This window comes from Crassostrea angulata, chromosome 9, assembly GCF_025612915.1.
Source record: "Crassostrea angulata isolate pt1a10 chromosome 9, ASM2561291v2, whole genome shotgun sequence".
NCBI lineage: Eukaryota > Metazoa > Mollusca > Bivalvia > Ostreida > Ostreidae > Magallana > Magallana angulata.
In genome coordinates, this window is record NC_069119.1 from 38,314,393 (window position 1) to 38,436,288 (window position 121,896).

Here is a 121,896-nt window from a genome sequence, read left to right on the forward strand (position 1 = left end):
AAAGGTAAGAATTAAATATGAAAGATTGTAAATGAAACGCTAATTAGTATCCCTTTCTAGATCTCGAGGCGAAATAAGATATTTTGGTGAAGTGTTTATAACCGGGTATATAATTGATAACCAAGAATTGTCAGCGATGAACGTGCCAAGATTAATTTATATGTAAGGCCATCGAGTAAACAAAATAGTATACAAAATTCTGTATTAGCATAATTACACCTTCTTTTTATTTCTCCCACTTTTTTAAAATAATAATAAATTGTAACAATCAGCTCCTTTTATAAAATAAAGGAATATGAATTAATATTCATTAAATCTCTCAATCATATTTCCCGTATGAGAAGATATTGGGGGAGGTAATTCGCGTTAAAAAACAACAATAGTTTTCACCTGGGACTGGTTTCACAATACCGCGACGGTGTGGCCAAGGTGAGAAGCCGTACCGCGAGGATGCGCGGTTTTACCTGAGCTACCTGTGCTAAACCGCGATCAATTTCATACCAGGAGGACTCGCGGTAAATACGCAAACCGCGTTGGCCGTAGTGTAATAAACCCTATATATTGCCAGTAACAGCCAATATATGATTATGAAAACCCTATATTATTATCTTTGTCCGTTTTCAAGTTACCATTTACAATAGTGTCTACGATTCTTCCTACAAGGTTCAATGTTAGACCCCACACCCTTTTGACACCCTCCTCCCCCGAAAAGTGGTTGTCTAACCCAAAATGAGAAAAATCAAACCAGGGTGCACAACTAGATATACAGGCCTATCATATCCTAGAGTTTTGTACAATACTGTTCAGCCATCTCAGAGAAACAAGTTCAGAGCAGGAAAGAAGAAAAAGAAGATGAAGAATAATAATACATGTATTAAGAACCGTACAAAAACAACAAGTCTCCAAATTTCATTCGAGAGACTTAATAATAAAGATTAAATAGAGATAGGATCATCAAACATCAATAATTTAAAGATAATTGACAATTTCTGAGTCTAAGGGGGTCAGGATGACAGATTACATGCCATAATGATCTGATGCGCCTGCATGACCTAAGGAGGAATATTATCTTTGGATTAAGGTGGGGATCTCAATGGTTTTTATGATATTTGATAATTTCGGGAAGAGCACTTGGGATCATGACATATATACAATCTTAAATGCCTTGAACAAAGAAACAATAATATAATATGTACATGATATATGATTCAATTTAAGAACCCAGATATAAATCAATCATCTGTTTTGTAATACTTCCTATGTTTAATTAACTCTTTACAACTTACTGATCTATGACGCAATATATGCTTATTGTTCACGTCATAAATTATGACGTTATCTTTTCCCCGCAAGCACATGTCTAGCGCATTTGTAACTTTATTGAAAAGTAAACAACTGAAATGATTGAAAGTTGTACCTTTAATCGATTTAATTACAGCTTCGAAAGGGGGTGGGGTAGGGAGTGAGTACGATAATGATAGCATTTGTATACATTAGCGATATGAAATTAATTTTTAAAACGCTATTTCACAGTGTTTCTTTTAAACTTCAAACTATATTCATGTATTTTACTAAAATACGTAAAACTAAATGGATTATTTTGCGGTGAATCGCAATTGTGCGGAATGGAAAAAAATTGAAAAAAACTTTCATTAATTTTATTATCACACATTCACATTTCTCAGTTCTCAATTTCGATGTTCTGTAAACTCGTTGAATACTGATACGCTTAACATTCTGCTATATACATGCAATTTCATTTTTGTTAAAGTATTGTTTGTATTATAATCTTTTGTTCATTAGAATGTTATTCAACCACAAAGGTATCACGACTAATTGATACATATGCATAAATCTCAACAAGGTAACTTTAGGTTACATTATCACACTTCTTATCGCATTTACGATTGTAAAGCAATTATTCTTGTGGAATCATTTTTGTTTTTGTGGTTTCAGCAGTTAATTACACTGAGATCTAACTTCCTGCTACTTATAAAAAAAAACCGCATCGTGAGTATTGATAAATAATTGAAAATGAATAAACCCAGTTCACATGCGACAACAACAATTCTCTCATTCTTCTTGAAGTTGGTAAATTCTATGATATTCATTGTAACAAGCATTGCTGCACAGATGAACATTACAGACGGCACACCCATAACAAGTGTCTTTCCTTTTTCTTGGGGTAGATACGCAGCACCGCTTGCAGTATGACCTGTTTCTACCCAACCTGACAAATATATGGTTTGTGAGTTGGTTTTGGTTCCTTTCTACCAGAAAAATTTCCAATCAGCTCCTCTGCTAATGCTAATCGAAAATCCTGTTGACTGTATCGGTTTTTCCTTGACTGGCCACTCTCTTTGAAAATGATAAAGGCATCAATGATGGCTACATTGATGAGGAAATGCAGCAGGTATTTCCACCACTTCCGGCTCTGTCTGCCTATGCTGTACTTTGATCGTAATTGATCAAAAAGGTCAACCCCACGAAAATAGGTTTGGTAATTTGCAAAAGACTGGGGTCTGCGAACAACAACAGTTGATCCGTTCTTGAGTCTCCGTGAGACGGGGGCACTTTCCTGTAGCGGCGAGGAATTTGTGGCTAAAACAGCCACAGGTCTAGTATCCATCCAGACAGTCGCCGTTAAATTTCCATCCTGTCTATAAATATATTGAAACTCTGCTTAAACTTACTTAAACCTTACCATTTTTAGTTAATCATTGGAATAGTTGTACATCAATTCGAAATGTATAATTAACAAATACGTGTACATGTATTTTGATGAGTTACGTTTATACCTTGTAAGAAAATCTCCTCTATTGAGTGGGGGGAGCGACTTCAGGTCACTTGGAAAACCTTTTCTGTTCCTTACAATAGTTCCACAGGAGAAGATTCTTTTAGCCAAAAGAACTCTAGCAAGACTGACCGATGTGAAGAAGCTGTCAAAAAATACATGGAAATTCTTTCCAACCAGACTCTCTGTAAGTCTTTCTACCACGCCCTGGCCTAATGGAATGCTCTGTCGCTGACCACGTGCTCTTCCCATGTACACTTCGAACTGGTGACAAAAACCGGAGACACTGTCGCAACGTAACCATACTTTTAGACCCGAGCGTACAGGTTTAGATGGTATATACTGTTTTGCCTATAATAAACACATATTTTATCATGATTAATCAAAATGTCATTTTACATACTTTAAAAGAAAAAGCTTACTTTATAACACATTTTGTTCACAAATATTGATTATTTAGGGGCCTACATGATTTTCAATAATGACTTAATTTGATTTCAAATAATAAGCTGACCGTATGGCGGCCTTTGTATGCAATCATTCCCTCGTCAATAGTTTGGAACTGCACGGGACTGTAAGAATTGCTTATGTTTAGGGAAATCATTTCCATCAATTCGCGGATCTTGCACAACTGGTCGTTGTCTTCAGTAACTGAGCTACAGTGTAGATACTGTGTGAGTTTTTCGTAGCGTTTTACTGGCATGACATGTTGAAAACCGGCGGTTGCCATAAACCTGTTTTTACTCCAGTAAAGCTTATAGTCTGGTAATTTGTTAATGCCGATCAAAATCAGTAGTCCAATATAAGCTTTTATCTCTTCAATTGTACAATCGTATCATTGTGGATCATGACCTGTAATTTAAATATAATTATACATATATTGGCACTCTCTATGCACGTCATTAGAAATGGAAATTAAAGCTCGAATCAATATATGAATTATTTAAAACAATATTATTTTAGAATTAATTTAAGATGGAATAACAAACCTAGAAAGAAACACTCAAACTACCTGTAAAGTATTTGAATATGAAATGTATAATTATAATTAACTGTAGATATGTAAAATGAGCGAACATTTTGCAGTTTGGGTATAAAAATGAATATCTAAAAAAATTCAATTCAGTAAATAACAGCAAAAGCACCTGCGGGGTTCGAACTCGAGATGTACGGAACACAAGCCCGACACTTTATCTACTCGGCTAAAGAGGAAGTCACATACTTTGTCGAGAAAACCCTTTTAATAAAAAGAAATGCCGTTTTGATCAGAGGACAGCCATTTTGTGATAATGTGTTATTCCACCTTAATGTAATAGGGAGAAAGGGCATATGTAAATTAACTTCCCTCCACTCAATATCTCAAAATTAAATGAAATTAAATAAACGATAGACAGAAATGGGTTTTGCAATTAATTCAAAAGGTTTTGGGTTGGGGTTTTTGTTGTTGCAAGTCAGAAATATTTCAGCAATAATTATTTAGGTGGTAAAGAACTCTTTCTTTTTTTTCTTTTTTTTTTTACAATTCATGGGATAGTCGCAGCGAGAGAAACGGGGGAGGGGCATAATCTTTGTACTTTTTGTCACTCCCTCCAGTAGAATGAATTTTTCAGAATTTTTAACTTTTGTTCCTTTTTATTGTTTAACATATTTTTTTTATAATTTATTTTTTTGTTTTCATTTTCACAATCATATATGATTTCATAAAGAAGGTAATATATATAAGAATTTTTTTTGGCATTCTCACTTTCACACTCTTTCTCTCTCTTACATATATACGCACATATACAAATATAAATAGTACAGTTGTTTACCATGTTTAAAATTATATCTCAAATATGTTTTTCCAATTTACCCAGAGTTTATTAAATTTTGTAATCTCACATGATTTGATAGCTATATATTTTTCAACTTTATATTTGAATGACAGATGATGTAATATTCCAACAATGTCAGGTTTTTTGTCTTGTTTTGAACAATTAAAAATGTATTGCTTGGAGTACAGAATTATAAAATTAACTACTTTGTAACCACTAAAAGGAAATTCACCAAATAGTACATTTTTAACATTAAAGCCAATTCTATTTGGAGTTTTTCTATAAATATACACACTAAGATTATTCCATATAGGAAGTATTTCTGAACATGTCATAAATACGTGCTGAATTGTTTCCACATTTTCCTTACAAAAAGTACATACATCATATGAAATAACATTAATCTTTTTCAAATAATAGTTTGTTGGAAGAATTCTGTGAAGAATTCTGTATTGTAGCCACTGTATTGAAGTATCAGTTGTTGTCTTAAAACAAACTTTAAAAAAATCTTTCACAGAATCATTTATATCTAAGTGAAGTTATAGTTCAGTGTTTAACATATCATTGTTTAACATATTAATTTTGGAATTATGACTACGCATTTGTGTTGATACAGTCAGTAATTATTATAAAAAAATTAGGAACACATATGATTAGGAGAAAATATACAGTATTATGATTATAAAATACCGTGAAAAAAGGAATACTGTATTTTACTAGATCGTTTTTAAATTGCAAACACGGAGACGGTCCCGCCAAAACGCTATCAGGGTTAGGGTTAGGGTTAGGGGTTAAGGGTTAGGGCTAACAGAAAAATGTACAAGAATTAAGAATATAAGACTTCAATTTCATAATGCATGAACCTTCCATTGTTTTGACTATGTATTCTGCTCAATATGTCTCGATACTATTAGTTTTATTAGTTTTAATTTAATTTATACATTAATTCAGTCATATCTACTATTCTGTTATCTCCAGAGAGAGAGAGAGAGAGAGAGAGAGAGAGAGACAGAGAGAGAGAGACAGAGAGAGAGAGGGGGGGGGGGGGGCTTTTGATTAATAACAGAAATATAAAAATACATAATTGAGCGTATGAATGAAACTTGTCATCTGCTTATAATTAAATCATTTATTTCTTACCATTTTGTCTTTGCTGTTTAGCGGCATATTTGTTTGTTTCTGTCGTCAATAATCTCAAGCATTCGGAATCGAATATAAGATTAAAGAAATCTATTTCTTTTGCGCCTAACCCGAGATCATGTTTAGGTCCAGTAGTGCATAAAAATGGCGGTACGTCAATTTCTCTAAAATCTGCTTTCCAGGTAGGTGGGATGTCTTCGTTTTCATCATTTCCGTCGTTGGAAGTTTCCGAGTCATAATCAAATGGACTCTCATTGTCGGTCTCTCCTTCATCTGAGTCTGTGTCGGAGTCACAAAGACTCCAAAAAATATCTGAATTCGCCATAACAGGCGTCTTTGAACAAATTCTGCTGAGACTCAAAAACCTTACAGATCTACGTCATCAATGCTCAAAACTGACGTTAAAAACTGTTTATGACGTAATATTTCGTACAATAAAAACTCGTTTACGTTTTAGATAAGTTTAAAAGAAAATATTTACATTCTACTGTGTTTTTTCATTAAATTCTGTGATCTTCAAATGCCTCTAAATGCAACAAGTAGTCAAAGGTCAAATTGACGAGTTTTACTATGACGTCACAAACGTTGAACGCTGTAAACTGCAACGTCACAAGCGGAAATCAAAGTTCACGCTTGTGGCTGTTACTGTGGCTCTTCCATTAGTATTAACTTACCCTTAGGATAAGATAGGAATTTTAAGGTATGAATCACATTTGCAGACAAGGCAAGAAGTTAAAAAAATATAAATATAAGCATTAAATCATGATTTTTTGAAGTATACACTCTCATAACTGCAGCGGTGTGTGCATACAAATTTTCATAACGCGCTAACGCGCGTTACTCAATTTGTATGCACACACCGCTGCAGTTATGAGAGTGTATACGTCAAAAAATCATGATTCAATGCTATATAAAACGTTACGAAATTGAAGATTTATGTCATAATAAGTACAATATTAAAAGTGCGTGAAAATGCGTGATTGCGGGGAAACGGTATATGCGTGATTTTGCGTGACGTATAGGAAACGGTATATGCGTTAAAATGCGTCAATGCGGGGAAGGGGGATATACAATGTATACATGTACATGTATTAGTTTGTGTTTTGTTCTATACTATACATGTTCATGACTGTAGTATGGTTTAGTCTTATTTTAAATTACATTTAAAAAATTGTCAAATATATGACTTGGAACCCCCACTCCCAAACAAACTCAAATAAAAACTGTTCTTCCCTCCCCCCTCCCCTCCCTTGGCGACTGGTCTATTAAAATCAAAATATAATTTGGGTGTCTAAAAACTTTTATAAACTGGTAAAAAAATGTTATTCTTAAAAAAAATTATATTACACCTTGCATAATTGACAAATGATCTATTGAGATATGATCAGAGGTCATATTTCTACCTTGGGATCAATAAGTAGTATTCATTGACAAGTTAAAATTAATAACAAAAAATGATTCAAATTATAAATGTTTATACTCCACATTCACCCCCCCCCCCCCCACCCAATCTAACCTGGTTATAAAGATTCAGTCTTCTGAATACATTCTTACATGTGTACAGTAGCAATTTTTAAATCATTTCTTGATTGCTTTTTCTCTCGTGATTCACATTAACATTTTGGAAATTGCTTAATTCAATTTTTAAGATTTATAAACAAAATGCATCACTTCCATGTGTATTCGCTTATTTGGGGCAATTGTAAAGTCTCCTAAACAAAGCAATGACATCATTAGGCTAGGAATTACTCACATGGATCAAACACTACTGTATAACATATGAATAAGATAAAATACATTATTATCTCTCGTTCTAAAGATGTCAGGGTGTCTCCAAGGGGGCATAATCTATATACAATTTTACGCGCAATGACACAAAGAGCAAAAATAAATTATATGGTTTAGGGATGAGGATCTCAGATCTCAGAAGTTAACAAAATATACATTGTATCATATCATTTCCTATTTCATAAAGGCAGGGGGGTGTTAAAGACAACACCTGGGGGTCATTAATGTACTTTACACCATTTGATGCATCATAATGATATTAGAAGATATTTTGTATGTTCCTGTTTCGTGGGGTCAGAACAGTCCCATAAGGTCATGACCTACATTGTATTTGATGCATTATAATACATTAAGAAAGAAATACTCCATCCTTCCTATTATAACTCATATAAAAATGATAAGTGTCTACACCTACTCACATGTAATATACAAATTTAATAAAAAATTGTTTATACAGGGTCAATATGGGGTCAACTCAATAGTGCATGCAGTCTGACAAATGAAAAAATTAACTTTTGCAACTAAAATGACAGAAACTTTACAAATGCGATAGGATAGGTAACGATGATAAGCTTATTTTTAAAAATATTAAAAGATGATGATACAGTATGCTGTCAAAGGGAGATCACATTTAGAAAGTGAAAGTAGAACTTATATATGTATGCATAGACATATAACGTTATGCTGGCATCTCATTATATTCTGCTACTGCTACTACATGTATTATGCTTACCTAAATTACCGGAGCTTGCATGTAGCCTTCATTTTTAATTAAACTGGTACAAAACAGTGTTATTTAGGGGCAAACACATTGTGCGGGTATTACTGTCTAATGACAGCATCTAGTTTTTTTCTGTCAACTGACTCAAGTAAATACCTCTTTTGTTCATTGCCTTTGAATTTTTAAACCAAAACTCTAACTCCTCTACTGCCTCTGAGCTGACTACTAAAGAAGTTCCAACTAGATCTGTTTAAAATACAAAAATGCAAATACCTAGTTCTTAATCTGACCTCTTGGCCAAACACTACCTGTGTTGAGATCAACTGACCAACCACAGACGCTATGCCATTGACCTCAAACCAAACACATTCCGCCTGTTGTGCTCTAATAATGTTTCTTTTCTAACTTTTCAATTCTACACTTAGATACACGCACTTTAATTTCTTGTATATTCTAGCTTAAACCCAGCCACTCTAACTTTTGTGTTGGTTCCCAGTGACACTTTTCAATAGCAACTAAAAACCCCAATTTCTCTAAATCTATCGGAATCTCAGAACTTATCCTTTCTGCTTCTCGCAAACTTGATCCCCCTCCGATACCGTCCGCTAAATACATTACTTTATTTCTTCTCAAACAACCAACTGGAGAATTACTTTTCATGAATGAATGATTTGTACATATTGAATCATCAAAAACTGTTTTTACATTTACGTTTGTTTCTTATCAAATGATTTAATTAAGAAATATTTTAACTTATCTTATTCACATCCATTTTCTCAGTACAGTCTCTCCTCCAGTGCCCTCTTTTATTACTGCGGTAGCAATGTCCAGACTTCCATGTTTGCGTAGGAGAATCGGAACATGAACTGCAACTGAATGGACATTTGGGGTGTGTCAGCTTGAAAGAAACTGTATGCCTACCACCTATCAGTGAGATGATATGTTCAGACCCGTTGTCATTACCCTCTAATAAACAGAAGCGAAAGCATATCATTATGCGTCCGTCTGAAGACGAAGAAACTACGATTTGAATGTACTCAGTGTGACAAGGTCTTTGACAAATCTCTTTTTCACTGTTCGACACCAAAAAAGAGTCCACTATTCGAAAGACACGGTAAACACGCCAGAGACACCCAGTAGCTTTATGACCGCTGTCATTACAGAGTCAGACGATGACCAAGAATGGCCTGAAGACCATAGTGGGCTCATAAATGAACCTGACTATGAATGCGGCATGAATATTCGCAAAAGACGTCTTCCCTGCCTGGACTCAAATGTAAGGCACCCGAACACCAGACAAAGAAATGCCTACCGCATCAAGTGGGAATGCAGAGACAACTGGACCTCAAGAGGCGCCCTTGATTCCATTTAACTGTTCCTGCTGCAAGACTTAAGCTACCATGAAAGACACTAGCAAACAGACGGATGGAAGCAGTCACCAGAGAACAATGCCAGTTATCAGAAGATATCAGAAGGACGGGGAAAGAGTTGAAAGGTTCGAGGAGGACTTTTGGAAAGCATGAACCTGTGTTGATAAATGCGATGTAACAAGAAACAATGTTGAAAGTTGAATGTCATCATTTTAGAGCTCTTGTTTTGTTTTGATAATTCTGTTACTAATGGGGAAAGAAAGATGTTCCTGTATTAAAACACTTTGTTTTACCCCATTGTTATTTTTGGCATGGAAGAAATTCACAAAAAATAAAAAATAAATAAATAAGTTAATAAATAGAAAAATAATTAAACTCTGATATTTGACATGCGAGACGCATATATAGAAGCGTATGTAGTGTAACGGTGAAAAATATAGGGGATTATGTATTAACAAAGGAGTGTGTCTGAGGAGACCCAGAATGCTGTTTACCCCTTTCACGGGTGGAATAGCCCAATGTAATATAAGGAAGCGCTAAGATTCAGCAAGAGTTCGTCTAGAAGCTTGCAGTGAGCAGACGTACTAGAAGATAGAATAAAGCACGGGTAGAAGTAAGTTACACCAGTAGTACGAGAAGTCAACAAGAATTGTGGTGGGGTACTAGGAGAAGTAATCCGGAATAAGGGTGAAATAACCTGGTACTCCATTAACACAATAGGAACTCTGACAAGTGTAGTAGTTGGGGCTATATGGACCGGGGATATCGGCCTAGGTAGCTCAGAGGTAGAGCTCCTGATTAGAGTTGCAGGGGTGCCGGGTTCGATTCCCGGTCTAGCCATTTATTTTCATATATTTATATGGTCATTCCTCCTTTCCTATTACATTTAGTGCCGTGACCTGCCCCCCTGGAACTGACAGGTTAACTCCTGCCAGGGGAAGAACCTGGGTGATCTTCGAGGGCGAAGATCATTTAAGGAGGGATGAATGTAGTAGTTTGGGCTATATGGACGGGGATATCGGCCTGGGTAGCTCAGAGGTAGAGCTCCTAACTAGAGTTGCAGGGATGCCGGGTTCGATTCCCGGTCCAGCCGTATGTTTCAATGTGTTATATGCTCACTCCTCCTTTCCTATTACACAAGTTACACGGTGCAGGGTACCCGGCTTTAGAACACACATCTTCACACACCTCGCCCTATAGTTATTATTTTGAGAACGAATCATTGATACTCGGGTAGAGTAAAGAATTTTTTTTTAATATATATAATACCCTTTTTCCTTGAAAAGAACCCGAAGATAACACGTAACATTAAATAATTTTAAAAGCAAACGGATTAGTATTCCAAAAATGCATGTGAGAAAAGAAAAGACTTCTTTTTAATTCGGCTGCTCTACTTGAGCTATGATGAATAAATCAATTTACTTAATCACAAATTTTAATCAACAATGTACACTATTTCTTTCTTCTCTCTAGAGCGCGAGCGTTTGCTACTGCGCTCGTGTGTATAACCGCACTAATATAAAAGTGCGCAACCCCGAATAAGATATAAATATTGCCAAGTCGACTATATCATAGGTACAAAGCTTTATTTTCAAAGTCTCAAAAGCCTAATTCAGGCACGTAAAACCTAGCTTTTACAATTACCTTATTTCATCTCGATCTTCTCCCGTCGGCTTCAACTCCAACATTGACTCTCAGCGTTTTGTCTCCGCTTTATATACCCTTCTGTCACGTGACAACAGCCTCGGAGAACAATACGGAGTTCAAAACAGGAAGTCATACAACTTACTATAGAGAACCGAAAGGAATCATTGATTTTCATTTACTACTTCTGATTCACTACCCACGCCTCCAAGAAATGCGTCTCGCATTTTCGATACTATAAACAATAAAGAAAACAAAATAAAGGAAATGCCCAATTTTTATAATGACACAAAATACAAAGGGCTTTCTGACTATTCGTGTCAACGCTTTAATATGTTCCAACCGTATTAAACTAGTCTTCCAGAATGTGAAACTTGCTACTTGCAAAATCAGGAAAAGTTTAATAACTAAAACTAATATTCATCTTCATGTATTTCCACAATCGACTTTCCATCTCTTTGGTAAGACTCCTGGATACGATCAAGACGCCTTCTCTTTGACCCGTCTGTTTGAGTAGCCTGCTCTACTTGGAAGAGTCTGAGTACCTTTATCTACTCCATTGGAAGGGAAGGCTGCCTGCACGCTGCGATCCTGTATAATAGTAGAAATAGTCGCCGATGGAACATTCTCTTTCAGAGTTGTCATGGGATGCTTGAATGGAGTTGGTGCAACTGGCATCATAGGGCGCTTGCTCAACAGCTTAGATTTTGGAGTGTGGACGGGATCAGGTCTCGTTGGTTTCCTCTGTGTCACCTCTGGAGAAGTTTCAGAAGCTGTTTCACCCAAAACAACCGAGAGGGTCCCGGGATCCAACTGTTCCCAGTCTTCCTCACTCTCACTGTCAGCTTTAGCGTATACGCCATGGCGCGTCCGGCAGTGCCTGTCCATGTCGCTCTTCTTGTTTGTCGCATACTCACAATGACTGCACTCAAGCCGCTTTTGTCTCCGTTTTCTACCACATTCAACTACATGCTTCTCCCACTCAGATTCTTCTTGAATCCGCAATGAACACATGGGGCGGAGGTGTCCTTATTTTCTTTTTGTGGTTTTGGTGTTTGTCATGATCTACAAAATACAACGATCAACAATCAGCAAAAATGATTTAGGAAAACTCAAATAAAAACGATAAGTCTCTGCTTAAAAACAAGACTATCACGATCAAACAGCCTAACACTTATACTCTACAACATAATCATCATGCCATGCACGTACATTTCTAGTGCGCTTTGGTCTATCTAAAACGCTATTACTTGCGTTTCCACTGATTTCTGTATTATCTTCATTTTTATGAACTTCAAACATTTCTGGAATCTCATATTCCTGACTGTTTTCACTCTCTGATATATCAACATCATTTCCCCTTTGCAGTGTCCGCCCTTTACACTTTCGCATGCGACCGCAATGAATTACAGTGTTTTTCTCTTTCGTTCCACATTCAACCTTATGTAGGATGTCAGATAATTTTTCTTCAATAAAGAAAGGACCTCTCCAAAACGATGTCAATTTAGGAGAACATCCACTCTTTCTTGTGGGAAAAAACACATATACCATATATCCGGGTTTAAACGAGGACCATGAGAATTTTGTGTCATGGAATTTTTTCTGGCGCAGCATTTCACCTTGTATGTTTTCTCGGACCAGCTTATACTTTTACAGACTCTAATCGTTCTCGTAAAACCTAAACCCACTGACTAACTGGTATATCTTTTATGTCGGGAGGCATTTCATACATCTAATGGAGTGGTCGCTTTGCGTCCCAGCATGAGCATATTTGGCCAGAAATTAGAGGTCTCGTGCTCAGTAGAACGATATGCCATAAGTATGTAAGGAAGGTGCAGATCCCAATCACGTTGATTTTCTTGTACATAAGTGCTTAGCATGGAGAGCTACGTGCAGTTAAAACGCTCCACCATCCCGTCGGATTTCGGGTGGTAGGGTGTTGTGCGGGTCTTTTTGATCCCTAACAGCCGACACATCTCGAGAAAGAGTTTGCTCTCATATTGCCTTCCTTGGTCCGAATGAAATGTGAAGGGAATACCAAACCTTACAAAGACTGCTTCAACAATAGTGCGACCAATCGTTTCAGCCTCCATATTTGGCATAGCAAATGACTCTGTCCACTTAGTGAAGTAGTCAGACACAACTAAAATATGGCGATTACCTCTATCAGTTTCAGGTAGCTCACATAATATATCGGTCGCAATTCTTTCCATTGGCACACCTGATCCAGTAATCTGCATTGGTGCTCTATGTTTAGGACTTGGATTTTTACGCCTAGTGCATTTGTCACAACCTGTAACATACTGATATACGTCCTTCTGAAGTCCTGGCCAATAATACCTTTGGCGTATCTTAGCCAACGTTTTTGTCACTCCCAAGTGTCTTGAGGTCTCATTGTCATGAAACATTTCCAAGACGCGTCTGCGCTCTTGGTCAGGTATAATGGCTTGATATGTTTCTTTATTTGAGGGGAGCAAAGACCACTTGCGCATTAACATACCATTTTTCATAATGAGTCTAGGAAACTGATTCCACAGAGACTTTACTACATATCCCTGCATAGCGATATCACCGTATTTCGGTCGCTCTTCTTTTCCGACCCATTCTTGTACAAGTTGAATGTCTCTATTCTGCTCCTGAGCTTCCTGATGACAACATTCAATGTGGTCGTTTTTTACTTTTGATTTCTGCACAGTTCTCACCGATGATTCAATGGTCGGTGTATGATTTTCTGAAGAAGGATCAAAACCACACTGAGCGCATGGCACTTTACTTAGCGCGTCCGCATTTCCATGCTTTTTACCGGGTCTATATTCTATTTCCATATCGTAAGTACTAATGACTTCTAACCACCTAGCTAACTGACCCTCCGAATTTTTAAACCTTAGCAGCCATTTCAATGACCCATGACCTGTGCGGAGGAAAAACCTTTTACCATAGAGATAATGGCGATAGTGTTTCCTAAAGTGGACGACGGCTAATAGTTCCTTCCTAGTCACACAATATTTTCTCTCTGACTTTGTCAAGGTACGGCTAGCATATGCTATAACGCGTTCTTTACCATTAAGGTGTTCAATGTATAATGAAGGAATATTGAACAATTTTGAATCATTTTAAACTAGTTAAATATGTATTGCTAGATAACAATGAAAGTGAAATGAACCAAATTCACATGACTGACAACATATAAGAAGCCGGTCATTTTGCACCTTAAATTTATTTAAAGAGTTATCTCCCCTTGTTGAAAAAAAAAGAAAATTTTAATTTCGTCAAAATTTCTGCGGTAAATGATTCATGTTATTTCTTATTTTAATAAAGAGAAAGTTTATGCATGTATTAACCAAGAGAGTTTTACAAATTTTAAGTTACTTTTTACAATATCTTATTAAAACATATGTTGCCCATAAACTTCAATGCAAAATTCAAGGTGTAGTTAGTTGGACCATAATTAGTATTTTTAAAATTCCTTTGGTTGAGTATTTTTATTTGATAACACCTTCAAAATGATATCATGATTACGAATATTGGACCATTCATTTATTAGGTACATAATGTGGTCGTTATACATCGAATACCTCTATGTTTTGAGACAAAACGACACCTATTGACTCGTTGCTAGCATCCGTATCCAATACAAGTGGTTTTGTAATATCAGGAAGGGCTAAAATTGGCGCTGTTATAAGTTTATTGTGCAAGACCTCGAAGGCTCCTTGTGCAAGTTTTCCATCATATTTTCAAATGATTTGCCCACGACAATAATGTCATCAAGGTATACGAGACATTTATCCCACTTGAGTCCTGCAAGCACGGTTTCCATGAGTCTCTCAAACGTAGCAGGCGCGCAGCACAAGCCAAAAAGCATTACCTTAAACTGATACAATCCTTGACGAGTTACGAATGCAGTTTTGGGCTTGTCGCTCTCTTCCATGCTAACTTGCCAGTATCCGCTGTTTAGATCAAGGGTGGAAAACATCTCGTGTCCTGACAAATGATCAAACGCCTCATCAATTTTTGGAAGAGGATAAGCGCCCTTTGTGGTTACATCATTCAGTCGACGGTAGTCTACACAAAAGCGCATCGATTCGTCTTTCTTGCGTACTAGGGCTACTGGCGATGCCCAGGGACTGTTTGAGGGCTCTATCCCATTTTTCTCGAGCATTTCTTTTACTTGCGCATCAACTTCTTGGGACAAATGATTCGGAATTCTTCTAGGAGCTTACTTAATGGGTTGCTTAGCCTGTTCTGTGTTGATTTTATGGCGCACTACAGACCTCCCCCAGCTAATTCCCTGCAGAGGGTTGACCTTCCGTTCCGCGTGCATGTTGCACTATCACATGTCAGAAACTTACCGGTTTGTAGTTTACAATGTCTCATCCACCTACGTTTCGTCTTATTTTACCTCCCGTCTGTAACTTGCAAATTTCATTGTGTAAAGTCAGCACAACAGTCATAGCCGCAGGTTTCGCATTTTACTTTTGATTCTCATATACCTAACATAAGGGGCCTACATATTGCATATCAATTTCAACAAGAGACACCCCTCTAACTAATGATAATCATTTTACCTCCCGTCTGTAACTTGCAATTTCATTGTGTAAAGTCAGCACAACAGTCATAGCCGCAGGTTTCGCATTTAACTTCTGATTCTCATATACCTAACATAATGGGCCTACATATTGCATATCAATTTCAACAAGAGACACCCCTCTAACTAATGATAATCATTAAAAATCATTTCATGAATTTAACCAACACTCATAAGCCTTCAAGTACAGCAACTCTCAATTTTACAAAAAATATTGACGGGCACTTTATTCGAAACTGTCCCTTGCTACCTGATGCGCGTTGCCGCCTTTCTTTCAGTTGTGCGCGGTATAACTCTGTTTGATTAGATGGTGCAAACCTCTCCTCAAGCGCTTTGACTAGCAAGTCGTACTGTTGTCCGGTTTCTGCAGAAACGTGTCCTAATACCCCTTGCGCCGCTCCTCTTAACGACACAGCTAGGTATAAACCCTTTTCCTTATAATTCCAGTTATTGAGAGACGCGCACGCATCGAAATGCGATTTATAATCTAGCCACGAATGAGTCCCATTAAACGTTGCAGGCTTAATATTAAATTTGGCCGTAGTCTTTTTATCCTGGTCTCTCTTTTCATTATCAACAATGCGGTCTATCCGCCGAGGGAATGCGCTCTCTGAATCAGCGTTTACTTCAAACCGCTCCGCCCGTTCTTATGGCATGTGTGTATGCGCTGGTGTTTGATGTAGCGCATCCGCCGTTAAATGATCAAGCGCATTAGCTCTCAGCGGTTGCGCTTCAGTGTGGTTTACAATACTTTCCAAGTATTGCGCATTTGCTGAATGTCTCGCAGGCCCTCTCTTCTTCTGCGCCCCAGCTTTCCTCAAAGTTACTCCATCCGAATTCCCAATGATCGCTGGACTATCAGACTGTCTCATGCCAAGCAAAACTACCGTATCCTCGGCTGCTGGCGAATGTGCATGGTGATAACTACCACTTGCACTTACCATTGTCTCAATACCCGAGTCGCGCACTCGTGTATTACCAATCGGAGTTGACCGATTTTTTATTTCTTAGCGCAATCGTTCGCAGCTCTCATCCAGAAAAGAAATCTCTTCATCTATCATTCTATCCATGATAAATAATTACAAATAAAATTGAAATTTATAGTAGAAATCAATTCGCCGAATCCCCATAAGCTGCCACCAAATTTATGTAACGTTTTTGAGTTCTTTTTAATTCGGCTGCTCTACTTGAGCTATGATAAATATTAAATCAATTTTCTCAATCACAAATTTTAATCAACAATATGTACACTATTCTTTTCTTCTCTCTAGAGCGCGAGCGCTTGCTACTGCGCTCTTATGTATAACCGCACTAATATATAAGTGCGCAACCCCGAATAAGATATATATATATATATTGCCAAGTCGACTATATCATAGGTACAAAGCTTTATTTTCAGGTCTCGAAAGCCTTATTCAGGCACGTAAGACCTATAGCTATTACAATTACCTTATTTTATCTCGATCTTCTTCCGTCGACTTCAACTCTAACACTGACTCTTAGCATTCTCTCTCCGCTTTATATACCCTTCTGTCACGTGACTAAAGCCTCGGAGAACAGCATGGAGTTCAAAACAGGAAGTCATACAACTTACTATAGAGAACCGAAAGGAATCTTTGATTTTCATTTACTACTTCCGCTTCAACAGCAATCGACACTCATCAAGTTTGACTTGCGTTACTTTTCATCCACTGGTTTTAAAATTATTAATTTTTGAAAAATTTTCTATTAAATTATCTGATTAGAGCTGCGCTGGTGCATCTATTTACCAAAATGGGTCCAAAATAAACCCTAATGAACCTAAATATGATGACGAAATTAATTTTAAACATCTCAACTCGTTTTTCATTACTAATTGGGCTCTCCTTTAAAAAAAAAAACCTGAACCAAATTTTCACCACACCTGATATAAATAAAACGAATAATGTGTCAAATGGGGGGGGGGGGGGGGTGCTGGGACACGTATTGCTTGTGCAATAATCTAAGAATGTTTGTTTTTATACTTAATGCATATTGATATGAAAAGAAAGTTTCCATTTACCCAGTAGCTTCCGTTATTTTGGTCCGTGCGATACTTTAAAACAATTTCTGGTTTTTGCACTGCATTTGAGAGAACATCACACACAGTTTCTTTATTTGGTGTTATGTGTGTGTGTAGCGACAAAGTGGTAATGCATCATATCTTTGCAGGGTTTATGTAATGCGTCTTTAGTGAAGTAGAGAGTTACTTAACGTACACAATTAATTTTGAAAAATACATGCAATCAAATTTTTAACGCTTTATTGTTCTCTACACATGAAATCGGCATTGTGAACAAATCAGCATCCTATTCTCCCTATACCTTTGATCATATAGAATACATGTATGTTTCTTTCTATATTGAAGTTTGATTCATAATTAGCTGTTTACTTAGGAAAAGGAGTCTTAACATTTTGAAAAAAATTATTGTTGAAACCGGACTGATAAATTTTATTTAGATTATAACACATTTAAGAAAACAATTTTCATGCGCAGATCAAGAGGGGAGGGAAGGGGGGCAAGGGGTTTGGACGTCCCCCCACACCCCCTTTCCTCGGAAAAATTGAGGCTTAAATTTACATAGTAAAATTACTGAAAATACATGTAGGCCTAGAACCCCCTCCCCACCCCCCAAAAAAATTGTGTCCGCTTATGAAGCTCTCTCTCTCTCTCTACTATAATCGTATTTCTAAACAACAGTGGTGAATAAATCCCGGGTTTATACAATTGATGGTGAAATATCACTACAATTAATTCTAGCTTGATGCCCCCAAAAGAAACCAAGCCCCGTTTTCTCCGACATGATACCCTCAAGAAAACCCTCTTCCCGGGGAAACTTCCCCTTATGTACAGATTTAATCTTTTTAAACCTCTATAAAATAAGGTTCGTCGTTCTATCTATACTCCTGTTATTTGCAACGCTTTACGGGAAAACCGGTGATTTTATTATGGAGCGGTGCGTGCAAATTTTAAATTCGATCAAAATTGTCATAGGAATATTTTTTTTATATAAAGGCAAATTTACATTTTTCAGTGTCTCTGTGATAATACTACGAATCGATTGTTAACCGTACAATTGCTGAAAATTATATAAATATAAGTAATAGCGAATCATTCTTTGAATTTAATGAGGTGATAAAATACGCGGTCGGACGTGATCAAATCTATCATAAAGACCTTCGGGCTTTTTTAGACGGTGGCTATAAATAGCCACGGTCTATTGCTACGGTCCTGACCGGAAGAGTATTTCTCACGGGGACCCTAGCGGATAACGAACGATAACTCTGTTAGGTATGCAGTGTTGCACGCAATGTTTATCTATGTGTCGATTTCAGTATGATAACTAATTTTAATCTTATCAGATATTTTAAGCATTATAGCTGCTAATCATTTTGTACATATATTTAAATTATTTATGAAATTGTGTTTTATTTTTAATGAGCCGTTACCCTGTCTGCTTACGCGGTATCGATAATTTATGCACCGACTGCCAGATGTGACGTTAAACTCTGTATCAGGACTGCAAAAACTATATCACTGCGATAATTGGCGAAGAGATCTCACAATAATCGCTTCATGTTTTTTTTATGATGTAAAAAATTGTCAGAAACACACACAATTTAAAAAGGTTTGCCATTTCACATTTCAGCAAGTATGCTTCATCGATTAATTCATTCATTTTCAACGCATTAATTTTAGTTGAGGAAGAATATTTTTTTTTTTGTAGCTTATTCTAAAGAATTTACAACAGATACTGATAATGAATATTAGATTAATTACATTTTATTGAACTTCAACCGATCAATGGCACACTTTCTTCTACAAGTGTTCACGTGTTCTTTTAACAAACAAAAAACTTGAAATTTACGATACAAATGTGTTTAATTTTGGACTATCCTGTGATTTACCTAATTTTGTAACCCACTCAGTCTGTAGGAACATTAATATTTTTAGAGGCACCTCAATATTCATCAGACAATATTTACTAATGATGTTGACGCTTTACTTGCTGCTGACTTTCCATCAAACACGCTAATCGATCGACCTCGGATTGTAAAATTCACGTGCAAATGAAGTCGCCATTTTACATGTACATGTATAAACAAACAACATTTTACGATGTTTCAAAGATTTTCAGTTCAGATTTTTTGTAAGCAAATAAGGGATTAAAGACATGCTGTAAAACATCTTATGGATTTCACGGCGTATCAGCTCTTGTATCTCTAATTTGCAGCAAGCGCTAGCTTTTTTGTGAGAAAAAACAATCGGTTCAACTCATGCAATAGTCCATATACATTTATGGTACATTGTGAACGGTAATGTAAGATATAATAATTTTGTTCACTTAACAGTTTCTGACGAATTTTTCACGCTTAACTGAAAAACGCAATTTGATGAGCGAAGTACAATCTGTGACTTTAATCCATATGCACCCGTCTCTGCTACTAGAGAACATTTTCTTTGGTTTTGGGGGATTTTTACGCAAACAGATAACATTATTTACACATGTACGTAAATATCACCCGTTTTGTTCTCAAATAATGTTTAACTCGCGAGTACAACTCTATTATGAGCTTTCTTCGACATTTGTTTCCATTTACAAATAGGCGGGCCTATATATATGCGCCAGTTTGTTGCGACTTGTAATCGAAATAAGTGTCATCACTCAACGAAATGCTACATCGGCCGTAGCGTATACATCCATGCTATATTTGCGATAAATAATGAAACATGAAGGTAAAGAATGTGCTTCATAGATGACTGTAGTATTCTGCTGAGCTACAGAACTATAGCTTTCCGGAAATATTGCCGGGATTTGCGGACCGTAGATCTATTGTATATACTATATAGTACATGCAAAGAATAAAATGAAATTTATATACACAGCTGTACGGTCAGAAAAACATGCGTTTAATTTGGATTTTGTTTGTAGGTTTTTGAATAATTAATCTATATTTCTTGTAAGTTTACTAGAAAAGTTTAATGTTGCAAGTAAATTTTGCGTGTACTGAGAAGCGATAAAATATACATGTGACTTTCCCAAATTCAGTCAAATGATTTGAATAAATTTATAGCTAAATACAATTAGACAAATGTACTTTAAAACGTTGATTAATGAAACTGCCGCGACTGAATATTGAATGATATTTTTTTTCTTAAACTTTTATTCACTTTCGTTGTGAGCAAATGGAAATAATCCACTACAGTTGAAGATAAAATAGTGATTGACTCTTCTGTTTCATGATGACGTGCATTCCAAAAGCAATACCAGTTTTATCAAACAGGTTCTTGCAAACCATTCCGTTTTCTGTACACCTAAATGTATAACTGACTATGAGGACAAAAGCAAGTGTGATGGTCCACAAGCAAGTGTGATGATGCAACTTTTTCCCCGTGACGAAATTGAGGAAAAATGCTGTCGAGAGGGACAATAAACATACTACATGTATGCCCAAATAGTTAGTAAAAACCTGATAAGTATTTTATCATACTAAAGCTTTATTTGTTCTCGTTACTTTAAGAAATCTACAATATCTTTAAAGCACAAAAGTCCAATCAACACTTTTCAAAAGTTGTTCCCCTTTGCAGGGTCAACCCAAAGGTCAAAACGGAAAAAACCAAATTTCCCCTTCTTTATACAATCAAAAAGTTTGGCGTACTGTGGTGAAATCGCTTTGGATTTGATTTATTCATTCAATATGTGGTGGCAACCCACATATTTCATGAGTCATTCTGGGGCAATCAAAATACATTTGTGTAGTACATGTATTACCGAAAACGGAGTTTTAATATCAACTGATATAGATACAAACATATAGATACAAACTTATAGATACAAACTTCTATACTACAAAGGCTACTGTGATAAATCTATGGATTTTCCCCAAAAGATGACGATAAAGAGACGCAGCATTTGTAAAGTGTGGATTGTGAACACAACTACGATTTCAACAGAATTATCCATGTAAGTAACTCACGACCAGTTGTGCTAGTACATGTATGAGACTCTGGCTGTGGATTTTCGACAACAATAATTTACATACATGCAATATGCCATTTTCAAACGGCACCACCGTTTAACAGTACTTTCAGTACTTTGATTTGGATTTGATTACTCCCGACCGTATTGGATCGCCCCACAATACTCAAAGAATAAGTCCTTATTCCTTAAATAAAGTCAATGTTTCGAATGTGTTTGGTGGTTTTTTTCTCATAAAACGGTTTTATCTTCGTTATTGACACTAAATATGTATATCTGAAAGTGGGGGAGGGCCAGACATATTCAAAATATTGATAGGCAAAAAAAAAAAAAAAAAAAAAAGAATCGCAAATTTTCTAAATATTCAGGGGTTGGGAGGGGAGGGAGTGTTCCATATAAAACTTGTTTTTTAATATTAACCGTATAATATTTTCACATGCTCCCCAAATACATGTATACATGTATCGAGGCGCATATCAGTCGGGGGAGTAATACCTGGGGGAGGGCTCCCTGCAAACCCCCCCCCCCCCCCCCACTCCCACCCCCATGTTGTTTTGTGTTTGAATAAGTAAAATTACATGTCTCAGTTCAATATGAAGCGCCTGTGTACTACAAAATGAAAAAGTCACCCCCCCCCCCCCCCCCAAAAAAAAAAACCACACACACACACACCAAAAAATAGACAGAAGAAAGAAAGGAAAACCTGTAAGAGTTGTCTACCATTCTGTGCATATCAAGCGTCACAGTGACGCAGATGTTTAAAGCATTTTAACAGGAGATGTAAAGCGAAAGATGTAAATACAAGATTTTATGATGTAGTGGAGCTAACACCAAATATACGAGATGGGGACTATCAATGTCCTTTGTGTTCTCCATGTGATATTGTGTATTATCGGTGTGGATTATGTCGCTAAAGCAGAGAAGATCGGTGAGTTTTGAGGTTTTCTATTGTCATCGATTTTCGCTATTTTTGAAATGTTGGAGATGAGTCACTGGTTGTCTGTGAATACAATGGTGCCGCTAACTCGGCCGAGGGGGTGGTAGATTTTAACGAAAAACATCACTCTCTTCTACATGTTCAAAACATGTTTTGTATTTTGACAATTCAATGTGAAACAGTATTGCATAAATTATCAGAAAGTTTTCTTGCCGAACATACCGAAGCATAATTGTGTTGTTTCAGCCACAAGGGCTTGTGTAAAAAAGCATCGTTAAAAAAAGTGGGTACATCATAGTAATTATGCACTTAAATCACGGGAATTGTAAAGAAAAAAAAACCGTTTAAAGATTGGTACCTAGGGGGATTTTTTCAGGGGTACCGAATTTGTTAACTATGTTTTTTTTTCTACACAACCCCATTTGTGTTTAGCTATTACACATGTTACAGTTCTAGCATTTTTAAAAACAGTTGTATAAATCGCCATAACATGTATATATAGTCTTTATATTCTATATATTAAAGTACTAATTTCTTGGGCCTATTCGAATAGGAAACTTAATCATGTTCATTCAGACTTGCATGATGGGCAAAAATGAATATTGAATCAATACAGAATCTGAAGCCAGTGTCTGTACACTGGACTCTGTCTGATCTGATATTGTTATGAGGTCATGGATGATTTTACAGGGATTTTATTAAACAGCATGCCATTAATGTAAACAAAGCCTTGATGCAGGCTAAATTACTCTTTCGATGTAACAGTGATTTTATAAACCATGTCATTCATGTAATCAATACCTTTGACATGTTTGATGCAATTTAATTTAGTTTTCTAATGTGATACATGCTAAACATTTTCATACTAATAAGATAATGCATCCATTATTCATGCTATTGATAGAGATGTATGAATTACAAAATCCAACATGTAAAAGGTGGATTATTCATTAAAATGCTGCACAATATACCCTTAAACCTTGAAAATTAGCCGGATTTGATAATGAGCTGGTTTTAAAATTAAGCAACCTATTTCTTGCACTGAAAATTCCTCAAAAAATAAGCCTGTTTTGAAAATAAGCCTGATTTCATTACAATGCCAGTTTTCGTGTGTAACATGCATCTGTGTATATTATGCATGCTTACATAGTGTATTCAATTCGTTTAAAGTAATAACATACATTTGTGAATCTAAATGAGAACAACCAACAACGGTATTTACTTAATTGATAATTAATCCAATTATTTGATTATCATAAAATAAAATTGTGATGAAACGTCTGTATAAGTTGTTTATGGTCATTATCAAGTCATACAAATGATCGGTCTATTTTTAAAGTGTCCATCTGTATGCAAACTAATTACGACATAATGGGACATAAAGTAAATTAATAATTTTTTAATCAAATGATAATTATTGCTTATCTTCTTATACTCATAAACTGTGAAGTCTGACAGGACAGTGCATGCTTCTGACACCGAAAATCAACATTGACCACACGGCGAATCAACAGGTGACTGGTCATGTAATGGCGAATACACTGGCTAGACCTTGTTAGATGCAAGGAACAGTGGTCAGAGTGCATTATAAATATTCTATTACATGAAATAAAATTGATTTAAAGACACTTTGTGACTTTTCATTTCTCTTACAGGTTTTTACTGTTTACCTGGATATACCATTTTTAGAACAGTCAAATAGTTCACAACCAATCAATTACAACTTATATTGTTTTGATAATAAGCTGTGATTATGATCTATTTGAAAATAACAAACATCTACACAACACTGATGACATCTAAATAACTTCTACAAGCGTTTTTATGACTTAAATTTAGAGGACAATAAATTTTTTATCAGATAAAAAACAAAATTTTAACGAAAAACGGATAAAAACGGAAATTTACGGAAAAAAACTAGGAAAAATTTTGTTTGTGTCGGCGGGTTTAAGTTAGGGTCGGTCGGGAAAGCGGAAACAAACCTATTTTTTTGTTAGGCCTAACCTACAAAAACGCTCAGATCCTACCATTTTTAGATGTTTTTATCCGATTGTGAAGTTTATATTATTTCTATTAAAAAGTCTGTTTTTGAAGATGACACAAACAAACATTCTTAGGATTCATGCAGAAAAAAATCTGATAAAATAAAAAAAATCTTGACCTACCTAACCTAATTTTTTCATCAGTGTTACCCTAAACACACAATTTTTTTTTATAGGCCTCATGTTAAAGCTGGTACAATGTACATAGTATTGCCGGTACAACATGTCAATGTACACAATATAGCTGGTACAAACACTTTTAATCATGTTAATGCTGGTACAATGTACACAATATAGCTGGTACAAACACTTTTAATCATGTTAATGATGGTACAATGTACACAATATAGCTGGTACAAACAATTTTAATCATGTTAATGCTGGTACAATGTACACAATATAGCTGGTACAAACAATTTAATCATGTTAATGATGGTACAATGTACACAATATAGCTGGTACAAACACTTTAATCATGTTAATGCTGGTACAATGTTCACAATATAGCTGGTACAAACAATTTAATCATGTTAATGCTGGTACAATGTACACAATATAGCTGGTACAAACAATTTAATCATGTTAATGCTGGTACAATGTACACAATATAGCTGGTACAAACACTTTAATCATGTTAATGCTGGTACAATGTACACAATATAGCTGGTACAAACAATTTATTGCTGGTACAATGTACACAATATAGTTGGTACAAACAATTTAATCATGTTAATGCTGGTACAATGTACACAATATAGCTGGTACAAACAATTTATTGCTGGTACAATGTACACAATATAGCTGGTACAAACACTTTTAATCATGTTAATGCTGGTACAATGTACACAATATAGCTGGTACAAACAATTTAATCATGTTAATGCTGGTACAATGTACACAATATAGCTGGTACAAACACTTTTATTGCTGGTACAATGTACACAATATAGCTGGTACAAACAATTTAATCATGTTAATGCTGGTACAATGTACACAATATAGCTGGTACAAACAATTTATTGCTAGTACAATGTACACAATATAGCTGGTACAAACACTTTTAATAATGTTAATGCTGGTACAATGTACACAATATAGCTGGTACAAACAATTTATTGCTGGTACAATGTAGTAATACACAACATGCACATTATTCAAATTTTTCTTAGTGTAATAACAATACATACATATACTGGTAGTGATTAATCAAATAGAATGGAAATAAAGAAAAACAACTTTTGCAGTATTTTTTCACTTTTGATATGTGGAGATACACGTTTTTGTAAATATGGTAATTGTGCTGTAAAACTGAGGGCATTGAGACCTAGATAACTTGGTTAGTTAACATGGTTATAACTTAATTAATATAAAGTTAACCAGTTATCATATTATCATGTTATAACTTAGTTACCCGGGGTGGGTGGGATGAAGGGGGAGGCTAGTTTACCTACTATGACTCCAATTTTTAATATCACTATTAATAATTCAATCTTTTTAAGGTATATTTTGTTTGCTGCGAGAAAGGGGGGGGGGGGGGGGGGCTGAACCCTCCCTGATGCTATGTTCCTAATGGTTAGGTCAAACCACCCCCCCCCCCCCCCCCCCCCCACAGCCGTGAGCCCTCCCGGTTCCGATGCCTATGATAATACCATTCGTCTTTTTATTACTGTAACATCCCTCTTTCACCATGTTTACAATCATTTCATCATACAGTTGAACTTCGATATCTCGAACACCAATATCTCGAATACAATGGATATGTCAAAAAGATTTTTAAGTTTCAACCACTTATTTTTTAAAGTTTTTTTACCCTCGATATCTCGAATACTCGGATATCTCGAAGTTTTCAAACAGTCCCATCTAGTTCGAGATAACGAAGTTTGACTGTATTTATGGTATTTAAGCACCTTTAAGTTATTTCATTTGTTTTATTCTTTTCAGGATATGACTATGTTCAGCTCCTTAAACAAATTCCTGCCAACATTCCACTCCCGTATGAAATCATTTTTCCAAAGCGTGTCGTAGCCAAAGGAATGGCAACTGGGATATCAACTCGGGAATCTAAAATTGGACACCATGTGAGTATAGAGAAATCGATGATATTCATGAATATTCATGAGTTTATTGTTTCTGTTTAAATGTTATAATATACGATCAAAAAATGAACAAACTGAATATGCTTGATGTAGGGAACATATGAACATCTGGATCAAGTGACGTTTCAGCTGGTGGTGGATGAACAGACCCACAAAATCAAACTACAGAGAAACAGGTGAGACTGTTATATAACTGTCTAGTGTTGTACCACAAAATCAAACTACAGAGAAACAGGTGAGACTGTCATATAACTGTCTGGTGTTGTACCACAAAGTCAAACTACAGAGAAACAGGTGAGACTGTTATATAACTGTCTGGTGTTGTACCACAAAGTCAAACTACAGAGAAACAGGTGAGACTGTCATATAACTGTCTGGTGTTGTACCACAAAGTCAAACTACAGAGAAACAGGTGAGACTGTTATATAACTGTCTGGTGTTGTACCACAAAATCAAACTACAGAGAAACGGGTGAGACTGTTATATAATTGTCTGGTGTTGTACCACAGAATCAAACTACAGAGAAACAGGTGAGACTGTTATATAACTGTCTGGTGTTGTACCACAAAATCAAACTACAGAGAAACAGGTGAGACTGTTATATAACTGTCTGGTGTTGTACCACAAAATCAAACTACAGAGAAACAGGTGAGACTGTTATATGTACCACAAAACAAACTACAGAGAAACAGGTGAGACTGTTATATAACTGTCTAGTGTTGTACCACAAAATCATACTACAGAGGAACAGGTGAGACTGTTATATAACTGTCTGGTGTTGTACCACAAAATCAAACTACAGAGAAACGGGTGACACTGTTATATAACTGTCTGGTGTTGTACCACAAAATCAAACTACAGAGAAACAGGTGAGACTGTCATATAACTGTCTGGTGTTGTACCACAAAATCAAACTACAGAGAAACGGGTGAGACTGTTATATAACTGTCTAGTGTTGTACCACAAAATCAAACTACAGAGAAACGGGTGAGACTGTTATATAATTGTCTGGTGTTGTACCACAAAATCAAACTACAGAGAAACAGGTGAGACTGTTATATAATTGTCTGGTGTTGTACCACAAAATCAAACTACAGAGAAACAGGTGAGACTGTCATATAACTGTCTGGTGTTGTACCACAAAATCAAACTACAGAGAAACAGGTGAGACTGTTATATAATTGTCTGGTGTTGTACCACAAAATCAAACTACAGAGAAACAGGTTAGACTGTTATATAACTGTCTAGTGTTGTACCACAAAATCAAACTACAGAGAAACAGGTGAGACTGTTATATAACTGTCTAGTGTTGTACCACAAAATCAAACTACAGAGAAACAGGTGAGACTGTTATATAATTGTCTGGTGTTGTACCACAAAATCAAACTACAGAGAAACAGGTGAGACTGTTATATAACTGTCTAGTGTTGTACCACAAAATCAAACTACAGAGAAACAGGTGAGACTGTTATATAACTGTCTAGTGTTGTACCACAAAATCAAACTACAGAGAAACAGGTGAGACTGTTATATAACTGTCTAGTGTTGTACCACAAAATCAAACTACAGAGAAACGGGTGAGACTGTTATATAACTGTCTGGTGTTGTACCACAAAATCAAACTACAGAGAAACAGGTGAGACTGTCATATAACTGTCTGGTGTTGTACCACAAAATCAAACTACAGAGAAACAGGTGAGACTGTTATATAACTGTCTGGTGTTGTACCACAAAATCAAACTACAGAGAAACAGGTGAGACTGTCATATAACTGTCTGGTGTTGTACCACAAAATCAAACTACAGAGAAACGGGTGAGACTGTTATATAACTGTCTAGTGTTGTACCACAAAATCAAACTACAGAGAAACGGGTGAGACTGTTATATAATTGTCTGGTGTTGTACCACAAAATCAAACTACAGAGAAACAGGTTAGACTGTTATATAATTGTCTGGTGTTGTACCACAAAATCAAACTACAGAGAAACAGGTGAGACTGTCATATAACTGTCTGGTGTTGTACCACAAAATCAAACTACAGAGAAACAGGTGAGACTGTTATATAATTGTCTGGTGTTGTACCACAAAATCAAACTACAGAGAAACAGGTTAGACTGTTATATAACTGTCTAGTGTTGTACCACAAAATCAAACTACAGAGAAACAGGTGAGACTGTTATATAACTGTCTAGTGTTGTACCACAAAATCAAACTACAGAGAAACAGGTGAGACTGTTATATAATTGTCTGGTGTTGTACCACAAAATCAAACTACAGAGAAACAGGTTAGACTGTTATATAATTGTCTGGTGTTGTACCACAAAATCAAACTACAGAGAAACAGGTGAGACTGTTATATAACTGTCTGGTGTTGTACCACAAAGTCAAACTACAGAGAAACAGGTGACACTGTTATATATAACTGTCTGGTGTTGTACCACAAAATCAAACTACAGAGAAACGGGTGAGACTGTTATATAATTGTCTGGTGTTGTACCACAAAATCAAACTACAGAGAAACAGGTTAGACTGTTATATAATTGTCTGGTGTTGTACCACAAAATCAAACTACAGAGAAACAGGTGAGACTGTTATATAACTGTCTGGTGTTGTACCACAAAATCAAACTACAGAGAAACAGGTTAGACTGTTATATAATTGTCTGGTGTTGTACCACAAAATCAAACTACAGAGAAACAGGTGAGACTGTTATATAACTGTCTGGTGTTGTACCACAAAGTCAAACTACAGAGAAACAGGTGAGACTGTCATATAACTGTCTGGTGTTGTACCACAAAGTCAAACTACAGAGAAACAGGTGAGACTGTTATATAACTGTCTGGTGTTGTACCACAAAATCAAACTACAGAGAAACGGGTGAGACTGTTATATAACTGTCTAGTGTTGTACCACAAAATCAAACTACAGAGAAACGGGTGAGACTGTTATATAATTGTCTGGTGTTGTACCACAAAATCAAACTACAGAGAAACAGGTGAGACTGTTATATAATTGTCTGGTGTTGTACCACAAAATCAAACTACAGAGAAACAGGTGAGACTGTCATATAACTGTCTGGTGTTGTACCACAAAATCAAACTACAGAGAAACAGGTGAGACTGTTATATAATTGTCTGGTGTTGTACCACAAAATCAAACTACAGAGAAACAGGTTAGACTGTTATATAACTGTCTAGTGTTGTACCACAAAATCAAACTACAGAGAAACAGGTGAGACTGTTATATAACTGTCTAGTGTTGTACCACAAAATCAAACTACAGAGAAACAGGTGAGACTGTTATATAATTGTCTGGTGTTGTACCACAAAATCAAACTACAGAGAAACAGGTGAGACTGTTATATAACTGTCTAGTGTTGTACCACAAAATCAAACTACAGAGAAACAGGTGAGACTGTTATATAACTGTCTAGTGTTGTACCACAAAATCAAACTACAGAGAAACAGGTGAGACTGTTATATAACTGTCTAGTGTTGTACCACAAAATCAAACTACAGAGAAACGGGTGAGACTGTTATATAACTGTCTGGTGTTGTACCACAAAATCAAACTACAGAGAAACAGGTGAGACTGTCATATAACTGTCTGGTGTTGTACCACAAAATCAAACTACAGAGAAACAGGTGAGACTGTTATATAACTGTCTGGTGTTGTACCACAAAATCAAACTACAGAGAAACAGGTGAGACTGTCATATAACTGTCTGGTGTTGTACCACAAAATCAAACTACAGAGAAACGGGTGAGACTGTTATATAACTGTCTAGTGTTGTACCACAAAATCAAACTACAGAGAAACGGGTGAGACTGTTATATAATTGTCTGGTGTTGTACCACAAAATCAAACTACAGAGAAACAGGTTAGACTGTTATATAATTGTCTGGTGTTGTACCACAAAATCAAACTACAGAGAAACAGGTGAGACTGTCATATAACTGTCTGGTGTTGTACCACAAAATCAAACTACAGAGAAACAGGTGAGACTGTTATATAATTGTCTGGTGTTGTACCACAAAATCAAACTACAGAGAAACAGGTTAGACTGTTATATAACTGTCTAGTGTTGTACCACAAAATCAAACTACAGAGAAACAGGTGAGACTGTTATATAACTGTCTAGTGTTGTACCACAAAATCAAACTACAGAGAAACAGGTGAGACTGTTATATAATTGTCTGGTGTTGTACCACAAAATCAAACTACAGAGAAACAGGTTAGACTGTTATATAATTGTCTGGTGTTGTACCACAAAATCAAACTACAGAGAAACAGGTGAGACTGTTATATAACTGTCTGGTGTTGTACCACAAAGTCAAACTACAGAGAAACAGGTGACACTGTTATATATAACTGTCTGGTGTTGTACCACAAAATCAAACTACAGAGAAACGGGTGAGACTGTTATATAATTGTCTGGTGTTGTACCACAAAATCAAACTACAGAGAAACAGGTTAGACTGTTATATAATTGTCTGGTGTTGTACCACAAAATCAAACTACAGAGAAACAGGTGAGACTGTTATATAACTGTCTGGTGTTGTACCACAAAATCAAACTACAGAGAAACAGGTTAGACTGTTATATAATTGTCTGGTGTTGTACCACAAAATCAAACTACAGAGAAACAGGTGAGACTGTTATATAACTGTCTGGTGTTGTACCACAAAGTCAAACTACAGAGAAACAGGTGAGACTGTCATATAACTGTCTGGTGTTGTACCACAAAGTCAAACTACAGAGAAACAGGTGAGACTGTTATATAACTGTCTGGTGTTGTACCACAAAATCAAACTACAGAGAAACGGGTGAGACTGTTATATAATTGTCTGGTGTTGTACCACAGAATCAAACTACAGAGAAACAGGTGAGACTGTTATATAACTGTCTGGTGTTGTACCACAAAATCAAACTACAGAGAAACAGGTGAGACTGTTATATAACTGTCTGGTGTTGTACCACAAAATCAAACTACAGAGAAACAGGTGAGACTGTTATATGTACCACAAAACAAACTACAGAGAAACAGGTGAGACTGTTATATAACTGTCTGGTGTTGTACCACAAAATCAATCTACAGAGAAACAGGTGAGACTGTTATATAACTGTCTGGTGTTGTACCACAAAGTCAAACTACAGAGAAACAGGTGACACTGTTATATATAACTGTCTGGTGTTGTACCACAAAATCAAACTACAGAGAAACGGGTGAGACTGTTATATAATTGTCTGGTGTTGTACCACAAAATCAAACTACAGAGAAACAGGTTAGACTGTTATATAATTGTCTGGTGTTGTACCACAAAATCAAACTACAGAGAAACAGGTGAGACTGTTATATAACTGTCTGGTGTTGTACCACAAAATCAAACTACAGAGAAACAGGTTAGACTGTTATATAATTGTCTGGTGTTGTACCACAAAATCAAACTACAGAGAAACAGGTGAGACTGTTATATAACTGTCTAGTGTTGTACCACAAAATCAAACTACAGAGAAACGGGTGAGACTGTTATATAACTGTCTGGTGTTGTACCACAAAGTCAAACTACAGAGAAACAGGTGAGACTGTTATATAACTGTCTGGTGTTGTACCACAAAGTCAAACTACAGAGAAACAGGTGACACTGTTATATATAACTGTCTGGTGTTGTACCACAAAATCAAACTACAGAGAAACGGGTGAGACTGTTATATAATTGTCTGGTGTTGTACCACAAAATCAAACTACAGAGAAACAGGTTAGACTGTTATATAATTGTCTGGTGTTGTACCACAAAATCAAACTACAGAGAAACAGGTTAGACTGTTATATAATTGTCTGGTGTTGTACCACAAAATCAAACTACAGAGAAACAGGTTAGACTGTTATATAATTGTCTGGTGTTGTACCACAAAATCAAACTACAGAGAAACGGGTGAGACTGTTATATAACTGTCTGGTGTTGTACCACTGTCTTCTTCAACCAAGACACTCATCTCTCTCTGTCTCCTGCATGAAACTTAGAGGTGCATGTGACTTACTTAGATATACATTGACTTATATAGAGATACATGTAAATTATTTATCATGTTTATAATTACATGGGGCTTATTTAAAAATATATTAGACTTCTTTAGAGATAAATGTGACCTATTCAGAGATGTTTATGATTTTATGCAGTTGACTTATTTAGAGACATTTGTGTCATGTTGAGAGATGTATGTGACTTATTTAGAGATCACTGTGACTTATTAAGAGATGCCTGTGACTTATTTAGAGATCACTGTGACTTATTAAGAGATGCCTGTGACTTATTTAGAGATCACTGTGACTTATTAAGAGATGCCTGTGACTTATTTAGAGATCACTGTGACTTATTAAGAGATGCCTGTGTCTTATTTAGAGATCACTGTGACTTATTAAGAGATGCCTGTGACTTATTTAGAGATCACTGTGACTTATTAAGAGATGCCTGTGACTTATTTAGAGATCACTGTGACTTATTAAGAGATGCCTGTGACTTATTTAGAGATCACTGTGACTTATTAAGAGATGCCTGTGACTTATTAAGAGATCACTGTGACTTATTAAGAGATGCCTGTGACTTATTTAGAGATCACTGTGACTTATTAAGAGATGCCTGTGACTTATTTAGAGATCACTGTGACTTATTAAGAGATGCCTGTGACTTATTTAGAGATGCCTGTGACTTATTAAGAGATGCCTGTGACTTATTTAGAGATCACTGTGACTTATTAAGAGATGCCTGTGACTTATTAAGAGATGCCTGTGACTTATTTAGAGATCACTGTGACTTATTAAGAGATGCCTGTGACTTATTAAGAGATGCCTGTGACTTATTTAGAGATCACTGTGACTTATTAAGAGATGCCTGTGACTTATTAAGAGATGCCTGTGACTTATTTAGAGATCACTGTGACTTATTAAGAGATGTATGTGACTTATTAAGAGATGCCTGTGACTTATTAAGAGATGCCTGTGACTTATTTAGAGATCACTGTGACTTATTAAGAGATGCCTGTGACTTATTTAGAGATCACTGTGACTTATTAAGAGATGCCTGTGACTTACCCTCAACACATTTGCTTGTTAGACATTAAGTCAGTGTACAGTTTTCTCATGGGTTTTTTTACCACACTTGATTTATTGTTACTATAGATATTAATATTTAACAGTGTTTAATTATCCATTTTTTTATTCTTTATTGTTACTATACTTATATTTTCAGTGCCTTGTTGTCTAATGGAATCAGTGTTAAACATTTCTTGACCAAAAATCAACAAATCATCTCCAAGGTCAGTAATCTCATTTACTACAATTACTTGAGTAAGTCCAGTTATCTCTTTTACTACAATTACTTGAGTAAGTCCAGTTATCTCTTTTACTACAATTACCTGAGTACATCCAGTTATCTCATTTGCTACAATTACCTGAGTACATCCAGTTATCTCATTTACTTTTGTAACAATTACCTGAGTACACCAAGTAATCTCATTGACTACAATTAGCAGAGTACATCAAGCTAGTTTCATTCACTACATTTACCTGAGTACATCAAGTAATCTCATTTACTACAATTACCTGAGTAAGTCCAGTTATCTCATTTACTACAATTACCTGTGTAAGTCCAGTTATCTCATTGACTACATGACCTGAGTAAGTAAGTCCAGTTTTTTCATTTACTATAATTACCTGAGTACATCTTGTAATTAATCTCTTTTACTATAATTACCTGAGAACATAATCAATGTAATCATGATAATGTTTATAAATGTTCTTGTTAAGAAGTTGAATCCTGGTTTTACTTTTTTAACATAATTCCTGACTCTATGAATGATAAATGGAGAATGAAAACAGTGTTATTTTATATACCATGTTTACATTAGTAACAAATTTTCAATGGTTACATCTTTGTTTAGTGTTTAAGCATTTTAAGCATTGAACTTGTTCAAACCAGAAATTTCATTTAACTATTAAGGACGACGGACCCAATTCCATTTGTGCAGATATATTGCGTAGGGAGGAGTGATTGTTATGATTCCATTTGTGCAGATATATTGCGTAGGGAGGAGTGATTGTTATGATTCCATTTGTGCAGATATATTGCGTAGGGAGGAGTGATTGTTATGATTCCATTTGTGCAGATATATTGCGCAGGGAGGAGTGATTGTTATGAACATTTAATTCTCAATATTATGTCACAATCACTAAAACTCAATGAAAAATTGCTTATGACACAATACATAGCTGTTCAGTGTCATCAATACTCTATTTATGTAGTGCATGTATGCACTATATTATGTACTATGTATGATCTTGCTATAATTTAACAGGCTAAAATACGCTTTTCAACATTATTTAACATGCCCAAATTTTCTTCAGGGGATGTCAAGTACTGTAGTGATTTTTATATTAACTCAAGTTAATGATAACCATATACATAGGCTAGTTAACAGAGTTTGAGCCAGTGAACAAATCATTTATATTTCAATCCGTTCAATACTTCTACTGAAAATACAGTAAAACCACCCCTGTGCTTAAGTTTTGAAGTATTTTTTCTTACACAAATGTTTAACACACTCTGATAGTTGTTTTGTTTTATAAATCAACCTCGAAATAATGTACATGATCTTTTTCTTAGAGTTTGTGCAGTACTTCTCATGAAAAATTGAAGGAAAATTACGTCACACCGCACTCTGGCATGTGCCCTCTTAAAAACGAAGTCGATGACATGGTCCTTTTTTAAATGATATTAATTCAAAATCATCATATAAGTGTCATATTTCAATTTGGATAGTCTCTATTGCAGAATTTTTTTTTTTATTATTTTTCTCTCTCACAAGAATGCTTTTCCCCATTATATTCAATTGAAAAAAAGAAGACATACAAACATTCTTTGAAATGGTCCCTAGAAAAAATCAAATTCGATTTTCATGTTATTTTTTGATTGATTTGAATATATCTTTAGTAGCTCTACCTCAGATAAAATTTTCATTATAATCACTATTGTAGAAGTGAATTGGATCCGCCGTCCTTAAAACTTTTTTTCTTCAAAATTCTCAATGAAAGATATGATTAGTAATTATACGGTGAAGTGTTATACAGTGCCTCAGGAGAAAGAAAGCCACATATAGTTGACTCTCTGAGTCTTTGTAATGAGCTCAGGAAAATGTAACCCTGCTTTTCAGATTTCATACATGAATGATTATTGGAGTTTTTGTAATGAAGTAATGAAAAAAGAAGCATGCTTTTGGATTTCACACATGAATTATTGGAATTTTGTAATGAATTAATGAAAAAGTTAGCATTCATTTAGTTTTTTGCTTTCCATTAATTTCTTGTTTGGAATGCAATTGCCACATGTTGAAGGCATCACTCGAGTGTTTGTCTCCTGGCAGGGTTCCACAAACATTCAAATCTCTTTGTTGAATATGATCAAACTCGGCATCTGAGAACACTTAAAGTTAAGATCAGGCAGAAAGCCTGCACAGCGAACAAGAGGGGGAAAAAGACTACAGATTTCTGAGTGGCTGTTAAAGACTCTTAAAACTGTCAGACTTCTAAGTTCTTAGCTCAGAAAAACAAGATAATACTTTTGTTTCAATGCAGAATGGAGATTTAAAAAAAAGTCAGTGCTAAGTTATATATGATGTATAGTTTGATTATATTGTAAATAAACATGTACTATAAATATTATGTCAGTTGCTTATAACCTTTCATTATCTTCTTAAGCCATGATCCAGTGTCTGCGTAGCTCTCTCCTACTCATCGATGCTTTAACACAAAGTATCATAAAGCTGATATTCATGTGTCATCTGTAGCTATTACACAGTGCGCTCCTACTGCATTAGCAAAAACAAAATTTTCTGCGTAAACTGTGATTGGATGATGAAAGGTCACATCAAAGGTTAATTTCCGACTTTGCTTGGGTCAGTATCTTAGTGAACAACAAGATATTCTTGCCTCATACAGCCACGGCCAGATGGGAGAGGATCTTGGTCGTGGTTTGCCACAATGAACCTTTCATACACTAGTTAAATAATTTATCATAAGTTCAAAGTATCTAAACACATATTTTATTTTGATATATAAAAAAAAATTAAATGTATGCAAATTATTTCAATAAATACAAGTACACTCCTACAAAACTAGTGGCTTTTAACTCTGTACAAGTGTACACATAGATCCTGGAATGGTTCTAGCTGTATTATATGTATGGTTACTACAGTAACAATGGTGTGATTTATTTACAGACTGTGGAACACTGCTACTATCAGGGGGAAGTGAAGCGTGACGGATGGTCAAGCGTAGCCGTCAGCACCTGTAACGGAATAAGGTATGGTCAAAGGTCAAACTGTTAAGAAGATCGTCACAGAAAAATAAAGGAAAATTGTTAATGATAATGAAACTATGGTTACACGGTATATATAAGAACAGGGTTAGGGGTTAGGGTTAGATACTTTTGCGGACTTACACACAATTTGAGATCAAAAATTTTATTTTTAATTTTTATGTATTCACTGGTGCATTTTTAATGATTGGCCAAAATATTGAATGTTAAAGTCAAGTTACAAGGGAGATCGGAGGTAAGTATTGATTGTTATGTAAACAAAGCTCAAGTCTTATGGTTGTTTACAAAACAATTTAAACAGATTCAATATCTTCATAAATACTGTTATCAACAAAAGAACATTACATTTGATTGAAACTTACACCAATGCAACATATAAGTAAACAATAACAATAATCGAATTTTGTTTACAAAACAAAGAATTATGAACTCTGTATCTTGCTTATAACTTGATATCTGACTTTCAAATTTTGACGTAGCATTATTAACTTCTATATTTATCATTATATATGTTGAAAATGGAAAAATAAAATTTGAAAATTTTAAGTCAAATTGTGTCTGTCCCAAGAAGGTAAAATGTTTGTGTTATTGTTGCAGTAGAAGGAGTGTGAATGAACTTCTTAATTCTAATGTTTTTAAAATTCTTATTTAATTTGAGCTAAGGATAATAATCAGAGATGTGCTGAAGAATAGAAAGTTTCCTTGATAACTACATGAACTATATGGCTCTGATTGTACTCCTTGATCAGTTGCTTGGTTCTCAAAGTAAACACATCCTCTCTCCCCTCTGAGGCCGTGTTAACACTGCTTAGAAGTCAGCAGGGGCAGGGACTACTTTGAAGTTTGTAATAGTTGGATAAAAGTGCTGGCGTTTCATCAAGTTATCTTCAGAATGTGAACTTGGTGGAGATAGGAGATTAATTGTCTACACAGATGGTGTAAGCTCTTAACCAAAGCACTGGGAACTAATAGAGGAAAATCTGAAGGCTTAATGCTCCAAATTATATCACAGAGGTGTACCACAGTATATTAATTAAGTAAATATTAATGTGTTACCAATATCAGGGCATCTCCCTTATATATCATCTGAAAGCCTCAATTAACAATACCCCTATGTATAAGACTGACCTTGGACAATGTGTACCAAGAGATGGACATTAGATCACATTAATTCATCATTGATCTTGGATTGACCCAGTATTTATAGCTGCATGAAGATGGAGGTCCCTTTAACAAGCAGGGTTAGGGTTAAAATAAAATAACTGGTCTAGTTGTAGCTCTAAACATTATTAGATATCAATATAGATCTGTCTCAAAAATATTGATTAACCTAGTCCTAGGAAGCAGCGTTACATTCCATTGTAATGTCACTGCATTAGTGTAATATTTTGTTGGAATGTCCTTGCAACTGTGCTATATTTAATTGTAATGTCCATTTGCCAGTGTTACATTTCATTGTAATGCCCATGTGTAAGTATTACATTTCATTGTAATGTCCATTTATTATTTAAAAGGGGGGGGGGTAAATAGGAATCACCTTGTCTGTCCGTCCATCCGTCTGTCTGTCTGTCTGTCTGTCTGTGCAAAATTTGTGTCTGGTCTATATCTTTTTAATGGATAAACATTGGAAGTTTTTACTTCACACAAAGATTGCTTATGACCTGATGGTATGTCATGACCTTGACCCAAGGTCACTTGTGCAAAGTCAAGATCACTGGCAGGAGAAGTGCAAAATTCTTGTTGATCCATATATTTTTAATGGATAAACTTTTAAAGTTCTTACTTCATACAAATCTTGCTTATTACCTGAGGGTGTGTCATGACCTTGACCAAAAGTCATTTAAGCTAGGTCAAGGTCACAGGCATGAAAAGTGGAAAAATTGTGTCTGGTTTATATCTTTTCTTGTAGAAACATTAAAAGTACTTATTTCACACAAGTTTACTTATGACCTAAAGGTGTGTCATGATCTTGATCCAAGGTCATTTTAGCAAGTTCTGGGTCATTGTTTATAAAAATGCTTAATTCCTGTCTATGTCTTGTCTTGTATTAATGTATTTTTTACTGTTAAAGTGACTTGTGTCTTTAATTGTTTTAGGGGAATCATCAACTTGAACAATGTGACATACATCATTCACCCATTGCTGGGAGACCTCGGGGTAGGTACCATACAAATATCAGTTAAATGGGAGACCTTGGGGTAGTTACCATACAAATATGAGTTAAATGGGAGACCTTGGGGTAGTTACCATACAAATATGAGTTAAATGGGAGACCTAGGGGTAGGTACCATACAAATATCAGTAAAATGGGAGACCTTGGGGTAGTTACCATACAAATATGAGTTAAATGGGAGACCTAGGGGTAGGTACCATACAAATATCAGTAAAATGGGAGACCTTGGGGTAGTTACCATACAAATATGAGTTAAATGGGAGACCTAGGGGTAGGTACCATACAAATATCAGTAAAATGGGAGACCTTGGGATAGTTACCATACAAATATGAGTTAAATGGGAGACCTTGGGGTAGTTACCATACAAATATGAGTTAAATGGGAGACCTAGGGGTAGGTACCATACAAATATCAGTAAAATGGGAGACCTTGGGGTATGTACCATACAAATATCAGTAAAATGGGAGACCTTGGGGTATGTACCATACAAATATCAGTAAAATGGGAGACCTTGGGGTATGTACCATACAAATATCAGTAAAATGGGAGACCTTGGGGTATGTACCATACAAATATCAGTAAAATGGGAGACCTTGGGGTAGGTACCATACAAAACTGTGTTATCAGTTTAACTTGATTAAATTGGATTTCAGTCTTTTGTAGGTTTGAGGGAGTTTGTAATTTTGATTACTTTTTCGTATAATATTATGAATAAAGATCAAGTTTGTCATTAAGAATGTAGATTGATGAGTTATGGGTTCCCATGTAGATTTATGGGTTAGGGTGTCCATGTAGATTTATAGGTAAGGGGTGCCCATGTAGATTTATGGGTTAATGTGCCCATGTAGATTTATGGGTAAGGAGTGCCCATATACAGTGCTGCTATATTGAAAGTGGACAAAACTATTGTCCTATTCTATATCCTGTATCCTGCATCCTATCCTGCAAATAAGCTCTATCCTATCCTATCCTATCCCATACCTTCAAAATATAGGAATGCAAGTTAAATGAAACGAAATTTAAGAATTAAATGTTTTTATCAATTAATGTAGTACTCAGAATGAATAATTAAATCTTATAACCAAATATTCTTCGAGTGGGATAACTTACTTACCTGTGCTATGATAAAATTAAATCGTACGCGGGATGGACACAATAACGTAAACAAACAGGTAAGCGATTCGATTTTTGATTTTATTATATTTATTCATAAAAAAAAACAGATAAATAACTTCGATGCACTCATTGAGGAACTGTTTAGTCACATTTTTTAATCAAATTATTTTCTTATCACATATAACTGAGCGTAATTATCATTATTGGAGCGATTCGTTCGGCGATAAATGTAAACTTGATCTGGAAATAAATAATTCCTTTAGGAAGTTTATATTGTTTATAGTTAAACCACGCGGAGTTATTTTTAAAGTATAAATTCTTAAGCATTTATTGCTAGAAAGTATAAATTCTTAAGCATTTATTGCTAGCTAACATTTATTAATTCGATATGTTCAGCTTAATATCGGATAGAAACATGCGTCCCTGTTTTTGGGCATCGAAGAAATTATATGAAACGTGAAGCAATGTCTGTTTCTTGAATACATGTTTATCTTTAAAAACGCCGAATTGGTCGTTTATAATTTCAAGCTTTTATTACTTTGCAGACTTTAAATGAAGTAAATACAGAAATCTATATCTGACGTTGTTAAATGTTGCATCGAATTCTCGCAGTAACTCCGTACTTGCGTACGAATTGACAAAGATGTAGCGCCGACATTTTAGCGCGCATCAATGTTATGCACCGCGTTCTTGATACAATAACTATTCTTAAATGGTTTAACTTGTGAAACATTAAATTGACATTGAAAATACATTGTTAAGCCAATTTTCGTTTCGCAAAATAGCTCTAAAATTTATACTCGAATCTGATTGGCTACAGGATGCAGGATAGGATAGGATAGGATAGAATAGAACTTAACTTTTATATTTCTATCATGTATCGTGCATCCTACATCCTATCCTATCCTATCCTTGTCAACTTTCAGGATAGCAGCACTGTAGATTTATGGGTAGGGGGTGCCCATGTAGATTAATGGGTAAGGGGTGCCCTTGTAGATTTATGGGTAAGGGGTACCCATGTAGATTTGTTGGTAATGGGTGCCCATGTAGATTTATGGGTAAGGGGTGCCCATGTAGATTTATGGGTTAGAGTGCCCATGTAGATTTAAGGGTTGGGGTGCCCATGTAGATTTATTGGTAAGGGGTGCCCATGTAGATTTATTGGTAAGGGGTGCTCTTGTAGATTTATGGGTAAGGGGTGCCCTTAAAGTCCAGGATAATTGTGTCACTACAAATAATGAGGATTTCACAGAACATTCACCCTTTGAATAGTGACCATGTTGACATGTATAAGCCTCTGTTTATATACTTTACCCCAACTTTTAAATGTGTGCAACAAAACTTTGCCAATATTAACATCTATAATTTCTCATCCTGAAGCACTCCCTTCATGCTTTTACTTGTTGAAATAAAGTTGCCCCAAAACATTCCATGAGTAATGAGTGATTAAGGTTGGTTTACAGTGTATGCATCTTAAGTGAATAAATCCCTTTGATTTTACAGACCCGACATCCTCATTTGGTATTCAAGGCAACGAAAGAGGTTTTGCAGAATTGTGGTAAGTACACATGTACCGAGAATTGCCAGCAAAGTCAAGACAACAGTAACAATTGAAATTGGTTGGTAAACTATGTTCTGATATGTTGTTTATCTTCATTTAGTTTTGATATAATTAATTTTACAAACACAAAGCTCAATATAAGAAATTTAAAAAAAATCAGTTCACTTTGGAAAAAAAGGCTAATTTATATGCATTAAATCTATTGAAGATAAAAAAAATGAACAATAACCTGCATTTGTAGAGTTTATGAATTTGTATCGGGAAGAGAATGGGAGGGTTAAATGCTTACTCTATGGATAAGTCTTGTTTATTATACAAATACAGTATAGATGTAACGGATGGGATTTCTTTTAACAGGAAATGATTTTGGACAGTGGAAACCGTTTGAGCAACTTCACCCCGCAGAATTCAGACAGAGGGTCAGCTACATCAGGGCAGTGCAGGTACATAATATTACTTATATAACTTTGGGCAATATTACTGTTTGATCAGGGCAATGAAACCTAATATTAAAGCATTGAATCACTATTTTTTGAAAGATACAGTCTCATAACTGCAGCGCTGTGTGCATACAAATAAATTAACGTGTGTTAACGTGTTGTGAAAATTAGTATGCACACACCACTGCAGTTATGAGACTGTATCTTTAAAAAAATAAGGATTTAATGCTTATATTTACATTTTTTAACTTGTTGCCTTGTCTACAAATGTGATTTATACCTTAAAACTCCTATTTTATCCTAAGGGTAAGTTCATATTTATTTAATAGAATAGCCACTGAAACAGCCAAAAGCGTAAAGTTTGATTTTCACTTGTGCCGTTGCAGTTTGTAACATCATAATGAAACTTGTCATTGTCATTTTAACCTTTGAGTACCCTGTGTATGTTTCGGTGTTGTAACTGCTGTAGCTTTCAACATACTTTACAAGCAAAAATTATGTGGAATGTAAATATAACTGATTCAACATCAGTAAATGCAGGTACCAGTATTACTGTATATAACCAAGGGCGATGTACCGTAACTGTTTCATGATCACAATATAACTTTTTCTGGTATAATACAATTTTTTCTTGGAGGGCAATAAAACTGTTAAACAACACTTATTCTTGTACAAGAATTTTTTTTGCAAGAGCGTTATCTTCGAGAAATACATCATCAAAATCTAGTCATCATATGTCTTTTGTAACCTATTTTTGTTCAGGAAAATTAGTCACTGCAAACCATTTTTATCTTGTAAATCATGTAATAGAGGCATAGCAAATAAAAGTTATTTTATTTCAGTCAGAACAGTCAGAACATGTGGATATTAAGATATTACAACTGTGATACAATAATAAAACTAATTCATGAATTCTAAATATATCATTGAAGGCAGAACAACCAGAACAGGAAAAGAAAGTGAGGACGGTCAAGTTGGGACTTATTCTGGACAGTGTGTCTGTAAGTCAGTCTATTGCTTAATTAAGTGCTGATTCTGGACAGTGTGTCTGTAAGTCAGTCTATTGCTTAATTAAGTGCTGATTCTGGACAGTGTATCGCTAAGTCAATCTATCACCTAAGTTAGGGCTTATTCTGGACAGTGTATTGGTAAGTCAATCTATTACTTAAGTACCAGTACCAGGTTGTTTGTTTGCATTAAAATTGTTAACCTATTTAACAACTTACCAGTAAATGATGTATCAACCTACATATGTTTTACATGTTTTACAATTTATTTGTTATTTTACATATGATAAATATATTTGTTGGTTTCCAGATCTCCAAACTAAACCTTTCCCTCCCAGGGACCATGGAGTATGCCTTACAGACAGTCAACATGATAGATTTGGTAAGTCTAAACAAAATCTGTGTTTATGTCCAAACAAAATCTGTATACATGTCCAAACAACATCTGTATACATGTCCAAACAAAATCTGTGTACTTGTCCAAACAAAATCTGTATATTACATATCCAAACAAAATCTGTATATTACATGTCCAAACAAAATCTGTATACAAGTCCAAACAAAATCTGTATACATGTCCAAACAAAATCTGTATACATGTCCAAACAAAATCTGTGTTAATGTCCAAACAAAATCTGTATACAAGTCCAAACAAAATCTGTATACATGTCCAAACAAAATCTGTATACAAGTCCAAACAAAATCTGTATACATGTCCAAACAAAATCTGTATACAAGTCCAAACAAAATCTGTGTTAATGTCCAAACAAAATCTGTATACAAGTCCAAACAAAATCTGTATACATGTCCAAACAAAATCTGTGTTAATGTCCAAACAAAATCTGTATACATGTCCAAACAAAATCTGTATACATGTCCAAACAAAATCTGTGTTAATGTCCAAACAAAATCTGTATACATGTCCAAACAAAATCTGTGTTAATGTCCAAACAAAATCTGTATACATGTCCAAACAAAATCTGTGTACATGTCCACATAAAATCTGTGTACATGTCCAAACAAAATCTGTGTTAATGTCCAAACAAAATCTGTATACATGTCCAAACAAAAACTGTATACATGTCCACATAAAATCTGTATATTACATGTCCAAACAAAATCTGTATACATGTCCACATAAAATCTGTATACAAGTCCAAACAAAATCTGTATACATGTCCAAACAAAATCTGTGTTAATGTCCAAACAAAATCTGTATACATGTCCAAACAAAATCTGTGTACATGTCCAAACAAAATCTGTATACATGTCCACATAAAATCTGTATACATGTCCACATAACTCTGTATACATGTCCACATAAAATCTGTATAAATGTCCAAACAAAATCTGTATATTACATGTCCAAACAAAATCTGTATACATGTCCAACCAAAAACTGTATATTACATGTCCAAACAAAATCTGTGTACTTGTCCAAACAAAATCTGTATACATGTATTACCTCTTTGTAATACGTTATTATATCCCTTCTTTGATTTGACATAAATATCAATACATGTAACATGCATAAACAAAAGAAATTCACTAAATTCCGAGAGATTCATAGCACAGTTTAACGCCTGATTGCACAATTATGTATTGAATAGTCAACGACTTTGTGTATTACCGTATGATAACAAAGGAATAATTTTATGTGGCTTGTTTATGTATCACAACCCCTACCACCTTTAGTCTGACCTTACAAGGGGCATAATTCAAATTACATTTTGCAGAGTATGAAATCAACATGTAAAGGGATTTTACTATGTTATTTTCACGAAGCCGATAACTGGTACATTAAATCGTGAAAACTCGGCAAATTTTGGGTGTTCTAAAATCGCAAAACAAGATGTTTTGGGGTTCTAAATAATGATATAATTTAACAGATGGATAAATAAGGAGTTCACCATTTTAAGTATGTCAATTGTTATCAAAAAATAAGGAAATACGAAAAGAAAACGTTAAATTTCAGCCGATAACTGGTACCGTGCCAGTACAGTCATATAAACTGGTCAGTCCAAACAAAATCTGTATATATACTAGATAAAATCTGAGTCCTATGAATGTGAAGTCATAAACAAAATCTGTATATATTCTATACTCTGTCCCAAGATATTTTGGATTCACGTTTGGACGATTTTTAATAAAAATACACTTACCTGTGAAAGAAGTGCAATTGAAATAGTTGAAAGGGATATTTTCCAAGATAATTTCATTGACACATTATCATCTTTCACTCGGAAAAATTCACAGGAACGAAAACAGATTCCTTACGGAGATTTATAATGGGGAATGTTTACATCTTTTCTCCATTCGGAATACACTCGGAATACATCGCGCAATATTTCAACGTTATCATCCGGGCTTGCTGCAATGCAAAATCTCCGTAGACATCACATTTTTTAGCATTGTATTGAAACCTGATAAGCTAACAGGGGCGTTTTGACTGAGAAATCTTGGAAATTTTTCATACTTTTGAATGAACATCGTTTGGATCCTGAGGTATTTATAAATATCAAACAATTAAGCCAAACGTGAATCCAAAATATCTTGGGACAGAGTATAGATAACATCCGAGTCCTATGAATGTGAAGTCATAAACGAAATCTGTATATATACTAGATAACATCCGAGTCCTATGAATGTGAAGTCATAAACAAAATCTGTATATATACTAGATAAAATCTGAGTCCTGTGAATGTGAAGTCATAAACAAAATCTGTATATATACTAGATAAAATCTGAGTCCTATGAATGTGAAGTCATAAACAAAATCTGTATATATACTAGATAACATCCGAGTCCTATGAATGTGAAGTCATTAACGAAATCTGTATATATACTAGATAACATCCGAGTCCTATGAATGTGAAGTCATAAACAAAATCTGTATATATACTAGATAAAATCTGAGTCCTGTGAATGTGAAGTCATAAACAAAATCTGTATATATACTAAATAAAATCTGAGTCCTGTGAATGTGAAGTCATAAACGAAATCTGTATATATACTAGATAAAATCTGAGTCCTATGAATGTGAAGTCATAAACAAAATCTGTATATATACTAGATAAAATCTGAGTCCTATGAATGTGAAATCATAAACAAAATCTGTATATATACCAGATAAAATCTGAGTCCTATGAATGTGAAGTCATAATCAAAATCTATACATGCTACAAAAAATGCAACGCCTGACAAAATGAAATGTATATTCTAATGAATAGATTTAACAATGGAATGCTTTAAATAAATGAATGCCTGCTATAACGGACTACGTTAAAAAAAATACAAGTTATAAATGATTACATTTAATGAATGAATACATGCTATAAATGAATATATGTAAAAAGATAAGTTTTTGTAAAAAATAAATGCATTTAACAAATGGCATACATGCAGTGAATGGAAAAAGAGAGTAGAATTGAATGCTTTTAATGGGTGTAAGAATCGATGCATGTAAAGATGAATACATGATTACGTAAAGATATTTACATTTTACTTATGAATAACTGGGTTTTTTTTATTAATGTTTAACTGTTAATACATGAAAAGTACATATAACTGTTAATTCATGAAAAGTACATTTAACTGTTAATATATGAAAAGTACAGATAACTGTTAATACATGAAAAGTACATATAACTGTAAATGCATGAAAAGTACATATAACTTTTAATACATGAAAAGTACATATAACTTTTAATACATGAAAAGTACATAGTATTGTTAATGCATGAAAAGTACATATAACTGTTAATGCATGAAAAGTACATATAATTTTTGATACATGAAAAGGATATATAACTGTTAATGCATGAAAAGTACATATAACTGTTAATATATGAAAAGTACAGATTACTGTTAATACATGAAAAGTACATATTACTGTTAATACATGAAAGTACATATAACTTTTAATACATGAAAAGTACATATAACATTTAATATATGAAAAGTACATAGTATTGTTAATGCATGAAAAGTACATATAACTGTTAATGCATGAAAAGTACATATAATTTTTGATACATGAAAAGGATATATAACTGTTAATGCATGAAAAGTACATATAACTGTTAATATATGAAAAGTACAGATAACTGTTAATACATGAAAAGTACATATAACTGTTAATGCATTAAAAGGTCAATACAGGTAACATACAGTAACAGATAAATACATGTTACAGATAAATATATGATCTGATAAAAACATGTAACAGATAAAAACATGTTACGGATAAAAACATGTTACGGATAAAAACATGTTACAGATAAAAACTTGTAACAGATAAAAACATGTTATGGATAAAAACATGTTACGGATAAAAACGTGTAACAGATAAAAACATGTTAACGATAAAAACATGTTACAGATTAAAACATGTTACAATGAAATGATCACATGGCCAGATGATTACATGTTACTGATGATTACATAAACAGATGAAAACATAAAAAGATGATTACATGTTACAGCTGAATACATGACCAGATGAATACATAAAAAGATGATTACATGTTACAGCTGAATACATAACCAGATGAATACATAAATAGTTGAACACATGTTACAGCTGAATACATGACCAGATGAATACATGACCAGATGAATACATAAACAGTTGAACACATGTTACAGCTGAATACATGACCAGATGAATACATGTTACAGATGAATACATGTTACTGATGAATACATGTTATAGATGATTACATGTTACAGATGAATACATGACCAGATGAATACATGTTACAGATGAACACATGTTACAGATGAATACATGTTACAGATGAATACATGTTACGGATCTTTTCCTGTGTTTAGTATTACAGAGATCTAGGGATCCAGATGTCCCTGGTTTATCTGGAACTCTGGAACCGTGGCAACCTGATGCCTGTCTCCTCCAATCTCCGAGAAACGTTGAAACAGCTACTCCAATATAAGGCTGCTACACTGACAGATAAACCCCACACCCTGCTTCATGTTGTCAAGTGAGTTTTATTTGATGAGAAGTTATAGTAGAATCATCAGATTTGATGTGAACTTATATCTTCTTTTTACATATATCCTCAGTTCAATGTATACTTAAATATTTTCAGAACCTCTGTTGTATTTGAATTCATTCATACTGATAACTTTATTGATATGCATGTTTTCTATAAGTGAAGAACCTCTTCTGAGCTGTTCAATAGATTCACATGTATCAGGAATTAACAACATTTGTTGATTGTATTTATTAGTGGAGAACCTCTATAACAATTTATTTTCATGTATAAGGAATTGTTAACATTTGTTGCTTGTGTTTATCAGACTGAGTAGAGAATCTCTACGACTGTATCAGGAATTGTTAATATTTGTTGCTTGTGTATATCAGACTGAGTAGAGAATCTCTACGACTGTATCAGGAATTGTTAATATTTGTTGCTTGTGTATATCAGACTGAGTAGAGAATCTCTACAACTGTATCAGGAATTGTTAACATTTGTTGATTGGGTTTATCAGACTGACAGACTGAGTAGAGAACCTCTACAACAATAGATTGACATGTATCAGGAGTTGTTAACATAGTATGTTGATTGTTTATCAGACTGAGTAGAGAACCTCTATAACCTCTACAACAATAGATTGACATGTATTAGGAGTTGTTAACATTTGTTGCTTGTTTTTATCAGAGGAGAACCTCTACAGAGCGGCTCCCTGGGGATGTCTATCCCTGACTCGGTGTGCACGGAGCGCGCGGTGGGGGTCAGTCAGATCCCCTCCTACACAGAGCCCCAGAAACTAGCGACCGTGCTGTCACACATGGTCGGACACAACCTGGGCCTGAAGCATGATGAAGATGGTAAGTAGAGTGGATCCTCATCACAGATTGTTTCACTCTACAGATTGACAAGTTTATCTCTTTTATGACATGACTCCATCATTGCTTTAAACTAATCCAATACTATGTAGATAAATTTTCATTTATTTTTATTCATATATAATGTTTAGACTCAGCCATTTTTTCTATTTTTAAAATCCTCAGTCGGTGGGCGGTTCGTTTATCATCAAGGTAACCATGGAGATCTTCATACTGTCCTGGCTTTTTTCGTTGCCAATGTATTCATTCAGTGTCCAATTATTTCCATGCATGGTTTTAAACCCAGTTCAATTTATTCAGTTCTATGTGAAATGTTCATCGTAACAAATGTTGCTTCATAATTTTAAGTTTGCATGGTTATAATTATAATTTTTCGTCTTTTAAAGAAAAATATATTCTTGAGGAATATTTATATTTACACTGTAATTCTATTGTTATTTCACTTTATCTAAGTGTATCACAATTTGTTTTCCAATTTGTTTTCTGTTGGTCTGATATGTCACACTTTCATTGGTTTAAACATAACTGCCAGATATATCTCCATCTATATATGTCCATCTAGGAAGATTTAATATTCTGCAATATGGCCGACTTTCATCTCAATGTTTCATAATATCCAATGCAAAAACCACATTCTGTAAGTTCTTAGAATATTTAGAGTTTCCCTTGATATTACTGTTGCCCTTTGAATTGACATCACATTTTTGTGTCTGGAGCAAAATAAAATGGTAGCGTCAATGTTTGCTCAAATTTCTGAAGAGAAAAGGGATAAAGACTTGATGTTCAAAATGAAATAACAACTAAGCATTGTAAATGAACAAGGGTGCAGCAGAGATTTTTAGACAGTTTGAAGGGTGAGAATAAGAATTTTGAAGAGTTCAACTGTATTAAATTAGCTTGTCAGGTTTTAGTACATGGCTAAAAAAAAAGGGGGGGGGCTTTTGAATTGCAAAAGAGATTAAAATACCCTGATAATAATGTTGAAAAATTGTGCCAGATATTCCGAGTGACTTCCGAATTGAGAAAAGATGTAAATATTTTCAATTATAAATATCCATTAGATGTGAATGTTTGGAGTGAAAAATGATAATTTGTCAATGAAGATATCTTAAATATTTCCCTTTGATCAATTCAATAGCACTTCCTTCACAAATATATGTATTTTTGTTAAAATTGCCCAAATGTGCTGCATAAATATCTTGGCACTGATTAAAGGTTTGTTACTGACTGACTACGGACTTTGCCACACTGTCTAAGGGATTAATAAACCAAATATATTTCTCTGTATAAATGTTTTAGAATTGTATGTGACTCTCTAAGTTAATTAACTAAAACATGAAGGTATGTGACCCTGTGATCTGTCACCAGGGCAATAAACCATCTGTCACCAGGGCCATAAAACATCTGTCACCAGGGCCATAAACCATGCTCACTTGTGATCGCCCTCTAGACTTTCCAATCACTGTATATTACTTTGTCAATGTGAGACTGATAACAAAAGTGAGCTAGTCTACGTTTTATGGCCCTGGGGCCTAAACTCAATGTTATATCAGTCCTTGTTGGGGTCTGTAATTTAGACACTTGATGGCCCTGGCACATCATGACTACCTCCCTTGTAACTCAATGTTATATCAGTCCTTGTTGGGGTCTGTAATTTAGACACTTGATGGCCCTGGCACCTCATGATTACCTCCCTTGTAACTCAGTGTTATATCAGTCCTTGTTGGGGTCTGTAATTTAGACACTTGATGGCCCTGGCACCTTGTGACTACTTCCCTTGTAACTCAATGTTATATCAGTCCTTGTTGGGGTCTGTAATTTAGACACTTGATGGTCCTGGCTCCTCATGACTACCTCCCTTGTAACTCAATGTTATATCAGTCCTTGTTGGAGTCTGTAATTTAGACACTTGATGGCCCTGGCACCTCATGACTTCCTCCCTTGTAACTCAATATTATATCAGTCCTTGTTGGGGTCTGTAATTTAGACACTTGATGGTCCTGGCTCCTCATGACTACCTCCCTTGTAACTCAATGTTATATCAGTCCTTGTTGGAGTCTGTAATTTAGACACTTGATGGCCCTGGCACCTCATGACTTCCTCCCTTGTAACTCAGTGTTATATCAGTCCTTGTTGAGTCTGTAATTTAGACACTTGATGGCCCTGGCACATCATGACTACCTCCCTTGTAACTCAACGTTATATCAGTCCTTGTTGGTATCTGTAATTTAGACACTTGATGGCCCTGGCACCTCATGACTACCTCCCTTGTAACTCAATGTTATATCAGTCCTTGTTGGGGTCTGTAATTTAGACACTTGATGGCCCTGGCTCCTCATGACTACCTCCCTTGTAACTCAATGTTATATCAGTCCTTGTTGGAGTCTGTAATTTAGACACTTGATGGCCCTGGCACCTTGTGACTACCTCCCTTGTAACTCAATGTTATATCAGTCCTTGTTGGGGTCTGTAATTTAGACACTTGATGGCCCTGGCACATCATTACTACCTCCCTTGTAACTCAATGTTATATCAGTCCTTGTTGGAGTCTGTAATTTAGACACTTGATGGCCCTGGCACCTCATGACTTCCTCCCTTGTAACTCAATGTTATATCAGTCCTTGTTGGAGTCTGTAATTTAGACACTTGATGGCCCTGGCACCTTGTGACTACCTCCGTTGTAACTCAATGTTATATCAGTCCTTGTTGGGGTCTGTAATTTAGACACTTGATGGCCCTGGCACATCATGACTACCTCCCTTGTAACTCAATGTTATATCAGTCCTTGTTGGAGTCTGTAATTTAGACACTTGATGGCCCTGGCACCTCATGACTTCCTCCCTTGTAACTCAATGTTATATCAGTCCTTGTTGGGGTCTGTAATTTAGACACTTGATGGCCCTGGCACCTCATGACTTCCTCCCTTGTAACTCAATGTTATATCAGTCCTTGTTGGGGTCTGTAATTTAGACACTTGATGGCCCTGGCACCTCATGACTTCCTCCCTTGTAACTCAATGTTATATCAGTCCTTGTTGGGGTCTGTAATTTAGACACTTGATGGCCCTGGCTCATCATGACTTCCTCCCTTGTAACTCAATGTTATATCAGTCCTTGTTGGAGTCTGTAATTTAGACACTTGATGGCCCTGGCACCTTGTGACTACCTCCATTGTAACTCAATGTTATATCAGTCCTTGTTGGGGTCTGTAATTTAGACACTTGATGGCCCTGGCACCTCATGACTTCCTCCCTTGTAACTCAATGTTATATCAGTCCTTGTTGGGGTCTGTAATTTAGACACTTGATGGCCCTGGCTCATCATGACTTCCTCCCTTGTAACTCAATGTTATATCAGTCCTTGTTGGAGTCTGTAATTTAGACACTTGATGGCCCTGGCACCTCATGACTTCCTCCCTTGTAACTCAGTGTTATATCAGTCCTTGTTGGTATCTGTAATTTAGACACTTGATGGCCCTGGCACCTCATGACTTCCTCCCTTGTAAATCAATGTTATATCAGTCCTTGTTGGGGTCTGTAATTTAGACACTTGATGGCCCTGGCTCATCATGACTTCCTCCCTTGTAACTCAATGTTATATCAGTCCTTGTTGGAGTCTGTAATTTAGACACTTGATGGCCCTGGCTCATCATGACTACCTCCCTTGTAACTCAATGTTATATCAGTCCTTGTTGGGGTCTGTAATTTAGACACTTTTTTTTTTTTTTATAACTGTTTTTATTACCCCAGAACATGTAGAAGTATTCTTATAGCCGAGGTTGGGGAGCCTTGGAGTCTATAAGTTAACATTATATATACTGAAAAAATTTTGAAACAGGGTGTTTTTACAAATAACATCATTCATACACCCACTCATTCAGTTGCATGTATATGCACATTACTCTGCATCATAATCAAGTACAAAAAATCAGCATTTTACAGTAAACAAAAATAAATTACTTTGTAATATCTAAGATCATAGGGGCAAAAGGCTTAAAATCAACAATCATTATTAAAGGACAGCCTCGCCCATCTTACATGAAATTTCCCTAATTCACAATTTTTCGTGTAAATAAATTTTTCACATTTGTAATAATAAAGTATTTCACGTTTGATTCCAGTAAAGGAGGGTAATTCTTTTCTACTCCTTTTTCTATATATATGTCTCTTTACAATACATATTATTATATTGAAAATGTTATAATATTTGTAGTATCTACCAAATATAACATCTATTTTGTTCAATGGTATATCTAATTCCAACTCGTCCTTCATCCAAACTAGTAAATTATCCCAGATTTCACTCACATATTCACATTCCCAAAAAAGATGACAAATAGTTTCTGCATTACATCTACAAAATGTACACAACTCTGATTCAACTATTCCTATCTTACATAAATAAGTATTAGTCGCAATAAGACCCAATATCACCATATATTTTTATACTTTGTGCGGAAATAATGGGCCTTATGATAAGAAACAACATATTAATTGAAGGGATTAGTGTAATGAACAAAGAATATAAATTACTACAATACGCAGATGACACAGTGTTATTATTAAAAGGTTCGAAAAATTCAATTAAGTCAGCACTTTCTTTAGTTAATGAATATGCAAAATACTCAGGACTAAAACCTAATTATGATAAAACTAAGTGTGTAAAAATAGGACCCTTATCAAACAAATCAAATGAATATTTCAAGGATTTTGAAAAAGTTAACTGGTCTCAGGAACCATTTACAGTTTTAGGCATTACTTATTGTGTAAACTTAGATAATACATATATGTACGAGTTAAACTTTAAACCAAAAATCAATGAAATGAAACTATCAATAAGCGCATGGTCTAGAAGAATGCTATCTACAGCAGGACGTATCACAGTAATTAAAAATTTGATTCTTCCAAAAATTACGCATCTCTTAATAAGTCTTCCTAATCCTCCAAAAAAACATATAAAGGAAATTGAAACAATTTTTTATAATTACATATGGAATTCAAAAACATCAAGAGTAGTCAAAAGTAGCATTATTCAAAGTTATGAAAAGGGTGGGCTAAGAATGATATGTCTTGATTCTTTTTGCAAAAGCTTGAAAATCACCTGGATACGCAGATTTTTTAATGATGCTTGTCAGTCAAGTTGGAAAGACTTGATAATAAGTACTTTTCCAAATATTTTAAATATGACAATTGTTGGAAGACAAATACTATATCAACTGTCAAAAACTTGTAAAAATCTATTTTGGAAAGATGTTTTTTTGTCATTTTTTGAACTTAGAAAATGTACTGACAGTGAATTATCTATTTTAAGCCCGATATGGTTTAATGAGTCTATATGTATTAATAACAAATATGTCTTTTATAAGCAATGGTTTTTAAAAGGTGTACATCAAATACTAAATTTTTTCAACAATGATGGTACAGTAATTTAGACACTTGATGGTCCTGGCACCTCATGACTACCTCTCTTGTTTGGTTAAGATAACATGACCCCTGCTACCTCTGTTTGTTGTGATGAAATTGATTTTAAAGTGTGCTAAAGATGACTCTGCATGCAATGTATCATTCCATACATCCTCCATTTTCATTTTTAAATTAATTTAACATCTTGTTCTACATTTAATTAGCAGTATGTATTGGTTGTTTTCAGGAGGCTGTTCATGTGAGGATGAGTTTGGATGTATCATGTCTACTCAGGTTCTGTAAGTACACACTGTGTATTATAAATGTCTGTCAGTCTGTAAATGTTCTGTAAGTACACACTGTGTATTATAAATGTCTGTCAGTCTGTAAATGTTCTGTAAGTACACACTGTGTATTTTAAATGCCTGTCAGTCTGTAGGTAAAGCTAGAAAATGTACAGTCTCTGAAAGACACACATAGTAGTGTAAACAGTCTTACTTGTTCATACACAGTTTTTCAGATAAACTTGTGTGTTTTCATTAAGACAAGTGAAACTTTAGAATTAACCTCAGTACAATTATATTACACAAGGCAATCAGGTAAATTATATTACACAGGCCAATCAGGTAAATTATATTACACAGGGCAATCAGGGATATTATATTACACAGGGCAATCAGATAAAATATATTACACAGGGCAATCAGGTAATTATATTACATAGGGCAATCAGGTAATTATATTACACAGGGCAATCAGGTAATTATATCACACAGGGCAATCAGGTAAATTATATTACACAGGGAAATCAGGTAAATTATATTACACATGCCAATCAGGTAGATTATGTTACACAGGGCAATCAGAGATATTATATTACACAGGGCAATCAGATAAATTATATTACACAGGGCAATCAGGTAATTATATTACACAGGGCAATCAGGTAAATTATATTACACAGGGCAATCAGATAAATTATATTACACAGGGCAATCAGGTTAATTATATTACACAGGGCAATCAGATAAATTATATTACACAGGGAAATCGGGTAAATTATATTACACAGGGCAATCAGGTAAATTATATTACACAGGGCAATCAGATAAATTATATTACACAGGGCAATCAGGTTAATTATATTACATAAGGCAATCAGATAAATTATATTACACAGGGCAATCAGGTTAATTATATTACACAAGGCAATCAGGTAAATTATATTACACAAGGCAATCAGGTAAATTATATTACACAAGGCAATCAGTTAAATTATATTACACAGGGCAATCAGGTAAATAATATTAAGCAGGACAAGAACAAGATCTCAGCTATCACTTTGTTTATATTACACAGGGTAAAAACAAGATCTCAGCTATCACTTTGTTTATAATACACAGATCTCAGCTATCTTAGTCTTTGTTTATATTTTACATAGTAAAAACAAGATCTCAGCTATCTCAGTCTTTGTTTATATTACACAGGGTAAAAACAAGATCTCAGCTATCTCAGTCTTTGTTTTTATATACACAGGACAAGAAATGGATTACAGTCCCGTAAATTCTCCTCCTGTAGCCATGAGGATCTAGAAGTTGCTCTGAGTGTAGATGTTGCGTCTTGTCTGGATGAAGAGGCAGAAAAAGAGGTACAGCTAGTATACAGCATGAAAGAGAGAGAAGAGAGAGATAGAGAATTAACATTATATTTATTTGTGTGGTTTCTAAGAGTACTTAATTTAAATACTCCCACTGTATCTAAATGTATATTTGTAGTAACTTCAATTACTCAATCTTCTCCCGGTATCCACTTGACATTCAGTTCTAGTCTACATTTTTTGTTTGCAGGAAACTTTCAGTCAGAACTGTGGGAACTTGATTGTGGAGCGGGGAGAGGAATGTGATTGTGGGTCTCTAGAGGTCAGTAGTTCTAGGTCAAGGTCAAATATCAGAGTTATCATTCCTTAAAATCCTCTTGATAATTGTTTTCGATGTGATACTAAGTATTTACATGTATGTTGGATCTTGAGAAGTTAACTGATTTGAGTGTTGATGTTTCAGCAATGTGAGATGTCTGACCCGTGTTGTGACCCCAGCACCTGTCTGCTCAAGTCCTGGGCTCAGTGTAAAAGTGGTTCATGCTGTCACAACTGTACAGTAAGTCCTTGAACTTGATTATACAACCATCAGAAGAAACAAATGCAGGCTGACTGATATGAACTGTGCTGTTTTATTTTTTCCAGTTTTTACCCAATCACTATGTGTGTCGGGAACAATCCACGGATTGTGATGTTCCAGAAATGTGTCCAGGAAATAGTGGCGAGGTGAGTACTGTTTTATATTATGTTGCTGAGGTGAGCAATGGGGCCCATGAACCTCTTCTTCTCTGTTATATGGCATCATCCAGTCAACTATCATGTCATGGAAGGATGGTTTTCTGTTAATAACTGTTATATTTCAGTGTCCTGCCAATAACTATACCCCTGTATTCTGTCAATAACTATCCTACTTTTGTGTTATATTTTAGTGTCCAGCTAATAACTATGCCGCTGATGGCTACCCCTGTGCCAACAACACTGGCTACTGCATCAGTGGAATCTGCCCTACCCTCAAGGAGCAGTGCCAGTACATCTGGGGGGAGGAGTCCAAGGGCGCAGACATTCAGTGCTTTGAGAAGTTTAACCCCACAGGAAACTTTAATGGACACTGTGGAAGAGATGAGAAGACTGGGTGGTTTTCAAAATGTCAGCCAGAGTAAGTCCTTCCGTTCTGATGCTGATACAACTCATGCTGATATCAGGACTAAGTGAGCTGTCACAGCTCATGCTGATATCAGGACTAAGTGAGCTGTCACAGCTCATGCTGATATATGGACTAAGTGAGTTGTCACAGCTCATGCTAATATCAGGACTAAGTGAGCTGTCACAGCTCATGCTGATATCAGGACTAAGTGAGCTGTCACAACTCATGCTGATATATGGACTAAGTGAGCTGTCACAGCTCATGCTGATATATGGACTAAGTGAGCTGTCACAGCTCATGCTAATATCAGGACTAAGTGAGCTGTCACAGCTCATGCTGATATCAGGACTAAGTGAGCTGTCACAACTCATGCTGATATCAGGACTAAGTGAGCAGTCACAGCTCATGCTGATATATGGACTAAGTGAGCTGTCACAGCTCATGCTGATATATGGACTAAGTGAGCTGTCACAGCTCATGCTAATATCAGGACTAAGTGAGCTGTCACAGCTCATGCTGATATCAGGACTAAGTGAGCTGTCACAACTCATGCTGATATCAGGACTAAGTGAGCAGTCACAGCTCATGCTGATATATGGACTAAGTGAGCTGTCACAGCTCATGCTGATATATGGACTAAGTGAGCTGTCACAGCTCATGCTGATATATGGACTAAGTGAGCTGTCACAACTCATGCTGATATCAGGACTAAGTGAGCAGTCACAGCTCATGCTGATATATGGACTAAGTGAGCTGTCACAGCTCATGCTGATATCAGGACTAAGTGAGCTGTCACAGCTCATGCTGATATCAGGACTAAGTGAGCTGTCACAGCTCATGCTGATATCAGGACTAAGTGAGCTGTCACAGCTCATGCTGAATATCAGGATTAAGTGAGCTGTCACAGCTCATGCTAATGTCAGGACTAATTGAGCTGTCACAGCTCATGCTAATGTCAGGACTAAGTGAGCTGTCACAGCTTATGCTGATATCAGGACTTAGTGAGCTGTCACAGCTCATGCTGATATATGGACTAAGTGAGCTGTCACAGCTCATGCTGATATATGGACTAAGTGAGCTGTCACAGCTCATGCTAATGTCAGGACTAATTGAGCTGTCACAGCTCATGCTAATGTCAGGGCAATGTGATGGAGCTCAGGTGGCACGGGACAGTTTTTTTATACAATTCATTGCAGCCAAGGGATGCATGTCTTCGGACTTCTGTAACTAGAATTTCCTCAGTTCCCATTCAGCACAAATAACTTTAATTCACTCTTTATAAGGCCAATCACCAATTTCTGGAGAAAATTACTAGTCACAACCTGTAAAATTATCTACATACTGGATTTTATTAGATTTTGACCCTTTCATATTTTGCTCATTTTCCATGATTTTTTCAGCTTTTTAGATCTCCCCCAGCTAATTCCCTGCAGAGGGTTGACCTTCCGTACCGCGTGCATGTTTGCACTATCACATGTCAGAACTTAGTTTACAATGTCCCATCCACCTACTTATTGTGTTATTTACCCTTCCGTCTGTAACTTGCAATTTCACTGTGTAACGTCAACACAACAGTAATAGCTGCTGGTTTGGCATTTTACTTCTGATTCTCATGTACCTAACATATGGGGCCTACATATTGCATATCAATTTCAACAAGAGACACCCCTCTAACTAATGATAATCATTAAAAATCATTTCATGAATTTTAGCAACACTCATAAGCCTTCAAGTACAGCAGCTCTCAATTTTACAAAAATATTGATGGTTACTTTATCCGAAACTGTCCCTTGCTACCTAAGTAAAGTTTTATTAGGATTCTTGAAATATCCTTTTGTTAATTTCTTTATTCATCTGAATTTTGAGCTCAGGATTACTGCACTGAATGAAACAAGACATGACAAACATGTTATTTTCATTGTAAATAAGCCTGAATTGACAGTCTGTATTGTGTACAGTCTAAATATCCCATTTTTCATCATCAGGAACATTCAGTGTGGACTTCTCCATTGTGAGGGCGGCAATAAGCTGCCTTTATTGAACTTTGACAAGAGTTTCTCCAAAACCACCGTCTTCAGTAATGGCAAGGAGTATGACTGCAAGTAAGTGTATGACTGCAAGTCTATGACTGCAAGTAAGTCTATGACTGCAAGTCTATGACTGCAAGTAAGTCTATGACTGCAAGTAAGTCTATGACTGCAAGTAAGTCTGAATGCATCAGAAATGTCTAGGGAATCCTTAGTCTAAATATATCATGTTTAGTGGATTTGAGTTATTTATGTTTGTAGAATTTTTTATTTTGTGTTATTTTAATGTTGTTGTAGTATTATTATTTTAAGTCATTTGTGGTTGTTGTAGAGCAATCTATGGACCAGCGGTAATGTCCCTGCCTCACTTTGGACTTGTACAAGAGGGCACAAAATGTGGCGTAGGAAAAATTTGTCGTAATAAGCAGTGTGTTGCCATGACTACCAGTCCAAACTTGTTTTGTCCAGGATCTAAAGGAAATGCTGCATGTTCTGGAAATGGGGTAAATAAATACATGTAGTTTATGCTTGGGATAAAAATTACATGAAGTTTATGCTTTGCTTGGGGTAAATAAATTCATGAAGTTTATGATTGGCGTAGATAAATACATGTAGTTTATGCTTATAGTAAATAAATACATGTACATGTTGGTTATGCTTGGGATAAAAAATACATGTAGTTTATGGCTGTGGTAAATAAATACATGTAGTTTATGCTTGGGATAAAAATTACATGAAGTTTCTGCTTGGAGTAAATAAATACATGTAGTTTATGCTTGGGGTAAATAAATACACGTAGTTTATGCTTGAGGTAAAAAATACATGTAGTTTATGCTTGAGTTAAATAAATACATGTAGTTTATGCTTGTGGTAAAAAACACTTGTAGTTTATGCTTGGGGTAAAAAAAACACATGCTGTTTTAACATAGCTGGTCAAATATATTGCCACTATTACTAACTAGATTTAATTTATATCACTTATCAAACTTTCTTAATCATCAAGGTTTGCACTAAGGCTGGCACCTGCTTCTGTCGCCCAGGAAGAACCGGTACCGACTGCTCTAAACCAGCTCCCATTACCATGACGACAGGGGTGTGGTCACTGTCCAGCACTCCCAGGACCACTGTCAAACCCAGCCCCACCCTCTCCACCACTACAGAGAGACCGCCGGTCGTGGTTCCCCTAGAGACGGCAGTGACCCCTGACAACCCAGTGCCTGCTGTATATGTTGGTAAGTACTGTCAGTGAATGTGGGTTAGGGGTCAAGGTCATGTACATGTGTCCTTCACCTGTACTGATGTATCTGTATATCTACCTGAATGTCTACCTGTACTGATGTACTGATGTACCTGTATTTCTACCTGAATGTCTACCTGTACTGATGTACTGATGTACCTGTATTTCTACCTGAATGTCTACCTGTACTGATGTACTGATGTATCTGTATTTCTACCTGAATGTCTACCTGTACTGATGTACTGATGTACCTGTATATCTACCTGAATGTCTACCTGTACTGATGTACTGATGTACCTGTATTTCTACCTGAATGTCTACCTGTACTGATGTACTGATGTACCTGTATATCTACCTGAATGTTTACCTGTACTGATGTACTGATGTATCTGTATATCTACCTGAATGTCTACCTGTACTGATGTACTGATGTATCTGTATATCTACCTGAATGTCTACCTGTACTGATGTACTGATGTACCTGTATTTCTACCTGAATGTCTACCTGTACTGATGTACTGATGTATCTGTATTTCTACCTGAATGTTTACCTGTACTGATGTACTGATGTACCTGTATATCTACCTGAATGTCTACCTGTACTGATGTACTGATGTACCTGTATTTCTACCTGAATGTCTACCTGTACTGATGTACCTGTATTTCTACCTGAATGTCTACCTGTACTGATGTACCTGTATTTCTACCTGAATGTCTACCTGTACTGATGTACTGATGTACCTGTATTTCTACCTGTATGTCTACCTGTACTGATGTATCTGTATTTCTACCTGAATGTTTACCTGTACTGATGTACTGATGTACCTGTATGTCTACCTGTATGTCTACCTGTACTGATGTACTGATGTACCTGTATTTCTACCTGAATGTCTACCTGTACTGATGTACTGATGTATCTGTATTTCTACCTGAATGTTTACCTGTACTGATGTACTGATGTACCTGTATTTCTACCTGAATGTTTACCTGTACTGATGTACTGATGTACCTGTATATCTACCTGAATGTTTACCTGTACTGATGTACTGATGTACCTGTATTTCTACCTGAATGTCTACCTGTACTGATGTACTGATGTACCTGTATTTCTACCTGAATGTTTACCTGTACTGATGTACTGATGTACCTGTATTTCTACCTGAATGTCTACCTGTACTGATGTACTGATGTACCTGTATTTCTACCTGAATGTCTACCTGTACTGATGTACTGATGTACCTGTATTTCTACCTGAATGTCTACCTGTACTGATGTACTGATGTACCTGTATTTCTACCTGAATGTCTACCTGTACTGATGTACTGATGTACCTGTATGTCTACCTGAATGTCTACATGTACTGATGTACTGATGTACCTGTATATCTACCTGAATGTCTACCTGTACTGATGTACTGATGTATCTGTATTTCTACCTGAATGTTTACCTGTACTGATGTACTGATGTATCTGTATATCTACCTGAATGTCTACCTGTACTGATGTACTGATGTACCTGTATTTCTACCTGAATGTCTACCTGTACTGATGTACTGATGTACCTGTATATCTACCTGAATGTTTACCTGTACTGATGTACTGATGTACCTGTATTTCTACCTGAATGTCTACCTGTACTGATGTACTGATGTACCTGTATTTCTACCTGAATGTTTACCTGTACTGATGTACTGATGTACCTGTATTTCTACCTGAATGTCTACCTGTACTGATGTACTGATGTATCTGTATATCTACCTGAATGTTTACCTGTACTGATGTACTGATGTATCTGTATTTCTACCTGAATGTTTACCTGTACTGATGTACTGATGTACCTGTATATCTACCTGAATGTCTACCTGTACTGATGTACTGATGTACCTGTATTTCTACCTGAATGTCTACCTGTACTGATGTACTGATGTATCTGTATTTCTACCTGAATGTTTACCTGTACTGATGTACTGATGTACCTGTATTTCTACCTGAATGTCTACCTGTACTGATGTACTGATGTACCTGTATTTCTACCTGAATGTCTACCTGTACTGATGTACTGATGTACCTGTATTTCTACCTGAATGTCTACCTGTACTGATGTACTGATGTACCTGTATTTCTACCTGTACTGATGTACTGATGTACCTGTATTTCTACCTGTACTGATGTACTGATGTACCTGTATTTCTACCTGAATGTCTACCTGTACTGATGTACTGATGTACCTGTATTTCTACCTGAATGTCTACCTGTACTGATGTACTGATGTACCTGTATATCTACCTGAATGTCTACCTGTACTGATGTATCTGTATTTCTACCTGAATGTTTACCTGTACTGATGTACTGATGTATCTGTATATCTACCTGAATGTCTACCTGTACTGATGTACTGATGTACCTGTATTTCTATCTGAATGTCTACCTGTACTGATGTACTGATGTATCTGTATTTCTACCTGAATGTCTACCTGTACTGATGTACTGATGTATCTGTATTTCTACCTGAATGTCTACCTGTACTGATGTACTGATGTACCTGTATTTCTACCTGAATGTCTACCTGTACTGATGTACTGATGTACCTGTATTTCTACCTGAATGTCTACCTGTACTGATGTACTGATGTATCTGTATTTCTACCTGAATGTTTACCTGTACTGATGTACTGATGTATCTGTATTTCTACCTGAATGTCTACCTGTACTGATGTACTGATGTATCTGTATTTCTACCTGAATGTCTACCTGTACTGATGTACTGATGTACCTGTATTTCTACCTGAATGTCTACCTGTACTGATGTACTGATGTACCTGTATTTCTACCTGAATGTCTACCTGTACTGATGTACTGATGTACCTGTATTTCTACCTGTACTGATGTACTGATGTACCTGTATTTCTACCTGAATGTCTACCTGTACTGATGTACTGATGTACATATAACTTCAGTTGATAACTTACATCTAAGTCTCTGTTTACAGCGGAGGAGGGAGGACTGAGCACGCAGTGGCTAATGGTGATACTGGGGGCCGTGGTCCTCAGCCTCGTCTTCTTTCTGGTGTTCACCTTTCTGTGTTACAGGTAATTCTTATCAACAAATCATCTCTTTATCCATGAATAACTACAAATCACCTCTTTATCAATGAATAACTACAAATCATCTCTTTATCAATGAATAACTACAAATCACCTCTTTATCAATGAATAACTACAAATCATCTCTTTATCAATGAATAACTACAAATCACCTCTTTATCAAGGAATAACTACAAATCACCTCTTTATCAATGAATAACTACAAATCACCTCTTTATCAATGAATACTGTGGAATCATTTAAATTCAAGGGGGCCAATTTTCGTGGATTGTTGGCATTTTGCTTATTCGTGGGGATGTAATTTCGTGGGTGTGCTTGTTTTCAGTTTAAGTAAGGAAACTAACTCTTACAAAACTTGTTTTCGTGGAGGACGTTAATTCATGGGGGAGGTCTACCCACGAAAACCACGAAAAATTAAGCCACCACGAATTATAATGATTCCACAGTAACTACAAATCACCTTTTTTTTTAATGAATAACTACAAATCATCTCTATCAGAGTTATTCAATGCATTTAGAAGCGGGTAACCAGAATCTCTTTCTGTCTAATGCAAGGCTCCTCTATCTGATGTAAGGATATAGGTCGATCTGATCTGGTTGATTCTCTATCTGATGTAAGGATATAGGTCGATCTGATCTGGTTGATTCTCTATCTGATATAAGGATATAGGTCGATCTGATCTGGTTGATTCTCTATCTGATGTTCATTTTGGTTGATTGTTTTTTTGGGAAATTTGCAGAAGGAAGACCCCAGTCAAACTGAGTGGCTCAAAAAGAGGATTCCTGGGCTTTAACAAGAAATCAAAGGGAGACAACTCAGAGAGCAATAAAAACCTGAAGTTTGGATCCATGCCCTCCTATAAGTAAGGAATTAAACAATTAAAGGGGCATGGTCATGATTAAAGTAAATGACGTCAAATGGATTTATAATGGTTCAATCAGTCTGAGGATTTCATACATTTTTTGCATGATGGTGAGGGAGATATGAAGATTTATTCCACCAAAAAAAAATTTCCCGAGCGCTTTGCTCGAGGAAATTTGATTTTTCTGGGGAGATAAATCCTGAGCATTCATGCAATAGACATTTTATAATACAACATATGATTATACAAAATAGGACGATTTCTTGTAATTGTTCGACTTTTCAAAAACAGTGTTGTGATTGTTTGGTTTTCTATATTATTGTCTCTCTGTCCTTTCATAAATTTGAATCATAGATAGTTAAATTGGTTTTTGTGATATAAAGAGAATTCTAATTATTGAATAATTTTGATTGAATCATATTTCTTTACATCGTATACTCAAATTGGCGTTTTCATACCTTTGGAATTAAATTTCACGAGATTTTCGAATATAAAGAATGAGATATTTATTCCCCGGGATCAAGACATTTTGTTTGTCATGTCACGTGACTGTCTAGACCAATCAAATGTCGTATTATGTAGAATAATCATATTGAGGTATATCATTTAAAGTTTATCAACCTAATATGTACATAAATAGCTACTTGCATCTTCAAACTACTATTTTAAACTGACTTAATATGAACATTGTTTATGGGAATAAATCACTTTTGGATGGTTGGGTTTTAATCAATAATTTCCCTTGGACTTCCAGGTCGGACGGATTGTTTGGTAGGAGGAAGAAGAGGTCGCTGGCCAGTGAGGAGGAGAGTGACCTAGATCTACCTCCTCCACCAATCATCGTGTGTGACCCAGACAGTGCCCGACCGGAGAGGGGAATCCTTAAAAACCTGCAGGTTAAAATCAGCTCAGACGAGCGACGCTCAAGTAGTTCACAGACAGAGCGCTCAGAGTCTACGTGTGACCATGATGACGAGCGTGAGCCTTACGAGGACGAGGACGACGCTGAGGCCACAGAGGTCAGGGACATACTCAGTCGCCATGGTAACGACCTGTTTGACCCCGAGAAGTCAATGGAAATGTTGGATCAGTTGGCGGAGGAGACCTCCAGCTTTGATTTTGTTCTCCCAAACCCTGGACTGGGTGGGAGCAGACCGGAATCTCCACGAAAACATCACATGTATGACTTCCCGTGCACAGCAGCCAAACGCCCCACACTGTGGAAGAACAGCCCCAAACTGTCACCGCCCAAGTCAAAGATCGTACGCATGAACTTCAATGAACTGATGCAAGAGATAGACAGACACCGCACGGTGGAGTTGTCTCCCTCCCCCGACGAGTTCACTGCCCAGGTGTCCCCCACCACATCGGAGGAGATCAGGAGTTCTTCCACAGATGACCCTGCCTACACCGCTGGACCGAGCCCCCAGTCACTGACCAGTAGCAGTACCCGGGGGGACACCTACTTCCCGCTCAGTCACTGGGCCAAGCTAAGCTCCACCCCCCTCTATGACATCGACTCCTCCATGCCTAACTTCCCCCCTCCCATGTCACCTCTTCACTTACGCAGCATCAACTTCTCCAACATGGGAGGAGGAGTACTGGGTCGCGAGTTTAATGACACACCCATAGGTAGTCAGATGGACGGGTGCTCAATAAACGGCACCACAAACTCGCGGTGCGGGTATGAGAAGAGTTCTGGGTACGGCAGCGAGCACGACCCTGGGGACAGGTTCAGTCTGGACTCGGGCCCGGGGTCTCGGGCTGGGTCTGCCTCTCCCCCCGCCTACAGTGCAGTGCTTCGTAGCGGACCTCACCAGATCAAGCTACTTCCTGTGCGTAGACTTCAGGAGAGTGGATTGGACGACCACCAGAGTCTACAGCGACTTCTCCGTGAACTCCCTAGGATCGACGCAGGTGCCTACGAACGGAGCCCCTTAATCAGCAACAACAAGCACGGGCCAGAGGAAGAGGCGGGCAAATGTCAGTCTTATGTGAAGGAGGACTCCAGTGTTACGAAGGAGGACAGCCCTCTCCTCACAAACTCTGACACATCTTATGTAGGTCACAGTGGCATCAATAACTCAGAGGAGAGGTTCCCTCTGATTGGCTACTCAAAAGATATGGCCGAAAAATTAGGTCAATTTATTCAAAGAGAGGCCTCGGATAATTCTCACATGTTTGACAATCAGAAGGACTCTGCTTTCCAGAAAATGAGTAAAAGCAGTGAATGTCAAGGTCATACGAATGACCTTGACATGGACAGTGGTCCGTGTATTGACTGCAGTCTGGAGTCGATTCCCCACACGCTGAAACAGTGCAAGAAGCAGGGGCGGAGGAAGGCGGAGCAGACACGCAATATTGTAGACAGTCCAAACTCTGTCGCTATGACAACATGAATACCAACTGTGTGCCGTTGAAACATTCGATTTCAAGAAGTTTAATTTCCTGGAGGAAGTATCTTACTGTATTAGAGCATGTTAGATCTCATTGTTTTATTTATTCTAGATTTGATCATATTTTTTGTTGTTGACATTTTATTAACCTACACCTGTAGTGAATCAGCTGGTTTGTGTGTTTTTTTGTGAATTTTGTAGGCGTTTATTTTTTAAGTTTAATTTACTGGTTGTGAGACCAAATTTTTAAGTATTATTTTTGACACCATTGCAAGCTTTTATTTTATACATTTCATTTTGAAAAAAAAATGTATTTTATCATTTTATTTCATTGTTTATATCTTTACGTAGGACAGATGGGAGATAATGTGCAATATGTATGTCTTTAATCAAATCTAAATATACAAAACAGAATTTACTATTGGAATATATTTTTATTTTAAACAGGAGGATTTGTGATTTATTTAATTTGCATACTATTTACCAATCATATAGCTTCTAAAATAATAATTATTACCATACATTCTATTGCTATGTTTTAATTATGCAATTTCTACAATCAATTTTTGGTATGTTATATTTGGAGGCATTTTTTTCTTGTCTTTTATGAAGAACTATTGTACAGTAGTTGTCATATTTTCATTCAGCCTTTGTTTTCTCTCCTCTGTTCGTTTGAAATGTCCCGATGTAAGGCTAAGTTCCGTTAAGCTATTTAATGTGTGTGTACATGTATAATGTCATCATTTGTATATCTCCACAGTCTCCATTACATGAATCATTTCATCTATAGCTATACTATGTGTAATTGTTAATCATTTTGTCTATAGCTATACATATACTATGTGTAAATGTAAGGCCTTTATGTTGTATATACTGTATTTATGCAATGTATATAGTGAAAATGGTTCTAGCAAAGTGAACTTCAATTTAATAGCCGACATTGAACGTTTACAGTGAAAATTTCTAAGCTGACTCTTAGTTATCCTATATCCAGATAAGGCAATCTCGGTATTTGTACCAACTGGATTTTTCTGGGGTGCTATTTTTGGCTTAATTTTTCAGTTTAGTATCATACATGAAATTCATTTGCACAAGTCTAGAGTAGATTTAGCTGGGTCCGATTTGTGAAGTTTTTATCAGTTTACATTGCTTGGTGTGTGTGTTTTTATGTACTTGTACCAGAACAATGTCATTCATGAAGAAGATGGTATTCCTCCAACATTTAATGGCTTCTGTGTATTTCTTTACATTTTGTAGGTCGGAGTTTGAGCAATTCCTGACCCTGATATGATAAGGTTGTTTTTATACGTTATTCTTATAACACTTCCATTGTGTGTTTTCTTGTTCTTTTGCCTACACACGATTTGGTGCTTGTTGCTTTCTGATTTTGTTACCATGTAAATGCAGATTTTTAGTCACAAAATATGTGATGTAAATTTAATCTCAGAGATGCCATGTTTTTTTTAATCTCACAAATAATTGATGTAGTTTTTTTAGTCTCAGAGTTGAGATGTAATTTTTGTCTCAGAGATGCCATGTTATCTTAGAACCGTATTCAAGATGTTTACAATCATTTTGTCAGAAATCTGAAGAGTTCAGACTTGCCCTGTGTGTTGTGAAAAGAGACAATATCCACACTGTATTCTGACTATGTAGTCTTGTGTTGAAACCATTGCTATGTGTGTCTAATATGTGTGATGCTATCAAGTACAATTTCTTGTAAGTATAATAAGATGGAGTCTTATTCTAACAACAATACTTCAAGTATATAGAAGGTTATTGGTATTTTTGCCGGAGTTATTTTCAACAAATTACACCTGTCAAAGATTTGTCAAGTTTTAAATATCAAGTAATTGTTCATAGACTTGTATTGTCATTTAAATTAGCCCATCTTAAATTAGCTTTTTGACTTGGAAGCAACATTAACTTTGAAAGGGGTGGGGATTCCCCTGCTTACAATAACTGGTTATGTACACAGCTTTCATTGCAGGAGTTTGTGAAAAGTTCTGATAGCTTTGTATTCTGTGAGGATGAACTCGAAACAGTGTCTTTGTAATCATTGCTGTAAAAAGCTTTGTATTCAGTAGTCAGATCTTGACCACTTTTAATAAAGTTGGCTGTCTCATGTAAACCATGACATTTTGATATGTACTTGTATGATAACTGATGTTTACAGTAAATCTGTTATAGTCTTTATCTCTATGTACTGCTTATTGATCTTATATACATAGCATGCCATGTGTCACTGTCTGTGGTTTTCTTACATCTGTAAGACAGAATTTATTTTGCTGGATTTGTCAGTTTGATGTAGAGACCAAACACAGCCAGGTTGTAAACAAACAGCTACAATCAATAAACACTTCTATAAACACTCGCCAAACACTGAGTCGTTGTTATCATTGACTTCAATAAACACTTGTCAAACACTGGGTCGTTGTTATCATTGACTTCAATAAACACTGGGTCATTGTTATCATTGACTTACATAAACACTTGCCAAACACTGGGTCGTTGTTTATCATTGACTTCTATAAACACTTGCCAAACACTGTGTCGTTGTTTATCATTGACTTCAATAAACACTTGTCAAACACTGGGTCGTTGTTATCATTGACTTCAATAAACACTGGGTCATTGTTATCATTGACTTACATAAACACTTGTCAAACACTGGGTCGTTGTTTGTCATTGACTTCTATAAACACTTGCCAAACACTGGGTCGTTGTTTATCATTGACTTCTATAAACACTGGGTCGTTGTTATCATTGACTTCTATAAACACTCGCCAAACACTGGGTCGTTGTTATCATTGACTTCTATAAACACTCGCCAAACACTGTGTCGTTGTTTATCATTGACTTCTATAAACACTCGCCAAACACTGGGTCGTTGTTATCATTGACTTCAATAAACACTGGGTCGTTGTTATCATTGACTTCAATAAACACTGGGTCATTGTTATCATTGACTTCAATAAACACTGGGTCATTGTTATCATTGACTTCTATAAACACTTGCCAAACACTGGGTCGTTGTTTGTCATTGACTTCTATAAACACTTGCCAAACACTGGGTCGTTGTTTATCATTGACTTCTATAAACACTTGCCAAACACTGGGTCGTTGTTTGTCATTGACTTCTATAAACACTTGCCAAACACTGGGTCGTTGTTTGTCATTGACTTCTATAAACCCTTGCCAAACACTGGGTCGTTGTCTATCATTGACTTCTATAAACACTGGGTCGTCGTTATCATTGACTTACATAAACACTTGTCAAACACTGGGTCGTTGTTTATCATTGACTTCTATAAACACTGGGTCGTTGTTATCATTGACTTCTATAAACACTTGCCAAACACTGGGTCGTTGTTTATCACTGACTTCTATAAACACTTGTCAAACACTGGGTCGTTGTTTATCATTGACTTCTATAAACACTTGCCAAACACTGGGTCGTTGTCTATCATTGACTTCTATAAACACTGGGTCGTTGTTATCATTGACTTATATAAACACTTGTCAAACACTGGGTCGTTGTTTATCATTGACTTCTATAAAAACTGGGTCGTTGTTATCATTGACTTCTATAAACACTTGCCAAACACTGGGTCGTTGTTTGTCATTGACTTCTATAAACACTGGGTCGTTGTTTGTCATTGACTTCTATAAACACTTGTCAAACACTGGGTCGTTGTTTATCATTGACTTCTATAAACACTGGGTCGTTGTTATCATTGACTTCTATAAACACTTGCCAAACACTGGGTCGTTGTTTGTCATTGACTTCTATAAACACTGGGTCGTTGTTTGTCATTGACTTCTATAAACACTTGCCAAACACTGGGTCGTTGTTTATCATTGACTTCTATAAACACTTGCCAAACACTGGGTCGTTGTTTATCATTGACTTCTATAAACACTTGTCAAACACTGGGTTGTTGTTTATCATTGACTTCTAAAAACACTGGGTCGTTGTTAACATTGACTTATATAAACACTGGGTCGTTGACTATCATTAACTTCTATAAACACTTGTCAAACACTGGGTCGTTGTTTATCATTGACTTCTAAAAACACTGGGTCGTTGTTATCAATGACTTATATAAACACTGGGTCGTTGTCTATCATTGACTTCTATAAACACTTGTCAAACACTGGGTCGTTGTTTATCATTGACTTCTAAAAACACTGGGTCGTTGTTATCATTGACTTATATAAACACTGGGTTGTTGTCTATCATTGACTTCTATAAACACTTGTCAAACACTGGGTCGTTGTTTATCATTGACTTCTAAAAACACTGGGTCGTTGTTATCATTGACTTATATAAACACTGGGTCGTTGTCTATCATTGACTTCTATAAACACTCGCCAAACACTGGGTCGTTGTTATCATTGACTTATATAAACACTGGGTCGTTGTCTATCATTGACTTCTATAAACACTTGGTCATTGTTTATCATTGACTTCTATAAACACTGGGTCGTTATTTATCATTGACTTTTTTAAACACTTGTCAAACACTGGGTCGTTGTTTATCATTGACTTCTATAAACACTGGGTCGTTGTTATCATTGACTTCTATAAACACTCGCCAAACACTGGGTCGTTGTTTATCATTGACTTCTATAAACACTGGGTCGTTGTTATCATTGACTTCTATAAACACTCGCCAAACACTGGGTCGTTGTTTATCATTGACTTCTATAAACACTGGGTCGTTGTTATCATTGACTTCTATAAACACTTGTCAAACACTGGGTCGTTGTTTATCATTGACTTCTATAAACACTGGGTCGTTGTCTCTCATTGACTTCTATAAACACTGGGTCGTTGTTTATCATTGACTTTTATAAACACTTCTCAAACACTGGGTCGTTGTTTATCATTGACTTCTATAAACACTGGGTCGTTATTTATCATTGGCTTTTATAAACACTTGTCAAACACTGGGTCGTTGTTTATCATTGACTTCTATAAACACTTGCCAAAAACTGGGTCGTTGTTTATCATAGTCTTCTATAAACACTGGGTCGTTGTTTATCATTGACTTCTATAAACGCTTGCCAAACACTGGGTCGTTGTTTATCATTGACTTCTATAAAAGACAAGCTCACAATCAGCTCAAAAACAATAGTATTATGGTTATACATGTTATACACCAGTATGTAAAATGGAATACATGTTATACACCAGTACTTATTGGTGTTATACATTTTATACATCAGTACTTATTGATGTATAGATGTTATACATCAGTACTTATTGATGTAATACATGTTATACACCAGTACTTATTAGTGTAATACATTTTATACACCAGTCTTATTGGTGTAATACATTTTATACATCAGTACTTATTGATGTTATACACCAGTACTTATTGATGTAATACATGTTATACACCAGTAGTTATTAATGTAATACAAGTTATACATCAGTACTAATTGGTGTAATACATGTTATACACCAGTACTTATTAGTGTAATACATTTTATACACCAGTCTTATTGGTGTAATACATTTTATACATCAGTACTTATTGATGTTATACACCAGTACTTATTGATGTAATACATGTTATACACCAGTAGTTATTAATGTAATACAAGTTATACATCAGTACTAATTGGTGTAATACATTTTATACATCAGTACTTATTAATGTACTACATGTTATACACCAGTACTTATTGGTGTAATACATTTTATACATCAGTACTTATTGATGTAATACATGTTATACACCAGTACTTATTGGTGTAATACATTTTATACATCAGTACTTATTGATGTAATACATGTTATACACCAGTACTTATTAATGTACTTCATGTTATACACCAGTACTTATTGGTGTAATACATGTTATACACCAGTACTTATTAATGTACTACATGTTATACACCAGTACTTATTGGTGTAATACATTTTATACATCAGTACTTATTGATGTAATACATGTTATACACCAGTACTTATTGGTGTAATACATTTTATACATCAGTACTTATTGATGTAATACATGTTATACACCAGTACTTATTAATGTACTTCATGTTATACACCAGTACTTATTGGTGTAATACATGTTATACACCAGTACTTATTAATGTACTACATGTTATACACCAGTATTTATTGGTGTAATACATGTTATACACCAGTACGTATTAATGTACTACATGTTATACACCAGTACTTATTGGTGTAATACATTTTATACACCAGTACTTATTGGTGTAATACATGTTATACACCAGTACTTATTGGTGTAATACATGTTATACACCAGTACTTATTAATGTACTACATGTTATACACCAGTGTTTATTGATGTAATACATGTTATACACCAGTACGTATTAATGTACTACATGTTATACACCAGTACTTATTGATGTAATACATGTTATACACCAGTACTTATTGGTGTAATACATTTTATACACCAGTACTTATTGGTGTAATACATGTTATACACCAGTACTTATTGGTGTAATACATGTTATACACCAGTACTTATTAATGTACTACATGTTATACACCAGTGTTTATTGATGTAATACATGTTATACACCAGTACGTATTAATGTACTACATGTTATACACCAGTACTTATTGATGTAATACATGTTATACACCAGTACTTATTGGTGTAATACATTTTATACACCAGTACTTATTGGTGTAATACATGTTATACACCAGTACTTATTAATGTACTACATGTTATACACCAGTACTTATTGGTGTAATACATGTTATACACCAGTACTTATTGGTGTAATACATGTTATACACCAGTACTTATTAATGTACTACATGTTATACACCAGTACTTATTGATGTAATACATGTTATACACCAGTACTTATTGGTGTAATACATTTTATACATCAGTACTTATTGATGTAATACATGTTATACACCAGTACTTATTAATGTACTTCATGTTATACACCAGTACTTATTGGTGTAATACATGTTATACACCAGTACTTATTAATGTACTTCATGTTATACATCAGTACTTATTGGTGTAATACATGTTATACACCAGTACGTATTAATGTACTACATGTTATACACCAGTACTTATTGGTGTAATACATGTTATACACCAGTACTTATTAATGTACTACATGTTATACACCAGTACTTATTGGTGTAATACATGTTATACACCAGTACTTATTAATGTACTACATGTTATACACCAGTACTTATTGGTGTACTACATTTTATACATCAGTACTTATTGATGTAATACATTTTATACATCAGTACTTATCAATGTACTACATGTTATACACCAGTATATACATTATTCATCAGTATGTATTAATGTAAACCAGTATGCAGTATGTATTGTTATACATGTATATATTTATGTAATACACCAGAATGTATTAATGATACACATGTAATACACCAGTAAGTATTAATGTTACACATGTAATACACCAGTATGTATTTATGTAATACATCAGTCATATTAATGTTACACATGTAATACACCAGTATGTATTTATGTAATACATATAATACATCAGTCATGATAATGTTACACATGTAATACACCAGTATGTATTTATGTAATACATGTAATACATCAGTCATATTAATGTTACACATGTAATACACCAGTATGTATTTATGTAATACATCAGTCATATTAATGTTACACATGTAATACACCAGTATGTATTTATGTAATACACCAGTGTGTGTTAATGTTACACATGTAATACACCAGTGTGTGTTAATGTTACACATGTAATACACCAGTGTGTGTTAATGTTACACATGTAATACACCAGTGTGTGTTAATGTTACACATGTAATACACCAGTGTGTGTTAATGTTACACATGTAATACACCAGTATGTATTAATGTTATACATGTAATACACTGATACGTTTCTTCTATGGATAATGCAAGGAGAAATGCAGGTATACTTGATCCAGTATATTTTACCAAATGTACCGGTCTATTTCATGTATAACAATAGTATTCCAATAAATGTACTGGTCTATTTCATGTATATATGTTACAATAGTTCAGAGGTTTAACATGTTGTAGATAAGTTAACATAAGTAAATCTGTTCACAGTCCAAAAATCTTGATGAATCAACACACTAGACTCTTACTTAAAATATTTATCATCATTCAATTGCACATACATGTAAAATCAAACGGTCAATAAAGATATACATGATAAAAGATTCTTCTCCAGGAATGAGATGTACAGTCCAAATTCCCTGTGAGGAAATACTCTGTCCAATTCCCTGTGAGAGAATACTCTGGTATCAGCCAATAGTACATCTGCTACAAACTTAAAGGATGCCCCTAATGGAACTAGAGTTACATTCTGTCACACACAGTGAATATCTGTATTATAGTATGTTCTATTTTTATGTCTTTATATAAATTGTTACACAGTCATGTAACTTAAAATACCAACTTGAAATAATTAAAAACCAGCAAAACAACACCACACATTTAACTTGAACCTTTCCTACAAGTATTGATGCATTATTTTTTTCCCCTCCAAAAAGTCAAGTCTTTCATACCAGACACACACTTGCTCACTAAAAGGTACAAATAAGGTTTTATACAGAATAATACATAAGCCCTACCCACCTATCTCTGACCCCCCTCCTTACAATCTACTGACCCCACACAAATCAAGTCTCCCTTCCCCCTACAATCTAACGACCCAACACAGATCAAGTCTCTAAAGTGGCACCAACCCCTACATGTCTGAGGGACAGACCAAGCATCAGCCTTGATACACAGGTAACACAGCAATAACATTGGGTAATGTACCAATTATATAAGGTACATACCTCTAACAAATCTGTAAATACAAGCTAATGCATAACTTACAATTATAGATAACTTAAATGGTGAAGCAGGACCTGGTCCTGTTCTAATTAATAAGCAGTCAGAATTGATGTTTTTGTTAAGTTTCTGGCCTGAATCTGACATCACACAAGTCAAATATCTGTTAATGTGATGCACAAATTCAAGTCTATCCCGACCTGTCATTGGTTGGATTAATCACATGACACTAATTCAGTGCTTCAGACATAATCTAGTAAGACAGACTTGGCCATTTTTCCATGCTGTGATATCTCCTAAAATAATCCATTACACATTTATCCTGAACCAAAAATATCCCCATATAATGTACATATATCTCCAGGTGTGTTTTTCTTTCAGTCCTGGAGTTCACTCTGAAAGACTTTTGTAAGTTGGCACACAACCACTGCTGTCATGTGACACATATTGTCCAATCAAATGACAGCACAGTATCCCTGACAGGCGGACGCAGCCTGACCCCCCTGGCTGATGTCAACTCCACGATTACTGGTCTCCCACAGACCGGGCGTCTGGATGATCTACAACAAACAAACAAACATTATTATCATCTGTATTTGCATCTTACATGTAATAAATGTGTATATAAGGGTTTGTGTCTTACAGGTAATGATGAATTATAGATTTATACACAGGTAAATCTTTACAGCATGTAAAAGATGAAAACTTCATAAAGTGATAAAACTGCAGGTAATGAGTGATGAAACAATACATGTAGTGTTTGAATAGTTAATACCGAGGGATGAAATATTACATATAGTTTTCCATTGTAGACTTATTACTGAGCGATGAAATATTACATATAGTGTTCTATTGTAGACTTATTACTGAGCGATGAAATATTACATATAGTGTTCCATTGTAGACTTATTACTGAGCGATGAAATATTACATGTAGTGTTCCATTGTAGACTTATTACCGAGGGATGAAATATTACATGTAGTGTTCCATTGTAGACTTATTACCGAGGGATGAAATATTACATGTAGTGTTCCATTGTAGACTTATTACCGAGCGATGAAATATCACATGTAGTGTTTCATTGTAGAGTTATTACTGAGCGATGAAATATTACATATAGTGTTCCATTGTAGAGTTATTACTGAGCGATGAAATATTACATATAGTGTTCCATTGTAGAGTTATTAGTGAGTGATGAAATATTTCATGTAGTGTTTGATTGTGGAGTTGTATATGTACGGACCTTCTCCACGAGTTCTTCGAATGCACACTGCACTCCCTCCCTGGTCTTGGCGCTGGCTTCTATAAATAGCATGTGGTGCTTCCGCGCAAACTTCAGTCCGTCCTCCTTGCTAACCTCGCGATTTTCCTGCAGAGAAATTATTAATCTTAACAAGTCCTTTACTAAATGACATAATCATACACTATTATCAATTTACTTTCTTCATCTATTTAAGCAATGAATGCTTATTTTTGGATGTAGTCGGTCCTATCATACACCAAGGCTCTGCAGACAAGTTAAATACTCCCCCTTATCCAAAAATAAGCATTCAATGCTTATATTTATATTCGTACTGTTGTTTATTTGTATGAAGTATTTTTTTTTGTGCTCATGTTCTGTGAATAGACCAAGTGTTTCCATAGGAAATTGAAAGTTGCTGATTTCCAACCTAAACATATGGGGAGATATACATGTATATCGGGTATACTGAATGTAAATGTTCATCATTTCCACCCTACAATTGACAGATTTGGGTGACTGTTCATAGACATAGCTTAGATCATCAGGCCTATTAGTAAAATTTACTGCCCCGCTTATTACATTTAATACTTGGCCTGCTCTAATATCAACTGTCCAGGTTATTACATTTAATACTTGGTCTATTGTAACATTTACTGCCCAGCTTATTACATTTAATACTTGGCCTGCTGTTACATTAACTGCCCAGCCTATTACATTTAATACTTGGCCTGCTGTTATATTAACTGCCCAGTTTATTACACTACTGTACTTTCACACTTACTTGATCTATTTTGTTTCCAACCAACATCTTAATCAGGTCATGTTTGGTTGAGAATGTCTCCAGTTCATTCAACCAGACATCAAGCTTCTGAAAGGAGGCTCTGTTTGTCACATCATAGACTGTTAATAGAATCAGAATGTCAAATAGTGGCATGTTATACACTGTCAACAAAATCAGAATGTCAAATAGTGGCATGTCATACACTGTCAACAAAATCAGACAAATGTCAAATAGTGGCATGTTATAGAATGTTAATAGAATCAGAATGTCAAATAGTGGCATGTTATACACTGTCAACAAAACCAGACAAATGTCAAATAGTGGCATGTTATATACTGTTAATAGAATCAGACAAATGTAAAATAGTGGCATGTTATACACTGTTAACAAAATCAGACAAATGTCAAATAGTGGCATGTCATACACTGTCAACAAAATCAGACAAATGTCAAATAGTGGCATGTTATATACTGTTAATAGAATCAGAATGTCAAATAGTGGCATGTTATACACTGTTAACAAAATCAGACAAATGTCAAATAGTGGCATGTTATACTGTCAACAAAATCAGACAAATGTCAAATAGTGGCATGTTATACACTGTCAACAAAATCAGACAAATGTCAAATAGTGGCATGTTATATTATGTCAACAAAATCAGACAAATGTCAAATAGTGGCATGTTATATACTGTTAATAGAATCAGAATGTCAAATAGTGGCATGTTATACACTGTCAACAAAATCAGAATGTCAAATAGTGGCATGTTATATACTGTTAATAGAATCAGAATGTCAAATAGTGGCATGTTATACACTGTCAACAAAATCAGACAAATAATGCAATCCAGAATAAAAAAGGAAAATCCACGAGTACTTTTTCTGGGTTTTAATGCAATTTATGGTAGGAATCATATATTTATATCACGCTATGAGAACATAGCATATATAAGTCAATACTTTAAAGATGAACAATCCTCCATCTGTATGCATGGAGGAATATTCCTTCATCATTACATGATAACAAACATCAAAAAGACTCCCACTGTCAGAGTTAGCACATAGGTTTTAATAACAACATAATAGAATAATCCTCCATCCTGATGTGTAGCTGTGAATGATGAGGAATATTCGTCCATCACAAATATTCTCACTAAATAAACTTATATGTATCCGTAACAACATAGGGGCACATTCCTTCCTCTTGATGTGTAGCTGTGAATGATGAGGAATATTCGCCCATCACAAATATTCTCACTAAATAAACTTATATGTATCCGTAACAACATAGGGGAACATTCCTCCCTTTTGATGTGTAGCTGTGAATGATAGAGGAATATTCCCCCATCACAAATATTCTCACTAAATAAACTAATATGTATCCGTTACAACATAGGGGAACATTCCTCCCTCTTGATGTGTAGCTGTGAATGATAGAGGAATATTCCCCCATCACAAATATTCTCACTAAATAAACTTATATGTATTGGTTACAACATAGGAGAACATTCCTCCCTCTTGATGTGTAGCTGTGAATGATAGAGGAATATTCCCCCATCACAAATATTCTCAATAAAATAAACTTATATGTATTGGTAACAACATAGGAGAACATTCCTTCATCTTGATGCGTTGCTGTAAATGATAGAGGAATATTCCCCCATCACAAATATTCTTAATGAATAAAATAAACTTATATGTATTAGTAACAACATAGGAGAACATTCCTTCATCTTGATGTGTAGCTGTAAATGATAGAGGAATATTCCCCCATCACAAATATTCTTAATGAATAAAATAAACTTATATGTATTGGTAACAACATAGGAGAACATTCCTTCATCTTGATGTGTAGCTGTAAATGATAGAGGAATATTCCCCCATCACAAATATCTAAAAAAAAAAAAAAAAACTTATATGTATTGGTAACAACATAGGAGAACATTACTTCATCATGATGTGTAGCTGTGAATGATAGAGGAATATTCCCCCATCACAAACTGTTCTAACTAAATAAACTAATATGTATTAGTAACAACATAGGGGAACATTCTTCCCTTTTGATGTGTAGCTGTAAATGATAGAGGAATAGTCCCCCATCACAAATATTGATTGCCCTAAGTTGGGGCAACCCACATACCAAAGAAATAAATTAAATTTCAAGAATTTCTTAACAGGACGCCCAAATACTTTGTTGCATAAAGAAGAAAAAAAAATGTTTTTTTCCTTTGACTTTTTGGTTGAACCCGCAAAGGGGAACAACTTTTGGAAAGTGTGGATTGTACTATAACAAATATTCTCAGTATGTAAATTTACTAAGTGAATATTTCTTCACCCCTATGTGTTTTTAACGAGTGCATAGTAGAATTTTTTTTCATCATTAGTCAATTGAATATATGAAGATTCTTACAGAATGAGCATATATGAACATAAGGGAACATTTATACCTTTTATCTGTTATCAGTGCTAATGAATACAAGGAGGAATATTCCTCCATCATAACACAATTATCTACAAAAATATTCTCACTAGATACATGTAATACAAATATACATATATGTTGTTGGCAGAGTAGATTACAGTACATTATTTTTCCTCAATGTATTTGGTAATTGCTACCAACTGCTCATCTACAGTTGTGGACAGTTTATCTATTTTGATAATGTTCTCATCAACTATTCCCTTCATTGATAAAATTATAAATTCCTGTTGGAAAGTTTGCTGATCCTTGTCATTAAGTTTAAAGGAATGTTTTTGAGGGGAATGCACAAATTGGGCATCTCTAATTAATCCTACTGGCTTGTGGCAATATGTGAGAATAGCTCCTTTTCTTGCAGCATAAAATATTTTGCCGTTGGTGTATTCAACCAATAGGATTTCTTTTTCTTGTTCCTCCTCTATTTCTTTGTTTTTCTAAAATGTTTTGTAAAGGTTGGTTTTATTAAGATCACTTTATAAATATGAATTCTATTACAAGAAAGAGACAGGTTTGATTTAATGACATTATAAAACCAATAATAAAGTCTAAAGTCTAATCCTCCCCTTCACAACGCGCGCTTTATTCAAAAAAGATTATCTGTGAATCACCTTTTTCTCACCAGCTGAACGAACCCTTGGTAAATCATCTGGAACGCTCTTCCTTTTCTCTAAACTTTTCTATATTAATTAAAAATCTATGGTTAGTTTGACATAGACATTTGGTATTCATCATTATTATGTTAAAAAAATCGTATCTTAGTTTGGTTATTTTATAATATACATGTGCATTCTAACCAATTTTTAGTGCTATATATAAGAAACTATAAATATGTGCACAATTTTTTTTAATGACAATACACTAATTATATAATACAACCTGCTGACTGGTGGGTGTGATCTGAGTATTTTGCCTGGCCCGTACTGCAGCCTCCTCAGCATGCATTCTATTCTGAATTTCCACTTCAAGTTCTTTTTCCAAATCAATAATCCTCTTCTGAAATACAAATAAATCAAAATTAAACTATCCAAATTAACAAATTTAAAAATCCCAATCAGTAATATAGTTGCATTTAAGTATTCTCTTACGTTCAAATTTGCCACCATAACTTTCTGCTCTTCAGCTTTTGTCACCACAGAAATTAGTTGCTTCTTTAATACCTACAGAAATATTTATAGTTGTAATTGATGAGGTGTGTTAATAAATCTATAGTATATATTCCATCCAAGTATTTTTAAAGAAATTAAATACTGCAAGACCTCTTGTTTTAGGATCAAAGTGCTTACAACAATCTTGCCATCTTTTTCTTTCACCAAATGTTTTTGTTCAATCAAAGACTGTTCTGTACATCTTAGCTTTTCCGACATGGTCACAATTTTCTGTTTTAGTTCTTTAATTTCTTTATTGTCCGAGTCAATCTGGGTTTCTTTTTCAGCCATTTTCTTTTTTGACCTGGTATATATAAAATAAAAGTTTTAAATTAAGAAGTTTTATGATTAGTTTCTAAATCATAATTTGGAAATAAACAAAGTATCAAACATAAAGTGGCTGTATAATTGTTTATAAAATGAAGTATTACACAATAAAATTGGTGCTTACCGTTTGCATTTTGTAATACTTTCTGTTTCTGCTTCGTCATTGGCTTTCCTTTTCTGCGAAGTCGTTTTCATGCTGTAAAATTTAGTTAGTGTTAGTGTTTCCCGAAATGCACTCCCTTTACATGTACATTGTTACAGAATTCTACAAACTTCTCACCGTTTAGTAGGTGATTTCTCTTCAGGCACTTCTGTTGCACTTTCTCTTTCACATCTGGAAAAAAAAATAATAAAAAATTGACAAAATGTTAACATATTATAAAAGCTATATTCTTGATAATGATATTGATGAAATGCTGTTACCTCTGACAAGCGCTGCGGAATTCTTCTGGAATGAGGTCTCCATTCTTAAATCTTGTAAGCAACAATATTTTAAGGTCTTTTCTTTTAACCTTCGAAAAATGCCAGAAACAGTACTGAGAGCACTGTTCTGATCTTTTTTGTCCTTTAATACAACCGTGCTCGAAAGCTGTGAAGACGTCTTTAATAAGTTCCCAAATGTCATCTTCACTGGCTGCTAAATTAAGGTGAACCTTGTAAGAATTTTTCAGATCAGTTTTCTGAAAAGAAAAAATACATTTAGACTTTATAAATGCATATATGGTTATGCTATAAAAATTATAATTGTTGTAGTTGTTTCTCAAATGCATCATACCAGTTTACAGACATTTATTTACTCTAATGCGATGCACATTTGTTTGTAGACGTTATCTTACTACCAGTATAATAAACACATGTATCTACTCATTATATTCTCATGTTTCACTAAAAGCTGTCATTTACTTGGCCATATCTTTAAGATGCTTATTAAAAGTTCTTGCCGAGAAGATACAAATTATCTTCTCTCAGTATTATTATATATTAAGCTGGTCAATGAAAATATCCTACAAAATAACCCAGTGTTGTAAAAAGGGATTTTCTTTAAAAAAAACTACGCAAGCTTTTTTATCAAAAAGTTTGATTATCGTTTTAGACTTAAGAGAAACTGAAAATATAAAAACGATCAGAAAGAAGTATGCATTAGAATTTTATACACACACTTAAAGTGTGACGGGGATCCTCCCTGTCACTGGCACTGATTGATAACTATTGTTTATACATTGTATTTACAAGTTTATTTGTATATTTACAACGAACATGAATTTCACACTATATATATGTTAGGTGCTGGGTTTTATAAAAGTATATAAATTATATTTTAATTGCTTTATTGTGGATCAGTTCATTATTACAGCTGCATTATTGCTAAAATGGACAGAATGTTTAAATTATATAACAGCTTATGCATTTTGTTCTATAAATGTGTAAGCCTAGTAAAAATATTTTTTTTGTTATATTACATCGTCAGCATTTTACCACAAGCCTTGTTTTACTAGGAAACTGAAATGATGTGTGTTGAAATTTATTGGGCAAATGGCTTGTTTAATATTTTTAGTGTTTTCTTAATAGTGTAACGTGACAAACTTGTCAATGAAATTAAAACAATAGTTCTATTTACAGTTAATTTACATATTTACACATATACACTACAAGAGCAAAACACATCACTTAATATGATGCACTTAAATATCTGTCCTCTACAAGTCTTACTCCCCGACTCCCCCTCTCTTCCCTTCTTATCATTTTTACTCCCCCATCCCAGGGTTTCTCAGCCATAAATCACCCCTCATAGCACTCCCTGGCTAGAGAGAAAATAAACAATTAAACCAATGACCCCCCTTTTCCTACAGGTCTGATAAGACATCAGAGACCCACAAGCTGCACAGACGGATGGCATATCAATTAGGTGCCACCTGGACATTTAACGGTTCACTCAGACTAACAAGATCTCCAATTAACATACATATAAATTTGCCAGTTTATCCCAATAGCTTTAAATGATGCCAAACATCATATGATCGGTAGAGGGATCATATTACAGCACTGCATTGCGATGCTGCAAAATCAATGATAAGTTGATAGGTAATGTATGACTATGGGGATTTCCAAAATGTCTTATCCGATGAATTAAAATAAGAACATAAAAAAAATTCTGATTTGCAAAAGATAAAGCATTAAGGAAGTCTACATAAATGCAAGAAAAAACTTAATTTTTTTCAGCATTTCTTTTGTTATAAATTAGTTTTAAGCTTGAAAGGTAATTAATGTTATATCTAAATCATAGGGTGAAAAGAGTTTGAAATACATGCCTTTTCAGACACCTTACTGCAGATAAGAAAGCACTCAACAATTCTGAGGAAAATTGACACAGCAGGGGTGCTGGGAGCCTTATCTGATACAATTTGTAGGCTTGCAAAGATAAACAAGTAATAATCAACTGACCATCATCCATTCTCACAAATATTAGCAGTCAATTAGCATCATTTAATATACTTTGTCACTGAAAAAGTGTTTATGTGTGATATGCAAAGATGATTATTTAATGCGCTGTTGCTCTGGCTGGAATAAATTTATTTCAATGGAATTATTCACAATTAGTTATTTACTTTTTAGACAACTTTGCAACAATTCTTGAAATCTTATTATACTACGTTGGGTATTACAATATATAGTCGTGCATTAAATCCTAAAACCCATGGCGTGTAACAATATGGTTTGACCGATATTTTTTCATTTTAATTGCATTTTTATTAACTCTGTTATCGGAATACATCTAGGTCAGTTCAGCTTCAATGTGAAAGTTAAACTGACATTACCGTTTTTGCGAGGTTATGTCTGAATGTTATATTGCATTTAGGTAATAAAATATTACCTATTTGTTAATGAGAGTGACATTCGAGTGTGATAATAGAAATTTACCCGTGGGAGAAAATTCTTTGATGTGGAAATGTAATTCATTTTAACAGATGGTTTTAATATATTTGTATGTTACACAGGCAAAGACCACCCTGTTGATTTGAACATATTTTTATTACACAAAAGTACAATTTGAATTGGGCACAAGTTCAATATCTTAGACCGCCCTCTCCCACAATCTGTTTAAGTGATGCATTTTTGTATAATTTTCAAATGTCTGTGTCATTATGAGTCGCAATTTTTTAAAAAGAATTCTGCTAGAATTATTTCTTTTTCTTTTTGTTTCTTTTGGTTTACATTTTGATATCGGACTCTTTAAATCATTGGATTATCTGAATTACAAAACCTACAATTTATTGGTTGAGGAAAAGAAGGGGGTAGTGAATTTTCCGATTTTTCTGAATCGTGATGTTGTATTTAAGTTATGCGTTGGTAATAATAATATCTTACATTTTTGCAAGTAGACATATTCTAGGGATATTAAAAATAAAAACAATAGTCATAAAAATATTTTCAATTAAAACTATCAATATTTATTATGATCATGATGACTTTGTGTTCTTTTGGAAAGAAAGATATTGCATTTTGGACTGTCATTCAGTGAATAAGGCATACTGATGCATGAGTAAATATATGTCCTTATAAAAAATATTTTTTATTAACGTGTACTTACCGATTTATTCATGATTGCTGCAATTTCTGACCTCCATTTAGTTGAAATAGTTTTGGGGGTCTGTCCAGCGTAATTCCTCCGACAAGTTAGGAGAAGTTTTCGAAAAAAGCTGACTTTTTCTGCAAAACTTAACTCCTGGGAGTGTTCATGAATTTCATTGTGCTTAAATGCTAGAAACAAAGCTTGATCTTTGGTCAAGTTCTGATAGATGTCCATATAAACAAATTCGTATTTTTCCTTTTGCACACATTCATCAGAATTCAAAATTCTTTGTAATGCTGCTCTGGTGTGGTTTCCACCCAGAACCTCTACACATTTTTTTCCTGGTAAACAAAGGTCAGCAATAGGGACATTTTCACATACACGTAGAAGTCCAACTAATGTAGTGTAAGGCTGGAAGTTTTGAATGAATGAATCTGCAAGTTCCTTCACGTGATTTTCATTTAATAATCTAATGCAATGGTCACTGCTCGGAGAAATAAGGTTATCAACATGTACTTTGACATGAGTACCTACAATAAGAAGGAAAAATAAATGTAGTTTTTTTTTTGTTTTTTTTTTAAATATTATTTAAAATAAAAATATTTTATGACATTGAATTTTATAAACATACCTTTTAATGATTTTTCAATCATGTCACCATCTATACTTTTGAAAATTTCATCGTCAGTTAAAATGACTTCTCGGGACATCTTTGATTTTTCAATCTACATCACCATCAACAGTTGCAAGTGCTGATGATGGTCTTTGGTGTAAGGAATAAAAGCCCGTAAAATTTAACCAATCACAATGCGCGAATGAGCAACTCACCGTGCCTTACAATTTGACAGTGGCTAACACTGGTTATAATCTCACTCAAGATTTTCAATTCAGAATGAACATTTCCAGAGAATTTAACCCTGTTTCAAAAAACTGGCAAATTGAAACTTGTAATGAACTTGGGATTTCTTTTGTTGAGAGAGATGTGCGTTATCTACCAAGCTCCCATTTAGGAGTTCCGTCTACTTGTTTCAAAATTAGAGGTGATGGAAATTGTTTGTTCAGAAGTATTGCGTTTGCTGTTAGTGGCAATGAAGAACTTCACCTATATATCAGGAATATTATAACATCTTTTATTGCAAAGAGCAGAAATCCGATTGTATATAATGAAACTCCAGAGGATTATCTCAAACGAACAAATATGAGGGAAAATGGTGTGTGGGGTACTGATATAGAAATTTATTTTGCTGCCAAAGTCTTTAATTGCTCAATTTTTGTGTATTCAAAACATGGACATTCGTATGAATGGTTGGAATTTAAACCAGAAAATAAAACCACAAGTTTAGCTATATATCTACATCATAAGAATTCCGATCACTATGATGTTGTTACATCTGTTAGCAACTTAAGTGAATTGCCACTAAAGGACAAAGAAAATCAGCATGGCTATGTAAAGGAGCCATTTATTTGCATTGATAATGATGATCAACATGAAAAGGATGACACTCAGTTTGATATTTCAATGGTGAGTAACAAACTTATTGTTTTGAATATAATAAACCATGATTCTTTTAAAAACATAAATGATGATGAAAACTATAGTATATAGAAAATGACTAATTAATATTCTTGTATTTTTTTCATTCAAGTCAAATTTGTCTGACATACTTAAAAGCATGAGTTTTGAGGACGGTGAAAAAGTTAAAGACTTGTCTGATGTAGGAAGTAAACAAACGGCAGACCCATTTGATTTTGAGAATGAGGTAAACTATAAGGAATAAAGAAAATAAGTATATACCGATGTTTATGTTTTCAGTTCAGATGATATTTTAACAATATATAATTTCATCAGAGGAATTATGTTTCATCTTAAAAAAGAATCAGATGTTTATTGTTTAACGTTAGCACATGAAATCTATGAAAAGTCTATTCTGATAAATCATGCAGGATGATATGCCCTATGAAAGTGAGTTTGTACAACTGACATCAACACCAAGAAAAGCTGAGCGGCCTTCTTACATGTGTTTCAGGAATGCAAATTTAAGAACGGCATCTTTTCCAAAAATACTGGTAATATTTTTCATTTGGCGATTTCTAATGCTCTTCTTATTTTTCACAAAATTAACTACATCATTTACTAGACTTTATTTATTTTAGAAGTCCTTCTGTTGTTCTGTTTGTAATTTTGTAATTTTTAGAGTTGTTGTGTTATACAAAATGTTAGAAAAATACATGCAATTGGAAAACATAAACTTGTGCTATTATCGCCACACTATATTTACATTGAATGATATTTATTCAAGTTAATGCTTTGTGCAAGTATTAGTTTACTTTATTTAGTTATAACATGTTCGTGATAAAAGCTAATTAGAGGATGAAAATTAAGGAAAATTACATCACTGCAATCCATATTGCTTACAAAATTGATTTGCTTCATATTCCACTGTACAGATTTTTTTTTTGTTATTAAAGTGACGATCTGTTTTAATCTTAACAATTATCTGTGGTTAATTTATATTCAGAATAATAGGAAAAAAATAATTTCATATAGCTTTTAATGAATGATACTGATAGCTTTTGAATGGTTTCTTTTTTCTGTTATTTAAGGATGAGCTGAGGAACAGCCCTGAACATGAAAGGCTAGATATCAGTGATATCAGCATTTACAACTCAAGTTTTGAAGAACAAGTAACAAATAAAAAGACAAAGTTAGTTGTGAAAAAACAGAGTTCCATCCTTCTAAGAAAAGCATTAAAAGACATTGCATCATCTATGAAGGAAAAGAATAAATGCCATCAGTTGTGTTTGAAACATGTCACTGAAAAGATGATGCACAGCATGAGGTACAGATTTTGGACAAAAAGCTTTGAACAACGGGTAGAATGGTTTATTGATAAGATAAAAGAAAGAAAACACCAAAGGTTTTTAATTGATGGTGGACACAACGTGTGCTCTTCTTGTTTCAAACTTCTGCTAAAAATCAACAAAACCTTTTACTATAAGTATTATAAAAAAGCCTTGGAAGGAAATTCGGCTGCTAGTTTTAGAAATGTCAGAGGATTTGGCAAAGCAAGAGAAGGGGCTGTTGTATGGCTACATAATTATGAATATTTTCATGCTGACAGAATGCCAGATAATGGTGACATGATGTTGCCTTTTAAAACAAGAAAAAACGACTTGTATGACGCATATGTTGCAGAAAAAATTAAACAATTTGAAATATCTATTTCATCTGCCTACACTGTCAGCAGGGCAGCATTTTATGAAATTTGGAAGACAGATTTCCCAAAGTTGAAGATAAAGCAGGTATCACTACATGTATACTACCTCATATATAATAGTAAATATAAACATGTAAAAGGTAAAAAATTAAAATGATAAGTAAAGTTTCTCAATAAGAAACAATCAATTTTAATTAAATTAAAATCATTGTCTTTTTTTTCAGACAAATTCCTTTTCAAAATGTAGTACATGTGTTCATATTGAACGAGAGTTGGAAAAAACTAGGGATCCTGTCAAGAGAACCAAATTGAAACAAATGATGTCTGTTCACAATAGAAGACAAATGTAAGTTTAAAAAATATATTATTTGTTGTGGGATTGGGTGTTTCTGAATAAGTAGTTTAAAATAAAAACAAAATATATCTTTTAGATTCTCATAAACTTTTTCAGTCTCTAACTAGTTTGATTTAAAACTGTCATACTAGCTGAAATTTTGCATGAAACTTATTAGTAATATTATTTAGCATCCTCTCTGTTTTATTGCTTAATACCAGCTTAACAGCCTTCAAGCAAGAATTGACAGAAAATCGGCTATACTTTAGATCTGATAGATCTGATAACAACACGCAGCTTGAAAACGTAGATTTTAAGTTGGGAGCGCCAGTATTAATCACAGGAGGATTAAGGCTAGTGTAAACAATCCATCAGAGAAAGACTTCAATTAAGAATTATTTATGTTAACAACTTAATACAAGCAAATGTAGCTTGCAACAGGTTCATTTTGGGGTAATTTATAACTTTTTGCAGGATCAAAAATTCACATAGGTACCATGCCTAAGTGTATCGATATAAAATAGTGCTGGATAAGCTGCTATTTTGTAAAAATCACTTTTAATATGCATTTGCAAGTATGTGAAAACTTTCTAAGATAGTGAAGTCCCTTATGTTTTTTAACCTTACTCAATTTTAAAACATAATCCACTATCAAACTGTGGTTCAACTTTATTGATTGAACAAATGAGGCAATTTGATGTAGTCTTATTAAATATTAGTGAAGCAAATGTTTGAAGTGAGATAATCCTATTTGATAGCAAATGTAGTTTAATACTTGTATAGAATATATTTTTTAAATAGAATCCAGATAACAGAAGAGAAAGGTTAAATATTTTTATTGATATCTACGGTCTCTGAACTGAGTCTACATTTTGTTGAGTAGACGTTTATACTCAGAGTATGGATAATAGTCTGGGATTGTTATCAGAACTATAAAATGATGAGCTAAAAATATTATGATGAGCTAAAAATATTATGTCTTCAGTTCTTTAACATCTGCTCTCTACCACAATCAAATATACTATAGCAAAATATTTGGTATTTTATTAAAGAGTACCTCCAGTCAATTTTTTCACAGCAATCAATAGTATCTTAGAACGCTCCAAAAATCCGTACCTTGATATGTGCTCTGGTTTAGCAGATATAAGCAATTAAATGTGACATTTTCTCATGGAAATGCACGAGCATAAAATCCTAAAGGGTCTTTATCAGTTGTGGAATATGCTATGTAACAAATGTGTCCACCAGCGTCATTGCGAAACGGAAGTGTTAAAAGAAAGAAAAAAGATTTGAATTTTTTTTCGATGTAAAGGAATATTTTACAATTCAATAAAAATGATTTTAGTGAAGAAATACATATAACCTATAGGATGCAAATAGCAATGAAAGTAGCATCCTGTCCCTACACATGCATTACAATTCATGAGGATCAGCACTCTCATTAATATTCTACGCCAAAATTGAAAATGTATTGGATGCCTAAGACTCTATATGTCTCTATATCACTCACTATCAGAGGTATTTGGATTTTTTAATCAAGTAAAAATTCATTAATGTCTGGCTAATTAGATTAGATTTATACACATGTAGTAATAACCCTCTCATAATTTAAATCAATAACAAGATATATCTGATTTTATTTATAAGGACAGAGAGAAGATATTATTACAAGAAAAGGGAGGTGGCAAGAAGCAATCCCAGGCAATTCATAAGCATAATTATTGATGGGATGGACCAGAGTAAGTTGCATTTTTTTTCAAAAAGTGTTGCTATATTCTATCCTGGTTTTTTTTTAAATTAAATAACATTACGATATGTATTCCAGGTAAAACTAATTTGCCACACTTTACAGGGCGGCTAATGAAGGTATTTGTTTCTACTTCCGCATAGTAACTCAATCTTTTTAATGAATCTATACGTCTCAAACGGTATTAATTTTAATTACTCCCCAATATTAAACATATTTGCCAGTTCATATTTGTTAAACAAAAATACCTTTTTATTTTCTAGGGTGTAGACCCAAACAGTTTTTTGAAAACCCACATTCAAGGGGTATTGAATCATGGGCTAAAGTCACTAGATCTTTATGTGGACATGAATGAATACCAGCACGATGCAAATCTTGTAATGAATGTCATATTGAAAAGCATCAGCCAGGCGTTATCAAAAGTAAGATTCAAAATTAATATATTTAAATTTTCCAGAATTCCATTTGTTAATCATTTGAGGATATTAATTTTTTAACCTCGGCATTATAGCAAATAAAAATAATCATTAAGTATTTTGTATTTTTATAATAATTACAGACTGGATTTCTTCAAAGTACATTATACATCCAAGCTGACAACTGTGCTAGAGAGAATAAAAATAGATTTGTCCTTGGCTTTTGTGAGCTACTGGTCAAATTGGACATTTTCAACGAAGTGAGTAACAGAATGAACATTGGATGGACATAGTTTTCATTCATTTTTATTAATCAAACTTAACAATCATATGTTGTCGACATTAAATCATTTCTATATACCCTATTCTACATGTATTTATAATTAATGATGCAGAGATGTTGAAATACCAATTCAAATTTATATTTATCTTTCTATTACTTAAATCAAATTTTAGGTTCACTTGTCTTTTCTCCACGTGGGTCATACACATGAAGACATTGATGCCTCGTTTTCTCAATTATCAACGAAGTTGCGAAATTCGGATGCAGAGACAATGCCAAAACTTCTTTCTTTGCTCAATGGTGCTAAACAATTGAGAGGTCTATTCGACATTAAAACCTGGCTTGCACCGTGTTTGAATAATATTAAAAAACATTCCAAACCACTCCATTTCAAGTATAGCCGAGACATATCAAAAAAAGTTATAATGCAGTACAGGGCAAATAGCAGTCGACCATGGACTTACACAGAAGAGAACATGTTACATTCAATTCCTTCTGGTAATCCCCAAATTCTTATACCTCCAAACTTTCACAAAATCGACCTAGTAGCTGTAAAGAGAAATGTTGAAAAGCAGCAGTACAATTTGCCTGGAGATAGCGAGTACAAATGGTGGTTACAATATTTGAAATACTTACAACTTGTTAAGGACAACAAAGATGCTTTGTTTGATTATGCCAAAAGAGAAGCGGACTGGCTGTTACCAAAACTGATGAACAAACAAAAGCTCACAGAAAACTCCAATGCAGACATTGAACACCATTTACTTGAAATGCTAGACAGAGAGCTTGATGATCATGAGGTATGTGCAAAAAATATCTCAAGAAGTAGCTGGTATATATTTCAGTGAATGAGCACAAATATAAAGGTCTTCACGCATTTTTAATATTGTTAGATTAAATAGAACGTACAAACTTACATAACCAATTTGTTAAGTACTCTTTAAAAATATCTTTAAATCATATCTATTCGTTAATAAAAAAGATTTTTCTCTACAAAATTTCTGGCACTATTTTTAGTCGCGGAAGCAAACTAAATAACATGTTAATTCAATTTCATAAATTTAGGTAGTCCTCTCAAAATCCAAACCAAAGAAATCCAAGAAATGTAAAGAAAAAGGATGAAGTATGGCAATTAAGGATGTTGAAAAGAGAAAACTACAGATTTTCCATTGCCAAAAAGTTGTGATTAGATGAAGTTAGTATCAAGAGATACCTACAGTTATAAGCACAATTTGGATGACAAGAAGTGATATAAATGTGTTCATATTCTTTATGTGACTTGTTTGGCAACACCTTATAATGGAGATATTTTTCTCTTTTGATGTTATTGCCACATGTTAGCCTATTTTACTCAACATTTCAACTTATGAAGAATGAGTTGCATTGCAGAAATATTCTACCATGTGTTCATTCCACTCACTTCCCCCATGTTGCCTATGACCTATATTTGATTTATATGCTCAGTTTGTATATATTCCTTTATGAATGGAGAAATGTTTCTCTATGATGTTATTAACATTTGTTAGCCTCTTTTGTAAGTCATTTTTGTGACAATAACTAGTTCTCACATGTAGAAGATTTTTTCATAATATGTTAAGAACACGTGAGTTTAATTATTTTATAAACAGTTACTTTTTAAAATTAATTTTGATGTAATTTATATATATGATTATTTAGTTAGACATTTTTGTACATTAATGTGAAATAATGATATAGGAATATTTTTCCATGAATTAATGTCAATGATCAAAATGGAGGAATGTGCCCCTTACTTGTTTTTTCCCATGTATGCTTATCTAGTTAGAATATTTTTGATGAAGATAATTGCGTTATGGTGAAGAAATATTCCTCGATGCATTCATTGGAACTGATAAAAGATGTAGGAATGTTCTTTATGTTAAAATTGAAGCATATAGGCCCATTTTGTAAGAATCTTTAGATATATATTGTTGGAACATACCTCTATGCACTCATTGGCAACGCATAAAGATGTAGGTATATTCCACTAGGTTTATTTAATGGAAGTATTTGTGATGGGGGAACATTCCTCTATCATTCACAGCTACACATCAAGAGGGAGGAATGTTCTCCTATGTTGTTACCAATACATATAAGTTTATTTAGTGAGAATATCTGTGATGGGGGAATATTCTTCTATCATTCACAGCTACACATCAAGAGGAAGGAATGTTCTCCTATGTTGTTACCAATACATATAAGTTTATTTAGTGAGAATATTTGTGATGGGGGAATATTCCTCTATCATTCACAGCTACACATCAAGAGGGAGGAATGTTCCCCTATGTTGTTACGGATACATATTAGTTTATTTAGTGAGAATAATAGTGATGGGGGAATATTCCTCTATCATTCACAGCTACACATCAGGATGGAGGAATGTTCCCCTATGTTTTTACGGATACATATAAGTTTATTTTATTTATTAAGAATATTTGTGATGAGGGAATATTCCTCTATCATTCACAGCTACACATCAAGAGGAAGGAATGTTCCCCTATGATGTTATTCAAACCTATTTGCTAATTCTGTGAGAGTCTTTTTGTGTCATTTGATGATGGAGAAATATTCTCCCGTGTTGGTGTATGCATTTTTAGTACGAGTCTTCTTTTATATGATCATTTGATGATAGAGGAATATTCCCCCATGCATTCGCAGCAACATATTAGGTTGGAAGAAAGTTCCCTAATGTTTTTATTGACACATGTATGTTTTAATAGTGAGAGTCTTTTTGATGTTTATTATCATGTAATGATGAAGGAATATTCCTCCATGCATATAGGTGGAGGATTGTTCATCTTTAAAGTATTGACTTATATATGCTATGTTCTCATAGCGTGATATAAATATATGATTCCTACCATAAAATGCATTAAAACCCAGAAAAAGTACGCGTGGATTTTCCTTTTTTATTCTGGATTGCATTAAATGTCAAATAGTGGCATGTTAGATACTGTTAATAGAATCAGAATGTCAAATAGTGGCATGTTATACACTGTCAACAAAACCAGACAAATGTCAAATAGTGGCATGTTATACACTGTTAATAGAATCAGACAAATGTCAAATAGTGGCATGTTATACACTGTTAATAGAATCAGAATGTCAAATAGTGGCATGTTATACACTGTTAATAGAATCAGAATGTCAAATAGTGGCATGTTATACACTGTCAACAAAATCAGACAAATGTCAAATAGTGGCATGTTATACACTGTTAATAGAATCAGAATGTCAAATAGTGGCATGTTATACACTGTTGATAGAATCAGAATGTCAAATAGTGGCATGTTATACACTGTTAATAGAATCAGACAAATGTCAAATAGTGGCATGTTATACACTGTCAACAAAACCAGACAAATGTCAAATAGTGGCATGTTATATACTGTTAATAGAATCAGAATGTCAAATAGTGGCATGTTATACACTGTCAACAAAATCAGACAAATGTCAAATAGTGGCATGTTATACACTGTTAATAGAATCAGAATGTCAAAAAGTGGCATGTTATACACTGTTAATAGAATCAGAATGTCAAATAGTGGCATGTTATACACTGTTAATAGAATCAGAATGTCAAATAGTGGCATGTTATACACTGTTAATAGAATCAGACAAATGTCAAATAGTGGCATGTTATACACTGTTAATAGAATCAGAATGTCAAATAGTGGCATGTTATACACTGTTAATAGAATCAGAATGTCAAATAGTGGCATGTTATACACTGTTAATAGAATCAGAATGTCAAATAGTGGCATGTTATACACTGTTAATAGAATCAGAATGTCAAATAGTGGCATGTTATACACTGTTAATAGAATCAGACAAATGTCAAATAGTGGCATGTTATACACTGTCAACAAAATCAGACAAATGTCAAATAGTGGCATGTTATATACTGTTAACAAAATCAGACAAATGTCAAATAGTGGCATGTTATACACTGTCAACAAAACCAGACAAATGTCAAATAGTGGCATGTTATATACTGTTAATAGAATCAGAATGTCAAATAGTGGCATGTTATACACTGTCAACAAAATCAGACAAATGTCAAATAGTGGCATGTTATATACTGTAAATAGAATCAGAATGTCAAATAGTGGCATGTTATACACTGTCAACAAAACCAGACAAATGTCAAATAGTGGCATGTTATATACTGTTAATAGAATCAGAATGTCAAATAGTGGCATGTTATACACTGTTAACAAAATCAGACAAATGTCAAATAGTGGCATGTTATACACTGTCAACAAAATCAGACAAATGTCAAATAGTGGCATGTTATATACTGTTAACAAAATCAGACAAATGTCAAATAGTGGCATGTTATACACTGTCAACAAAACCAGACAAATGTCAAATAGTGGCATGTTATATACTGTTAATAGAATCAGAATGTCAAATAGTGGCATGTTATACACTGTCAACAAAATCAGACAAATGTCAAATAGTGGCATGTTATATACTGTTAATAGAATCAGAATGTCAAATAGTGGCATGTTATACACTGTCAACAAAACCAGACAAATGTCAAATAGTGGCATGTTATATACTGTTAATAGAATCAGAATGTCAAATAGTGGCATGTTATACACTGTTAACAAAATCAGACAAATGTCAAATAGTGGCATGTTATACACTGTCAACAAAACCAGACAAATGTCAAATACACTGTCAACAAAACCAGACAAATGTCAATTAGAGTCACATCATACACGGTAAAAAATCAGAATATTATTTCATGCACATACACTGTCAACAAAATCAGAATATCTATTAGTACACATACACTGTCAACAATGTCAGAATGTCAAATAGTGACATATTTTACAAACAAATGATTTCTATGAAGCCCCCTGTGCCCTTCTATAGTAATTTGATTATTAAATTAATAACAGATTACCTTGAATAACCCCTTGTGTCCTCTGTCATAACTTGTGTATTAGTGACAAATTACCTAGAATAGCCCCTTGTGTCCTCTGTCATAACTTGTGTATTAGTGACAAATTACCTAGAATAGCCCCTTGTGTCCTCTGTCGTAACTTGTGTATAAGTGACAAATTACCTAGAATAGCCCCTTGTGTCCTTTGTCGTAACTTGTAAATTAAGGACAAATTACCTAGAATAGAATCTTGTGCTCTCTGTCGTAACTTGCGTATTATTGACAAATTACCTAGAATAGCCCCTTGTGTCCTCTGTCGTAACTTGCGTATTATTGACATATTACCTAGAATAGCCCCCTCTGCCCTCTGTAATAACTTAAGGATTAGTGACAGATTACCTAGAATAGCCCTGTGCCCTCTGTTGTAACTTGAGTATTAGTGACAGATTACCTAGAATAGCCCCCTGTGCTCCTCTGTAGTAACTTGGTGTCAGTGTTCGGAATCTCTCTTGTCCAGCAGTATCCTAAATAAATTATTAATGATTTAATAGTTACGCAATATTAAATAAATAAATAAATGATGAAGCACTATCATATACATGTAATGCTTATCAATCTATGCATTTAAATTAACATCTACAGTGGGACTACATTTCACTAGAGTGTTGTCACCAATAACTGGATAGTCCATTTAAAATACTCCACCAATAGATTATTCCTCAAGTTCAATTTTAAAAGAAAAGCAGCAGTCATTGACAAATTGATGCAGATACCATCAGTTTATAAATATAGGCTACACATGTTAAATACAGCAGAACAAAATGAAATTTAAGACACGAGAGTGAATACCAACTATTCATCTCTATTATCAATCACAATGCTCACTTACCCAGATGGCTAGTTTTGCCCTGTTTCCATCCACTTGAAGAGTTTTTACTTTGAAATCAACACCTAAAATCCAAAAACTCTTTTAAAGATTTATCCAAACATGACTGGGTCAGTACAAACAGAGTTACAGTGGTGCATCGTTATACATACTGACCTATAGTGGCAGCCTGTTCTGGGTCAAAAGTATCATCTGTAAATCGTAACAGCAGACTGAAAACAAAAATCAAATAACATATGGTTACAATCTCAGTTAAAGGCTATATACAATACACAATATGTCATTTTACAAACAGCTGAGCACTCCCCCCCCCCCCTCCCAAAGTCAGTCCCAGCTGCAACTAACTGGATAAGGCAACTGGCAGAAAAAAAACACTATTTCAAGTTATAGTACTAGTATATCAAGACACAAATATTATAATGTGTGAATGAATTTATCTTGGATATTTTCCCTTTCATTTAGATTTTCTTTCACGTATGTGTACATGTATTTTTATTTTAAAAAATCATCTAAATGTGCGACTTTAACATCTTGGGACAGACTATAGTATATCTAGACACAGATCAAGTATTCCTCAGATCCTTAGGCAGAGTCAAGACCAATTGTTGTGATGTTCCGCTTCACTGACGACAAGAAAAATGTAAACATGGCAGGAGAGAGGGGAATAAATCTGTTTACCTGGATTTTCCAACACTGCTTTCTCCTATTATGAGAATTTTCAGAGTAGTTAGGACTTCCGTATCCCCCATCATCAAGTAGATTTAACTCTTACGATCAAACTTTCGATTTATTCTTTATTTTGTGAGTCACAGTCACTCGTCAATGGCGCAGTTAATGACACTGAATGTGTTACACGTCATCAGTTAATGCGTATATTCAAATTCCGAACAAAAACAAAGTACGCGCAATTTGATTGGAAGATAGAAACAGGAAGCAGTATCAAGGCGGTTGTTTTGACCGAAGTAGTATAATTAGTAAACAGAAGAAATGGATGCAATAAACCAAGGTATGCTGTTTTTTGTATCGGCATATCAATCTTCTGACCTTTTTAAAATAATATCTTATATAGTTATTGTTAATCGCATTAATTTCAGCTCAAAAGGTGTACTTTAATGAGTTGAGTGTAAATTAGCGTTGTAAGCTACAAAACTTAATCCGGGTGGTTTCGCTCCGATCGCTTGTTCGCGCTGAGTGGTTTCGCTCCGAATACATGCTCGCCCCGGGTGGATTCGCCCGGATAGTACTACAAAAAACACTGCTTGTTGCTTTTGTTTTTAAATACGTCATTTAAATTATTTCTATCTATACATAAGTGGTAAATTAAATGTTTTAGAAGGTAATTTAGTTTAATTAGACTAATTTTATACACATGCACGAACATCGCCTGAGCAGATTATAATTAGTCGGCAATTAATCCACCATCAATGGAACCGTTAAATAAATAGCTTTGACTGCGATCTAATTTGGAGAATTAAAGGATGGGTATCTCAGGAATTTGTTAGCATGTTTTTTTTAACCAGCTAGTATTCTGAAAGAATAGCAAAGAAATGGTCCGGGAATGCTGCCTCTACTGCCATAAGTTGATGAGTAACTAAAATATAATGCATTATGTGATAGATAATAAAATGAATTAAATAATGCCCAAAATTCCATAAGATGCTCGCATATACATGTATGTTAAATTAATGTATTATTAAATATATTTTCAATCGGACAATATTTCCTATTGTGCAAGCAATATGATATTTTTTATGTCCATTTGGCCAATGCATATATATTATCAATGTCATATTTTGTATACTGTTTATAATGACGGAAAATTGACTAAAAATGCCTTCACTCCACAAATGTTTATAAAAGGCATTAATTTAGACAGCTCGATTAGGTTAAATCACGATAAATTTAAATTATTTCATAAAACACAACGTTAGCAATTATTTAGGGTTTGCTTAGATCGATAAATACAGGTAATCCTTGATCGTTAATAATATTCATATAATATCAGGGACCAACCTAGAGCAAAATTTTAGGGAGACTTCACTTCTCCCTAACAGAAAAATAGAGAGAAGTGTGAGAAATCAGGGAGACTTCCATTACTTGACAACAGCATAACGCTTATGACTCAACTTTTAATAATTTAGATTAGAAGTCAATAAAAAATCTAAAAATTAAAAAAAAACTTATCCAATTTATTAAATTTAATTTATTTGATGTATTCATACATTTTATAGATGAAATGTGTTGTAATTGTGTTAGCTAAATGACAAATAAAATCAGTCTCTGTATTTCTGTGTATTTTGGAGGTATTAGTCTAACCCTTTGACCCAATTACAACCGTTATGTAGATGATCTTATTTTTAAAGATAACTGTAAACAAACGGTTTTATGATTGTTTTAGCATTACTTTGGCAGAGTTATTAACTAATTACAAGTTACCAACTAATTGTAACATCAACACTAAAAGAAATAAACATCGGTTGCACAGTATGTGGTTGCATCACCCGTATTTATAACCCTCTAAAGATAAGACAGTCTTGAGTAATTAATCACAACAGGGGTTAACTGAGACTGTGAAAACGTCTTCAGAATTAGTTAATTATCATTTTATTGCCTTTGGGGTTAATTTACACGGTTGTGAACTCATAATACAGGGCGACTTCAACTTCTCTTTCGGAGGAAATTCTGGCGAAGTTACCGATCAAAAAGCGACTATTTCGCCCAAGTCGCCCCCTAGGTTGGTCCTTGAATATATTGAAAAGGGGCGAACCCTCTCAGCGCGAAGAAGCGATCGGAGCAAAACCACTCGTTACCATGTTTAAGCACAGGGGCTCGTCACGAAGTTTTTTTCTCAACCTTTTATATCTACTACCTCTAACAATAAAATACACGTGTATTTTATTGTATAGAGGTGGTAGATATAAAAGATTGGAAAAACTTCGTGACGAGCCCCTGTGGTTTAAGTTTCTGATTTGAGCATGATTAACTTTTTTTAAGGTGTTAAGTTTTTCTCTAATTTTAAAGCTCTTCCAGAGCTCTCACACTGCTTGTCGTTACGGGGGCGGGCCCGTTTATATCTTAAATACGAGTGTAATGGGGGGGGGGGGTTAATAAATATGCAGAAGTTTTAATGAAATGTTCTTCAGGTCCAGTACAATCACTAGATTTAGCTACGTAGCTTGATTTTCCTACATAGCTTTATTCACCTACCTGAAGTAGGTATATTTAGCTACCTTCATACAATTTCGCATTTTATGTAAAACAGACAAAAAGTCGCAAGGAACTGTCAATCTATATTTGTACTGTGTAGTTTTATAAAAGCAACCCAGAGCAAAAATAGTTTAAAACATCGCTGCATTTGAGCAGTTTTAAGAAACACATGCATTTCTATTGTTTGATTAACTGTATGATACCTTGTGTGCGATGAGGCATGGATAAGTGTGATTACTTCATATTGTGCTGAATTATTACCAATCAATCATCATGTTAACCAGAACTGTTCTTCTTTGTTGTTCCATTTAGAAAATAGCTGTTTGCTTACACATAAACAGTTATACATAGCCCCAAAATTTTTAAAACTTTGACTGCATTTGCGCAAAAAGAGCAGCAGTTTTAAGAGTGATTTTTTTATGAATTATTTTCAGATCAGTTGAAAGTTGAAAATTACTGCTGCACTTTAGTGCAACTTTTAGTACAAATGCTTTTAATACATAGCTAAATCTAGTGATTGTACTGGACCTGCTTAGATCTGGCTGGTCATTGAATATTGTTAGATCTGACCAGACAAAGCTTACAACATTTCATTGAATGTTCTTAGATCTGACCAGACAAAGCTTACAACATTTCATTGAATGTTGTTAGATCTGACCAGACAAAGCTTACAAGATTTCATTGAATATTGTTAGATCTGACTGGACAAAGCTTACAAGATTTCCTGCAGAGTGAACTGACAACCTTGTGCAGCAACCTAGATGAAACATACAGCGTTTTGTCTCAGAAATGGATCGGAACGGAGTTAAAAGGTCACCTGGAGAGACTTGATCAGGAACAGGAGAAGAAGATCAAGCATTATCAAGGTACAGTGTATGTATACATTACAGGTAAAACAAAGGTATCAATGAGAGAAGAAGGTATGTATACATACAGGTAAAACAAAGGTATCAATGAGAGAAGAAGGTGTGTATAGATACAGGTAAAACAAAGGTATCAATGAGAGAAGAAGGTATGTATACATACAGGTAAAACAAAGGTATCGATGAGAGAAGAAGGTCTGTATACATACAGGTAAAACAAAGGTATCGATGAGAGAAGAAGGTCTGTATACATACAGGTAAAACAAAGGTATCAATGAGAGAAGAAGGTCTGTATACATACGGGTAAAACAAAGGTATCAATGAGAGAAGACGGTATGTATACATACAGGTAAAACAAAGGTATCAATGAGAGAAGAAGGTATGTATACATACAGGTAAAACAAAGGTATCAATGAGAGAAGAAGGTGTGTATACATACAGGTAAAAGAAAGGTGTCAATGAGAGAAGAAGGTGTGTATACATACAGGTAAAACAAAGGTATCAATGAGAGAAGAAGGTCTGTATACATACAGGTAAAACAAAGGTGTCAATGAGAGAAGAAGTTGTGTATACATACAGGTAAAACAAAGGTATCAATGAGAGAAGAAGTTGTGTATACATACAGGTAAAACAAAGGTATCAATGAGAGAAGAAGGTGTGTATACATACAGGTAAAACAAAGGTGTCAATGAGAGAAGAAGGTATGTATACATACAGGTAAAACAAAGGTGTCAATGAGAGAAGAAGTTGTGTATACATACAGGTAAAACAAAGGTATCAATGAGAGAAGAAGGTGTGTATACATACAGGTAAAACAAAGGTATCAATGAGAGAAGAAGGTGTGTATAGATACAGGTAAAACAAAGGTATCAATGAGAGAAGAAGGTGTGTATACATACAGGTAAAACAAAGGTATCAATGAGAGAAGAAGGTATGTATACATACAGGTAAAACAAAGGTATCAATGAGAGAAGAAGGTCCAGCATTATCAAGGTATGTACTAATAGATGTCCTCTGGAAATCCGATTTTTTTTAGGGGAATATTATTATCCACACTATCGTGCAACAAATGTATAATATTTCTACAATTGAGCAATTTAACTTTATCTGTACTGTAGATTATGTTGAATTCACATGACTGTGATAATCAAAGATATTTCACTCTGATTTGCTTGAATTTTGTTTTAAAATGAACAAAAAAATTGTTTTAAAACAGATGAGATTGGCAGTCATGAAAACAACATCAAGAAAATCCAGGGTCTAGCCAAAAACAACAAAAAAGGTAAGTTATTAAGGAAGCCAGGCATTATTTATCATATCCAGACGGACACGTGTGTGCTGTCAGTCAGTAAACCTAAAGGTTCAAATGTCTATCTCTAAATGTCATGGCAGCAAACCATGACCAAAGTCCATCACTGGCTTCATAATGCTTTTTTTTACATATTGAATTGCTACAACCCTGGAGGACCAGACCCAGTGTCAGACAGAACTGTGTCTTGTTGTACATGTAGCTTGTGTTGACATGTTGTATTGGCTTGTTGTGTTGTACATGTAATGTATATTGGACAAGTTGTGATGTACGTTGGACAAGTTGTGATGTATATTGGACAAATTGTGATGTATATTGGACAAGTTGTGATGTGCTGGACAAGTTGTGATGTATATTGGACAAGTTGTGATGTACGTTGGACAAGTTGTGATGTGTTGGACAAGTTGTGATGTATATTGGACAAGTTGTGATGCATGCTGACATGGTTTGTCGTACGTTGTGTTGTGGGTTGATATTATCTATTGTATATTACAGCCCTCGAGGACCAGGTTCAGCGACTGACAGATCTCAGACAGGAGCTAAAGATCCTCACGACTCAGACCCAGTCAGCTCTACAGCAGGGGGAGCAACTCCACTCAGAAATCTCCAACACCCAGCAAAACATCCACCATAGAAACGAAGGTATTGTAATAATGGAGATAAAATGGCAAGACTATTTGGATACCTCTAAAGTTGCATAATTTCTTTTCTCACCAAAAGATTTTTATCAGATGAAATGTACTAGTATTAGTCCCATTAGGACAGTTCTAGTTATCAGATGAAATGTACTAATTTTGATGACCTCAGACAATCTAATTTAACACATGCGCATTGCTTAACGACCTTTTCTACACTGCACTGAGCCGAAGAGCTCCATTTCCACAGAGGTATTGTACAGCTTGGCTCATTAGCTCTTAGATACATAAAAAAAAAACTTGAAAATAAACTACATGTACAACCTAAGGTGTCTGAGAGGGCTTGTTATTAATTCTATTTTTGTTAACCTTGTCAATATTCAGATTACAAGGTTTGAGTATACTTTCTATTTATAGATTTCCAAAGGCACACATATTTCATGTACTTCTGCAATCATTAACAAAAACTGATCACATGATTTGTGTTGTGCTGTTAATTGTTTACAAATCAATCTGTATTTAAATGCCTGTTTTGATAAGAGAGTAAACAGGCAAGTTTGATTCACTTAATTTGAATGAAAGTAAATTTTTATTATTTTGTGCAGCACTCAAAGGAACATCCCAAGACACAGAGAAAACCCACAAAGAACTCGAGCAGGCCCTGGGCTTCTACCGCGACCGACTGGACATGCACTTCCAGAAGATATCAGGTCAGTCCATGTAATAACAGAAGATATCAGGTCAGTCCGTGTAATAACAGAAGATATCAGGTCAGTCCATGTAACAACAGAAGATATCAGGTCAGTCAATGTAATAACTGAAGATATCAGGTCAGTTTATAATATAACAGAAGATATCAGGTCAGTCCATGTAATAACAGAAGATATCAGGTCAGTCAATGTAATAACAGAAGATATCAGGTCAGTCCATGTAATAACATAAGATACCAGGTTAGTCCATGTAATAACAGAAGATATCAGATCAGTCCATGTAATAACTGAAGATATCAGGTCAGTCCATGTAATAACATAATATATCAGGTCAGTCCATGTAATAACAGAAGATATCAGGTCAGTCAATGTAATAACAGAAGATATCAGGTCAGTTTATAATATAACAGAAGATATCAGGTCAGTCCATGTAATAACAGAAGATATCAGGTCAGTCCATGTAACAACAGAAGATATCAGGTCAGTCAATGTAATAACAGAAGATATCAGGTCAGTTTATAATAAAACAGAAGATATCAGGTCAGTCCATGTAATAACAGAAGATATCAGGTCAGTCAATGTAATAACAGAAGATATCAGGTCAGTCCATGTAATAACATAAGATACCAGGTTAGTCCATGTAATAACAGAAGATATCAGATCAGTCCATGTAATAACTGAAGATATCAGGTCAGTCCATGTAATAACAGAAGATATCAGATCAGTCCATGTAATAACTGAAGATATCAGATCAGTCCATGTAGTAACATAAGATATCAGGTCAGTCCGTGTAATAACAGAAGATATCAGGTCAGTCCGTGTAATAACATAAGATATCAGGTCAGTCCATGTAGTAACAGAAGATATCAGGTCAGTCCATGTAGTAACATAAGATATCAGGTCAGTCCGTGTAATAACAGAAGATATCAGGTCAGTCCGTGTAATAACATAAGATATCAGGTCAGTCCATGTAGTAACAGAAGATATCAGGTCAGTCCATGTAATAACAGAAGATATCAGGTCAGTCCATGTAATAACAGAAGATATCAGGTCAGTCCATGTAATAACATAATATATCAGGTCAGTCCATATAATAACATAATATATCAGGTCAGTTCGTAATATAACATAAGATATCAGGTCAGTCCATTTAATAACAGAAGATATCAGGTCAGTCCATGTAATAACAGAAGATATCAGGTCAGTTCATGTAGTAACAGAAGAATATAGGTCCATAAAATATCAGGACAGCCCTAATACATGTAATAACTTAAACAGAAACATGTAAAATACCTGTCTACATGAATCAAAAGACAAACCTGCCATCATTTATTGTGTAAATGAATGAGAGAACTTTGACATTCTGTCTGTTAATGATATAGGTGGACGCCTGCAGTATTGTTTTTCCTCTGTGGATAAAGAGAATCCTGATGTAACCTGCTGTTTCTGTCTGAAGATTAATGGTGACCGAACTTATACAGGTAAGTTGTTGTGTTAAAAACTTGTACAGGTAAATTGTTGTGTTAAAAACTTGTACAGGTAAATCATTGTGTGAACAGCTTACACAGGGGAATCATTGTGTTAACAACTTATACAGGAAAATCATTGAGTGAACAACTTGTACAGGTAAACCATTGTGTTAACAGCTTATACAGGTGAATCATTGTGTGAACAACTCGTACACTTCAAGTATATGTAAAATATCAATATGTGTACATGAATCATCCTATTGACATTTTATTCAGGTATACGTGTATACTGTGTTAACTTACACAGGTAAGATCAAACCTGTGAAGCCATGAGTCCTTTACAGAAGATTATTTAATTACCAACCAATTTCATATCCTGATAAACTTTGAAACATTGCTGTGTATCACCAATGTTTTGTTTAGAACGGTTCAAATAACGGGCCGGGTAGCTCAGTTGGTTTATATTGACATTTATAAAAGACAAACCAATTAAGAAATGAACTCAATGTCTACCTAAGTTATTCGAGTATAACCTGGGTTGGGGCAGTTTATGCTTTATACTCCGCGAAGTGGATTATAAAAAAACGTAAACTGCTTCAACCCAGGTTATATGAGTATAACTTGGGTAGACAGTGAGTTTATTTCTTATAGTTTAATTTTCTGTAACTTTCTGTCTAAATTGAGTGTGTTTTACTTTTAAAAATGATATTAATCTGTTCAAAAATTTTTGACCTTGCTGTATTGTTACATGTCTTGTGACGCTCAAACCAGTCTACACATTTTTAACTAAATTTATTATCCAATCGAATGCCATATTACAATCAAAATTAAAAAATTCATAATTATTCATATACTAATAACTCTATATGGATAGTAACCCAATGTCCAACCATTAAAGCGCACAGTGATCATGTGATGTCAAAAACATGGCCCATTTAGGAGTTCACACAGAAATAAAAGTTTTTGTTCTCATAGGATCATTTAAGGAATACAATATACAGTTGGAAAAACTTAATATTAAAATCTAAAAAAAAATTATGAGCATGACACTTAAATAAAGTCTTTATGGATAAACACAATTGAATAAGGTTTATTTATACCTTATTCAATACTTCTGTAAAAGTGTTGGTTCATTTCTGTGTCAATATTCTGGAGGATTTTGATGACATATTTTTTTTTTCAGTGTCTGATTTTTCGCCTGAGCTGGATGGTGTCCAAGAACTTGAAGAGAAACTGAATTCAACCAATGATCTGCGATCTTTTATTGTAGCAGTGAGAAAAAAATTTGTGAAAGCTTTGAATCCTTCAAAATAAAACTATGAAAATTGTCACTTTTTTAAATGAATGTCATATGATAGACCTTTTTCGGAGAATTGTGCATATACCCACTTCATTTACAGACTACCGGTACTTCAAATTTTATTTTTTACAAAATCAACAGTTTCTTTAAGGTGGAATAACACACCTGGAAAAAGTCACTCAAATTAACAATAAATTATTTGATTATGAAAGATATAATGATAAATAAACTGTACATACGTGTATGTCAAATAGGCAAAACTTTTGCAGTTTTGGGGATAAAAAATGAATATCTAAAAAAGTCAAATAGTAAGTAATAGCAAAAGCCCATGCAGGGTTCGAACTCGGGATGTACTTATTACACGCAGGAAAATTTATCCACTTGGCTATAGAATAAGATACATGTTTTTGTCGATAAAATTCTTTTATTAAAACGAAATGTCGTTTCGATCAGAGGTCAGCCATTTTGTGATGATGTGTTATCCCCCTTAAAATTAATCTAACCAAATGAATGTAGATTAACATCAAAACAATTTTTTAAAGCTAAATGATGAATATCAAGGAACCTTGATACTTTACCAATATGACATAATATTGGAAGTCACCTATTTGAACTTCATAAATGATGTGCATTCTGTTCAGACTAACCAAAAGGACTGAACTCAATTGTAATAAAATTTAATGTATGCATTTATTAAACTATAATTGTACCGGGAACTTCAAATGTGTACAAAGAATTGGCAATGTAATAGTTTTCTAGTAAATTAAGCAATATTCTTATGGCAAAATGATAAATAAAATTTGTTAACAAAACAAAACTTTATATAAAATGGTACCGCTTATTATGATTTGCCCCCAACATCAAGGTGGTAAATGCCAGGAATAATCGTATTACGACTTTGACATCTATACTACTGGCTCGAATTTTTGGGCTTTAATACTGATAAATCAGAAGAGTACTGTCTTTTGTTTTATATATTTTAAACATCATTGGTACTTGAAGATTACCAATTTGTTTTCATTTTTTCTCAATCAACCTTCGTTAATTAATAATCAAAAAAGATTCCGAAAATCATCTGAATTTTTTGGATTTTACAATCTTGCGCATGCGCATTACATTCACGCTAAATCACGGGAGGCTCTTTATTTTATGTTTTGACAATATCACATTTGCATAGACAAACTTAAAAACAATAAAACAAATGCGTGTTAATTTTCATTGGAATTTTTTTCTTCTCATCAAAGAAAATACGGGAGATACAAGAGCTCGGCTGAATAAAGAAAATACATGTCACTTTAACACAGTGCATTCACTATAAAAATCCCGAGAGTTTCGAATGTCAACATGGTGTGTAAAAAACGTTGAAATATGTTAAATTCTGCAATTATAGAAATAAAATTTTCAAAGAAATGTATTTACAGCTTCAAAATGGTTTGTTATGATGAACAATTTGACTGTTATTTTCAATGCAACTTTATTAATATTCTCCAAAATCGTTTTGGAGCAATTCAGCAATTTTCTGCTACATTACGGGTGTATGGGAAGCATTTTAACTGCATCTTTGCTAGCCAAGGGTTTTGGTTCACTTCGCTCTCCATATGGGGAGTGAAGTGGACCAAAAACTTTTGGCTAGCGAAGATATTTTAACTGTGGTGAAGGCCTTTCCCGAGACACAGATTATTCCAACTCAGCAGAGTGTAGTGAAATTAATAGCATTATTGTAGGCTTGAAGTTTGGTTATGCAAATGTCAACTTTGCTATAAAAAGCTATAAAAAAAACGAATTGGATTTAAATTGTTTTGGCTAATCAATAATTAACCTTGGTATACATTTTTATACCCCCGCAAACGAAGTTTAGGGGGTACATTGGTTTCACCCTGTCCGTCCGTCTGTCTGTAGACGCAACTTTGTCCCCCTATAGAATTGTTTACTACTGCATGGAACAGTCTGAAAATTTGTACGTATGTTGATCACCATCTGAAGATGTGCACCTGCAATTTTTTTGAAGATCAGACAAGATTTAATAATTTTGTGACAGTTTTCATCTTCCTTATTCTAACTCTGATGTTGAAAAGTAAGGGAGGTAATCCTTACAGATTTGATGAATTAATTAATAGTATTAAAACACTCTAAGATATATTTATATAAATACATCCAAATAGAGGTTTTTTGTCTTTGTCTTAACTAAATTTATTTTTTGTAAGTATTCTATCAACTGACAATGCAAAATTTTTGTTTGTCAATGATAAATTCTTAGGAGCTAATGAGAACATCAAAGACAAGTGTGGTTGAATTCATTTGTCCCAAGGGGGCCATTATCTGAGCCATGGTTTAGATGGAAATTTCTGATATGGAGTTCCATTGTACCACAGGAGAAAGTGGGGGAAATTTGAAACATCTAATTGCATCTGTCAAGACTTTATTAGAAAGATATTCAAAGTTTTTCAACAGAAGAGCATTGCTTGGCTTCCGGTATTTCCATTTACTGCAAAGGGAGGGGTTTAAAATTGTCATTTTGTTGGTTTTTCGTTAAAACAATTGAATTTTTAAAAATATCATCAGATACATAATTTGTAAATGTATTAGTTATATGTATTCAAAGTGAAATTCTGACAATTTTGATTTTGATTTTTCTTTAACTTTTTTTTTTTTTACAATTCTAGAGTTTTTTTTATTTGTATGTGTTCCAAACCTTTATTATTCAATTCAGTTATTTGTCCCCATTTGAAATTAGCCTTGCGGGGGTATTAGTTCTATTAGGACAGTTCTAGTTATATCCAGTCCTGTGGTTTGTCTTGTTTAAAATTAATGAATAATAGCAGGTTGAATGAACCCAGCTGTCACTCGATCGGAAAACGAAACCAAACTGGTCCCTATTTTAAACATGCCCACAATGCAATGCTATTTTGTAATTACATACAGGAGAGATGTTTTTTTTACTTTGAATACTTCCATCTTTGAAAAGGGACCAATTCTGTTGGGTTAAATAAGTTTCTAAGATTACAGGTTTGTATGGAAAATTATTTGATACTGTTGTAGCCAAAAAATTAGACAATTGGCAAGCTTCTGTAAAATTACAAAAAAAAATTATTTCGTTCAGGGTTTGTTCACCTTTGTGTTTACTGTGGCCAGTTTTAAGGTCCATTTACTGTAAGATAGATCATGACACTTCACTGGGTTCTTTTTCATTGTGCTTTTACTTTTGGTTTACTCTCAGTTTTAAACAGCTTTAACCGTTCCCTGGTTTTGAACACCTTTTACCGTGCTCTGGTCTTGAACACCTTCTACTGGGTTTTGGTAATGAACACCTTTATCCATGTTACAGTATGGAACACTTTTTACCGTGTTCTGATTTTGAACATCTTTACTTTGATCCAGATTTGATAACCTTTTACTGTGTTCTGGTTTTGAACATATTTTACCAAGTTCTGGTTTTGAACATCTTTAATTTAGTCCAGATTTGAACATCTTTTACCATGTTCTGGTTTTGAACATCTTTGGCTATCTCAAGTGTTCAGGGCCAGAACAAGTTCCTACATAGTGTAAATGACAAGGGCATCATTTCGCAAGGTTTGAACACATTTGTGTATCAAGACTAACAGACACCATTTTCCATAGCATAAACACATTTGTGTATCATGACTAACATTGAAAAACAGAACAACAAAGCTTTTTAAAGTTTTTTCTTCTTTCATAATCACATCATTATCACTATAGGGATGGTAATGTTAACTTAAAATGATAATCTGCATATTTATGTAAAAGTATGTCCTCTTTTAATTAGTAAATTAATGTTAAGCTACAAGATGACTCTGTATTACATGGCACATAAGCTGATTTTGATAGATAGCACAGCCGACACACATCATGGTTATTCATTACATCCGAAGAAGTTAACATCTTTGTCCTGAGATCGTGAATTCCAATAAATAGCCATGGTGTGTAGAGACTGCTGCCAATAAAGCCACAAATCAACAAACACTGCATACAGACTGATTGGTAATCTACATCCATTTACTGAACAAACGGGACATACACAGGTTCTCTAGTTCATTGTAAATATTCACATTATCAGATTGTTCCATACCTTGTTGCAGACACTATCAAAAGAACAGAAAATGTACAGCTTTACACAGATAAATATCAAAGAAGAGTTAACAAAATACATTAACAATTCCTATCAAACATAGGCCTTACACCCCCCCCCCCCCCAATCACTCCCTGTATTGTTAATTGATTAATTAGTCCATCACTTGGCAGCTTGGCTGGCTAGTTTCCTAAGTGAGGGGGTATCGAACGACTTGGGACGTTCAATCGGCAGTCCAAGAGCTCTGTCCCAGATTAAGGAGGCCATACATCCGAGGGCGCGGGAAACTCCGAACAGGACTGTGTAGTAGTTCATCTCGGTCATCTTATAGTGCTGTAATAAACACAAAATAGATTGTAGCAACAAAGTAAAAATTGGCAATTGCTTTGCAAGTTTATTTTATGTATAAGATGTTTCACAATTTGCATAGTTATCAAGATAAAGATAACGATGTAAAATTGTTGGCACATGGCGACTTCACTAGATGAAGACAAACATCAGCTGTGGAGTCTTACTATAGAATAGTTATCTAATGAGAAAAGCATTTAAATAAACTCTATACTACAGTATGAATAATTATCATTAACTTAGGTTAGCATTTAAGATTTTAAGCAATGCAGTGATACTCTGGATTCCTAATTAAATGCCAGGAATTAATATTATTGTAAAATCGCAAGAAGCACCTTTTGCAGATTCTAAAATCTTGCCATTATTTTCAGAGAGTTGAAAACTTAAAGATATAAGGGAAAATTTCCGCATTCGCGATTTTATATTCTTGTGATTTGATAGAAAACAATTGGATCTAGGAATTAAGTACTCGCATAATATAAGGAATTACAAGGCAATTAAATCTTGAAATTATCTTATTAAGGATCAAATTCTACATGTGAACTTCTTTTAAATCAATACTGACTTTATGGCTTTAACAAATTCCAATTTATGTCCAGGCACAAAAACCTTATCTAAACATAACAGCTTTAACAAAGAAACAACCCTCAGGACAACCCATTCCAGAACCTTTGGGACAACATACCTGCAGGAAGACCCCACTGTGAGTATACCAGACAACATACCTGCAGTAAGACCCCACTGTGAGTATACGAGACAACATACCTGCAGTAAGACCCCACTGTGAGTATACGAGACAACATACCTGCAGTAAGACCCCACTGTGAGTATACTAGACAACATACCTGCAGTAAGACCCCACTGTGAGTATACCAGACAACATACCTGCAGTAAGACCCCACTGTGAGTATACCAGACAACGTACCTGCAGTAAGACCCCACTGTGAGTATACCAGACAACATACCTGCAGTAAGACCCCACTGTGAGTATACCAGACAACATACCTGCAGTAAGACCCCACTGTGAGTATACGAGACAACATACCTGCAGTAAGACCCCACTGTGAGTATACCAGACAACGTACCTGCAGTAAGACCCCACTGTGAGTATACGAGACAACATACCTGCAGTAAGACCCCACTGTGAGCATCAACATTAGGCCAGGGGTTCTTGGCTTTTCCTTGCTCCAACAAGACATCAGGGACAATCTTATAGAGCTGAGAGACAAGTCTAAACATGGGGTCGTTGGGAAGTTTCTGTAGAGCGAACTCTCTCTGACACATGTAGCGGGGGTCTGTCTTCCTCAGCACCGCGTGACCGTACCCAGGAACCACCTGTAAGGAGACGTCAGCAAAATATGTACAATTAAGTTATAACGCTTCTCCAAGTCCTGTAACACAGCATTAACAAACAGCTGTGCAAAACTCTATTCATCTCAATTTTTCATTTGAAAAGCAAGCCATCTTTTCAGGAGTCAATTATGTACTGATACTGTAAACAAATCTATCATGTCTGGTGCACATAAATTAGTGTTCTCTCATGTAAACCAATTCACTTCTTATTTTTCTTGTATGCTTCATCTTCCCTCTGATTTCTAATATATGAGCAAGTCTTTAAATCAGAGAACATGAATGATTGTAAAACATGCTTAACTACTTCCAATGTGTAAGGAAATACAATGGGTTCTTTGATAAGTATTCACTTCAACTAACAATGTTAAGTTTTCATTTTCAACAAAACAAAACAGGGTTACCTTTCCTGACTGTAGCGTGTTCCAGACAAAGTCACGGAGTTTTTCGTCGGACACAGAGTCTCCCAATTCTCTCTGGACCTGAGTCAACCAGACGAGGACTTCCTGTAACAAACGTCGGGCACGGTTATAAATAAAAGACGTTACAGACTCTACAGTTTATCAATCAAGTTATTCCTTATTTACATGATTTAACAATTTTCTTTGCTGATGTACCAGTAAAGTTCCTCTTTAATGTGTATTTCTTAATCAAATTCATAATCTTCATCATTACAAAACAACATATAGCATGTATTAAGGATCCTCGACACCCCGTGACTTCTACTTTTTATGACAGTACATCACAAATTGGCGATTTCAATGCATTCAGAAACAGTTTATATCGCAAAAGTTTGATTACCATCTCCATGGCGTAACAGATGTACCGGTGGACTACCAACCCGCAGGTCCCGAGTTCGAATACTGCAGGAATTTTTATTTTTTATGAAGAGTGGTAAAATTTGAAAAGTTGATTTTCCCCCAAAATTGAAAGTTTTTGTGTTCATTTTCAAGTTGAACACAAACTAAAAATCCATATCTTCAAGTATTTTAAAAGAACGGGCTTGTATGCAAAATTTTCCCCGGGTGTGTGGAGGATCCTTAAGTTTTTGCAAAACAGAGTAGATCAATAAACGTGTAAAATAATGGCATTTCAGTTTTAAAGCCATAAAATATGATATAGGACTTCTTGACAAATGTTGAACATTGAACAAACAGTTATGTCTGCTCCAATGTCATATGTAACCTCTCACCTGATTGGCCAGTCCATGGAGAGGTCCAGCGAGGCCATTCATTCCCCCGGCAAAGCTGATGTAGGGGTCAGAGAGGGCGCTACCGATCAGGTGGGTGGTGTGGGCACTCACATTACCCCCCTCGTGGTCACTGAAACCAAACAGCTATATACAGTCAGCAGGACAGGAATAATTATATAGAATGTTGTTACTTTAATCAAACATCAATGTACATATATAGAATGATTTAACAGTGGAAAGCCATTTCCCTCTGAGTTGGAAAACAAAAACATCATTTAAAAAAGACTTCATTTTATTGTCTAAAAATCGTGAAATAAAAAAAAAAAATTTATCTTTCAATGACTGTATAAATACAGAAGCAGTTTTATTAGAATTTGTTTATATAAAATATATCACTCAGTGACCAAGCTGTAGCTGTTCTATTGTCTCTCTCTCTCTCTCTCTCTCTCTCTCTCTCTCTCTCACACCTGTGAATGGTGAGGTAAAGACGCATGAGTTCAGTGAAATCGGGCTCATCGTATCCCAGCATGCTTGTGAAGTTGTAGCTCCAGTCTTTGTCCATGTCTACAACACCGACGGAGGTCCCGGCGCGGTACAGGTTCCTGTAAATAATGGCAGCAATGGTGGGCAGCCTGGCGATTAGGTCCATTGAGTCCTCGTAAACGTACTAGAAATAGAAGATAAAATATTGACTAGAAATAGACTGACAGTAAATAAAATATTGACTACAAATACACAGAAAGTAGATAAAAAATTGACTTAGTTGACAGTTGACTTCAAACAGAGCAGACAAACAGTAGACAAAAGACTGACTACCAGTAGACAGTAGACAAAAGACTGACTACCAGTAGACAATAGACAAAACACTGACTACCAGTAGACAATAGACAAAACACTGACTACAAGTAGAGACAGTAAATAAAACACTGACTACCAGTAGACAGTAAATACAAATCATTGACTACCAGTAGACAGTATAGACAAAACATTGACTACCAAAAGACAGTATAGACAAATCATTGACTACCAGTAGACAGTATAGACAAATCATTGACTACCAGTAGACAAATCATTGACTACCAGTAGACTAAAAGAAGATAAATCCTCCGTTTAACAGTCTTACCTCCCAGTACTTCAGTTTGTTGACTCCTTCTGAGTAAGCCTTGGCAAATTTACTCTCGCTGTTCAGAACGGTGATGGCGGCACTAAACTGGGTCATGGGGTGGAGATTGTGGGGGAAGTTATTCAGCATGGTGATCACATGGTTGGGGAGAGGAGATCTTTCATTCCACTCCTGAAAGAAACGAGATAAACATTGTACATTACTACATTAGTAGATGTTTTGAATCAAATATAGCTCGACATTTTGTATACTGGTGAAGACTACCACAGATACACTTGATCTCTTTTGTAACAAAAGTAATCACAAACAATTGTTTGTTTGACTGAAGATTTATAGATCATTTCTTTCTCTTAGAGATATATCTATCAACAACAATAAATTCAACTTCACCCTTCACAAAGCACAGAAACATAAATGCCTTGGTCTCAAGGAAACAGACTACTGAATTCTAATGTTAAAAGAGCCTCAATCAGTCTCATATCGTGGATGCCTCCAGGTGACAGTACCTACCTTAGTGATGGCCTCCACTTGTTGCTGGGTCGGGACATCCCCGGTCACTAGCAGCCAGAACAAGCCCTCTGGTAAAGGTTCCTTTCCTCCTTTGGCCGTCGGAAGCAGTTTCTGGCATTCTGGGATACTGTAACCACGGAAACGTATACCCTCATCGGGGTCAAGGACAGATGTTTCTGTGACCAGTCCCCGGATTCCTCTCATCCCTCCGTACATCTACATAACACAGGAACCATACAGATTAGGGATATAGGTATAAGATTAAGGAAACAGATTAAACTAGAACTGTCCTAATGGGACTAATACCCCCGCTAGGCTAATTTCAAATGGGACAAATAATTGAATTGAATAATAATTAAGGTTTGGAACACAACACATACAAAAAAAAAAATTCTAGAATTGTAAAAAAAATAGTTAACAAAGAAAAATTAAAATCAAAATTGTCAGAATTTCACTGTAAATACATATCTATAACAGTAATACATTTACAAATGTATGTATTTGATGATATATTTTTTTAATTTAATTGATTTAAAGAAAAACCAACAAAATGACAATAACCCCTCCCTTTGCAGTGAATAGAAATACCGGTAGCCAAGCAATGCTCTTCTGTTGATAAAACTTTCAATATCTTTCTAATAAGAGTCTTGACAGATGCAATTAGTTGTTTCAAATTTTCCTCACTTTCTCCTAAGGCACAATTGAACTCCATATCAGAAAATTGATCCCATAGGACTATGATTTTCTTTGATGAGCTTGTTAAATTTAATAAACTCCCAAAACATTACCATAATTACCATACTATGTAAAAATATGTAAAAAAGAAAATTAATATTACAAACAATTTTAAAATTGCCAAAACACTACAATCATATCAGTGATTTTGAATTTCATTTAAATTAATGCCCAATAGGGTCACTTCATCAAATTACTTGACAAATAAATTTAAACAACCTCTAAAAATAGTTTAACTTCTTTATTAATAATTATATTATTTATTTCCTTATAATGATAGACCTTTTGGTTTACATGAAACAGTTTTAAAATAGCCCCAAAACCATCACCCATTTTACAGATTATCAATTTCCCCTAAACACATGCTCCATCTGAACCATGGCTCAGATAATGGCTCCCTTGGGACAAATGAATTCTGCCACACTTGTCTTTGATGTTCTCATTAGCTCCTAAGAATTTATCATTGACAAACAAAATCTTTGCATTGTCAGTTGATAGAATACTTATAAAAAATAAATTTTTTTTATTAATTAAGACGTAAAGACAAAAAACTCCATCTGGATGTATTTATATAAATATATTTTAGAGTGTTTTCTATTAATTAATTAATAAAATCTGTAAGGATTACCTCCCTTACTTTTCAACATTAGTGTACAATTTATAGAATAAGGAAAATGAAAACTGTCATAAAATCATTAAATCTTGTCTGATCTTAAAAAAAATTGCAGGTGAACATCTTCAGATGGTGTTCAACATATGTACAAATTTTCAAACTGTTCCATGCAGTAATAAAAAATTCTATAGGGGGGACAAAGTTGCGTCTACAGACAGACGGACGGACAGACAGACAGACAGGGTGAAACCATATACCCCCCTAAACTTCGTTTGCGGGGGTATAAAGATTAAGGATACAGATAAAATGATATAGGTTACAGATTAAAAGTTTAAGGATACAGATAAAATGATACAAGATACAAGTATGAGAATCAAATGTATAGGTATACAGATTGGAAGATTAAGGATCCAGATAGAAAGGTTAAGGATACAGATTGGAAGATTAAGGATTCAAATAGGAAGATTAAGGATCCAGATAGGAAGATTAAGGATACAAGTAAGAAGACACTGATATGAAGATCAAGGATGCAGGCATTAAAGGTTTCTGTATACCAGAGGTTTTTTTATTATCAACATAAAGAAAAAACTTGGGAACTCCAGAAGTCATTTCTATCTAAGACTTAAAGTAAAAAACTTTAGACTATAGGACAAAGCTCAGTAAAGTTCTTTTTTTTAATTAAATGGTCTGACACCGCAAATTATTCAGAACCCTGTGTCTTGTCAAAAAGTCCATGTTTACAATATCAAAACTACAAGACCTCTCTAAACATTACACTTCCATATAATAAGATTTAGGATATGTTGGTCAAACTCTTCTAATGATTTAAAATTGTTTTTTAAAACACATATCATGTAATAAGCAGGGCATTTTTTATATTCCTGCATAAAAATTAAATGAAATACATTAGATATGATTGATGAAGTGCAGAATCCCAGGAAGAATTTATTTCTTACTCTACCTTCTTTAACCTGACAGGAATATAATTTGTGTGTATGCATATAATAGATATCTAACCCTTAAAAGCTTTGATGTTTTGTTAGAACACTCAGGGAAATAAAGGGGGTGTGGCACAGTTTTTTTTATTGGTTGTGTTCAAGATAAGGATTTTGCTTACCAATTCAAATTTTGTAATATAAAAGTAAAAAAAATGCCATAAATGTGTTAACATAAATTTTTTGTGTGATTTTCTTGGTTGCTGGTTTGGTTTTTTTTTCGGTTTTTTTGTTTCGTTGCTTTCAATGTAATTACTGGAGGCAACTCAAATTGGGAAAAATCCATGTGGTGGGTAACTCTGCTACAAACACCAGTATCTAATCTTCAAAGCTTAACTTCTGTTAAACAGAGTTTTAGCAGTAAGATTGGTAATAAAATAAATGCTGTATGACATTAACTTAACTTCATAAGATTAAAATTATGAAAGTTGTTGGGCCAGAAGAGAAAAAATGTCAGACATATGGAAACTGCACAGCTTGAAATGAACACAGTTGCTAGGATGTGTCCTCTACATTCAAAGAATCAGCAGCATTACAAAATATTGTGAAATTATGATATGTTGAAGTTATCAAAGTTACACCTTTCTAAGTCTCATAAACCTTTTATTATTTTCTAAGTCTAATAAACCTTTTATTATTTATCTGAAGTTATGCATACATGTGAGCGAAAATTAAAAAAAAAAAAAACAACCTTGAAATGAGCAGGATATATTCCTCATTAAATTGTGTATACTGTCAGCAACACATAATTAAGATTCAAATGTTTCACGTGACCTTTCTGCACTCACCATGTCCACTGTGACCTCCCCGACCTTGGTTTTGCCATGCTCTTTGCGGAATGCAATCACTTCCTGTTGTTTTTCAGGAATTTTTACCGTCAAGACTTCTTTAAGGTTCTGTAAAAGCATTTTGTAAAAAATATTTCTCAAAATTTTCCATGCAATGCAATATTCAATGTAAGATTATCATGTAAGAAAGATTATCATGATTATCAGTAGAGATTTAATGAGACAGAGTTGAATAGTATTACTTTCAACATCTTTCTTTTTTTATACATGAAATTATCAATTCATGTATTTCAAGTCACACTTTATAGATTCAATTTCTGTAAAACAGTTTCTCAGCTCTTAGGCTTTGATATACCAGTAAATAACATCTTTTTGTAGTTGAAATCATCAATATATGAACAGGATTATTTGCAAATGATGATACATCAAAACTATAAGATGATACATATAATTTATCAAAGGCGTTATTGACTTGTTTACAAGGATTTTAAAGCTTGTAGTTGTAATGTTATTTTCCCAGTTACATTTTCTGTTACTTCTCAGTATCCTTACCGAGATCAAGTGTCAGCAAAAGGGGGATAATTAGACTGAGGTAAAAAAAAACTCTACAGCACAAGTTGAGATTTTTAAATATAATGGTAAATACTGAGGTTTCATCAATATTCATTGAATATCAATTTTTGTGAATTTCATTGATCCACGAAATTATATGTTCATGGAAGTGCAATTTCCATGAACATTTTGTATTGATTAATAGGGTCATTGGCCACTAATTAACGTATACTTGAAACTGTGATTTTCACTTTTATCCACAAAAATTGATACCCTTGAATATGAATGAAACCACTGTAATTCTTTACTTACTGTTGACGATGAAGAAGTCTGTGTTCCATAGAAGCATGCTGGATGCACGCACTGAAAGAAATTAACATTTTAATATCACTGGAAGATAAAATTCATTAACAGTTTAATATCACTGAAAGATAAAATTCATTCACAGTTTAATATCACTGAAAGATAAAATTCATTAACAGTTTAATATCACTGAAAGATAAAATTCATTCACAGTTTAATATCACTGAACGATAAAATTCATTAACATTTTAATATCACTGAAAGATAAAACTCATTAACATTTTAATATCACTGAAAGATAAGATTCATTAACAGTTTAATATCACTGAAAGATAAAATTCATTAACAGTTTAATATAACTGAAAGATATATTTCTTTAATTTCAAGAGATGAAACAAATGGTAATGCATTTTCTATAATCACCCACCCTTCACCAAGGCTTTGTGGTTCAAAGTCAGTTACAGACACATGGGGAACTCTATGCAGGGACATTACTAAACACTTCAAAGACACATTATCAATCATTATGGTATCCCCCACCCTTTCCAAAAACAAACAACCAACAACATGATGCAAAAATAATGGGCGAGTTGAAGCTGAGGAAATTCGAACTCATTATATATGTTTTCGCGTTTTACACGAAAACAGCAAATTGTATTATCCCAGTTTTCGAACCCATCGTGGACATCAATCATAATCAACGTGTTATCAACGTGTACAGGTCAATACTTTTAGAAAACAACCTGAAAGAATCGCACCTTGCACTCTACAACATTGGATCTCAGATCTACTTTCGTTTTTCGTCGCTTTTGTTGCCATTTTCAATTTAGTTTATTAACAAATTAAAACAGAAACAAGAATCTGTTCAATGAGTGGCTTAAGTTACCTTGTGCTGGCGGAGCAGACGAGAGGATACCGTCCGAAACATCGACATAATCTTCACCGGATCGGATACTAACCAAGGTCGACACCACTACTGTGACGTCACAGTCACGTGATCTATCGCCTACTCCGATCCCGACCGAAAAAAATTGTTTTGGGGTCTCCATTTGGAAACCCTGACCTATTTTATTTTCTTGATGTCTGACATTGTTTGGTTTTAAAGGGGTTTTTAGCATCTCCTCTCATAATTTTAAAGATAAGTATCATACAACTCTTTCCCTCTTGTGTATACATGTGTTTATTGAGAAATATGAACATACAATGTACAATTTTTCTGTTGCCCTTTAAGGGTCCTTAATTGCATGGTCAATAATTGAATTGAATTATTTCATTTTGGGGGAGTGGGGGTGGGGGTGTTGCCAAGTTAAACGCAAATCCTGATAGTAGATGTCAACAGCATGGAGGGATACATGTAGATCATTTGTCAACAGAATAGAGGGATAGATCATTGGACAACAGCATGGAAGAATAGATCATTTGCGGCGGCACCCCAACAAATCAGCAACGTGTCCTTCACACGTGTTCCAAACAAAATCTGGGTCTGAGCGTTGCTTTTAAAAATTATCGGTTCGTTTACAATATTCCTTGGTAGCTTTTTTAATTTGTTAAAGTTATGAATGGATCCACGAGAAGAAAACTCGCAAACCCATTGTCTGAGTATAGAACATTCTTCTAGGTCGGGAGAAACCAAAACCACGAGACCCATCCCGGGCACCTCACCCTCCCTAGCTGCAATAATGTAACCTCCCCTCTCGGAGAGTGCTACATTATTGCAAACAAAAAAGGAGGAAAGGTGGTAAATTACATGCACCTGTCGATATAAATGTGAATAAGAGTAAGTTATAAACAAAATACTTTTATCGGTTTAGAATCTCAAAATTTTACAATATTTGAGCAAAAAATATATATTTTTTAAACTTTTGGAAAGGTGAACTTTTTAAAAGCCCCACCATGATTCGATCTCATGACACATTCGTAGTTACTGCTTTAACCCATCGCTCTACGCCGTTAGGTAACAATGTTGGGAAAGAAAAACATTATTAAATTATACTTGATTTTATTGTTTATTTAGATATGAAGTACGTCATAATATGGATGTGTCTCATTCCACATTAAGCAAATTCTCAAAACCATATTCGTCAAAAAAAAAAACCCAAAGACTTTTTGGACATTTTCCGCGAGTAAAATGCAACATCTATCTCGTCAATAGCTACTACTATTTCAACATTAGAGTGCACATTACGCATTGCTGAGCGTTTTGGTTTTGATAAGAATGATTTGTATAAATTTTAGCCTTAGTTAACAAGGTTCCAACAAAGAGAACGCACGTCCGTGCTTAATAGAAAAGGTCACCTAAGAAACAAAAAATATATATATTCAGACAAATTCCGAGAGGCTATTATAATAAAGAATTTTGGGGGATTTTTCTTATCT

General features: G+C 34.7%; 7 protein-coding genes across 8 annotated transcripts; 3 read left to right on the forward strand and 4 right to left on the reverse strand.

The window, feature by feature from the left end:
• Window positions 1–1,671: 1,671 nt before the first annotated feature.
• Window positions 1,672–3,138, reverse strand: LOC128164303 (piggyBac transposable element-derived protein 4-like). Its single transcript, XM_052828083.1, has 2 exons — window positions 2,799–3,138; window positions 1,672–2,660 (listed from the first exon to the last, which is right to left on the reverse strand). Exons 1-2 carry the CDS (start codon window positions 3,044–3,046, stop codon window positions 2,222–2,224), a joined length of 687 nt encoding a protein of 228 aa, XP_052684043.1. The 5' UTR covers window positions 3,047–3,138; the 3' UTR covers window positions 1,672–2,221.
• Window positions 3,139–22,604: 19,466 nt separating this feature from the next.
• LOC128162899 (disintegrin and metalloproteinase domain-containing protein unc-71-like) lies at window positions 22,605–69,433 on the forward strand. Of its 2 annotated transcripts, XM_052826305.1 has the most exons (25): window positions 22,605–22,783; window positions 26,776–26,912; window positions 27,024–27,106; window positions 34,181–34,247; window positions 37,206–37,288; window positions 39,400–39,460; window positions 42,097–42,151; window positions 42,512–42,597; window positions 43,527–43,595; window positions 43,912–43,983; window positions 48,435–48,601; window positions 49,283–49,452; window positions 49,636–49,662; window positions 55,119–55,170; window positions 56,408–56,519; window positions 56,719–56,790; window positions 56,932–57,027; window positions 57,114–57,194; window positions 57,398–57,624; window positions 59,598–59,714; window positions 59,971–60,142; window positions 60,643–60,871; window positions 63,864–63,963; window positions 64,719–64,841; window positions 65,596–69,433. In XM_052826305.1, exons 1-25 carry the CDS (start codon window positions 22,699–22,701, stop codon window positions 67,238–67,240), a joined length of 4,188 nt encoding a protein of 1,395 aa, XP_052682265.1. In that variant the 5' UTR covers window positions 22,605–22,698; the 3' UTR covers window positions 67,241–69,433. The 2 variants fall into 2 exon arrangements, with proteins under 2 accessions (XP_052682265.1, XP_052682266.1); XM_052826306.1 differs by lacking the exon at window positions 49,636–49,662.
• A 5,956-nt stretch (window positions 69,434–75,389) lies between these two features.
• LOC128162800 (ras-related protein Rab-18A-like) lies at window positions 75,390–98,250 on the reverse strand. The gene is made up of 7 exons (XM_052826180.1): window positions 98,110–98,250; window positions 97,588–97,643; window positions 97,435–97,496; window positions 96,997–97,069; window positions 78,115–78,233; window positions 77,334–77,459; window positions 75,390–76,649 (listed from the first exon to the last, which is right to left on the reverse strand). The coding sequence occupies exons 1-7, from the start codon at window positions 98,181–98,183 to the stop codon at window positions 76,545–76,547; spliced, it is 615 nt and encodes a 204-aa protein (XP_052682140.1). The 5' UTR covers window positions 98,184–98,250; the 3' UTR covers window positions 75,390–76,544.
• Window positions 78,980–86,376, reverse strand: LOC128162798 (uncharacterized). Its single transcript, XM_052826178.1, has 10 exons — window positions 86,267–86,376; window positions 85,654–86,165; window positions 82,488–82,744; window positions 82,345–82,398; window positions 82,189–82,260; window positions 81,876–82,041; window positions 81,678–81,749; window positions 81,469–81,585; window positions 81,201–81,269; window positions 78,980–81,026 (listed from the first exon to the last, which is right to left on the reverse strand). Exons 1-10 carry the CDS (start codon window positions 86,343–86,345, stop codon window positions 80,700–80,702), a joined length of 1,725 nt encoding a protein of 574 aa, XP_052682138.1. The 5' UTR covers window positions 86,346–86,376; the 3' UTR covers window positions 78,980–80,699.
• On the forward strand, window positions 87,168–94,557 carry LOC128162797 (uncharacterized). The gene is made up of 10 exons (XM_052826177.1): window positions 87,168–87,395; window positions 87,580–87,702; window positions 88,240–88,938; window positions 89,078–89,199; window positions 90,835–90,926; window positions 91,013–91,053; window positions 91,198–91,356; window positions 91,494–91,610; window positions 91,807–92,433; window positions 92,699–94,557. Exons 1-10 carry the CDS (start codon window positions 87,309–87,311, stop codon window positions 92,753–92,755), a joined length of 2,124 nt encoding a protein of 707 aa, XP_052682137.1. The 5' UTR covers window positions 87,168–87,308; the 3' UTR covers window positions 92,756–94,557.
• A 45-nt stretch (window positions 98,251–98,295) lies between the features above and the next one.
• Window positions 98,296–106,955, forward strand: LOC128162799 (kinetochore protein Spc25-like). The gene is made up of 7 exons (XM_052826179.1): window positions 98,296–98,437; window positions 101,334–101,504; window positions 102,718–102,783; window positions 103,306–103,452; window positions 104,051–104,155; window positions 105,538–105,636; window positions 106,808–106,955. Exons 1-7 carry the CDS (start codon window positions 98,419–98,421, stop codon window positions 106,936–106,938), a joined length of 738 nt encoding a protein of 245 aa, XP_052682139.1. The 5' UTR covers window positions 98,296–98,418; the 3' UTR covers window positions 106,939–106,955.
• Window positions 106,956–110,593: 3,638 nt separating this feature from the next.
• On the reverse strand, window positions 110,594–120,543 carry LOC128163618 (citrate synthase, mitochondrial-like). Its single transcript, XM_052827248.1, has 10 exons — window positions 120,407–120,543; window positions 119,530–119,580; window positions 118,666–118,773; window positions 115,535–115,750; window positions 115,025–115,195; window positions 114,369–114,568; window positions 113,902–114,031; window positions 113,114–113,215; window positions 112,485–112,694; window positions 110,594–111,344 (listed from the first exon to the last, which is right to left on the reverse strand). Exons 1-10 carry the CDS (start codon window positions 120,452–120,454, stop codon window positions 111,174–111,176), a joined length of 1,407 nt encoding a protein of 468 aa, XP_052683208.1. The 5' UTR covers window positions 120,455–120,543; the 3' UTR covers window positions 110,594–111,173.
• Window positions 120,544–121,896: the final 1,353 nt, after the last annotated feature.

Bases quoted from the DNA above. Each gene is read 5' to 3' on its own strand.
- LOC128164303 (XM_052828083.1), bottom strand. From the start codon at position 3,046: ATGGGAAGAGCACGTGGTCAGCGACAGAGCATTCCATTAGGCCAGGGC. The intron at 2,661-2,798 runs GTATAAACGTAA...ATATATTTATAG, and splicing joins AGAGGAGATTTTCTTACAAG to ACAGGATGGAAATTTAACGG.
- LOC128162899 (XM_052826305.1), top strand. From the start codon at position 22,699: ATGGGGACTATCAATGTCCTTTGTGTTCTCCATGTGATATTGTGTATT. The intron at 43,596-43,911 runs GTAAGTCAGTCT...GTTGGTTTCCAG, and splicing joins TTATTCTGGACAGTGTGTCT to ATCTCCAAACTAAACCTTTC. The intron at 48,602-49,282 runs GTGAGTTTTATT...TGTTTTTATCAG, and splicing joins ACCCTGCTTCATGTTGTCAA to AGGAGAACCTCTACAGAGCG.
- LOC128162798 (XM_052826178.1), bottom strand. From the start codon at position 86,345: ATGTCCCGAGAAGTCATTTTAACTGACGATGAAATTTTCAAAAGTATA. The intron at 82,042-82,188 runs GTAAGCACCAAT...TATATATACCAG, and splicing joins AGTATTACAAAATGCAAACG to GTCAAAAAAGAAAATGGCTG. The intron at 81,750-81,875 runs GTAAGCACTTTG...ATATTTCTGTAG, and splicing joins AAAAAGATGGCAAGATTGTT to GTATTAAAGAAGCAACTAAT.
- LOC128162797 (XM_052826177.1), top strand. From the start codon at position 87,309: ATGAGTTTTGAGGACGGTGAAAAAGTTAAAGACTTGTCTGATGTAGGA. The intron at 91,054-91,197 runs GTATTTGTTTCT...TTTATTTTCTAG, and splicing joins TTACAGGGCGGCTAATGAAG to GGTGTAGACCCAAACAGTTT. The intron at 91,611-91,806 runs GTGAGTAACAGA...ATCAAATTTTAG, and splicing joins AATTGGACATTTTCAACGAA to GTTCACTTGTCTTTTCTCCA.
- LOC128162800 (XM_052826180.1), bottom strand. From the start codon at position 98,183: ATGATGGGGGATACGGAAGTCCTAACTACTCTGAAAATTCTCATAATA. The intron at 78,234-96,996 runs GTAATCTGTCAC...TTCTATTAACAG, and splicing joins AGCACAGGGGGCTATTCTAG to TCTATGATGTGACAAACAGA. The intron at 76,650-77,333 runs GTCCGTACATAT...TGTTTGTTGTAG, and splicing joins TCGAAGAACTCGTGGAGAAG to ATCATCCAGACGCCCGGTCT.
- LOC128162799 (XM_052826179.1), top strand. The intron at 101,505-102,717 runs GTACAGTGTATG...GTTTTAAAACAG, and splicing joins GAAGATCAAGCATTATCAAG to ATGAGATTGGCAGTCATGAA. The intron at 103,453-104,050 runs GTATTGTAATAA...TATTTTGTGCAG, and splicing joins CATCCACCATAGAAACGAAG to CACTCAAAGGAACATCCCAA.
- LOC128163618 (XM_052827248.1), bottom strand. From the start codon at position 120,454: ATGTCGATGTTTCGGACGGTATCCTCTCGTCTGCTCCGCCAGCACAAG. The intron at 115,196-115,534 runs GTAGGTACTGTC...CGTTTCTTTCAG, and splicing joins AAGTGGAGGCCATCACTAAG to GAGTGGAATGAAAGATCTCC. The intron at 113,216-113,901 runs GTGAGAGGTTAC...CGTTTGTTACAG, and splicing joins TCCATGGACTGGCCAATCAG to GAAGTCCTCGTCTGGTTGAC.